At 53.1% G+C, this 132,618-nt stretch overlaps 6 protein-coding genes and 1 pseudogene across 9 annotated transcripts; 6 read left to right on the top strand and 1 right to left on the bottom strand.

Moving 5' to 3' along the window:
* Positions 1-21,498: 21,498 nt before the first annotated feature.
* On the bottom strand, positions 21,499-31,652 carry LOC128846698 (tyrosine-protein phosphatase non-receptor type substrate 1-like). The gene is made up of 7 exons (XM_054045942.1): positions 31,568-31,652; positions 30,926-31,030; positions 28,595-28,933; positions 24,737-24,856; positions 24,612-24,633; positions 24,088-24,130; positions 21,499-21,892 (listed from the first exon to the last, which is right to left on the bottom strand). The coding sequence occupies exons 1-7, from the start codon at positions 31,650-31,652 to the stop codon at positions 21,755-21,757; spliced, it is 852 nt and encodes a 283-aa protein (XP_053901917.1). The 3' UTR covers positions 21,499-21,754.
* An 8,204-nt stretch (positions 31,653-39,856) lies between these two features.
* On the top strand, positions 39,857-47,495 carry LOC128846697 (signal-regulatory protein beta-1-like; annotated as a pseudogene).
* Positions 47,496-49,772: 2,277 nt separating this feature from the next.
* LOC128846616 (signal-regulatory protein beta-1-like) lies at positions 49,773-64,370 on the top strand. Its single transcript, XM_054045845.1, has 6 exons — positions 49,773-49,884; positions 58,117-58,283; positions 61,126-61,461; positions 62,430-62,744; positions 63,265-63,615; positions 64,264-64,370. Exons 2-6 carry the CDS (start codon positions 58,211-58,213, stop codon positions 64,368-64,370), a joined length of 1,182 nt encoding a protein of 393 aa, XP_053901820.1. The 5' UTR covers positions 49,773-49,884; positions 58,117-58,210.
* A 7,555-nt stretch (positions 64,371-71,925) lies between these two features.
* LOC128846696 (signal-regulatory protein beta-1-like) lies at positions 71,926-81,939 on the top strand. The gene is given in 8 exon segments (XM_054045941.1): positions 71,926-71,998; positions 72,091-72,264; positions 74,296-74,697; positions 75,625-75,939; positions 76,576-76,899; positions 77,516-77,608; positions 78,952-79,043; positions 79,046-81,939. Coding segments are annotated over 8 exon segments (1,563 nt in total). The 3' UTR covers positions 79,136-81,939.
* Positions 81,940-84,846: 2,907 nt separating this feature from the next.
* LOC128847112 (signal-regulatory protein beta-1-like) lies at positions 84,847-90,657 on the top strand. Its single transcript, XM_054046451.1, has 4 exons — positions 84,847-85,045; positions 87,744-88,082; positions 88,716-88,821; positions 89,546-90,657. Exons 1-4 carry the CDS (start codon positions 84,973-84,975, stop codon positions 89,640-89,642), a joined length of 615 nt encoding a protein of 204 aa, XP_053902426.1. The 5' UTR covers positions 84,847-84,972; the 3' UTR covers positions 89,643-90,657.
* Positions 90,658-93,229: 2,572 nt separating this feature from the next.
* Positions 93,230-107,462, top strand: NSFL1C (NSFL1 cofactor). The gene is made up of 9 exons (XM_054045689.1): positions 93,230-93,352; positions 95,154-95,251; positions 96,799-96,873; positions 100,150-100,315; positions 100,684-100,776; positions 102,128-102,237; positions 102,937-103,074; positions 103,857-104,021; positions 105,499-107,462. Exons 1-9 carry the CDS (start codon positions 93,251-93,253, stop codon positions 105,659-105,661), a joined length of 1,110 nt encoding a protein of 369 aa, XP_053901664.1. The 5' UTR covers positions 93,230-93,250; the 3' UTR covers positions 105,662-107,462.
* Positions 107,463-114,613: 7,151 nt separating this feature from the next.
* On the top strand, positions 114,614-130,546 carry LOC128847024 (sodium-dependent lysophosphatidylcholine symporter 1-B-like). 4 transcript variants are annotated; one of them, XM_054046341.1, is made up of 14 exons: positions 114,615-114,886; positions 116,449-116,571; positions 116,973-117,097; positions 118,473-118,605; positions 119,421-119,499; positions 120,334-120,491; positions 120,611-120,701; positions 121,211-121,332; positions 122,444-122,527; positions 122,858-122,941; positions 124,882-124,994; positions 125,631-125,774; positions 126,249-126,425; positions 127,708-130,546. In XM_054046341.1, the coding sequence occupies exons 1-14, from the start codon at positions 114,800-114,802 to the stop codon at positions 127,736-127,738; spliced, it is 1,551 nt and encodes a 516-aa protein (XP_053902316.1). In that variant the 5' UTR covers positions 114,615-114,799; the 3' UTR covers positions 127,739-130,546. The 4 variants fall into 4 exon arrangements, with proteins under 4 accessions (XP_053902318.1, XP_053902316.1, XP_053902317.1 ...); XM_054046343.1 differs by lacking the exon at positions 116,449-116,571 and having other exon boundaries at positions 114,614-114,886; XM_054046342.1 differs by lacking the exon at positions 122,858-122,941.
* Positions 130,547-132,618: the final 2,072 nt, after the last annotated feature.

Here is a 132,618-nt window from a genome sequence, read left to right as displayed (position 1 = left end):
AATTAGAAGGCCGGTCAGAGACATTTGTGCAAACCCAGTAAAGTCACTAAAGTTGCACAGGGTAGCCTAGGCTATACTTTGACCTACAGAGCCAAGCACCTTAATGACTGCTGACAATGCCCACAAAGGAGAAAAGAAGACAGCTTGATGGTCAGATCCTAGACTGAGTCCGCAGGGCTGGCAGCTAGCACAAACCCTCTTGTAAAGTCGGCCCAGCCAGTCTGTAGGATGGAATAAATGTGGGAATCCCACAATGCCATTTTCACAGAGTCACTTTTCAGATTAGAACCACTGCATGCTAAGCACCTCTCAGGAACAGCCTCTCGTCCGGACCCGGTTCAGTGCAATGCCCGATTTCTGCCTGCCCTGTCGTAGGAACCGGTACTGCGCGCATGGGCGGGAGGACAAGATAGGAGATGCACAAGTGAGCGAAGGGATTTTGTTAGGAAGCAAAGCGCTGGGTGTGGAATGTGCTGTAAGATGCCGTGTTCTGTTCTGCTCACCTTCGCCCTGCAAGAAGGTGGTGGTGATTGTTTTATTTTTTGGTATGTTTTGCTGCCAGAGTGGGCGGGCCAGACTCATCCATGGTTCTCACTTTTTTGCTCAAGAAAATGAGAAATGTTTACCGAGACTTTGCTTTGCTCTGGGGTACGTTATTTTTACACGTTGCTATAGTTACCGATACCATTATAAAATTAAGCTTGAACCTCGTGGTAGAAATGGATCTGTCAGAAGCAATTATTTTAAAAGAGCAAGTTGTTTATTCCCTCCGCCCCCCAGGTAACGTTGGGCTGTAATGTATGCTTAGGGAGTGCAGGCTGAGTGTTGGAAGTGGATGCAACGATTGTGGAAGGAGCTGGGTTGAGCGCTCAGGAGACCGAAGTTTGCAGTTTATCCCCAGAGAAGGTAACGCCAAGGCAGCGGCAGGGCAAGCCTCGCGTCCGTGCTTCTGGCCTGAGCCAGGGGGCTCATGCTGGAGGGAGAAGCTGGTTCACTTTTGAGGTGCATCATTCCTTGTGTTATTTATTTGTATTATCACGGTGCCAAGGGCGCCAGTCCTGGGCCAGGACCCCATTGTGCTAGGAGCTGTATAAACATAGAACAAAAAGATGACTCCTGCTCCAGGAGCTTAATCCTTGGGTTAGTTAATGAGCACACGAGCCAGGGAGCCCCTTCTATCCTGGGAACCTGGGGTGTTGGCACTCGTCACCTAGGCACTGGGCTGGGCTAAGCCCACAAATGCCTTTCCTATGGGCTCCTGAACAGGCCTGGCTTTGGGTCACTGCTTGTCAGAGTGGTGTGAATTTGAGCCAGGCACCTAGAAGGGAAAAGCTCCCAGTCCCCCTTTTTGCATATTTCCTGCTAAATTCTTTCTCCCCTCTCCTGAGCGCGCCTGGATACTCCACTATAATACAGCGTCCACGTGGCATCCAGGAGGCATTTAGTTTTTGCATACTGCCTTCTGTTGGTGCCAAGTACATCTGTGTACACTCAGAGCCTAGCAAAAGCAGATTTGCTTCACCCGTTTGTGCTCTGAAATTGCTTTCAGCACTCCTCTTGGCTTCTTCCAGCAGTTTCTGTTGCTTCATTCTCTAGTTCTCTAAATATTTTTCCCTTTCTTTTGCACTTCCCATCCGAGGGTAGCTGTGACTGCCTGGTAGATGCTGCTGCCAACTTCTTGAGGCATGCAGCCAAGCAGAGGAAAGTTTTAAGGAGGCTCCATATGCACGGCACGAATAGCGACTGGGATCACCGCATGGTGATGGCTTCCTATGCACAAAGACCAATGGCATCCTCTCTTTCTGAATGGCTTTCCTTCGAGTGAAGGAAACAAGAGAAAACCAAAGTACAGTCCTTGTGGAAGAGCACAGTGTGTGTGCATCCCTTCTGTAACATGCTGCATCAAGGCCACTTTGCAAAATGATGGCTGCCCATGCAGGCTGGCAAACACCAAATACATTTAAAGATACAGTACACCGAAAAATAAACTCACAAGTCCAGAGGCACATATGCCAGCCAGCCAGTTCCAGGGATATCTTTTATAGGCAGCGCTTAAGTCCTGTTTCCCACAGGCGCTGGAGGTGAGGCAGGTCATAAAGAATATGAGATCATATAAAGACAAATATAATCATCGCCGAATCACAGGCGAGTTTGGTTTAGAACCCTCCTCCCCCCCGCTAACAAACAATAGTTCTCTTTTATTGAAAGACACCCTCAGGAGAGGAAGTTAGGGCACTAGCCTGTGCATTGGAGACTGTGTCGTTAAGGGCTGAGCTTCCTAGACAGAGAGTCAGGGTGGGAAACTGTGACGGGCCCCTGACCGAATGCTCCCTGAGTCGGGGTCTCCCTGGCAGGCCTGGGGTCACACACTTCTCCCTGCTGCTGATGGGGTGGGGTTGTGGCGCTGAGATTTGGTGGCTGGGGTTCAGCTGAGTTTATTTTTGGTTTTGGTTCATGTGGTTTCACACACTCTGGTTTCACTCTCGTTTTGGAGACGGACTCAAAGCCAGGTGCAGCTGGGACTGGCGAGTTTCATGTCGTTTTGGAACAAAACCTCAATACTGCCCCTTCCCCCCCCCGTACTTCTGGGTTCAGTCCTGAGTCTGTATCTGCAGCAGGCAGGTTTCGAGCGGTGTGGGTTGTAAGGAAAGGTTCTCACTCCTCTTGCAGGAAACTCGATCACATACAGAGCTCCAGAAACCAAAAAGCAGAACTCCCCAGGACTAGTTGCGTCAGCAGGTTGAGGGAAGCCTCGAACAGTGACAGGAGCAGAATGTGGCCCTCAGCAGAATAACTGCAACTAGGTGCCAGCCTGGATCAGCCCCCGGGTCCATCTAGCCCAGTGTCCTGTCTCGAACACTGGGCCAGCTGCCTCAGACGGAGCTACAAGAACCGCACAATAGGCAGATGTGGGTTATTTCTGCCCCTCCAATCCTGAATAGTTCAAGATTGCTTAGACCCAGTGAGGTTTTTCTCCCTTCTAATAGATATTGAGCATTTACTACTCTATCTGTGGCTATTTCTGTGACCCACGTAACCATCAGATCCTTCTTTGACTCTTGCTAAGCTCTTGGTATCAATGGCACCTTGTGGCAGTGAGTTCCACAGGTTAATTGAGCATTGTGTGGAAAAGCATTTCCTTTCGTCAGCACTTAACTTTCCACCGTTCCTTGTCGTGGAACATCCCCTTGGCCTGGTGCTCTGAGACAGGGAGAACAGCAGCTCCCGAGCTGCCTGGCCTGTACGGTTCATTATGATATTTCGCTTCCTTAGCGAATAGAACAAAGTCCAGGCCAAGGGGCTGTATTTCACAGTCCTGTGTCTGAACATCACCAGATGTCTAAGGCCCAATCTAACTCAGTGGGAGCCTCCCTGTTTGGGGTCAACGGGAGCTGGGTCAGGTTCCAATAGGATCACATTCTTTCCCCCTGACTGGGTGGACTAGGCCCTGACACTTGAGGAATCCTATTGAAATCCAGTGGTGTTATTCATGGAGTCAGTTATTACCCAGCCTGCATAAGAGTGGCAGAATCTGGCTGACAGGGAGCTATAATTAGATGCTACACCCAGGGAGGAAAAGCCCAGGCCCTGTGCGCAATACAGAGCCACCAGATTTGGAAGGACGTCCAGCGTGGCTGATGGATGTGGCTTTTAGCCTCCCTATTGTGTGGCAGAGGACAGCCGGTTCGACAGATCAAGCGTGAAGCAGAGAGCACAGGTGATAAATATAGATCTGCCAGCAGCGGATCTGGTGAACTTTGGGGTTTGATGTCGTTTGTTCTTTTCAGCTTCCTTTTTCTTTCCTGCTTCCATCTCGCAGCCAACAGGACTGATAGACTCTCTGGGTGGGGGTGGATGTGTGTGTGCCCTAGAAACCTTCTTTCACAGCTGTCTGTGGAGACACAAATGGGAAATGAGTTTGCCGTCCTCCTTCCACTCCTTAAGGGATGTGTATCCACAACACCACACCTCACCATGCGATTTAGCAGAGCTGGCAACACTCTGTGCAGGGGAAGTTGTGATGCTGGCGTATGTGGAGTGCTGCAGGCTACGATTGTGGTGCATTGACAGACAGAGAACACCTGCACATCACCTGTTCACCTGGGGGGAGATTCACCCTCCCTGAACTTCATCCACTGCATCTGACCTTAGCTGCTAGTATTAGCATTAACACTCACCTGGCCAACTATACAGATACTGACAATTATCATCTTAGGCAGGGATCTATAGACCTCCCTATTTTCTAATTCCTCGGACATCTTGCTCTGTCAAGGCCAGTTCATTGCACATAGATTAACAAAGTGGAGGTGCCAGCTTTAAAAGGGGGGTGGGGGGCGAGTCGTTTCACTGGCCCCCTTTTGTTTGATGAAGGAAATTTAGTCAGAAGTTTTAACCAAGTGAACCACAATTACTGTGTCAAACCGACTGGCCAACTTAATTAAGATCCTCTCGCTAACATGTGTTTTCACTCATGGAGGCCCTGCCCATGCAGTTGGGAAAATGTCTGTGTTGTGCTGGGGAGAATTGAATCCTTGCACTAAATCACTAATGGTGGGAAGGAGAGAAGAGTATATCAGAGGCAAGAGCACGGTACCGAAACAGTTCCTATGACAACCCCAAATCTCAAACCTGTTTATCCTCTTTCATAAAAAACCTACAATAAGCCACAAAAGAAGATTTAATAACTGGCATATGAAGGAGATCAATAACATCATAAAATGTGTGACCCTTTTACTTTCACTTAGCTCATTTCTCCACAATGAAAATGCTGTCCTAATAAGTAAACAGCCAAGATTCATTGCTGGTTTGTCCTTTGAGTTTCGACGGCCTCCCCTGAGCTTGCTGAGAAAAACACATTCCTGAGGAAGAAGACGAATGGCATTTTAGACACAGCTTCATTTCCCACCCAATGGAAACATGCGTGTGGTGGTGGCACGTACCTCTTGCTACTTTCGGAAGCAGGGGAATGAAAAATAGAGTTGGGCGTGTCTGAGGAGTGCCACCGGGTGCAATGGGGTTCAAAAGATACGTTCATTTTTGCAAGACGGTGGCTTTGTACAATAGATTATCTGAGTCCCTCAGAGGAGGCAAAGTATGATTTGAATATTCTATAAGGACCATGGGTTACCATGTGACAGCTGGCTGGCGGCGTGTGTAATGCGTTTGGGGACCTCAGGCCGGTTCCTACTGGATAACCACCCTCACAACTGGCTCCTCGCTGGCAGGCTCAGCAGAGAGGCCAAGGATCGAATGGCCCATGCAGACTGAGCTCCCCACCCCTCTCCCAGATCCGTAGCAGCAAAAGTGCCAGGGTTGTGCATGCTTGATGCAAGGCTTATGAATGGAGCATGAACTGGGTCCCTAACTGGGCATGATCTCTCTATTAAACCACGAATAACTAACCGTTGCCTGCCGGGCCGTGCCTGGCACTGTGATCAGTGTGGGTTGAGGGGCCTCTTGGGGTCTGTGATAGCAGGGCAGCCCAGAGGAGCTTACACGGTGCTGTCCGCTCCTCGGCCTGTTCCGTTCTCACACGGAACAGCTCGGATTCCTGGCATTGGAGTCTAACACCCTTCACAAGCTCTTTATGTTCCTCTTAAAGCAAAGTGAGACGTACAGGTCTGGGAACACAACCTTCCCAGCTGAATGTGCACACACAGCCTGTCCGCAAATATCAAAGGTCAGCAGCGCTGCTTACCTGGAAGCATGCAGAGCGCTGTGCACATGTCTGCCCTTTATGCTGTCTGAGTGAATTTGGCCCGTGGTACGGAATAGTTCAGTCCCAGGAAGGCTCTGTACCCACCACACTCTGGAAATACTCCTGTGAGGAGGAGAAAGTGACAGCCCCAGCGGCACACAGACATGCAAAAATGTTTCTGCATTGGTGTGAGAGAGCCTGGGATGGATCCGGGGGCTGTGCACAAGGGGCCCAAAGCTACCTTTCTGTTCTCCCCACCTGATCCTGGAACCAGCCTGGGCCAGTTGTGTTCCTGGCACAGGACAGAGCAGCCTGGGGGCTGCTCGAAACTGAGCCTGGCTGCAGTGGCTCCCAAGGGGCTGTTCTGCATCCAGAAACAGTCAGAGCCTTGCAAGCACTGTTGCCACACTTCCTTTCCCAACACATGCTCCCTCGGCCAGCAAAGGAGCTTATAGAGGGGCAGTTACCCCGCTCCTGGGAGAAAAGGTAGGCTGATTGGGGAAGCAGCCACAGCTGGGGCCACACCTAATCAGGCCCCAGCAGGCCCTGATAAAAGGGCTAGGGGAGGCGCTGGGTCAGAGTCTCTCTCCAGCCTTGGAGGGAGAAGGGCCTGGCTGCCTGGGAGCAGGGTACCTGATGCAGAGCAGTGCTGGGGAAAGGCAAGGGGAGCTGGGGAGCTCCAGCCTGGCAACTCCCCAGGCTGAGGCCTTGGGTAAGGCCTAACCAGGTACTGGGGCTACAGCAATGCAGTCTGGGGATAGACAGAGGCCGCTGGTCTTACCCCCTTGCCAGTGATGAGTGGCAATGACAGACTGCAGTCTGCCCCAGAGAATGGGGCTGGATGACGACTGGCAGTAGCCACTGAGGCAAGGTGGGGATAGAGGGTTGGGGGTTCCCCTGGGAGGGGAGACCCAGAGTGTGGGGGGCACTGTTGGGGCAGAACCCCGAGGTAAAGGGCACCGGGGTCCAGGAGGGACACGGGGGTGTGAGGCAGGTGAGACACCGGCCAGCAGAGGGTGCTCCGAGAGCTGGAATTGAGCTAATTCCCGAGGCCTCCAGCAGGAGGCGCTGTACCAGTGATTGCTCCGTATGCTACACAGCCCCTATACCACCTAGGGATTCCTGTGCGTGCGAATGTTCCCACAACCAGCTACGCCAGCTCTAATGCTGATTTCCTCCAAAAGAACTGTGTGGAGCAGCCTTCAAAGGGACTAGAATCTGGCTGCAAACGTTTGAGCCAAAGGATAAAAGCCAAGCAGTGTTCCCAGACTGGTCTCCTGGTTTCTGACTCGTGGTGTGGAGGCCAGAACAAGCCCATGTTTCCAGGCTGCACTGGCTTTCCTGGGGCAGGCCGTGGATGGACTCCGTGCAGGGTCAGGTCACGCATGTGTGATGGACCCAGCTGAGCAAAGCAGCCTGTTCCCCCTGTTCTTACCCTGCACACACAGACATGTCAGGGGCCCTGGATACGGCGCGGCTGGCCCCTAACCCTGGTGACCTCTCAGGCAGGATGCGGCTCCATGCGCCTCGGCTGTTCCTGGCTGCCTGGCATAGCAATAAGGAAAAAGTATTTCCATTTTTACACGCATATTTGATCAGCCGAGTCCATTTTCCTCCTGCTGGTGTGAACTTGCTTTCCGCCTTCACGGGTGCTGCCCAAGCAAATAAAAGGGAGACTAAGGTACAGTTGATCTCTCCAGTGGGGGGGATTATACGGGGGACAGAAACTCAACCCTCGCAGCCTACAGATCCGGCCTGCGACTAGGTCTTGTGGGCACAAAGCGATGCGGCCGTGGCCTCAAACGCAGAAGACTGTCCTGGAGCAGAGGCAGAAGGGGGCTTTGGAGAGGTTCCTGTGTGTTTGGAGAGCAGGCTAGCCCAGCTGGTGTCATCTTGCTGCAAAAGGAGAGAGGCAGCTACTGTAGGCGGCCAGCTGGGCTTATTCAGCTCTCGACATTTCAGGAGATAATCACTAGCTCATCTAGTAGCTATCTAGTCCCCATCACCATAGTAGCCGAGCAGAGTAATTCAGACAAGAGCCCCCTCATGATGAGAGATTAGACTGCACTGAAGCACCCCCCACACCCTCTCTCCCACCACCGGGCCAGACTCCATCCTGCTCCCATTCAAGTTGGTGGGAACTTTGCCATTGACTTCAGTAGAGGCCAGCGTGACCCCACGGTCGCTCTTCTACAGAGACATTTCAGGTTGTCACTGGTTTATGAAGACCCCTCAGCATTCTTGTGCGATCATGTATCCGCTTGTTGTGTAGCTCCCTCATATTGTTTCCTGGCTTATTTTTACCTTCCAATCCTGGTTGTGTTTCTCCAGTGCAGTCCCCATTGGCACTGGTTTCCTCGTAGCTTTTACACGGCCCGGGGGCTGGTGACAGTAGTATATCTTAGAGCAAGGACAGGCTGCAGCGGTGAGGCTGGCAGTGCACCGGGTGACAGCTGATGGGCATGGATTCCGATCTAGCCGTTCCTCTCCAGCGCTCTGCGGGCGGCTGGTGTCTCGAGCCCGACCGGGGTTCTCAGGTGCAGGAGAACACCACTTTTATTCAGACAGTGCCTTTCACGGGAGCGGTTCGGGGCCGCTTTGCTGAGCGAGAAAGATCAAATACAGGAGATGAAAGCGGATGTTCAGTCAGCACTGGATGAGGAGACCAAAGCTGGGCCGGCCTGGGAGTGAGAACAGAGAAGCGCAGAGGTACCTGCAAAGAGCAGCGTCCCGGCGGAGACCAGCTCAGCTCGGCTCCTCCGGCGGAGGTCAGAGGGAGCTTCCGTTTTAGTTCAGTGAGCAGCGCTGCTGCCTAGGGACCACAGGAGTCCTGGTTTAAGCCTCAGCAGGAGTGGCATCTGCAGGCTGCACACACGCTGAATGGCCAAACCTACTTGTTCCAGGCCCTTGGCCCTCCCAGCTGGCAGACTGGAAGGAAGCGGCAGGTGTGAAGTGGGCGGGGGCGTCGTTTCTGTGTCTTGGGCCTGTTTGGCCTTCTGTCTTGCTGGGCCTGGACGGGCTGCAGAAGCAGCACCCTGGCCGTGTGGCGGGAAGGTGACCCTTGTATTGGCCTGAGGCGAATCAGAGCAGCATTGGTGGGCTCCAAAGGGCCCCTCTCCGCCTGAAGGAGAGTCTCTGTGATGCAGAGCAAAGGAAAACCGGGAGGCAGGGGACAGCCCTGTACAGCCGAATGAAAATAGTCCAGGACGTTCTATGGAGTGGGGGATACGCATCAATGTGCTATAAGGTACCAGCATTAACTGCAGTCCCCAAGATTTCAAAGAGCTCCTGAGACATGAAACTGCCTCCCTCTGAGCCGCCTTTCCCTGTCGCAGTCCAGTGACACCGTCTGTTCACCCATCCGAGCCAGAGATCTCCTGTCTGTGGGGTGCTGACGTCGAGTCGCGGGGCAGGAGGAATCGATCCAGGCAGCTGAACGCTGCTTTTCTTTGAGCTCACCCAGGGCTCCAGCACAAGCTGTTTCTCCTGGCCTTCTCTTTGCCATTTATTACCAACCCGAGCCTGTTTTCCAGGTCTCTAGGGCAGATGGTTCCCTAACATCTGGAGTTTTCTGACTTGCTCTGGTGACTTCAGCAGTGTCCCTCCCTGGGGTAACTGGTTCCATACGGTGGTATTCTCACTCGTTGCCTCTGCGCTTTGCCAGGCTGGATGGCGCGATACTCTTTGTAACAGTGTTAGAGGTGCCACAGCTTTGCAGACCCATCCGTGACCCCCTCTGTATTAACATATCAATGGAGGCTCGGAGCCTCAATACCTTTGAGGATCTGGGCCAAAGTGCTTTACAAGCATTCATTAATCTAGCCTCACATCGGTTCTGCGAGGCAAGCAGGTTGTATTATCCCCATTTCATAGATGGGGAAAGTAAGGCACAGAGCATTTACGTGACCTGCCCGAGGTCACACAGTGATTCAGTGGCATAGCTGGGAATGAAACCCAGCCACCCTGACACCTGCTACTGTGCACTAATTGAGACTGCACTTCCTCCCCTTAGTAATTAAATCATTCCCCGATCTGCTCTCATCCCCTGGATTGTCCTCTTTTCTGAATCATGTTCTCTGAACTAATTACTCGGCGTTATTGCAAGCTTGCTTTCAGCTGGGTGTGCTTCCCTTGGCTGTTTGCAAGCCGTGTTCTTTCCTTGGTGGCTTCCATCCGTGCTAGGCGCAGATAATAACCTGGCACTTTTGTAACTAGCTTGGGTAGCCAACTGCCTTTCCTTGGGCGCCGCAGAAGCTGTTTCCCACCTCCCGTTTGTCTCCTGGGGTTCAGCTGGGTGCATTGCATGGAATTAGTGTCACCCTGGCAGGGCTGGTCTTCAATCACGGCATTTATCTGTCTGGCGAGAAACCAGCCCGAGCGCTCCGTGCTGGTTTTGAAAGGCACAGGCTCCCATCTTGTCAGGACGGACCATCTTTTGTACCAGAATACAAAAAGGGGTTTGTTCGCAGCAGCAGGAGCTGTTCTGTTTGCTTCTGACCAGTTGGTCCCTGTTTTCTGCCAGGAAGTCCAATTTATAGCATCTAGAGACTAACTGGTTTCTCTCTTTGTCCAAGGCCAGTTGATTGATCTTTAGCTTGTCTTTGTCAGGAAAGCAGCAGAGGGCCTGGAAGCAGACTCTGCCCAACCCCCCGGCGTATCTGGGGCCTGGCCACTTCTCACTTCAGGGCTATTTCTATTTTCCTTCCCTCTTTGGACTTCAGGGCTTTGCACAGAGTCTTGCTGTTGCGTAACTATGAGAACAGCCTCCTTCCAAAGCCCATCTGGGCTTCGCTTTTCTTTCCCGGCTCCCCTATTGTGTTGGGATGAATAAAGAGCTGGCGCACACAGCCTTCCACCAGCCTATTTCTCCAGGTCACAAATCATGGAGATGGAATTGCCTGTTACATTCCCCAGGCCGTCACCTGAATGAGAAACTTCTCTCCCAGCAGGTCGGGACTCTGCAATTCTGACGCCCGTGTCCTCGTTATCCCTGCCATTGTAACAGTTTGTTCAACAGAGCCCCAGTCCTAGCTGCTCCTGGGACTGCATTACACCAGTGCTTAGACCCGAAGACTAGTGCCCCAGATATAGTGCTGGGGCCAGTGGGGCTTTTTGCTTTGGGGCCAGATGCAAATCCAGGTGGGGTCGGATTTCTGGATGTTGCTCGGGGCAGGGAAAAAGCCAGCTTGTGAAATTGCATTACTGTCAAACTCAGCCCCTCTCCGTGGCTGGGTTTTGGACCAGAACCCTACCTTAGATCTGATCTGGAACCAGATGCCATCTTCCGAGCCCATTTCTGATAACCAGCGCTGTATACAGGATGCCCTGTAGGTCTACTGTTTTCCTCTATTCAGGTTCTCCTACTGTGCCCATCACCGTGTTATCCTGCAGCTATTGTACATAACTGGGCACACGATTCCTCAGTATCCTGTAACTGCAAATGTACAGAGGGATCTTGCCTGTTTGCTGAGAGCGCTGCCATTTTGGAGAGAGCCGATTGGCAGTCTCCGGGCCACGTTACGCTCTGCTCTTTGTCACGGGGACAGAGCTGGTCTTTCTTGGCTGCTCTCCTTAATGCAAAATAAGTCGCCCAGGTTTTGCTCATTAGTATGAACACCACAGTGATCACTCTCCGGGTATTTTAGCTGCCTCCCTGGGCGGTGATAGGAAAACGACGCTATCAGCTCCGTCGCACACAGAACTGCTGACCAAGAACTGTCGCCTAGGTCCAGCCAGTCCACCCCACACCCTGGGTCTGTCCATCCCTGCTCTCCATAATCAGGTCTCTCTCGCTCATGAGCTACTTCGACAGACCCAGCAACTCATTCTGCTTGTTTGCTATTCCCTTCCCAGGCAGGTTCTCACACGTCCCCGGAATGTCCCAGGTCTCCACTGTTTGCCCCCGGGGACTTAAATCCCTCACCAGTTCTCCATGGACCCCTGTCCCCTCTAATTCTGGCTGCTTTCAGGGCCCAACTCGGGACTCCCGGGCCCTGGCTGTCAGTGGTGCCGAGGGGCCAGGGCTCCCACTGCAGCCCAGTAGCCACGTTTTCAGAAGTGAGTGGCCACGAATTGAAGGTGCCTCAGTTTCTTGGTGCCCAAAGGGAGACAGTCCTCAGGGGATCTGAGCTCTCCTGGCTCTGACTGGCTCCAGCGGGGACAGTGGGAGGTCAGCCGCTCTGCAAGCAAGGGGGTCAGAAGTGTCTCAAGCCGGGCACCACGAACCTGACATCAGTGGCCACTATTGAAAACCTCCCTAGCCTTTTCTTGCTAGATAAACCCTGGACACATCTTGGCCTGGCAGAGAAGAGCTAGTCCCTCTTCTCTCCCCCCGCCCCCTGCCCACGGGCCTTCGCTGCCTCCCTCCAGGACAACCCTGAGCACTGCAGAGCCTCTCTCTTTCCTGACTTTTATTCATTGCCGGATTCTTTCCAGCTGCTCAGCCCAGGCAGGCTAATGTGAGACCCGTAAGGAATGGGAGGCGCTCTCCCCGCCACAGCCCCTCCCTCAGATTTAAGTAGCCACAGAGCTAACGGGTGCCTTGCACAGTAACAATAGACCGCCCTGGATTTGTATTCTTACCTTGCGCTGATACGTGCCAGGAGCCTGTTTTGTGCTTTCACTGCCAACCACACGCTAGGCCGATGGCTTAAAGGATTTTCCCACAATAACCATCAAATCCCTCTCCTGGCCAGTAAGCCGCAGAACTGTTCACTTCCCAGGTGCACCACTCAGAGCAGCTTCCTCTACTGCTGCTTTGTGTTTGTTTACATCACACTGGAGTTTCCCTTTCCTGGCCCAGCCAAGAACGCAAAAGCCCTGCGAAACGTTGAGCCTGGTTTCATTTCCCCTCATCCCTCCCCACCCTCTCTCGTTTCGGTCTCCGTATGGTGACAGAATTCAGAGTAGCAGCCGTGTTAGTCTGTATCAGCAAAAACGACGAGGAGTCCTGGTGGCACCTTAAACTAACACATTTATTTGGGCATAAGCTTTCGTGGGCTAAAACCCACTTCATCAGATGCATGGAGTGAAAAATACAGTAGGGAGGTATAAATACACAGCACATGAAAAGATGGGAGTTGCCATACCAAGTGGGGGTCAGTGCTAACGAGCCAATTCAATTAAGGTGGAAGTGGGCTATTCTCAACAGTTGACAAAAAGGGGTGAGTATCAGCAGAGGGGAAAATTACTTTTTGTAGTGACCCATCCACTCCCAGTCTTTATTCAGGCCTGATTTGATGGTGTCCAGTTTGCAAATTAATTCCAGTTCTGCAGTTTCTCGTTGGAGTCTGTTTTTGAAGGTTTTACTTGTTGTTGAAGAATTGCCACTTTTAAGTCTGTTATTGAATGTCCAGGGAGATTGAAGTGTTCTCCTACTGTTCTACCACAAGGACTCCTCGTTGTTTTGGTCTCAGTATGATTTCTCCTCTTCGAGATCCTTTCCTAAATTGTTTGCACAAAGTATGTGTTGGGCCCCTCCTCTAAGGGAAAGGACCCTACAGATGCTATCGGTTTCTTGTTCAGGGAACAGGTTTTTTTTTAAATGAGCAAAATCAGGGCCGGCTCCAGGCACCACCGGAGGAAGCACGTGCCGGGGGCAGCAGTTGCTAAGGGGCGGCATTCCGTCCAGTCTTGGGGTGGCACAGTCCAAGTGGCTTTTTTTCCTTTGCTTGGGGTGGCAAAAATGGTAGAGCTGGCCCTGAGTAAAATGAAGGAGTCTTGTCTAGGGGAATGTCTATCCTCTGAAGCCTATGTCAGCACAGCTGTGCTCCCTAGTGTAGACACAGCCAACAGAGGGAGTTCTTCTGTCGGAGTAGGAACACCACCTCCCTGAATGACGTTAGCTCTGTCGCCAGATGCCCTCTTCCATTGACACGGCTGAGTCTACATTGAGGGGTTTGTCGGCACAGCTGTCAGCCAGGCGTGTCTCTTTTTTTTTTTTTTTTTCTCCCCTCAGACGCTGGACCGACGTGGCTTTGCCGACATCACTTTTAATTGCAGACCAAGTCTAGTAGTGGTTAGAATGTGAGACAGAGGTGTAGGACTCCTGGGTTCTATTCCCAGATCTGCCATTTCTGTGTCCAGGGCTACAAGAGGCAGTCTGGTTTACAGGTAAAACTTAGATCCACAGAGCTATGTCGTGCAGCGGTGTGAGAAATTACACACGGCTGAGCAACCCAACTCTGCTGCCCCAACCTCTGCTATAGACGTGGTTATGTCAGTGGAAGAATGCTTCTGTCAACCTCGCTACCGCTGCTCGGGGAGGTGGAGTTCCTGCAGTGACGGAAAAACCCATCCGTCACAGTAGTCTGCATCTACACTCTGGGCTATAGCTAGGCCGCTGTCGACCCTGTAGTGTGGACAAGAAGCCTGGAGTCACTTCACTTCTTTTGTCTTGGCTTCTGTATCAGTCCAATGGGGATAAAACGTACCAACCCCCTGAGGAGGTTGTGAGACCTAATTAATTGGTTTGCAACATGCTTTGAGATCCTCTGTCGAAAGGAGCTATAGAAGTGAAAGAGTTAGTACCAGAAGAGGCCAGAGCTGGATCTGGCTTTCAATGACTCCGAAGTGCAGGATATTTTGGATTTAAAGGGTTTCTTTTGGGCCCATTATAAAGCTAGGGGGCCTTCTGCATAATGGAGCCCCTGATTTGGGTTCAGCCTTTGAACAAAGAACCAGAGTTCAGGGATGTTCTGACCTAGTGTTCTACCCAGGGCCAAGCATGCATTTTTAAGCTACTTCACCCTGGATACCCTGATCCCTCAGCTGCCACTAACCTTTGCCAATGCCTCGGAAATATTACGTGTGCAGCCTCCGCCGAATGTCTTGTCTCCCTCATTAAAACCGTTACAAACCTGCTTTACCACTTACCAGAGACTGACCTTCTGCAGCTTGGACGCTGCTTCTGTGCATGGAATTCACCTGGTGCTTAATTCTCCTCTTTCCAATCTGTATTTTTTTTTTCAATGCTTCATTTCACAGTGAGTTACACGCACCAGAGAGGGGCCGTGCACCCCCCACTGCCTCTTCATGCAGCTTGACTTTATGAACTCCTTTAATACCCCCCCCCCCCTCCGCACCAAGGTGGTGTTTTGCTGGGCTATCAAATACAAAGCTTGGCATTGTCATTCACCTTGAAAGCACCAGCACCCTCCATGTTTCCTTCCCAGGCACTTGACTATCAAAACGACCTTGCAGTCATGCAAACAGATTTCACAAATGACCTCTCCTAGGATGGCCGGACAGCAAATGTGAAAAACCAGGACAGGGGGTGGGGTGTAATAGGAGCCTATATAAGAAAAAGACCCAAAAATCAGGACTGTCCCTATAAAATCAGGACATCTTAATTTTAATAGAAACTCGCTCGACAAGTCACGGGAGCCGTGATTAAACCCTGTTGTATTGATATGTATCTCTTGCTGTCTCCTTTCGCTTCCTCGTTTCAGTCTCCGAAAGAGGGCTGGAGAAAGGAATCTGGAAGCTGGCATCAGCCAGAAACCTCCAAGATTCTAGAACGCAGTGACTGGCACAGAGGGTTTTCAGCTCTGTACAGAACATGTGTGGTTGGACTTTTAAGTGATCTCTTTCGCATTATAGATGGAGAGGTGCCTGGCTGAGCGCGTGCATGGCTGGCTGCTGTGTGTCTGTGTCTGCCTGCTGCATGTGTATCAGATTGTGTTGGAATGCTGCAGGTGTGTCAGATTGGGTGTTGCACATGCGTCAAAGGGCTTGCTCCCTTCCTTCACCCCGTTTTATAACAGGAAAGAGACACTCTTTTTAATCAGGATTTTCCTCCTGACCTCCCAGATGTGCGTGTGGCTGCTGCTAGGGGAACCTCTGTATTGATGTTGTATTCGTCTGCAGAACAGACAAGCACCAGCAGACTGGAATTGAATTCAAACCTGCAATATCCTGACTGCATCCACAGCAGCAAGTTGGGGGAGGGGGGAAAAGGGGAGGTCCCGATTTCCAAGCTGTTGTGATCCCCAGCTCCAGAGGAGATGCCCAACGCTGAGATTTTTCGATGTCTGGAAAATACCCCCTTAAGGGGCCAGTAATAAAAGCTAAAGGAAAAAAGGTAGAAAATGTCCCTCTGATACAAAAATTAGCTTCGTCTTCCTTTGAATTCCAGGGGGCATTTCAAAGTGCTGGAATGCTGAGGCCTGAAGCGCCCTGGAGCTCACCGATCCAGTGCTGCTCAGTACACACCGAAACGCTCGGACAGCCAGGGAGTAAGGCAGGCTCTGTACTGGGAGAGAAATTCAAAGCACTGCACAGTGACACAGGGGGTAGCAGAGACGGCACAGTGTGTGTGCAGCATGTCTCGAGAAGAGCATAGATTCCATTGTGCAGAGGAAACTGTCTGGAGCAGAGAGAGAACCAGCAAAGGGGCTTTTAGGGCTGTCGTCAACAGAGCTGTTGTTTTTTAAGTGTACTGAGCGTCTTCATCTGGGGAAACTAAACCACGTGAATGAAATTACACCGAAGTGAGAAGCTCGGCCAGCACAACACGGTGCCCCCTGATATATAATTTTTTTTAAAGTGAATTTTCCAAGAATCCATATGGGAATTGTTATGAAAAAATACAATGCAAAAGAACAAAGCTGGGAGAGCCAGACAAGGAACTCCAGTGACACGGAGCTTCATGCAGGACTTCTCATGTTCAAAGAACAACCGGCTCTCAAGAAAACGCTGTGCGCCTGAGCTGTGCTCCGGAAGGATGGATGCAGGAAAGTAAGGAAGGGATCCAGCTCCCAAGTGAGGCAGGGCCTGACCCCGAGGAGAGTTGTGCATCCAGACACTGATGTAGCGGGACCCCAGTGGAAGTCATACAGTAACGTCTGCCGCAAAGAGGGATCCTGTGTCTTTAAACAGCGGAGGCTGGTGTCTTTGGAAGGTGCTAGGTCAAACGGCCAGGGACAGGTGTGTTCAGAGCCAGGGCAGGGTAGAGATGCAGGTACGTTAAAGAAATTGAGAAAGGGGAGGGGCTGGCATGAGAGTCCTGTACTTCCTCTGAGGATCCATCAACAGGAGTAGGAAAGAGAAGAAATAAGGTGGGGAAGGAAAACGACACACAGGTGGGTGTGTTGGGGTGGGTGTGACAAAGTTTTACATCCCAGGTGCTGTTAGCCTGGAGCTGGTGGAGATGGTGGTGTCATCTGGGTCCCTCTCTCTGGCCCGGTCTGGTCAGGATGTCTTTAGGATTAGGATGACGAAGGCCCGGCCTCCCAGGAGACGGTGGGGATGGCAGCCATTATGGTGAAGCTCACTCCTTCCCCTTCTGGTGTCTCAGTCAGCCAATGTAGTAATCCATCGACCCCCCCCCCCCAAAGCCTCTTGGTTCAAGGACCCCCGAAGGGGAGAGATGGGCAGAACAACCTGTCCTCTCGGTCTTTTGGCCACAGCTTAGGCCTAGTTTTCGCCACACCAGTTTTGGCTCACTGATTTCCGTTCCCTCACTTTTTCTGGCTCACCGGGCATGATCTTAACAATGTCCTTGAGTTCTATCCAGCGGCCTGTTTGCTGGGACTAGGTCAGTCTGTCTGTCTTGCTTTCGTGCCTTTTCCCATCAACATTTGCTGTCCTAGGTTACCCTTATAGTGATGTTTTTGTGACCTTTCACGCACGTTTTACAGTTGAGCTGGCAATTAGGGTAATTTGTTGCTGCCTAGGCCAGTGTCCTTCGTTCCTGTGAGGCTGGGCTGGGTTTGTCCCATACCTGCCCTGATGAGGTGTGAACTGCCCCTCTGCTCCTGGACAGTTTTGCCTGGGCTTGTTTTAAGCCATGAGGACACATTTTCAGTCTCATAACTATACACATGAAATTACAACCTATATCATTACTATATCAACAATGCTCAGTACATCATGAGCCTTCCGAAGACACCCGACATGACAAACTTTGCATTGGATACCACACAATCATATTATAAGGATGAACGTGGGGGTGCAGGGTGTTCCCCCGAGGTACAGAGTGTCACAGTGATTCAATTCAATTTATTTGACAGTAAACCTGGATGTTCTAAGTGCCACAGGTGGTTGTATTGATGGGGCCTTCCTGCATCCTAGGAGCTGTCGGGGGGGAAGTTGGGAGTTTTGGTAGCTAGTATGGGGGCAGTAGGGCACTGAGGGTGATGTGCCTGGCCCTGTGGGTGCCATGGAAACCTGGGTACCTTTGCTAAAATCATCAGCAATGAAGGCTCCAGGGGTTGGACTGGGCCACCTTGGGGGCATGGCCAGCGCCCAGCCCACGCAGAATGTATGTGCATTGTGTAGATGGCTGTAGTGTCACAGACCCCATCAGCGCCCGCCCCTCCTACCTGCATGGCTCCAGGAGCTGGGGGCAGCGCATAGCCATCAGCTTGTTCCCAGGGGGTTGAATGGTGAACGAGGGAGAGACTAATCAATACGTTAAGTTGCTTTAAAAAAAAATCAGATGAAGTTGTGAATCAGGAAATTTACTTTTACCAGGGTAAAGCAACAGCCTCCTCCTCCTATTTCTCTCCTTCCTGCGCGATCACGGTTGCCGCTGAGAAACTGACCCCGGTAGCGTACGAATGGCCCATGTGCTGGGGGGGGATGCACAGTGCGCTGCGAAGCAGATGCTCCCTTAAATGCTGCTCATCGACAGAAGGCCCAATCCTGAGGGGTGCTGAGCTCTCAAAACTACTGTTGATGTCCCTGGGAGCTGCAAAGGCCCCGCGCCGCTCAGGATTTGGCCTGCTGTTTGCAAAGCGCGTTGGGATTCTCTGGGAGGAAGATGCTTTATTAAACGCATGATATTACACAATCTGAATGCTCCAGAAGGCTTTGAACGTGATTAAGAGCTACGGGCTGGAAAGGCAGCTTGAGAGGCCAAGTTACATGAGGACAGTTCTAATACAATTAAGTAGCCAAAGCGCCATAAACAGAGGCAGACAGCCGGGGTACCGAAAGCACTTTCCCTGTTAACCACTAGAGGGAGCTGTTATATTAATTAAGTCTGTATTTGCTACTGGGGATGGAGAGTTTATTTTGCTCACAGGTTACTAGACAGGAACCAGTAGGAGGCTGAATTTGATACAGTCATTTTGCTGGGCTGTGAAAGGGCATTAGCGTTTCCGAGTATTGCATGGAAAGGGACTGTCTGAGAGTGAGGCCAAGGAAAGAATCTATCTTACCATGATCGACTCCTCTCTCCTTCTATGTGCTCTCACAGCACTTGTGTCTGCAAACCCTAGATGTCCGCTGGGGCTTGGGATTTTAGTATTTGTTTTAAACCGTCTTTCTGGAAAGGGATACAAAGTTCAGATGCACAAAGGGTTACAAATGCCGCTGGCATGTTCCCTGAGCACCGCGCCGGATTCCTCCTCGTTTATACACAGCAGGAAAGAAAGAGGAGCTCGGATCCGTCTTGTGAAGAGGTGCTGTAGGGTTCAGATCCGCATTTCTTACTAGTCTAATCTCTGTGCTACAGAAAACTCTCTGATTGTTTGGTGCCGGGTGATCCTCTTTGGATACCCGTTCAGACGCTGGGCATGTAAACTGCCCCTCATTTGCATGCAGAGAAACTCTCAGGACATTCTTCCTCCTCACGCTAATGAGTGCAGCCGGCCGCTCGGGGGTACACTGGAGCCATGTGCAACCCCGTGTGTGATGAGAATACAATCTAGCACCCCCCGCAGCCCTAGCTCACAGGGCCGCTGCTCATGTCAGTTCTCAGAGGTGACTCAGCGACTCCGCTGAAGCCGAGGGGGTGAGAGTTTCACTGGGGTTCGTGAGAGGAGCATCGGGCCTAATGAACCCGTGTTGGTTTCAAGTCGTATCCTTCATCCAAATCTGCTGTTCGCTATGACAATGAATCATGCAGGGCCAGACGGTGCCTAGCCCTGGGATGGGGGCGTGGAGGGGGTGGGCGGTGGAAGGACCCTTATCACCCCCTCCCCTTCCCTGGCTTGTGTAAGTGTAGGTGGAATTACAGCCCTGGCACCTGGAGTGTGCAGGGGTTACTCCCGCCCAGTTCCCCGGCTGCAGACAATGCCAGGACTCGGCCCCATCTGTGCATGAACCAACGGAGCCGTCCGGGCATGCAGGACTTCGCTGTCCCCTGCAAAGAAGGCAGCCGGGATGCAGCCCCTGAGTGTCTGCATGCGACTCTGGCCCAGATCCTGAGCTGCTGTAAATTGGGGTAGCGTCACTGCAGCCAGTGGAGCTACCCTGATTTATACCAGCTCAGGATCTGGCCCCATGAGGTAGAATGCCTCCATTGCTCCCCCTTCCCCCGGGCAGTACAGCTTCTCACCATCCTTTGCTAGGCTCCCTCCAGCCCTTCGTTATGGAATCATTTCCCTTCAATGACTATTTCAACCCTCCTCTCCAAAGTGCCGAAAACACCACGGGCTCCCCCAGATGCCAGGAAACCTTCAAACTGGGGGGCTGATCCCCCTGAAATGGAAGGTCCTGCACAATTTAGCAGCCCCCTTCATCATCTTCAAAAGGGACAACCCCCAGTGCAGAGTTCCTGTAGGCGTGCTGGCTGTCTAGCCCCTCGGTAGGGCTGTGTCTACAGCACCGTGGTGTAGACGCTCCCTACCGTGATGGGAGGGGTTTTTCCATTGATGTAGATAATCCACCTCGCTGAGAGGGGGGAGCTAGGCCGACAGAAGACCCAGCTGCATCTACAGTGGGGCTTAGGGTGACCTAATGAGTAACGATATCAAACAAGGAGCAATATTTTTAATGGCCCTGAGCGATATGGCTGGATCAATCAAATTTTTAGGTGTAGACCAGGCCTAAGATTCCTAGGTTATAAGGCTAGAAGGTTTGACTGATCATCTGGTCTGACCCGTGTAACACAGGCCATAGGACTTCCCTGCATTAATTCCTGGTTGAACCAGAGCAGATCTGCTAGAGAAAAAAAATCCGGTCTTGATTTAAAAATTGCCAATGACAGAGAATCCACCACGGCCCTTGGGAAATTGCCCCGGTGGTTAATTATCCTCCCTGTTAAAATGCATTAGTCTGAATTGATCTAGCTTCCGCTTCCAGCTGTTGGATTGTGTTGGACTTTTCTCTGCTAGACTGAAGTGCCCTCGATTATCGAGGAGTTCCCCTTGTAGGTACGTACAGATGGTGACCAAGTTGCCCTGTGGTAGGATGGGTTCCCCTGGCCCCCTCCCCCGGTCAGGATGGGGTTAAAGAGCTCCTCTGGGCACAATCAGCCCCAAACCAGCCACCGGTGCGGCTTGTCAAACCTGGAGAGGGGCAGCCCCTCGAAAGAGGGATCCAAGCCCGGTGCAGGCTGGCACTCGGAGGGAAGCAGGGTTGGAGCTCCCAAGCCCCTCCAAGAAGGAGCTGTGGGTCAGGAAAGCTGCCGAAGATTCTCTGCAGAGGTAGAGGGGCCATCTGTAGTTTGCTTTGCTTCCCCTAGAGCCCAGCGTGCGGAGACTGGGCCCCCCGAGGCCCAGGGGGGTTAGAAACCCAGCCTCCCTTCCTGAGGGCGATTTGCCTTGTGCGGGGCGAGCCCGGGCTATTTTGTGGGCTGCAAGATTGTTTGGTTTCTCATTTTGGACTGCAGCCAGGAGGCCCCTCAGTCGTTCGGCGGGAAGGGGCAGAGTGGGGGCGAGGCCTTGGGGGCGGAGCACCCCCAGGGAAAAGGAAAAGTCAGCCCTATGTGTGTGTCCCACCGATAGAGGACTTTATCCTAAGAACAACCTCAGAAATCACAGAGGCCGTTCATGTGATGGCCTCTGATACCATCCGTTCAAAGGCCGCGGCTCAGATTTCACAGGCAAATAGTCGTTGGCTCTGCTTAGAGAGAATATAATTGAAATCTTTAATTGTTTCTGAAAACAGGAACATGCCAGGCGGCTGCTGACTTTCCAGGTCATGAGTTCCCCCGGTTCTGAGTCACAAACGCCAGCGATAGCGCAATAAGGTGCCAGAGAACAAGAGACTGTGTCAGTTCCGGGCCCGCCACGGGGAGCGTGTGACCTGGATGACTGTGCGCTGTGTTCTGCAGAAAGTTGCTGCTTCCTTCTCCGAGGGTGTCCAGAGCCTCGCTGCCTTCTCCCTCTACCTGGCGATGGCCTGGGTTACCTTAACGGCAGCATATTCAGAATGTTCTTCTGGGGCGCTCTTCTTGGGCTGCTGGAGCCTGGCCGTGTGCTGCAGGTCAGCGTAGAGCACGTCTGGGTCTTTGCTTTCACCGGGCTAAAATGAAAGGGTTCATGCATTGGTTCCTGGGTGCAGTAGCGAGCTGTGTACGCGCTGAGTTATGCACGAGCACAGGCACGGTATGGTATCCCTGCGTTTAGAAGAACAAACTGCCCTCGTCTTATCCCTCTGAATTACTCTCTGGCCCGCTGTGGTGTAGCTTTGCACCCAACGAGCAGGGAGGAGGAGAAGAGGAGAGATTGCAAAGTTACAGTCAGCCCGAATTGGCCAGTTTCCTCCCCCTGCTCTCCAAGCAGTTTATTTCTTCATCCCCTCTCTGCTCTCAGCACATAGGGCCATCAGAGCGGTGCGTGCATGCCCTGGTTTGCGCTGGATGCTGTACCGCTCAATAGAACATCCCCACGCAGCGTGCAAAGTCCCGACTTCTCTGGGTACAGTCCATGCCTGGCACCCAAGGGGTTAATGCTAGCTGGGCTGCCAGTGAATCACACCCAGACGCTAGGTTTAAAAAAAGAACGCGAAGGCTCTAGAGAAACCCCAACAGGAACCTGAGCCTTGCGGCTGAACTCCACCCAAGCTGCAGTGCGCCACGGGGGAAGTAGCCACGGGCTGGAAAATCTCCCTGTGCCTGAGCGACAGCAGGGGCTGGAAGGGGTTCAACTCTGCTACTAATGCAAGCCAGGAAAATCAATGTGCCCCCTTCCTGGGCCAGGTACTGCTTCCCGCTGCAGCCGCTTTCCTGGTAACGGCCGGGAATAGCCGGGATGACCTTGGGTACGTCCACACTGCAGTCGGAGGTGTGATTGCAGCACATATAGGATTCCTGAGCTACCTTTCATCTAAACAGCTTGTCAAGATTGCAGTGTAGTGGAGGTGGACTGGGCTTGCCACCTGAGCAGGTCCCCGGGTCCCCAGCGGGCTCGTACCCAGGGCGGCATGCTGCCATCCGTGCCACCGTGGCCGCACTGCTATCGTTAGCAAGCTAGCTCGGGTTTGTCTACATGCCGCAGTGACACCTCCTGATTGCAGTGTAGACAGGGCCAGAGAGGCCCCTGGTGGGAATGTCCCCCACCTAGGAATAGCGCATAAGGCCCCTCATAGCCCCCACTTTCGGGGCAGCCCAGGGGTGGAGGGGGAGGTGTGACAGGGTGCAGACCAGCCCCCTCCCCCCAGTTGTGAGAGGCCCAGCACAGAGCCTGGCCCCATGTTACTGACTTCTCTTTCCATGGTCCCTTCTATTCTCTGCCTGTCTCCTGGGGGCTGCTGGGTCAGTGTGTGTGTGCTGGGCGTTGGTGGCCTGGCCCTGTGCCATACAGGAGGTCGGGCTGGACGCTCTGGTGGCCCCTTCTGGCCTGGAACTCTGTGACCCCCGGTGTTTAAACAGCGACGACAGGGCGATGAGCCTGATTCTCCCCCCGGTTACGCTGGTGTCGCTGCGTTGGCCTCAGTGGAATTACTCCCGCCTTACACCAGTGAGAGAAGAACCTGGCCAGTGCCTTTGCGCATCGCTGGGAGGTGGCGCAGGCTGGAAAGTGACAGCCCAGATAGCCTCTTGGGCCGCTCAGTGAACCCATTTGGGAGGCCAGAAGGGGAGCAGCCGGGCAGCTCCCCTGCACCCCAGTTGGGGCAGCTGCGCTGGGTTTTGTGCAGCCTCAGACATCCTGGGAACGGGACCAAATGCCCGTGGCCCTTATGCGTCAGCCCAAAACCCTGCGGGCCTGGTCCTAGGACGCGGTGAGGAGCCCCAGTGCAGTTGGGGGTATGTCCAGAGGTGAAAGTAAGCCGGTACGTCACGGCATCCTGGACTGGCTTCCTAGGCCGGGGATTTAAGGGCCTGGGGATTTAAAGGCCCCACCCCTTCTGGTTGAGGCCACGCCCCTTCTGGTTGCGGTCCCGCCCCCCTGCTCAGGACTCCGGTGTACCAGTAAGTCCTTTAAGTTACTTTCACCCCTGGGTACGTCTCCACTTAAAGCTGGGGGTGCGATTCCCAGGTCGAGGAGACACACTCACGCAAGAGTGAAGCCACGGTGGTGCGAGTGGCGGGAGGGGCCAAACATGCCTATGGTCTCAGACACGTGTGTAACCAGGGGGCCCGGCTAGCCTCTCCCGCTGCTCCCGCTATACTCTGGTGTTAGCACCCAAGTGTGATCTGAGCCAGTGCAGGTCACATGTCCTACCGCACCCCTAGCTTGAGCTGTGAACTTTCCCTTTGTATCAGCATCATGCCATACCTGGCTCTGAGTCCTTCTGTTCTTGGGAAAGGGAGTCTGAGACCTGGGGGAAAGAGAATCTTAATGAGACACAGAGAAGAGGATTTTGCCCCCCCAGAATTAAACTGTGTAGACGAAAAGCATCCCAGAGACAGAATCTGGCCCTGAAAGGTTGGCCAGGGTTCTTGACCAAACCTGGAATCGGCTTTGTATTCGGGGCTGATTTTGGAGGAGGACATTCTGTGCACTTGCTTGTTATATTGCTTTGCTGGGCTCTTAAATACCAAGGTAACAGGTGCCTGAGAAACGCCTAGGCACAGAGAGACGTCCCAGCATAGAGACAAACTACCGGGGTCTGGCTTCAGGTAGAATTCAAGTCCCAATAACAGGGCCCAGCTCTGGGTTATGGATAAAGGATCTTTTACAGAACAAAATGCGGTGAGGGGATTAAGCCAGGAGGCTGTTGGGTCAGACAGAGCGAGAACAGGTGAGACTGAGTTACTTGACTAACAGAGTTGTTGGAGTAACACCAATTTTATACAGACCTGGCTGTGCCGGGGCTCCTACCTAGATGGGCAGAGGAAAGAAACAACAGGGTCAGTCAGTCGTGCTTGGAGCAGCAAATATCCCTGGAGCAAATGGAACAGGCTGGTTGAACCACGGCACTCACCTCTCTTCTTTCTCACAAAGAAGTAAGTGAAGACAAGGAGTAAAACGACCAGGAGGACACAGACTGTGCAGGCAGCAGCAGCCACAGCTGAACCCTGGGAGTAACCTGAGGAAACAGAACCTAGAGGCACAAGTTGCACTTCAGGGGTGGCAGAGACCATTCTGCAGCACATAGATAACTTCAGGGGTGGCCAACCGGTGGCTCCGGAGCCACATGCGGCTTCAGAAGTTAATACGCGGCTCCTTGTATAGGCACCGACTCTGGGGCTGGAGCTACAGGCGCCAACTTGCTCAGCGTTTAGCTGATGGCCATATCTGGGGGCGGGAAGGAATTTTCCTCCAGGGCAGATTGGCAGAGGCCGTGGAGGTTTTTTGCCTTCCTCTGCAGCGTGGGGTCCGGGTCACTTGCTGGAGGATTCTCTGCACCTTGAGGTCTTTAAACCATGATTTGAGGACTTCAATAACTCAGGCATAGGTCAGGGGTTTGTTACAGGAGTGGGTGGGTGAGATTCTGAGGCCTGTGATGTGCAGGAGGTTCAGACTAGATGATCATAATGGTCCCGTCTGACCTTAAAGTCTATGAGTCTAACTTTCGAATGTGCCAGGGGGTGCTCACTGCTCAACCCCCTGTCTCTGCCACAGGCCCTGCCCCCACTCCACCCCTTCCCGCCCCCTCCCCTGAGCCTGCTGTGCCCTTGCTCCTCCCCCTTCCCTCCCAGAGCCTCCTGCATGCCACAAAACAGCTGATCGGGAGATGCGGGGAGGGAGGAGGAGGTGCTGGTTGGTGGCGCTGCCGGTGGGCGGAAGGCGTGGGGGGTGGGAGCTGATGGGGAGCTGCTGATGTATTACCGGGGCTCTTTGGCAATGTATGTTGGTAAATTCTGGCTCCTTCTCAGGCTCAGGTTGGCCACCCCTGGTCTAGGTGGTGTTACTGACACCTGGTGGGAGGATGCGCACTATTGGAATGTTAAAATCAACAGTTACAACCTCTTTAGGAAAGAGAGAGTGGGCAAAAGGGGAGAGGGCGTGACACTCTGTGTCAAAGATGGCATACCTGTTTCTGAGTCACTGATAACTTAGAAGAAAATGATTTTGAATGCTTATGGATCAATGTCCTAACAGGAGCACCAGATGGGCTATTAATTGGAGTCTGCTACAGACTCCCAAATTGTACTAGGGAACGGGATGGGGCACTTCAATTTGAGTGACATATGCTAGGGGTCTCATGCTGCCAGGATTAAAACATCCTGGGAATTTCTAAACACTATAGATGACAATTTTCTAACACAAAAAGTGTTGCATCCAACACAGGGGCATTCTATATTACACCTTGTCATGATAGATGAAGAGGAACTGAACACAGAACTAAAAAACAATGGTATCTTAGGTACAGGTCGTCATGATTTGATCATATTTATGATGTGCAAACAGAATAAAGTCCAGACAGGTGATATAGATAGATACATGGTGCTTTCAAAGGGCCAGTTTCACAAAGCTAAAAATAATTATGAGCCAAATCACATGGGAAGAAGAATTTAATCAGAAAAAAGTGAATCATTAGGCATTGTTTAAGAACACTCTACTAGATGCCCCAAAAGCCCCAATCGATGAAGAAGGCCACGTTGGTTAAAAAACCTACCTAGTTTAAAGAGGCAGTGAAGGCAGCTATTATTTATCTATATCTATATAAATAAAACAATTGGAAGAAAAGGAAAGTTGATAGTAATGAATATAAATCAGAAGCTAGGAATGAAAATTTATAAGGGAAGCAAATTAGAAAATTTATAAGGGAAGCAAAGGGATACAAGGCAAAAATCTATGACCAGCAGAGTTAAGGACAATAAGGAGTTTTTAAAATATATTAGGAACAAAAAGAATCCTAACAACGGAACTGATCCATTACTTGAAAATGGTAGAATTATCAGTAATAATGGAGAAAAGGCAGAAGTGTTCAATAACTATTTCTGTTCTATACTTGGGGAAAAACCATATCATATAGTCATGTCATATGACAACACTCTTTCCATTCCACTAGTATATCTGGAGGATGTTAAACAGTAGTTACTAAAGTCAGATATTTTTAGATTGGCAGGTCTGGAGAACTTGCATTCAAGAGTTTTAAAAGAGCTGGCTGAGGAGCTCACTGGACCATTAATGCTGATTTTCAATAAGTCTTAGAACACCCCAGAAGTTCCAGAAGACTGGAAGAAAGCTAATGTTGTGCAATATTTTAAAAAGTAAGCAGGATGATCTAGGTAATTATAGGCCTGCCAGTCTGACATCAACCCCTGGCAAGATGATGGAAGAGCTGCTATGGGACTTGATTAATAAAGAATTAAAGAAGGGTAATATAATGAATGCCAATCAGTGTGGGTTTATGGAAAATAAATCCTGTTTAACTTAATATCTTTTTTTGATGAGATTACAAGTTTGCTAAAGGTAATAGCGGTAATATACTTGAACTTCTGTAAGGCATTTGACGCAGGATATTTTGACTGAAAAACTAGAAAGATATAAAATGAACATGGCACACGTTAAGTGGATTAAAAACTGGCTAACTGATAGGTCTCAACATGTAACTGTAAACCGGGAGTCATCATCGAAAGAGTGTTTCTAGAGGGATCCTGCAGGGATCAGTTCTTGGCCCTACGCTATTAAACATTTTTATTAATGACCCGGAAGAAAACATAAAAACACCACTGATAAAGTGAACAGATGACACAAAAATTGGGGAATGGTAAATAATGAAGAGGCGAGGTCACTGGTACAAAGCAATATGGATTGCTTGGTACTCTGTGCACAAATAAAACAATATGTTTTTAACATGGCTAAATGCGAATATATACATCTAGGAACACAGGACAAGGCTCCATTCCCACAATGGGGGACTCTAGCCTGGGAAGCAGGGACTCTGGAAAAGATTTGGGGGTCGTGGTGGCTAATCAGCTGAACATGAGCTCCCAGCATGATGCAGTGGCCAAAAAGGCTAATGTGATCCTTGGATACACAAACAGGGGTAGAAGTAGAGAGGTTATTTTCTCTCTGGATTTGGCACTGGTGCAACTGCTGTTGGAATCCTGTGTCCAGTTCTGGTGCCCACAATACAGGAAGGATGTTGAGGAATTGGAGAGGGGTCAGAGAAAAGCCACGAGAATGATGGAAAGGATTCGAAAACTTGTCTTATAGTGATCGACTCCAGGAGTTCAGTCTGTTTAGCTTAACAAAGGTTAAGGGATGTCTTGATCATATTCTATAAGTACCTACATTGGGGAACACATATTTAATAACGGGCTCTTCAGTCTAGAAAGGTATAACACGATCCAGTGGCTGGAAGTTGAAGCTAAACAAGGCGTACATTTTTTAGCAGTGTGAGTAATTAACCACTGGAAAAACTTCCCAGGGGCTGTGAGGATTCTCCATCCCTGACAATGTTTAAATCAAGACTGGGATGTTTTTCTAGCAGATCCGCTCTAGGGATTGTTCTGGGGCAGTTCTCTGGCCTGTGCTATCCAGGATGTCTGGCTAGGCACAAAGGTCCCTTCTGGCCTTGGAATCTGTGTTAAAAACCCAGGCCAGGATTCAGGGGGACGCTGTGTGGTGACACTGGGCAGCACAGGCTGTGTTAGTCTGGAAGCTGGAGAGCCACAGGGTGTGCCTGTGTCCTGCAGCCTTGCTAAGATTCATCATTATCTCAGGTACTGCTGAGTCCGGTGTCTTCTCTACCGCACAAGGCATGGTACAGCTACAAGAATACAGAACAGAATGGGCAGGAAGAGTTTAAGCTGGATTTGTTCCCCTCCCGCCCTGGTAGCAGCCCCCGGTGGGGAGGGGCGTGGGGCTGGGGGGAGCTCGCACTCACTGCTCACAGACACGACGGTGCCAGCGCCGGATCTGAACTCCTCATCGTCTCCCGACCCCTTCACAAACTTCACACAGCGATAGATCCCGGCGTCCTCGGGGCGGGTGTCACTGATGTGGATGGTGAAGTCTGTGTCAGAGCTATTCACAGCCCGCGTCACCCGGGGGAATGATCCCACCTGTGCATAAACGAGCTGGCCACTGCCCGAGCCCTTGAACCACTTCACGGGTCCTACTGGAGCATTCCCAGTCACAGAGCAGATCAGTGTGAGATTCTCTCCTTCTGACACCGACACGGCGCCCTGGGGCTGCAGCAGCTGGAACTCCTGGGCCCCGGCCCCTGCAGCGCAGAGACAGTGTGGGAGGGTTTTAGTTAATGACAAGGATAAGGGGTTGTTATTATTCCCGATATTGTGCATTATTTGCACAGTGCTCACAGCGTGTTCAGTGAGATCTTCCTCTCCACCCACGGGGAACTGGAGACTTGGTTTCGGAAGCCCTAAGTTGATCTGACGTCTGTTGGGTTTAACCATTTACCTCCCTGAACTCTGCTCCGTCCTACTTAAACCCCTCACTTTGCTGAGTCCCGGGAGAGCAAGATGGGGGTTGTTCCCACCTGAACCTTTAATGTTCCTTGTGCTGTAAACAAAACCCAAGTTACAACCCCGGGGCAAATTCCCAGCCTGGCCTCCACACTGGCATGTCTTAAATCAGCAGGTACAGACGGGCCTTTGCCCAGGCAGATGGGTGGTTGGGCACCAATTACCCAATTCATGTGCACAACTCCGGGGACTGCATGTGCAAAGGTGTGTGTGTGTGTGTGGGAAGTGCACAATTTGCATGCCCTATCAGATGCCTGGTTGAGGCTGGCTGAATGCTTTGGCCCACAGGCCCAGACTCTGCTCTTGAACTGGCTTGTGTTGGGACTGGTAGCCCCCAGATCCAATGGGATTATGTCCCCCCCCCAAGCCCTGTGGCAACGCTGCCCAGCAGCCCCATTCACCCTCTTCTGGAGCATCACTCCGTGGCATCGAGCCCTCCACTTATGGGCATCCAGGGAGCAGCTGCTGGCTGAGGGAGCCTTGGCCGTGGGGTTTCCATGGATCTGTGCTGCCAGGAGTTGGGGAGAGCTGAAGAAAGCCCTGGAGTCGGCATGACGCCGCAGAGCTTGGAAGCTGGTGGCCACAGTCTCTGGTGGATCCTTCAAGATCCACAGTGTTTGGGGTTAGTGCTGCTGTTGGGGGCAGAACAAAGCCTGCCCCTTCCCCTGCCCCATCAAAAGAATTCAGAGAGCCACCCAAGGCACATACCATGGCTAGTACTGCAGAGAGGTTGAGTCTGGTTCTCTCGGCGCAGAGTTTGGGGCAGGTCGTGGGTTGCCATGTTCCTGGCGGGATGCTGGTGAAGGTACTTGCCCAGCAGTGGCAAAATGGGCTCCGCGTGTTGCTTGTGCTGAACATGCAAACCTGGAAACAACGTTCTGTGCAGAGTGACTCTAAAAGTCATGCCTATGCATTTCTCTTCCCCTTTTTTTATTTATAAACTCGGGGCGGTTGCACGAAAGCAGGAACGTTGTCTCTTTAAGAGGTTATGCGTTATTGCTGTTTATTCCCCACTTGGAGCAGCTGGGCTGGGAGATCATCAAAGCTGTGATGGCAGAGGGGGGTGGGAGGGGGAAGCGGATGGGTCAGACGATCTGTGCACAAACCAAGACCCTCTTCTCCTGCAGATCTCCTTGCTGAAAGGGAATAAGCCCCCGAATGTGGGAAGAGGTGGGGAGGACTTGTTTCTAAGTACAACGCTTTTCAGGAGTTTTCTGTCCAGCGTCGGCGGGGTCCCAGCAGCTCTTCCAAGATTGACATCACTTGCTGCTCTGCTGTAAAACCAAGCAGGTGATGTGGGAGCTCTGGAGGGACTCCATGCAGCCCAGCTCAGGATGGAGGTCACAGCAGTGCAGGGCTGGGTGCACGGAAAGTGCACAGGACACGCGTGTGCTGCCTGGTCTGTGCTGTGTGCATGTACCTGGAGGAAAACTGCAGAGGAGCTCCTGGAAAAGAGTCCACGAACTGTGATGTTTTTGTAGAGTCGAGTCCCGCTCACTGGGAAATACATGGAAAGACCTTTAACCTTGCAACGCCGCGTCCCAGCCTCCCCGGGAGGGTAAATGCTCTGTGGTTATTTTAAACACTCTCTCTCTCTCTCTCTCTCACTCTCATAAATAGATATCTGTCTCTGTCTTCCTCCTGCACTGAGATCTCTAACTGGCTGATTGCTTTCTCTGTTCGTTAGCCCGTATTGCAAAGCTCCCATCGCTTGCCCACTTTGTACTCACCTGACTTGTCCAAGGAAGAGAGACCCAGCAGCAAGCTCAGCAGCTGAAGCTGCACCGATGTGCGGAAAGCCATTTGCAGGGCCGTAGGTTGGAGACCCGTCAGCCCTGTAGGTTTAACAACACTGGTCTGAGCTCACTCCGCTCAGCTGGCAAAGGAAAATGGGAAGTCACAACAGGAAACAGAAACAACTGGCCCGTGCGTAATTAACACGTTCAGTGCCTGCCCTCTGCTTGAGCCATTGCTCAGGAAACGACCTGGGGGTGCCCAAACTAGCGAAGAGTTAAAACACGGGGCGGGAATGTTCATTCCGTTTGAACACTAGCAATGGACCCAAGTGGGATCTCAAATCCAAACCCCTTCAAGGCAAGGGGCTCATGTTCATCACTCCATCCATTTACTTATTACAGGGTGCTAGAGGACACAGCAGCGTCTGGGCCCCATTGTGCTAGGCACTGGTAATTGGTGGTCTCTGCCCCACAGAACTTGCCGTCTAAGAAGCCGAGACGGACAAGGGGCAGGAAAAGGAAGGTGCTGTTATCCCCCCTGCACCGCTGGAGACAGAAGCACAGAGTTAGTAAGCGATTTGCCTAAGGTCCCACGAGGTGACTCCGTAGCAGATATGGTGAAAGAACCCAGCTCACCTGTGCCGTAAGCACAAGACCTTCCTGGCTCGCTGATCCAGTGTGAGTTCTGCATTGGATCCAAAACCGGAAAAGCCCGTTTCATGGCTCAGGTTTGGCTCTCCAGAGAAAAGCTGATCTCATAAGATCTCCACCATCAAACCCAACCCCAGCCTAGACCTAATCCAGATCCAACCCCACCTCCTTGGCCCATTAACATGGTTCAGGTGCTATGAGTGGCCAAGTGACTTCCGCCCACTCAGATGAGCATCGAAGGGGCCTGTCAGATTAACAGCCCTGTTCAGAGAATAGCTCCAGAACAAGGGGTCTCAGGGAGTGGCTTTTAATCTCTTCCGACAGTGTTTCTGAACATGCCACGGCTGGTAAATTCTCTGGTTTGATTTTGAGGGGGGCGGGATGGAGATTTCCTTGACTTCCCAAAGAGTAGCACTCTGCCAAGGCCCTCTCTCCCCCTTTAAATACCCCAGCAGCATTAGCGTGGGTGCTGTATTTCATGGGGGTCAGAGGGCTGGACTACATGAGGCTTCATGGGAGAACATGGGTCACTAGCCGCTTTGCTGTGAGAAGTAAAATTAATAATAGGGAAAAAACAGTTTCACCTGCACAGATTCAAAACAGGAAATGTCACTAACGCAATCCACTTCCTTCTGCATCAGGGGATGGTCTGATCCTTAACTCCAAATTCTTAGTATCTCTTGAGCCAATGGGGAGCTGGCAAAGGCTGCGGTGTTGAAGGGTCTCCCCACTGCCATCGTGATGGCTTTCTTGACCCATACGTCTGGATTGTCTCGGCCATGCCTGGTGCTGCTGCTTCTCCTGGAAATCCCCGGTAAGTGGCACATGTATTGCCCATGTGAGCACAAACCGTCTAGCCTGCTTTCCTGCTCCTTGAAACAGTGATAAATTCCAGATGCATCAGTGGACGATCTAAGCCCCTGTATTATTTTATACCATAAAAGGAAACTTCTTCCTGAGCCCAGCTGGTGACCAGCTTGGTCCTGGCGAGCCGTTCTCCGCCTCCGTCGCATCGCAGTGGAAGGGGTTCTGTGCGTGTGCAGAGACCCTGTTTGGATCCAGGAGCGGGGCTGAGACCTTATCGTCCAGCCCCATTTTCACAGATCCTTCGGTCTCACTCCATTCTTTCTGCAGCTCACGTCTACTGAGAAATTGTCTTCGCTGAGCTGCCCCCAGAGCTGCCTAGACCTTTGTCCTGAGACATTACAACAGGGTCAGAGCCCATGAGCATGCGCTGCTCCTCCTGACCCCACAGTCCCCCCCACCCCAGTTTGATCAATCCGGTGGGTTCCAGTTCTCACCTGCTCCTGTGGACACTTAATAAATACCTGAAAGATCATCCAGCCTAATACAGTCCTGGGTCCCATCCCCTTTCCAGGCTGAGAACTGGTCATTGGTTCCTACCCTTTCATTCCCTTCTCTTCACCTGACACCTCTCACCCCATGGGGGAGTTTACAATGGCCAAGTCTGTGGGAGTCTCGTTTACTCAGCATGTTGCTACAGAGCTCTGCCAGCCCAGCGGGGCTGCCGTGTCGGAGTGGGGTTGTCTGAGGAGCAAAGCGTCTCTCCCTTTATGGGAAGTAGGTGACACCCAAGCAGCCCTCGTCACTGGTGGTCCCCCGTAACGTACGGTGAGCTGGTGATGTATCGCTGAGCGAAGCAAGGCCCTACACCCCACTCCTCTCTCGTGGGCTGGACGGAACACAGGAACTTTTGAACTCTTATCAATCCCAACATTTCAGGGACGGTTACAGGTGCCAAACAAAACTGATTTTGGTGAAGACTGGAAAAGCAGAAGGCGGAAATGGGGGACACATGGAACCCCTGGTCTCTGGTTAGCACGCACACTGGCTTCAGCTCGGTCAGTAATTGGTTAGAGTAGAGATCGAAGAACGGGGTGATGACAGCCCATAAACACCTTCCAGATTAACAGCTCAGCTCTGCCCGACATCCCACGGCAGTGTAACATGCTGACGCCCTCCATGACTTCTCTCCCAGACAGAAAGAAAAGAAATAACAGTGAGGAAAATGGCAGGGCTTGGTGGAAGGGGAGAATGGGGGACCCTGGTACGGGGGAGATGGGCAGGGGGCACGCAGAGCCACTGGCGTATGGCAGGGAGAGGAAGGGGGAATGAGGGGGCACACAGAGCCCCTGAGGAAAGGGGGACCCTGGTGTGGGGGAGGGTGGAATGAGGGGACACTTAGAGCCCGTCATGAGGCAGGGAGTGGGGGAGTTGCAGGGAGGCCCTGAGGTGGAAGGGGATGGCAGGTGGTGCACAGGCGGGAATGGAGGGGTGCCAGGAGCCCCTGGTGGGTGCAAAGGGCTTGGCCTGGGAAGCTATGAAGCCGGCCTGCCTCTGGTTTACCCCCGAGGTTTGTGTGGCTGGAGCAGCGGGGGCTCAGGGCCCTTGTCCCTGCTCATCCCCATGAGGTTCAGTCAGGAGCGCCGCCAGCTTTTCTGCCGCCCTAGGCGGCGGAAGGTCCCGCCCCGAAATGCTGCCGCGGTCGCCGCCCCCAAATTGTAGCATTTTAGGCGACCACCTAGGTCGCCTAATGGGTTGTGCCGGCACTGGGTTCTGTCCCTGCCCAGCTCCCCTGCTCACGCTCAGCACAACAGCTCCCTGGTCCCTGCCTGCTCCCGGGAGCCGGGGCAGAGCTCTGGAAATGCGGCTCCAGGGCAGCCTGCAGGGGTCGCTGTGGAACGACACAAAGTTACTCCCCGGGCAGCTAAAGCCCCACCCCGGGCAGGGCCTGGCTCTAGGCAGGGCTGGGAGCAGGATCCACACATTGGTGTTGGGTGTGGGATTCAGCCCCCTGCTGCTGCGGGACTTGTCAACCAGCATCCCCCAGCCCGGCCTGTTGTCTCCTTCCAGGGGCCGGGGCCCAGGAGTTCCAGCTGCTGCAGCCCCAGGGCGCCGTGTCGGTGTCAGTGGGAGAGACTCTCACACTGAACTGCTCTCTGACTGGGCTTGGTCCACCAGGACCCGTGAAGTGGTTCAAGGGCTCGGGCAGTGGCCGCCAGCTCGTTTATGCAGAGAGGGGATCATTCCCCCGGGTGACGCGGGCTGTGAGTGGCTCTGACACAGACTTCACCATCCGCATCAGTGACACCCGCCCCGAGGATGCCGGGATCTATCGCTGTGTGAAGTTTAGGAAGAACGTGACAGGACCCAATGAGGCGTTCAGATCCGGCGCTGGCACGGCCGTGTCTGTGGCACCTGGGGGCATCTCTGAGCCAGCTTTGACCTCACTAGCTCCACTAACATAGCAGTGATGGGCGGCACCCACCCCCTTCCGGCGTTCAGCGGGTGAACTCTAGGGCCCTTGGCCAACCAGAGTCACTGTCCCAAACAGCCAGCAGGGTGAGCCCTGCCGGCCCAGACCAGGTGGGAGATTTTCTTCTGTTGCGAAGCATAAGGTCCCAAACAGGTACCTGCTAGAAACCTTCCACCAGCGTATTAACCCTCTCCCTGCCAAATCAACTCTACCCTGGCGTTACTAGGTGGCTGATCCATTTCTCGGTGGTGTCCATGCATGTGGCCATGCCCGATTGCTATCTCTGGGGTGGATTCCTGCAGGACTCCTCCTTAGTTAGCGTGCAATGAAGATGATGTAACAGGCCCTGCCTGGTGGTGGTCCCCAGGCCACTCTGCCTTATCTCAGCAACAAACCCCAGCTCACTCCACTCTGGGCTTCCCTGGCCTGGCCAGCCCAGGTTCCAACCCAAAGCTGGTGGCACCCTCCCGAGAAGGTACCGGGGGGCAGCAGTAGTTCTCCCTGGTCTTAGCCGTCGCAGTCCTTCCTACCATCCATATCCTGATCTATGACCTGGAGGGGTCGTCCCCTTTCCTAGGGGAGGGGGAATTCAGTTACCAGCTTCTCAGAATCGCAGGACATTTCAGAAGCAAGGGCCCAACTAACTTTTTTTCTCAGTTTAAACCTTCAGCTGGACGATGACTTACCCACCTGACTGGGCGCGTCACCGTGTGGCATGTGCCCGGGGGAGGCTCCTTGCTGGGCTGGGTTAATGCTACGGGAAGGTCATGCCCTGACTCTCCTCTTTCATCTCTCTGGTTCTTTCCTTTACCAGCCACACGTCTGTTTCCTGGTTTACTTGCACCCTTGGCTGCCTGCCAACTTCTCTGTCTGCGCCTCCCTCCCGCAGTCTGGGAAATGAGTTCCTAGACAGGGCTGCGGTGACCCCCGCTGGCCAGGCCAATGGAGGCCAAGTCTGATGAGCTGCACCTACCAAACTCACCCACCCACTGATGGAGCAGCCGCCAGGGAATTCCTGACCTGGCTCCCTGCCCCTTTCATCCTGTCTCTCTGTGCTGTCTGCATTGACCTGCGCTTCGGGGAGCAGTGCTCGAACATGAGGTACAACACACACGATTCTGGTGTAACACAGCGTGTCTGTGAGACCCAACGGCCCCGGAGCAGCTCCCCTGAGTCCTGCGGGTTCGACGCTGAGGCTCAGACTCTTGCTCCCTGGGCTGCCAGGAGCTGGGCGTTTTGCAGACGTGACACCGTGACTTGTAGGAGAGAACTAGTCTAGTGGGTCTGTCCTGGCCCAGTGATGGAGCAGCCTGATTAAAGCCTGTTATCCTCCTGCAGGAGGCCTCTGGGCTTGACTGTGAGATGGGAGGGATGAGAAGACACGGTTGTGATGTTATTGACATGAACTATGACCGTTTAGATCATTATTGCAACCACTGTTATATATTTGCAGCAACTATTGTACAAAGGTTGTCGTGTGAGGTGTCTATGGAAAGGTTATGATTTGCTGGTTATGATTATGCTGTCTGTATGTGTGAACCATTTGTGTAGCTGACGTTATGACTATTGGCTATGTACTTGTATCTCAATGTGTTTTAATTCTAAGTAGCCTCAGTGAAGCATTTGGTCAGTGTAGCGGGGCAGTCACCCCGCTCTGGTTTAAAAGGGGTTAAAAGCCATCCCTTGGAGAGGGCTGGGAGCCAATCAGAAAAGGCTGGGAGACAGCCAGTCAGGGCCAGGCTGGGCCCTAAAAGAGCTACAGGGCCAGAAGGCAGTCAGTCTCTCTCTAGTTTTGGAGAGAGATTAGGGTTACCATACGTCTGGCTTTTCCCGGACATGTCCGGCTTTTTGGGCTCCAAATCCCCGTCCAGGGGGAAATCCCAAAAAGCCGGACATGTCCGGGAAAATCGGGACATGTGGGGCCGGCGGTGCTGGGCCGGGGGCCGGGCCGGCGGTGCCGGGCCGGGGGCCGGGCCGGCGGTGCCGAGCCGGGGGCCGGGGGCCAGGCCGGCGGTGCCGAGCCGGGGGCCGGGGGCCGGGCCGGCTGTGCCAAGCCAGGGGCCGGGGCCGGGGCCCAGGCCGGGGCCGGGCCGGGGACCGGCAGTGCTGGGCGGGCCGGGGGTGCTCGGCCGGGGGCTGGCCCGGGGCCGGCACCCCAGGGCCCGAGCCGACCCAGGCTGGAGACGCCGGGGGGGCCAGACTGGGCCGCGCCTCCTCCCCCCACCTCCCCCTTACCTGCTTCAGGCTTCCCGCGAATCAGATGTTCGCGGGAAGCAGGGGAGGGGGCGGAGTTGGGGCGGGGACTTTGGGGAAGGGGTGGAGTTGGGGCGTGGGCGGGGCCCCGGGGAGTGTCCTCCTTTTGGACACTCAAAATATGGTAACCCTAAGAGAGATGGACCTAGCTGTCTGAAAGAGCAAAGGTTACCTTGGACAGAGCAGTGCTGGGGAAGGGGCAGGTCAAGGCAGCAGGTCCAACCCCCTTGCCAATGATGAGTGGCCATTGCAGACTGCAGGTTTGCCCCAGAGAATGGGGGGCTAGCTGGTGACTGGCAGTAGCCACTGAGGCAAGGTGGGCATAGGGGGAGGGAGTTCCCCTGGGAAGGGAGACCCAGAGAGTGGGGGCACTGCTGTGGGCAGCACCCCTGAGGAAAGAGGCACTGGGGTCCAGAAGGGACATGGTGGCCTGAGGCAGGAGGGACACTGGCCAGCAAGAGGCGCTCTGGGCTTAAAGAGCTAATTCCTGAGGTAACCAGCAGGAGGCACCAAATTTATTGTAGCATAAGCTTTCATGGGCTACAGCTCACTTCATCGGATGCATGTAGTGGAAAATACAGAAGGAAGAGATATATATACACAGGGAACATGAAACAATGGGTGTTACCATACACACTATACTATAGGGGGGGGAGGGATAGCTCAGTGGTTTGAGCATTGGCCTGCTAAACCCAGGGTTGTGAGTTCAATCCTTGAGGGGGCCACTTGGGAATCTGGGGCAAAATCAGTACTTGGTCCTGCTAGTGAAGGCAGGGGGCTGGACTTGATGACCTTTCAAGGTCCCTTCCAGTTCTAGGAGATGGGATATCTCCATTATTATTATTATTATAAGGAGAGTGATCAGTTAAGGTGAGCTGTTGTCAGCAGGAGAGAAAAAGAACTGTTTGTAATGGTAATGAAAATGGCCCATTTCCAGCACTTGACAAGGAGATATAAAGAACTGGGGTGGGAGGGGGAGATAAGCATGGGGAAATAGTTCTGTCCTGGAAAAGCCAAGTTACACGCCAGGGTCGGCTCTCCTGGCTCGGCCTCCCAGGTGGTGGGTGTACAGTCAGCAGGGCCCAGGGGCCCTTGGCACAAGCAGGGGGGAGCTGAGCACCACCCAACTTAGTTCATGTGCCAGACTGGGGGAACTCCATGTCCAGAGGGGGTGGGCGACAAATGGGCATGTGCAATTTCTGGAGATAAGTTGAAGCCACCTAAAAGCTGGGCCCAAGGTGTTTCCTGCCAGCAGACTCTGCTCTGGGACTGCTTTGGGTTGGGCATTGTAGCCCACTGACCCATGGGCATCTTCTCCCAGCACCAGTGGCAACTCTGCCCCTACAGCCCAGGTGGTCTGACATTTTCCAGAGATCCACAACGTACAACACAACCTGCCTCCCTTTTGTGGCACCCAGGGGCAGCTATTGGCAGAGGGAGGCCTGGCAATGGGGGGCCAGTGGAGTCACCCTGCCAGGGAGCTGAAGAGAGCTGGGGAGGGCCCCAGAGCTTTCCGGCTGCTGGCCCTGGCTTCTGGTGGATACTGCGAGCTCCACAATAGCTGGGGCCAGACCCACTGCTGCTTCTATGGGGGGCAAAGGCCACTCTTTCCTCTGCCCCCGACAGAAGAATTTAGAGGCAATTCCCTGGGCCCCCCATAGGAGTTTACGTCAGGAGGTTTCGATCAGGCCCATTGGGGCTGTTTCTCTTGGCAAGTCCCAGGCGGGCTGTGCAGAGTCTGGGGCCGGATGTGGGGTGGATGTTCATGGCTGAAGGGTGGGGACTGAGGAGTCAATTTTTGAAAAAAACTAAAGCTCTTGTGTCCCACCCTTCGCGATTCCACTTCAGAGACCCGTCACCTGGCTGCTGGGAACTCGCTGGAATGTTCCATGGCAGACGTAACTGGTCAAGCCGCTCAGAACCAGGACCTGTGCAAACCGGACGCCAGAAGCACAGAGATGAAAACACAATGGAGCAGAGGTTGATGGAGCTTTAAGACTAGAAATGGGACAAAAACAAAAACAGATTCTCAAATCCTAACCCATGGAAATATTTGACGGGGGATATGGTTTAGTGCCGGCCTCCATTTATTTATTATCATCAGGATTATTTTTACAGTCTAGAGCACAGTGCTGAGATCTAGGCCCCATGGTGCTAGGCGCTGTACAAACACAGTGTAAGAGACAATTCCCTGCCCTAAATAATTTACTCTCTAACTATCCAAGTGAGAAAAAGGACAATTTCAAGATGGGAACGGAGGCCCTGAAGGACTCAGCGACTTCCCCGAGGTCACAGATAATTGAACATCTCCTGGATCCCAGTCCAGTGCTTTTAGCACAGATCTTCTTTCTCCTCTCATCCAAACTGGATCCAAACTAAGCCAAACTCCAGCCTAGACCTAATCCAGATCCACCCTCTCCCTGCCCAGCCCATCTCTAATTAACAGATCAGGTGCTGGGAGTGGCCATGTGCCGTCCGCCCACTGAGGCGTGTGTTGAAGGAGCCTCTCTGGTAGCAGTCACTGCCAGGGACTAGCTCCAGAACAGGGGTCTCTGGGCCCAGCTTTCAGACGTCTCTGTGGACAGTGTTTCTGAACATGCAGTGGCTGGTAAATGCTCTGGTTTGGTGTTTGGGAGGGAGATTTCAACACTGTCAGGGAATTCCCTTCCCAAAGAGCAGCTCTGCCAGGACCCCTCTCTCCACCCTTCAATACCCCAGCAGCGTTAGCCTGGGTGCTGAAGATCATGGCAGTCGAAGGGCTGGATTACGTGAGGCTTCACGAGAGAACACGGGTCACCAGCCGCTTCGCTGTGAGAAGTAAAATTAATGGTGGGAAAAAAACAGGTGAGTCTGTGGTGGAATAGGGAAATGTAACTTCAGCAATCCACTTCCTTCTGCATTAGGGGAAGGTCTGATCCTGAACTTCAAACTTCTCAGTATCTCTTTGGACAACGGAGAGCTGGCAAAGGCTGCGGTGTTGAAAGGTCGCCCTCTGACAACAAAATGGCTCTGTCGACCCCTGTGTCTGGATTGTCTCTTCCATGGTTGGTGCTGCTGCTTCTCCAGGAAATCCCTGGTGAGTGTAGAACATAGAGCAGGGGTCGGCAACCTTTCAGAAGTGCTGTGCCGAGTCTTCATTTAGTCACTCTAATTGAAGGTTTCGTGTGCCAGTCATACATTTAACGTTTTTAGAAGGTCTCTTTCTATAAGTCTATAATATCTAAATAAACTATTGTTGTATGTAAAGTAAATAGGGTTTTTAAAATGTTTAAGAAGCTTCATTTAAAATTAAATTAAAATGCGGAGCCCCCTGGACCGGTGGCCAGGACCCGGGCAGTCTGAGTGCCACTGAAAATCAGCATGCGTGCCACGTTCAGTACACGTTCCATTAGTTGCCTACTCCTGCTCTAAAGGGAGGAATAAACCCTTGTGTATTTTATATTCTTGACCCCAGCTTGTGATCAGCTTATGCTCTGGAGTGTGAGAACCGGTAACAGTGTTTAAAACTTGATCCCAGCTGGTGTCACGGCAGGGGCTGGTCTTCTTTTTATAAGTGTCTGATCTTTTTGTAGAAATCTTACTGAGCAATTAGATTCAACAATATCCTGCAGCAGTGAATTCCACAGGTTAGTTAGATCAGGGATAAAAATATTTCTTTTTATCCCTTTAAATCATGTTGCTTTCAGACTTCATTGGGTATCATGTCTGTGTGGTGCCATCAAGGGGCAAAATAACCCTCCGTTCATTGGCAGTAACACACCCAGAAGCTCCTTCTCTGTGGCTGGAGCAGTGCAGCAGCTGGGCTCAGGACCCTTGTCCCTGCTCGTGCCCATGAGGTTCTGTCCCTGCCCCGGCTCCCCTGCTACGCTCAGCACAACAGCTCCCTGGTCCCTGCCTGCTCCCGGGAGCCGGCGTGGAGCTCTGGAAACGCGGCTCCGGGGCAGCCTGCAGGGGTCGCTGTGGAACGACACAAAGTTACTTCCCAGGCAGCCAAAGCCCCACCCTGGGCAGGGCCCGGATCTAGGCAGTGTTACGATATAGATATTCAGGCCTGTCTGTAAAGGCCTATACTTTAAGAATTTAGGTGTATTCTTATCAGTTAGCTAGTTATAGAGGTATAAAAGAAAGAAACACAGACAGACAGTGATTTTGTAAGGGCCTTCTCGTACTGTGACAGTCTGCGGCTCTGTTCTTAGGCTAAGTAAGGCCTTTGAGAAGTGAACGGTCACATCCTCACATTCCAAACCAGTCACATGGAAATAAGGTGCTATTGGGCTGTTAGAATACAATCCTGTCCTGATATTCCCATCACCTCCAGAGAAAGGGAATAGCCTAGAAGAGGTAAAAGGAAACTTAGTTTGATAGCATCCTGTCTGGCAAGAACTCACTTATCAATAGACACAGCTGGAAAACCCTTCAGTCTGTATAGATGTAGTTGTGAAATCCTCACTTCTGTATTGTTTTGAATGTTTATTTGCATGGTCTCTGTCTGGTTCTGTGATTGTTTCTGTCGCTTCCCGGCTCTTTGAGCTCTGGTCAAGTGAAAAATTCTCTAAGTTAATTTTGTTGGGTGTAGACCAATTAAGGAGGTGGGATATAATTGGTTAAATAACCATGTTACACTGTGTCAGAATTGGTTAGTTAAATTTCAGTAAAATGATTGGCTAAGGGATAGTTTTACTATATAGTCTGCAGTCAATCAGGAAGTAAGGGGGGGATGGGAACAGGGAATGGGGGTGGGGAAATTGGAGTCATGTTTTGCTAAGGGGGGAATGGGAACAGGGAATGGGAACAGGGACGGCTCTGTGGTGTCAGAGCTGGGAAGGGGGACTCTGAGAAGGAAACTGGAATCGTGCTGGCTGGAAGTTCACCCCAATAAACATCGAATTGTTTGTGCCTTTGCACTTCGGGTATTTGTTGCTCTCAGTTCATGCGAGAAGGACCAGGGAAGTGAGCGGGTGAAGGAATAAGCCCCCTGACAGGCAGGGCTGGGAGCAGGATCCACACAGCGGTGCCGGACGGGGACTGAACCTCCTGCTGCTGCGGGACTGGGGCTTGTCAACCAGCCTCCCCCAGCCCGGCCTGTTCTCTCCTTCCAGGGGCCGGGGCCCAGGAGTTCCAGGTGCTGCAGCCCCAGGGTGCCGTGTGGGTATCACCGGGACAGACTCTCACTCTGATCTGCTCTGTCACTGGGCCGGTTCCAGTAGGACCCGTGAAGTGGTTCAAGGACTCGGGCAGTGGCCGCCAGCTCGTTTATACAGCCGTGGGATCATTCCCCCGGGTGACGCGGGCTGTGAATGGCTCTGACACAGACTTCACCATCCGCATCAGTGACACCCGCCCCGAGGACGCCGGGATCTATCGCTGTGTGAAGTTTATGAAGGGGTCGGGACCCGATGAGGAGATCAGATCCGGCGCTCGCACCGTCGTGTCTGTGAGCGGTGAGTGCCAGCTCCCACCAGCCCCACGCCCCTCCCCACCGGGGGCTGGGACCAGGGCGGGGAACAACCCAGCTCGGCCCAGACACTGACCGGGGAGCTGCGCTTCCCACCGAGACTGCAGCAAAGTGGGGCCTGGGTTCAGACCTACACCTGCGGGGGGCGGGGGGAGGCTGTGGGTTTTAGGGAGACGGGGGGAGAAGAGGGAGAAATGTCTGTTCTAGCCCCAGGGATCGCTGCCCCCCAACGAAAACCAAGTGCCAGGTGCAGTGGGGGGTGCAGTGGGGGTGACTGGCCGGGTGGGTGCAGTGGGGGGTGTGACTGGCCGGGTGGGTGCAGAGGGGGGGGGTGAGTGGCCGGGTAGGTGCAGTGGGGGGGGGGTGACTGGCCGGGTGGGTGCAGAGGGGGGGGGTGACTGGCCGGGTAGGTGCAGTGGGGGGGGTGTGACTGGCCGGGTGGGTGCAGTGGGGGGGGGCAGGTGTTGGGTTGATTCTTCTCACTCGGCCCCTCCAGAAAGACCTGCCGGAGCTGCTGGCGGGGGGGGGGGGTACCCGGCTCTGCCGCCCTTCGCAGCCTCCAGCCGAACCGGCTGCGACTCCTCACACTCACCTCCGCGGGGGAATCGCTCCCAGCACCAGGGGGTTTCTCCTCCCCCCAGTGCCCGGGGCAGCCCCATGGAGACGGGGAGCGAGGAGCAGGCCGGCTGGGGCGGCTGCAGAGAGTTTGTGCTTCCTTGGCAGAACTGACCTGCGGCCAGACCCGGTCCCGGGGTGAATCTACTCGACCCCCCGCCCCCATCCCCTGTAGGGCTCTGGCTGTGGGCACAGAGCTCGGCTGCAGCCATGGGGTTACTGGGATGTTTTTCTTCCTTTCCTAAGACACTTCCCCAGCCCCAGCAAAGACTCTCCTAGCCTTGCCCCCCCCCCCACTTTACATTTGCTCAGGGACAGGGGCTGTGGCTCCCCCGATCTCAGGCTGTCCCTGTGGGGAGGTGGGTCCCGTGGGGCGGGGGCTGGGCTCTCAGGCGCAGACGGATCTGAGTGATAAACGCTTCTCCCTGCAACCAGACCGTCGGCCCCATCCGTGTCCGGCCCCCCCAGCAGGGCAGAGCCCGGTCCCCCAGTGACTTTCACCTGCACGTCAGGAGGATTCTTACCCAGAGACATCGCTGTGACCTGGCTCAAAAATGGGGCTAAACTCCCAGCCCCCCAGCCCCGGGTTCTCCCTGCACACGAGAGCGTCTCCTACAGCGTGTCCAGCACCGTGGGGGTGAGCCTGACCGCAGGAGACACCCGCTCCCAGCTCACCTGTCAGATAGAGCACAGCACCTTACCGGCTCCCCTGCGTGCGACTTACAACCTCAGCGATGCCCTGCGAGGTAGGAGCCCAGCCGGGGCTGACCCCTGGGGGCTCCGCTACTAGGGGTGGGGGGCTGAGACGGACCCATCGCCCTTTGGATCCCTTTCGGGTGGGTATTTTGTGGGGGCTCAGACACTGAAATCCAGATTTGGGTCCAGTCTGTGCCCTGTGCCTGTCTCTCATCCTCAGGCCCATAGAACATAGAGACCCTTCCCTTGGGCCAGGAAGAGCCCTGGTCCGGCCCAGAGGTGTCGGGGTGTGTGTGGAGGGTGTGTGGGTTGGAAGGTGTTTGTCCTTGTCTGAACCCCGGTAAGATCCCACCCCCCAGTTGGAGTTACCCAGCGCGCTGTGCGTTTTGTCCAAAGAGGAAGGGGAGGGAAAGTGGGGACGTGGGGAACACTTTTTCCCCCTCTGGTAATTCTGTTTGTTTATAAAGAATTTCCCTGAGCCTCCCCCCAGCCGGGAAGGGCCTGGAGAAAGAGATTCCAGTGAGAGCTGGACATGCTCCAGGGATTCATAGATTCATAGATTCTAGGACTGGAAGGGGCCTCGAGAGGTCATCGAGTCCAGTCCCCTGCCCGCATGGCAGGACCAAATACATGGCAGGGTAGATGGACGTGGGGTCAGTGGGAAGGTCTGTTTGTCCAGCCCCAGGAATTCCCCTGTAACTCAGCAGGAAAAGGAGAATTTCTGTAGATGCCGAGTGCAGGATATCTGTTCTCAGTTCCCCCCAGGCTGCGAGTGGACACTGACCCAGCGGCGCCCGTCGCACTGAACGAGTCTGTGACGTTCACCTGCTACGCGGAGGGGTTTTACCCGAAGGACGCGAGTCTTACCTGGCTGGAGAACGGAAATGAGACGAATCTGGGAAAACCCTCCCCCCTGGCTGAGAATCCAGACGGGACGTACACGCTCCAGAGCTCCCTGGAGGTCAAAGCAACTGAGCAGAGGAGGCAGTCTGCGTTCACCTGTCGGGTTGTGCACGATTCCCAGCTCCCTGTCGGTGCCAGCGCGATGCTGAGACTCTCCCAGGTTCCTGCTGAGCCAGGTAAAGATCCCACTTCACCTACTGCAGGTAAATGTGCAGTCGAACCCGCCCCCCCTGCACTGCTGGGAAACGCCAGGTCTGGTCTGCGGACCCCAGGGGCCATTTCAGCCCATCTCCGCCAGGGGAGCCCCTCAGTGTAACAGGCACTCTTTTATTCCAGGATTATCGCTCAGCTCTGCTCTCCGTGAGCGGAGCGGGAGGCGGCAGGTTGGGGGCAGGAAATGTCACTTCGGCCGCACTCTGTGCCCAGGGAAGATGCTCTGTGCAGCCCTGCAGGGTGTGACGGTCCCTTGGAGAGGGGCTCGAACATGGTCACTCCTGAGTCCTTATTCTCCTGCTCTGCGAAGCTCGAGGTCTCCCCTGTAGCGTCTGGGCTGCCCTGGGGCCAGCCTGCAGCGTGTGGATACAGCTGCCAGGCAGAGCTGGGCAAACTCTGCAGGGGCCATTTGCCAACCTGCTGTTCACAGACAGGAACTCGCCAAGCCCCATGGAAGGCCAGTTTCCTCGGAGCCCGGTAAAGGGGCATGTGAGCCAGGGAGGGATGGCCGGGAACCAGCAGTTCTCTTGTCCGCGGGGGGTTTCTGTCCATTGGCTGATCTGGTGCATTTACACAGCAGGTCAGGGTCTGTTCTCCAGCCCCGCTCTCTGGATCGGGCTCTTCCTGGAGAAGGTGCTGACAGCCGCCTTCCTCCTCTTCCTCTTCCTGAGAAGCAAAGCGTAACCAGGTAAATGTAGATTTGCTGTGAGTTCCCCTGGGAGCCAGAGGGAACGGATTGTAATGCTGCAGCCCAAGAGCAGAGCAGGATGCGTTAAAGTCTCATAGGGAGTCAGTGTTGTGGGGTTGGGTGTGTCTGGGGCTGCTCATGGGAGACAGACCCTCCCCATCTGATGCCAGCCCGGATTCCTTAGTTCCAGAGCCCGGTGACTGCTGTTACCCAGCCTCCCTTGGCATTGCTGCCCAGGTCCCCGTGTCTGTGCCCCACAGAGACAAACCCCCAGCTCGTTCCATCCTGCTCAGCCTGGTCCTCAGCCCAGAGCTGGTGGCACCGTCCCTCGGGGAACACAACAGTTCTAGCTTGAATCCACTCCAGCATCGCCCTCCTCTGGGCTTCCTGATACTCGTGCCCCAGCCCTGATCCCTGACCTGGAGAGTCCCTCCCCTTTCTAGTGTCACTGGAAATCCAGGAGAGTCAGAGCCCCGAGTAAATCTCCCCTTGGTTAAAAGTACAGCGTGAGATGACTGCTCCCCGACACCCCCAGCTCAGGGCGTGGTGGGGGCTGACATGGAGCGTACTAGAGCAGTTTGCCCCTGGGGGGCTCCTCCCTGGGTCGGGTTAATGCTAAGGGACACAGGTCATTGACTGACTCTCCTCATTCACCTGTTGGATTCTTTCCTTTTGCAGCCCCTGGTCTATTTCCCTGTTTTCTCGCACTGTCGCCACCTGCCAACTTCTCTGTCTGCAGCCTCTGTCCTCCAGAGCAGGAAACGAGTCCCTAGATGGTGGAGCTGCAGTGACCCCTGCTGGCCAATCAGATGGAGCCCAGGCTTGACAGAGCGAAGGTGAAGGGGTGACCTGGTTACAGTCTATAAGTACCTACGTGACATGGGGAACGAACATTTCATAATGGGCTCGTCAGTCTGGCAGATAAAGGTCTGACACACGATCTAATGGCTGGAAGTTGAAGTCAGACAAATTCTGACTGGAATTGAGGCCTAAATTTTTAATGGTGAGAGTAATTAACCATTGGAACAATTTACCAAGAGTTGTGGTGGATTCTCCATCATTGACAATTTTAAAATCAAGACGGGATGTTTCTCTAAAGGATCTGCTCTAGGGATTATCCAGGGGAGGTTCTCTGGCCTGTGCTTTAGAGCAGGTCAGACTAGAGGAGCACAACGGTCCCTTCTGGCCTAGGAATTTAGGAATCTCTGATGGGACGTACCCACCACTCACTCCTGCCTGCTGACAAAAGAGCCACATGAAAGACTCCTGACCGGGCTCCCTTCCCCCTTCAGCCCATCCCTCTGCGCCGTCTGCACTGACCTTCGCTTCAGGGAGCAGATATGTGGAATACGGGGATGTAACGCCATTTGTTTGTGTGTAATACGCTGTGTGTCCATGAGACCCGGTGGTCCCGGAGCAGCTCTGCTGAGTCCTGTGGGATTGGCCTGACACTTAGATTCTTGGTTCCTGGGCTGGCAGGAGCTGGGCATTTTACAGATGTGACCGTGTGACCTGATTGGAGAGAAATAGACCCCTGCTGTTACTGCTGGGTCTGGCCAATCACCGGAGTGGCCTGGAGAGGGTCCCTGAGGGCTGTGGGCAGGGCCGGATCCTATAGGTGCCCATGCTGGTCTGTGCGCTGGGACACCAGGGAGGTGGGACACAGACCATGTGCAGTGCTGGGTTGTGTCGTTTCTGCTACTCTGGTCTCTGGCTGAAGCCTCCTGCCTCTGCCCAGCTCTGAAGAGGCAGGAGATGGTTGTGTAATAATTTCTGTTTGACAATAAACCACCCTGGCAATGCTTGAACTCACCCCAGACGTGCAGAGTCCTTTGGCTGATCTGCCCCTGAGCCGGCCGGCCCGTCCCACGGCAAGGAAAACATCCAGCGTCTCTTTGTGGCTCTGTTGGGGCAGCGGGGAGGGGGAGAGGAGACCTTCAGGGAGCATTTCCTGGCTTCCTAGCGCATGAGTTGGGCTGGGTTGAAGTCCCACATCTTGGAAGATGCTGGGATCAGAAGGCCCCTGTCAAGCTGTCCTGCAGCAGCTCAGGAACCTGGTACCAAGCTCAGGGCAGAGGGTGAGGAAGCCGGATTGGCACAAAGCCCAGATTGGCTGTGAGTTCTGTACTTAGATTTCACCTGTAAACGCCTCAGGGTCCATAACAGCCTTAATATGGAGTCAGAGACAGTCCCCTTGGGCACTCCCGTCTGTCTCACCTCTCAGGGATGTTCGCTTTTCTTTCCCATAGATGGTCCCTTGCACCAAAGATCCCAGCAATATTCCAGTTACTCCCAGTCCCAAAGGACCAGTCACTTACCCCAGGTCGATTGCACTTTAGATCTCACCCCAAAGACAATACTTGTAGCCAGTCCTATAATGAACTATCTGAATATTTATTATATAGGAAAAGGAAACAAGAGAGTTCTTTACAAGGTTAAAGCAGGTAAACACATCTACACACAAATGAATTCCAACCTTAAGTTTCAAGAACTAATAGAAAGTCTATGTATAAACAAACTGTGTATGTCCTTTAGGGCTAATCCAAGCTAAACACTGGGGATTTCTTGTGAATGCCTGAAAAACCTTGTCCTTGAGGATCTAAGCAGATCTAGAGACAGAGTTCCTCCTTGTTAGGGTGTTTTATTCCTTCCCTTCTTCTGCTTCAAACTGCAAACTCAGCTGCTGGGAGGAATTAACTTGTGTGTCTCTCCTTCATGGGTTGCAGCAATCAACAGAGTCTTTTGCCATCTGATGGTTAAAATATATGGAGATAGTTTTATCTCATAGAAGTGGAAGGGACCCTGAAATGTCATTGAGTCCAGCCCACTGCCTTCATTAGCAGGACCGAGTACTGATTTTTGCCCCAGCTCCATAAATGGCCCCCTCAAGGATTGAACTCACAACCTTAGGTTTAGCAGGCCAATGCTCAAACCCCGATCTAGCCCTCCCTCATAGGATTATGTCTGGTGTCGATGGGCATGCGTTGTCAGGCAGGACATAACAGCTGCTTTCGGAGGCTAGCGTTTCACACTGGTTCATGCTACTCTCCTGTCCGCTGATTTGCACAGCTACAGACGCTTCCAATGCGAACGCTCCAGTAGCACCGTACACGGTGGCTACAGCTGTTATAAGTGAGATTAACACAGGCAGCAACTCACACACATTCAATAAAGTCTAAAAACAAGAAGCTCGTTTGTAGAACTCTAATCCCTCGTGTAACAACACTAACACCCAGGAGAGCCAGCCTGGCTCCAGCGCGGGCTGGGTCAGGGATCAGTGTCAGGTTGATGCGTCTTCCCTTGAGCCTCTCCATAAAAAGCTGCAGTCGCTGCTGCCCCATTCAGTGACTCCAGCTGAACAGGGGGGTCCTTCTCTGGCCCACCTACCAGGGGAATTGCTCCTAACACGGCAGGGCTCACGACGCTTCTCCTCTCTCATGTGGTTTGCCGAGGAAAGGGAAGTGCAAGGGCAGGAAATGTTACTTTAGCCAAACTCTTTGCCAAGGGCTCCTGATACAGCTGGTGAATAGGACTCCAGCACCAGGCCTGACTTTGAACGAGGTGAGTCTTTGGGGTGAAGCTGCTGCCTGAGGCTCCCTAAACCCAAGGACTCCACTCGTCAGTCAGGACTGGCCTGGCCAGGGGGCCAGGAACAATTTTTACAGTGGGGGGGCTGAAAGCCTTTGAACCAAATTGCAAACCCCGGATACAATGGAAACTACTTCAAGCCAGGGGGTGCGGCAGCATCCCCAGCACCCCTAATTCCAGCACCTGTGGGCCTGGTCTGGGGCCAGCCAGCCGCTTTTGGTGGAGACAGTTGCCAGGCAGAGCTGGGCAGGCCCTGCTGGGTTGAGCTGGCGCACTGCTGTTCACCTGTGAGACCTGCAAGCGCCGTGCTGAGCCGTGGTGACATGCAGTGTCCTCTGAGCCGTGCCAAGGGGATGTCTGGGGATGTGTGTGTGTGTGGGGTGGGGTGGGGCGGGGCGGGGCAGGCACTGGGATGTGCTCACAGGAACTAACACAAACTCGCCACTGACTTCCTGTCCATTTGCTGATCTGATGCATTTACACTGCAGGTCAAATCTCCACTACAGGGTCTGGGCTGTTTTCCAGCCCCGCTCTCTGGCTCGGGCTCTTCCTGGAGAAGGTGCTGACTGCCGCCTTCCTCCTCTTCCTCTTCCTGAGAAGCAAAGCGTAACCAGGTAACTGCTGCTTTTCTGTGATTAACACTGGGCTGAGTTCCCGGAGAAAAGGGGCTAGAAGGAACCGCATTCCATGCTGCAGCCCAGGAGCAGAGCAGGAAGGGTTAAAGTCTCACAGGGAGTCAGTGTTCTGGGGTTGGGTGTCTCTGTGGCTGCTCATAGGATCCAGACCCTCCCAGTTCAGTTCCAGCTCAGATCACTAGTGACCTGGTGGTTTTCTGATGGTCCCAGCCCAGTTCCTAGAGACAGTAACTGGCCACATCACCAGGTGACCATCTCCCTGGGCACTCAGGCATCAGAGACCCCAAGGTTTGGGTACAAGTGGCGGATGAATTGCTCTGCCCCATAGAGTGGGTCCTGCTGGCTCGGGGTGAGCTACATGGAAAGCTGGCAGGCCTGGCCAGGCCTTCCACTGCCGGCTGCACCTCGGGCACATTCAAGGCCCTTCGTTCTCAGTGTTTATTTTGTTTACAATTTGCCAGGAATTTATCGGTGTTTATTACAAGAATCAAAAACCGAGTGCAAATCAGTGCAAAACATCACTTCACAGTTTTCAGGCTGAATATCAGGGTTGATATTCAGGGATGGGGAAAAGAAAAAAAAGCAACAAACAGAAAAGTCATAGTCCTGAGAGTAAAGGCGATTTCATGCTGTGGTTTATTTCCTGAACTCTACATTAACGGTATGTTGGCAGGGTTCTGGTGGCCGTGTTGGCCCCAGGATATTAGAGAGACAAGGTGGGGGAAGTAATGTCTTGTATTGGACCAACTTCTGTTGGTGGATGGTCCCTCACCTGCCTTGTCTCTCTCAGTAACAATATGGACACAGGTGCACATGCATACGTGCGAGTGTTTGTTTGTATCTTCCACTGCACAGCCGAACTTCCTTACACATTTACATGTCTACTAACTTATTATTACCATCAACACATGGTTGTAATGTCAGGAGTTGGATGTTCTTAACACAATCTGTATTTTCCTGTCCTTGAGTGGCCCAAAGCTCGGTGACAACGAGTGCAGTGCTGGGTTGTGCCTTTTGTGCTTCTTCGGACTCTGGCTGAAGCCTCCTGCCCCTGCTCCGCTCTGAAGAGTCAGGAGATGGTTGTGTAATTTCTGTTTGACATTAAACCACCCTGGTAATGCTTGAACTCACCCCAGGGCTTTTTAGCCCTTCCCTCCTTCTGCTTCAAGTTGCAAACTCAGCAGCTGGGAGGAATTCACTTGTGTGTCTCCTCTTCCTGGGTTGCAGCAACCAACAAAGTCTTTTGCCATCTGCTGGTCCATAGTATTTCGTCTGGTGTCGATGGGCCTGCGTTGTCAGGCAGGACATAACAGCTGCTTTCAGAGACTAGCGTTTCACACTAGTTCATGCTACTCTTCTGTCCGCTGATGTGCACAGCTACAGAGACTTCCAATGCGAATGCTCCAGTAGCACCGTACACGGTGGATACAGCTGTTATAAGTGAGATTAACGCAGGCAGCAACTCACAGTTAGTTACAAAGCCCCCACCCTGCACTAGGTGCGTGTTGATATTGTACCCAGAACATCTGGAGCCTTTTTGTAGCAGCCCAGGGTTTATCTGGCCCCTCTGCAGTTTGCGGGTTTAACCGCTCCCCTCCCTCCACCCTGCTCTGTCCTATTTAACCTCCTTTTGGAGAGTCCCTTTTCTGGAGCTGTTTTCCCATCAGCCTTTTTCATTTCTTCGCCTGAAAACAAAAGTCTCATTCACGAGCCAGATCTGCCTCCCTGGCCCCTACCAGGGGGAGTATGAAATCAGCAGGTGCCGGTGGCTGTGACACAAGCAGTTGGGAGCTGAGCACCATGCAGGGGCAGAACCGGGGAGCTGCCCGTAGAGAGGGGGAGGCAGAGGGGAGGTGAGTGTGGATAGTGGGGGGCACAATTTAAAGGTTCTGGTGTCCTGCAGTGGGCTCAGGGCTGGCACTGAGGAGACAAAGGAGTTTGGATCTAGAGCGACTCTGGATATGTCGTCGGATGCTCTGGAATAGCAGCTGGAGACTGTTCCAGCAGAGAGCTGCTCTGGAGCTTCCAGCCGACGGGGACAGCCAGCTTGGACAGTGCCTAATTGGCAGCACGAGACCTGTCAGGCTTCAGGACCCAAGGGAAAGGCTGGTGCAGCTGGTGCCAAGGGGAGCTCTGGGCAGGGCAGGAAGGCAGGGCCTGGGGCAGACAAGTGAAGAAGGCAGAGAGCTGCTGTAGGTGAATGGCTGTCTGGGGTGGGCAGGCGAGAGCGGAGAGCCCAGCGCCAGCTGTGTTACGAGGGAACGGGGGCAGGCGCTGTGGGCGCTGGCCGTAAACGCCTGGAGCCAGCTGCCTGCAGGAGGGTGGGGAGAGGCTCTAGCTGTGAGGGACCTGCCCTGAGCCTGCAGGCAGCTGGGGCAAGGGGCAGCTGTGTGCCGGGAGAGATGTGAGCTGGGCGCATATAGGGGGAAGGAGAAGAGACAGCTGTGCAGGGGGGTGCGGGACAGTCAGACACTGGGGATTGAGAACCTAGAGCCAGCTGTGCACTGCGGGGAGGGGGCAGGACCCAGCTGTGCAGGGGAGAGATGTTGGGCACTGAGGTCTAGACCCAGCTGTGTGCTGGGGGGAGGGGGCAGGACCCAGCTGTGCAGAGGGGTGAGCAGGGGAGAGGTACTGTGGACACTGCCCAGAGCAGGTGCAGGCGCCGTCTCTCTGCAGCATGGCGAGGGAGCCTGGCGCCCCACTGCCCAGTGCCCTGCCTGCCCAGGGGAAGCTCTGGGGTGGTTTTGCTGAGCCCAGGCCTGTGTGAGAAGGGGAGAAGTTGGCGGCGAGTCTCATACAGCAGCCAGCCCCCAGCCTGTGCCCTGGGGAGGGGTCAGGGGTCCCCAGCAGATATAAACCGTGGTAGAAATGGGAGGGGGATGTTACCCCAGGTACCCCCCACATTTCACCTCTGTCGGGTAGGACGGGCTGAAGGTTTGTGGCTGAAGGCTGGTGTTGGGTCTGTTTGAAATAATGAATGTTCCGCAACGGCAGCAAAACCAAAGCTCTTGTGCTTTGACCTGAGCAATTAAACTGGGGGAACCATCCAGATCAGAAAGCGCCCGGCCTCCGCGGGCCCCCCTGGGCATTTCTCTGCCCCTTTTTCATCTATAAGCTCTGGGCATTTGCATGAAAGCAGGAACCGTGTCGCTCTAAGAGTTCCTGGACGGTAGCTGCTTCCACACGCACGTGCAGCAGTTGATCGGGGAGGCCAGGAGAACTGGGATGGGAATGGGGGTTGGGCCCGATGATCCTGGCCCAACCCAACCCCCAACCCCCGTTCCCTGCCGATCTCCTCAGTGACAGGAAATAAGCAAAAGGAGACACAGCGACGGGGAACGGGGGGAATTTCTTCCTCAGCTTTTCAAGAGTTTTCTGGCCAGTGTCGGCTGCTCTTTAACAAGCCGGGCCCAGCAACGCCTCCAGGCTCCACATCACTATCTGCTGTGTTGTACACCCAGCCGGGGGCTGTTAGCAGCTCTGAGGGGCTCCATGCAGCCCAGCTCTGCAGGAGGGAGGTCACAGCAATGCAGGGCTGGGTGGCCCTGCTGTGTGATGTGTGTGTGTTGAGTGGTGTGTGTGTTCATGGACTGGGGGAAAACTGAGAGGGGAGCTGTGCAGAAAAGCCCCTGGAAATGTGTCCAATAACACTGATGTGTTTGAGGGTCACGTCCCAGGCAGGGTCAGTGCTGACGGGCTTGGCAGAAACACAGACAAATACATGGTCCCTGCCCCAAAGAGCTTAGAGTCCGAGAACACCAGTGCAATGGGAACGGCTCGGGGAGAGGGACACAATCAGAGAGATACAATTCCTATATCGGTGTTCACACTAGCAATTCGTTTGTTATACACTGATGACGAGCTCCGTCTGCCCCGAAACACAGACATCATCCCTTGTCTGATTTCATTGTCCAGTCATTAAACCCGCTGAACTGCATCCAAAGAGCCCATCACCTGGCTGCTGGGTACTCACTGGAATGCTTCATGGCAGACGTCATTGATCAAGCCGCTCAGAACCAGGACAGATGCAAACAGGACGCCAGACGCACAGAGATCCCTCAGTGCTGCTGTAGGTTTGTGGTCAGAGGATTCAGCTGGCAAAGGAAAAGACATCACAGCAGAAAACAACGAAGACGTGTGTAATTCAGTTTGGGTGCCTGCCCTGCTCCCTGTGATCTCATTTGGGAGAGATCGAGTTCTCCACAAACTGACACAGAGTGAAAACACAATGGAGCAGGGGATCATGGAGCTTTAAGACTAGAAATGGGACAAAACCAAAAACAGACTCTCAAATCCTAACCCATGGAAATATTTGAGAGGGACATGGTTTAGTGCCGGCCTCCATTTATTTATTAATTATCATCACACACCGCTGAGATCTAGGCCCCGTGGTGCTAAGTGCTGTACAAACACAGTGTAAGAGACACTTACCTGCCCTAAATAATTTCCGATCTGTCATAAACGAAGGAGGGGGGTAGCTCCCTTTTACGGACACCCAGCCAGCCAGTTAGCTATAAAATCCCTGTTAGTAGCTGTTCTTTTATTTGGGCTTTTCTTTAACCTTTTACAGGTAAAGTAAAGGTTAAAAAGAAGGGAGTGGGCACCTGACCAAAAGAGCTAATGGGAGGACTAGAACTTTTTAAAATTGGGAACCAACTTCCCTTTGTCTCTGTGTTGTGGTTTTCCGGGGAAGAGCAGAACAGGGCAGCACTTATGCTGTGAGACGCTAAACGCCAGGTATGAAAATCATCAGATCAGACCTAGAGATTACTTATCTGAAACCCCAGACATGTAAATAAGTCAGGGAAAATGTCGGAAGACTTGATCCGGGCTATTTCTTTTATTTCTTATTGGTTTGTGGATTGCTCTGTGCTAATCCCAGGGGCTTTTGTTTTGCTGATGTAAGCAGAGTCAGGATGAGCTCTACCCTGACATCTGGTGGTGAATTATGGCGAATGTGGAAAAGAACTCCAGGGGCTGATCTGGTTTGCATAGGCACACCCACCCGCCTGGCATGAAACAACAGCAACTCAAAGTGGTTACTTTGGCTGGTGTGGGATCCCCAGTTTCTCTATTATTGGGGCAGGAAGAATAAAGTTTTGTTACCCTGATTCTGTGAATCAAGGCCAGTGGAACTGTTGTATGACGGAAGGACTGAGTGAGTCCTTCACCATTACCTAAGTAGCACTTGCTTGACAAGGGGCATGGGTTACAAAACCCAGTGAATAGAGAGAGAGAGAGAGAGGGGGGGGGGATAGGGATAGGTGTTTGTACCTGATGATGTGGGCTCTCTTTGAGGGTTTGAAACACCAATTGAACTACCTCCTCTCTCCACTGTTGAACGTCAGAGCTAACTTTGGTTACAGGCTGCTGAGCTGAATTCACTTTGGGCCAATGGTGCACTAGCACTGGGGCTCCCCTACTATGAGCTGAAATCACAAAAGAGATAAAGTTATTAAGAGCTGAGATCACTGAGGCTGTGTTAACTAGTGGGGGAGCCTGAAACTATATTGCTAAGCTACTGGCGGAGCAGCTAGCAGACTGGAGCCTCACGGGGACGGTTGGAGTGGAGCTGAGCGACTCACAGGTCAGTGAGCCGGGCGGAGCGGCTGGAGAAGCAGCGAGCAGAGCGGAGCCTTGTGGGAGCGGCCCAAGGAACGGCTGAAGTGGAGCAGAGCTGAGCGGCTCACAGGTTGGTGAGCAGAGCGGAGCAGCTGCCAGAGCAGTTCGTGGACGGCGGGAGCAGCTCACGGGACAGCTGGTGGAGTGGAGCGGCTCGTGGAGAAGGCTGCGGCGGAACCCCACGGAGAGGCAGCCGGTGCCCCTTAACACCCTGCGTGCCTTCCCCTCCCCCCCTCTGCTTGAACTCTGGGGCTGTACTGACCAGGGACAGAGACTTTGGGAGGTTGTTGGACTTTTGGGACTTTGGTGATCCTTGGGTTGCTGGTTTCAAGAACCAAAGGGAAAGGACACAGCCAAATTTGCTGGGGTGGGTTTTTTGCTCATGAAGCCTGTTTGTGGTGTTTTTCCAATTTAATGTTGATGTCGTTTACCTCATGTTATTAAACATTTTCTGTTACACTCAGACTCCGTGCTTGCGAGAGGGGAAGTATTGCCTCTTAGAGGCGCCCAGGGGGTGGTATGTAATTGTCCCAGGTCACTGGGTGGGGGCTCGAGCCGGTTTTGCATTGTGTTATTGAAACGGAACCCTTAGATACAGAACCCGGCCCTTGTTGCTGCCAACTTAGATGGGCAGAAGGGTTACACTTGCAACATTTAAGCTGAACCACAAGCTAAAGATCCAGCAAAAGCCTAAGTTCCAGATGTATTTTTTCTTTTTGTTTTTAATAACATTGACCTTTTGAAAGACCAGGACTGGATTTTTCTGTCCCTAAGAGGTTTGTGCACATGCTTTTTTAACTAGCTGGTGGCAACAGCTGATTTCCTTTGTTTTTCATTCTCAGCTCTTCCTTGGAGGGGGGGTGAAAGGGCTTGAGGGTACCCCCCAGGAAGGAATTCCCAAGTGCGCCTTCCTGGGTTCTCAAAAGGGTTTTTTTGCATTTGAGTGGGGGCAGCATCTACCCATCCAAGGGCAGAGAGAAGCTGTAACTTTGGGAGTTTAATACCAGCCTGAAGTGACCAGTATTAATTTTTAGAATCCTTGCGCGCCACCCCCCCACCCTGCACTCAAAGTGCAAAGTGGGGAATCAGCCTTGACATCATGGAACTAGCCAAATCAGAAAAAGGGCAATTTCAAGATGGGAACGGGGGCCCTGAAGGACTCAGCAACTTCCCCAGGGTCACAGATAATTGAACCTCTCCTGTACAGGGCCGGCTCTAGCTTTTTTGCTGCCCCAAGCAGCAAAAAAAAGCGCTGCCCCCGAGCCTCCTCACCGAGCGCCGGAGCCTGCCCCCCCCTGCGCCGAGCGCTGCCGGAACCCCCCCCGAGCGCCGAGCGCTGCGCCCCTCCCCCCCGAGCGCCGTGCCACCGGAGCCCGCCCCCGCCCCCTGCTGAGCGCCGCCGGAACCCCCCTCCAGCGCTGCACCCGCGCCGCCCCCTCGCCGAGCCCCGCGCAACCGGAGCCCGCCCCCCCAGCACCGCGTCGCCGCGGAATGCCGCGCCGCGCTCCACCCGCCGCCCCTTACCAGGTGCCACACCAAGCATGTGCTTGAGTGCCTGGTGCCTGGAGCCGGCCCTGCTCCTGTATCCCAGTTCAGTGCTTTTAGCCAGGACCAGTGCAAACCGGATGCCAGAAGCACAGATGAAAACACAATGGAGCAGAGGTTGATGAAGCTTTAGACTAGAAATGGGACGAAACTAAAAACAGACTCTCAAATCCTAACCCATGGAAATATTTGAAGGGGGACATGGTTTAATACCTGCCTCCATTTATTTATTATCATCAGGATTATTTTTATAGTCTAGAGCACAGTGCTGAGATCTAGGCCCCATGGTGCTAGGTGCTGTACAAACACAGTGTAAGAGACAATTCCCTGCACTAAATAATTTACCCACTAACTATCCAAGCGAGGAAAAGGACAGTTTCAAGATGAGAACGGAGGTCCTGAAGGACTCAGCGACTTCCCCAGGGTCACAGATAATTGAACATCTCCTGGATCCCAGTCCAGTGCTTTTAGCACAGACCTTCTTTCTCCTCTCAGCCAAACTGGATCCAAACGCAGCCAAACTCCAGCCTAGACCTAATCCAGATCCACCCTCTCCCTGCCCAGCCCATCTCTAATTAACAGATCAGGTGCTGGGAGTGGCCATGTGCCATCCGCCCACTGAGGCGTGTGTTGAAGGAGCCTCTCTGGTAGCAGTCACCGCCAGGAACTAGCTCCAGAACAGGGGTCTCCGGGCCCAGTTTTCAGACGTCTCTGTGGACAGTGTTTCTGAACATGCACTGGCTGGTAAATGCTCTGGTTTGGTGTTCAGGAGGGAGATTTCAACACTGTCAGGGAATTCCCTTCCCAAAGAGCAGCTCTGCCAGGACCCCTCTCTCCACCCTTCAATACCCCAGCAGCGTTAGCCTGGGTGCTGAAGATCATGGCAGTCGAAGGGCTGGATTACGTGAGGCTTCACGAGAGAACACGGGTCACCAGCCGCTTCGCTGTGAGAAGTAAAATTAATGGTGCAGAAAAAACAGTTGAGTCTGCAGAGAGGTGGAATAGGGAAATATAACTTCAGCAATCCACTTCCTTCTGCATTAGGGGAAGGTCTGATCCTGAACCTCAAACTTCTCAGTTTGGACAACGGAGAGCTGGCAAAGGCTGCAGTGTTGAAAGGTCGCCCTCTGACAACAAAATGGCTCCGTCGACCCCTGTGTCTGGATTGTCTCTTCCATGGTTGGTGCTGCTGCTTCTCCAGGAAATCCCTGGTGAGTGTAGAACATAGACCAGGGGTCGGCAACCTTTCAGAAGTGCTGTGCCGAGTCTTCATTTAGTCACTCTAATATAAGGTTTCGTGTGCCAGTCATACATTTAACGTTTTTAGAAGGTCTCTTTCTATAAGTCTATAATATCTAACTAAACTATTGTTGTATGTAAAGTAAATAGGGTTTTTAAAATGTTTAAGAAGCTTCATTTAAAATTAAATTAAAATGCAGAGCCCCCTGGACCGGTGGCCAGGACCCGGGCAGTGTGAGTGCCACTGAAAATCAGCACGCGTGCCACGTTCAGTACACGTTCCATAGGTTGCCTACCCCTGATCTAAAGGGAGGAATAAACCCTTGTGTATTTTATATTCTTGACCCCAGCTTGTGATCAGCTTATGCTCTGGAGTGTGAGAACCGGTAACAGTGTTTAAAACTTGATCCCAGCTGGTGTCACTGCAGGGGCTGGTCTTCTTTTTATAAGCGTCTGATCTTTTTGTAGAAATCTTACTGAGCAATTAGATTCAACAATATCCTGCAGCAGTGAATTCCACAGGTTAGTTAGATCTGGGTTAAAAATATTTCTTTTTATCCCTTTAAATCATGTTGCTTTCAGACTTCATTGGATGCCATGTCTGTGTGGGGCCATCACGGGGCAGAATAACCCTCTGTTCATTGGCAGTAAGTGACACACCCAGAAGCTCCTTCTCTGTGACTGGAGCAGCGCAGCAGCTGGGCTCAGGGCCTTGTCCCTGCTTGTGCCCATGAGGTTCTGTCTCTGCCCCAGCTCCCCTGCTCATGCTCAGCCCAACAGCTCCCTGGTCCCTGCCTGCTCCCGGGAGCCGGGGTGGAGCTCTGAAAACGCGGCTCCGGGGCAGCCTGCAGGGGTCGCTGTGGAACAACACAAGTTACTCCCTGGGCAGTTAAAGCCCCACCCTGGGCAGGGCCCGGCTCTAGGCCGTGTTAGGATATAGCAACAGAGGGTCCTGTGGCACCTTTAAGACTAACAGAGCATAAGCTTTCGTGGGAAGGAACCTCCCTTCTTCAGATGCAAGTCTTACCCAGATTCAGACTAACACGGCTACCCCTCTGATACTTGTTAGGATATAGATATTCAGGCCTGTCTGTAAAGGCCTATACTTTAAGAATGTAGGTGTCTTCTTATCACTTAGCTAGTTCTAGAGGTATAAAAGAAAGAAACAAAATCACTGTCTGTCTGTGTAAGGGCCTTCTCGTACTGTGACAGTCTGAGGCTCTGTTCTTAGGCTAAGTAAGGCCTTTGAGAAGTGAACGGTCACATCCTCACATTCCAAACCGGTCACATGGAAATAAGGTGCTATTGGGCTGCAGGGCCGGCTATAGGCCGATTCAGCCGATTCGGCTGAATTGGGCCCCGCGCCAAGAGGGCCCCGCGCTGCAGCTCTCCACCCCGCCCCCAGCTCACTTCCCCCTCCTCCCCTCCCCTGAACGCTCCGCCCCCTCCCCTGCTTCCCGCGAATCTCTGAAGTCTGAAAAGAAGCAGGGGCGGGCGGGTGTATCAGCACACAAGGTAAGCTGGGGTGGCAGGGGCTCGGGGAGGCGCGGCCCGTTCCCGCAGGCCCCAGCGGCTCTGGCCCGGCTTGGCTCCAGCCCGGCCCCCGCGGCGCGGCCTGGGTCGGCTCCGGCCCGGCGCGGCCCCCGCGGCGCGGCTCGGGTCGTCCCCCCCCGGCGAGGCCCCCGCGGCGCGGCTCGTGTCCCCCCCACCTCCGGCGCAGCGGCTCGGGTCGTGTCTCGGCCCCTGCGGCGCGGTCGTGTCGTGTCTTCCCCCCCCCCCGGCGCGGTCCCCGCGGCGCGGCTTGGGTCGTGTCTCGGCCCCCGCGGCTCGGCTCGGGTTGTGTCCTCCCCCAGCGCGGCTCGGGTCGTGTTCCCCCCCGGCACGGCCCCCGCGGCGTGGCTCCGGGTCGGACCCAAGCCTGGCAACCCCTGCCGAGCCCGGCTCGATTCCTGGGGGCGGGGCTTGCAGCAAGCCCCGCCCCCAGGAATCGGGTCCCGCTCTTGCTAAAGCCTACACCGGCCCTGTTGGGCTGTTAGAATACAATCCTGTCCTGATATTCCCATCACCTCCAGAGAAGGGGAAGAGCCTAGAAGAGGTAAAAGGACACTTAGTTTGATAGCATCCTGTCTGGCAAGAACTCACTTATCAATAAACACAGCTGGAAAACCCTTCTGTCTGTAGAGATGTAGTTGTGAAATCCTCACTTCTGTATTGTTTTGTATAGTTATTTGCATGGTCTCTGTCTGGTTCTGTGATTGTTTCTGTCTGCTGTATAATTAATTTTGTTGGGTGTAGACCAATTAAGGTGGTGGGACATAATTGGTTAAATAACCATGTTACACTGTGTGAGGATTGGTTAGTTAAATTTCAGTAAAATGATTGGCTAAGGGATAGCTAAGCAGAACTCAAGTTTTACTATATAGTCTGTAGTCAATCAGGAAGTAAGGGGGGATGGGAACAGGGAATGGGGAAATTGGAATCATGTTTTGCTAAGGGGGGAATGGGAACAGGGATGGTTCTGTGGTGTCAGAGCTGGGAAGGGGGACATTGAGAAGGAAACTGGACTCCTGCTTGCTGGAAGTTCACCCCAATAAACATCGAATTGTTTGCGCCTTTGCACTTCGGGTCTTGGTGCTCTCAGTTCATGCGAGAAGGACCAGGGAAGAGAGCGGGTGAAGGAATAAGCCCCCTGACAGGCAGGGCTGGGAGCAGGAGCCACACACCGGTGCCGGGCGTGGGACTGAACCCCCTGCTGCTGCGGGACTGGGGCTTGTCAACCAGCCTCCCCCAGCCCGGCCTGTTCTCTCCTTCCAGGGGTCGGGGCCCAGGAGTTCCAGCTGCTGCAGCCCCAGGGCGCCGTGTCGGTGTCAGCGGGAGAGACTCTCACTCTGATCTGCTCTGTGACTGGGGTCCCTCCAGTGGGACCCGTGAAGTGGTTCAAGGGCTCGGGCAGTGGCCGCCAGCTCGTTTATGCAGATAAGGGATCATTCCCCCGGGTGACTCGGGCTTTCTCTGACACAAACTTCACCATCCGCATCAGTGACACCCGCCCCGAGGACGCCGGGATCTATCGCTGTGTGAAGTTTGAGAAGGGGTCGGTAGTCGATGAGGAGTTCAGATCCGGCGCTGGCACCGTCGTGACTGTGAGCGGTGAGTGCGAGCTCCCCCCATCCCCACGCCCCTCCCCACCGGGGGCTGGGACCAGGGCGGGGAACAACCCAGCTCGGCCCAGACACTGACCGGGGAGCTGCGCTTCCACCGACACTGCAGCAAAGTGGGACCCGGGTTCAGACCTACACCTGCGGGGAGGGGGGGGCGGTGATGGGTTTTAGGGAGATGGGGGGAGAAGAGGGAGAAATGTCTGTTCTAGCCCCAGGGATCGCTGCCCCCCAACGAAAACGAAGTGCCAGGTGCGCCAGGGGTGCAGTGGGGGGTGACTGGCCGGATGGGTGAATTGGGGGGGGGGTGACAGGCCGGGTAGGTGCAGTGGGGGGGTGACTGGCCGGGTGGGTGCAGTGGGGGGGGGGTCAGGTGTTGGGTTGATTCTTCTCACTCGGCCCCTCCAGAAAGACCTGCCGGAGCGGCTGGCGGGGGGGGAGGGGGGGGAGTGCCCGGCTCTGCCGCCCTTCGCAGCCTCCAGCCGAACCGGCTGCGACTCCTCACACTCACCTCCGCGGGAGAATCGCTCCCAGCACCAGGTGGTTTCTCCTCCCCCCAGTGCCCGGGGCAGCCCCATGGAGACGGGGAGCGAGGAGCAGGCCGGCTGGGGCGGCTGCAGAGAGTTTGTGCTTCCTTGGCAGAACTGACCTGCGGCCAGACCCGGTCCTGGGGTGAATCTACTCGACCCCCCGCCCCCATCCCCTGTAGGGCTCTGGCTGTGGGCACAGAGCTCGGCTGCAGCCATGGGGTTACTGGGATGTTTTTCTTCCTTTCCTAAGACACTTCCCCAGCCCCAGCAAAGACTCTCCTAGCCTTGTCCCCTCCCCCTCTTTGCATTTGCTCAGGGGCTGGGGCTCCCCCGATCTCAGGCTGTCTCTGTGGGGAGGTGGGTCCCGTGGGGCGGGGGGATGGACTCTCAGTCGCAGAGGGATCTGACTGATAAACACTTCTCCCTGCAGCCAGACCGTCGGCCCCGTCTGTGTCTGGCCCCCCCAGCAGGGCAGAGCCGGGTCCCCCAGTGACTTTCACCTGCACGTCAGGAGGATTCTCCCCCAGAGACATCGCTGTGACCTGGCTCAAAAATGGGGCTAAACTCCCAGCCCCCCAGCCCCGGGTTCTCCCTGCACACGAGAGCGTCTCCTACAGCGTGTCCAGCACCGTGGGGGTGAGCCTGACCGCAGGAGACACCCGCTCCCAGCTCACCTGTCAGATAGAGCACAGCACCTTACCGGCTCCCCTGCGTGCGACGTACAACCTCAGTGATGCCCTGCGAGGTAGGAGCCCAGCCGGGGCTGACCCCTGGGGATCTGCTACTGGGGTGTGTGGGGGCTGAGACAGACCCATCGCCTTTTGGGTCCCTTTCGGGTGGTTATCTTGTGGGGGGGGGTGTCAGACAGTGAAATCCAGATTTGGGTCCAGTCTCTGCCCATCTCTCATCCTCGGGCCCTTAGAACGGAGAGACCCTTCCCAATTGAAGTTACCCAGCCTGCTGTGTGTTTTGTCCAGGGATGGAGAGGAGCGAAATTAGGGACGTGAGGAACATTTCCCCCCCCCCTCTGCTAATTCTGGTGGCTTTTAAAGAATTTCCCTGAGCCTCCCACCAGCTGGGAAGGGCCTGGATAAAGAAGAGATTCAGTGAGAGCTGAACGTGCTCCAGGGAGGGATGGGGGAGGGGGAGCGGATGGAGGTGGGCTCAGGGGGAGGTCAGTCTGTCCAGCCCAGAAATTTCCCTGTAACTCAGCAGGAAAAGGAGAATTTCTGTAGATGCCGAGCGCAGGATATCTGTGCTCTCAGTTCCCCCCAGGCTGCGAGTGGGCACTGACCCAGCGGCGCCCGTCGCACTGAACGAGTCTGTGATGTTCACCTGCCACGCAGAGGGGTTTTACCCGAAGGACGCGAGTCTCACCTGGCTGGAGAACGGAAATGAGACGAATCTGGGAAAATCCTCCCCCCTGGCTGAGAATCCAGACGGGACGTACACGCTCCAGAGCTCCCTGGAGGTCAAAGCAACTGAGCAGAGGAGGCAGTCTGCGTTCACCTGTCGGGTTGTGCACGATTCCCAGCCCCCCGTCAGTGCCAGCGCGATGCTGAGACTCTCCCAGGTTCCTGCTGAGCCAGGTAAAGATCCCACTTCACCTAGTACAGGTAAATGTGCAGTCGAACCCTCCCCCCCTGCACTGCTGGGAAACGCCAGGTCTGGTCTGCGGAACCCAGGGGCCATTTCAGCCCATCTCCGTCAGGGGAGCCCCTCAGTGTAACAGCCACTCTTTTATTCCAGGATTATCGCTCGGCTCTGCTCTCCTGGAGCTCGTGGAGGGAGTGGGATGGGGAAGGTTAAGGGCAGGAACTGTCACTGGGAAGATGCTCTGTGCAGCCCTGCAGGGTGTGACTGTCCCTAGAGAGGGGCTTGAACATGGTCACTCCTGCAGAGCTGCTGACCCAAGGACTCCGGCACTGCTCAGGATTTGAGACTTTTAGGTAAAAGTGCAGGTGGCTCCTGAGTCCTTATTCTCCTGCTCTGCGAAGCTCGAGGTCTCCCCTGTAGCGTCTGGGCTGCCCTGGGGCCAGCCTGCAGCGTGTGGATACAGCTGCCAGGCAGAGCTGGGCAAACTCTGCAGGGGCCATTTGCCAACCTGCTGTTCACAGACAGGAACTCGCCAAGCCCCATGGAAGGCCAGTTTCCTCGGAGCCCGGTAAAGGGGCATGTGAGCCAGGGAGGGATGGCCGGGAACCAGCAGTTCTCTTGTCCGCGGGGGGTTTCTGTCCATTGGCTGATCTGGTGCATTTACACAGCAGGTCAGGGTCTGTTCTCCAGCCCCGCTCTCTGGATCGGGCTCTTCCTGGAGAAGGTGCTGACAGCCGCCTTCCTCTTCTTCCTCTTCCAGAGAAGCAAAGCATAACCAGGTAAATGTAGATTTGCTGTGAGTGCCCCTGGGAGCCAGAGGGAATGGATTGTAATGGTGCAGCCCAGGAGCAGAGCAGGAAGTGTTAAAGTCTCATAGGGAGTCAGTGTTGTGGGGTTGGGTGTGTCTGGGGCTGCTCATGGGATATAGACCCTCCCCGTCTGATGCCAGCCTAGATCACTGGTGACAGGACAGTTTTTTTTCACGGCCCCATTCCAGTTCCTAGAGCCCAAACGGCCCCATCCCCAGGTGACCATCTCCCTGGGCACTACCTGCTGCTGTCACCGGGCATCAGAGCCCCCAAGGATTGGATACAAGTGGGAAATGAATTGCTCTGCCCCATCGAGTGGGTCCTGCTGGCTCAGGGTGAGTTCCATGGCGAGCTGGCGGGGCTGGCCAGGCTTTCCATCACTGTCTGCGCCTCCGTCACAGAGAAGCCCCTTTGCTCCTCTCCTGGTCACACGCAGCCTCCTCTCCACACGCTCCCTCCATCTGGAAAATGCCTCCCAGGTTCCCCGTGGGACACAGTCCAGGCCCCTGGTGAGCTCGGGAATCCCTGCCACAAACAGCCAGGCGGGTCGGGGGAGCCCTGCAGGGGCCAGGGACACAAAGGGGATCAGTTCCCCTTTATCTCGCGTTAGGCGCATTGTCCCAGCCATGTGGCTCCTGGAAATCCTGCCCCAGGGGATTCACCCCCCAGAACAAGAGTCCCACTCCAGCCCGAGGGCCAGGCATTGCCGGGTCCCTGACCCTCTCCTGCGCCGGGCCTGTACGAGGGTCCCAGCGACCCAATCGTGGCTCTGGACCGGATTCCTTCATTCCAGAGCCCAGTGACTGCTGTTACCCAGCCTCCCCTGGCATTGCTGCCCAGGTCCCCGTGTCTGTGCCCCACAGAGACAAACCCCCAGCTCGTTCCATCCTGCTCAGCCTGGTCCTCAGCCCAGAGCTGGTGGCACCGTCCCTCGGGGAACACAACAGTTCTAGCTTGAATCCACTCCAGCATCGCCCTCCTCTGGGCTTCCTGATACTCGTGCCCCGGTCCTGATCCCTGACCTGGAGGGTCCCTCCGCTTTCTAGGGAGGGGGGAATTCAGGTACCAGCTTGTCACAGTCATTGGAAATCCAGGAGAGTCAGAGCCCCGAGTAAATCTCCCCTCGGTTAAACGTACAGCATGAGATGACTGCTCCCCGACACCCCCAGCTCAGGGCGTGCTGGGGGCTGACATGGAGCGTACTAGAGCAGTTTGCTCCTGGGGGGCTCCTCCCTGGGTCGGGTTAATGCTAAGGGACGAGTCATTAACTTACTCTCCTCATTCACCTGTTGGATTCTTTTCTTTTGCAGCCCCTGCTGATTTCCCAGTTTTCTCGCACTGTCGCCACCTGCCAACTTCTCTGTCTGCAGCTTCTGTCCCCCCAGTGCAGGAAACGAGTCCCTAGATGGTGGAGCTGCAGTGACCCCTGCTGGCCAATCAGATGGAGCCCAGGCTTGACAGAGCGAAGGTGAAGGGGTGACCTGATTAGTCTATAAGTACCTATGTGACGTGGGGAACAAATATTTCATAATGGGCTCGTCAGTCTGGCAGATAAAGGTCTGAAACACGATCCAATGGCTGGAAGTTGAAGTCAGACAATTCAAACTAAAAATGAGGCTGAAACTTTTAATGGTGAGAGTAATTAACCAATGGAACAATTAGCCGAGTCATGGATTCCCCATCTCTGACAATTTTAAAATCAAGACGGGATGTTTCTCTAAAGGATCTGCTCTAGGGATTATCCAGGGAAGGTTCTCTGGCCTGTGCTTTAGAGCAGGTCAGACTAGAGGAGCACAACGGACCCTTCTGGCCTTCGAATTTAGGAATCTCTGATGGGACGTACCCACCATTCAGTCCTGCCTGCTGATGAAAGAGCCACCGGAAGGACTCCTGACTGGGCTCCCTGCCCCCTTCAACCCATCCCTCTGCTCTGTCTGCACTGACCTTCGCTTCAGGGAGCAGATATGTGGAATACGGGGGTGTAACGCCATTTGTTCGTGTGTAATACGCTGTGTGTCCGTGAGACCCGGTGGCCCTGGAGCAGCTCCGCTGAGTCCTGCAGGTCTGGCCTGAGGCTCAGACTCTTGGTCCCCGGGCTGGCAGGAGCTGGGCGTTCTGCAGATTTGACACTGTGACCTGATTGGAGAGAAATAGACCCCTGCTGTTACTGCTGGGTCTGGCCAATCACTGGAGAGGGTCCCTGAGGGCAGTGGGCAGGGCTGGATCCCATAGGTGCCCATGCTGGTCTGTGCGCTGGGACACCGGGGAGGTGGGATACAGACCATGTCCAGTGCTGGGTTGTGTCTTTTCTGCTACTCTGGACTCTGGCTGAAGCCTCCTGCCTCTGCCCAGCTCTGAAGAGGCAGGAGATGGTTGTGTAATAATTTCTGTTTGACAATAAACCGCCCTGCCAATGCTTGAACTCACCCCAGACGTGCAGAGTCCTTTGGCTGATCTGCCCCTGAGCCGGCCGGCCCATCCCACGGCAAGGAAAACATCCAACGTCTCTTTGTGGCTCTGTTGGGGCAGCGGGGAGGGGGAGAGGAGACCTTCAGGGAGCATTTCCTGGCTTCCTAGCGCATGAGTTGGGCTGGGTTGAAGTCCCACATCTTGGAAGATGCTGGGATCAGAAGGCCCCTGTCAAGCTGTCCTGCAGCAGCTCAGGAACCTGGTACCAAGCTCAGGGCAGAGGGTGAGGAAGCCGGATTGGCACAAAGCCCAGATTGGCTGTGAGTTCTGTACTTAGATTTCACCTGCAAACGCCTCAGGCTCCATAACAGCCTTAATATGGAGTCAGAGACAGTCCCCTTGGGCACTCCCGTCTGTCTCACCACCCAGGGACGTTCGCTTTTCTTTCCCATAGATGGTCCCTTGCACCAAAGATCCCAGCAATATTCCGGTTACTCCCAGTCCCAAAGGACCAGTCACTTACCCCAGGTCGATTGCACTTTAGATCTCACCCCAAAGACAATACTTGTAGCCAGTCCTATAATGAACTATCTGAATATTTATTATATAGGAAAAGGAAACAAGAGCGTCCTTTACAAGGTTAAAGCAGATAAACACATCTACACGCAAATGAATTCCAACCTTAAGTTTCAAGAACTAATAGAAAAGTCTATGTATAAACAAACTGTGTATGTCCTTTAGGGCTAATCCAAGCTAAACACTGGGGATTTCTTGCATATGCCAGAAAAACCTTGTCCTTGAGAATCTAAGCAGCATAGAGAAAGAGTACCTCCTTGTTTGGGCTTTCTATACCTTACCTCCTTCTGCTTCAAGTTGCAAACTCAGCTGCTGGGAGGAATTCACTTATGTGTCTCCTCTTCCTGGGTTGCAACAATCAACAAAGTCTTTTGCCATCTGCTGGTCCATAGTATTTCGTTTGGTAGCGATGTGTCTGCTGTGTCAGGCAGGACATAAGCGCTGCTTTCGGAGACTAGCGTTTCACGCTATTCATGCTACTCTCCTGTCCGCTGGCTCCTGGTTTGCCAGCGTCACAGCCCCCGTGCAGCACCTCCCCCTGAGTGCAGTGTTTGTCATTGAAAAGGGACATAGCGACTCGTCTGTTATCGCTGTTTGTCATTCCGTGTGTTAGTTACAAAGCCCCCACCCTGCACTAGGTGCGTTTTGATTTTGTATCCAGAACATCTGTAGCGTTTTTGTAGCAGCCCAGGGTTTATCTGGCTCCTCTGCAGTTTGCGGGTTTAACCGCTCCCCTCCCTCCACCCTGCTCCGTCCTATTTAACCTCCTCTTGGAGAGTCCCTTTTCTGGAGCTGTTTTCCCATCAGCCTTTATCATTTCTTGTCCTGAAAACAAAAGTCCCATTCAAGAGCCAGATCTGCCTCCTTGGCCCCTACCAGGGGGAGTATGAAATCAGCAGGTGCCGGTGGCTGTGGTACAAGCAGTTGGGAGCTGAGCACCATGCAGGGGCAGAACCGGGGAGCTGCCCGTAGAGAGGGGGAGGCAGAGGGGAGGTGAGTGTGGCTAGTGGGGGGCACAATTTAAAGGTTCTGGTGTCCTGCAGCGGGGCTCAGGGCTGGCACTCAGGAGACAAAGGAGTTTGGATCTAGAGCGACTCTGGATATGTCGTCGGATGCTCTGGAATAGCAGCTGGAGACTGTTCCAGCAGAGAGCTGCTCCGGAGCTTCCAGCCGACGGGGACGGCCAGCTTGGACAGGGCCTGGTTGGCAGCACGAGACCTGTCAGGCTTCAGGACCCAAGGGAAAGGCTGGTGCAGCTGGTGCCAAGGGGAGCTCTGGGCAGGGCAGGAAGGCAGGGCCCGGGGCAGACAAGTGAAGAAGGCAGAGAGCTGCTGTAGGTGAATGGCTGTCTGGGGTGGGCAGGCGAGAGCGGAGAGCCCAGCGCCAGCTGTGTTACGAGGGAACGGGGGCAGGCGCTGTGGGCGCTGGCCGTAAACGCCTGGAGCCAGCTGCCTGCAGGAGGGTGGGGAGAGGCTCTAGCTGTGAGGGACCTGCCCTGAGCCTGCAGGCAGCTGGGGCAAGGGGCAGCTGTGTGCCGGGGGAGATGTGAGCTGGGCGCATATAGGGGGAAGGAGAAGAGACAGCTGTGCAGGGGAGGGTGGGAGACAGTCAGACACTGGGGATTGAGAACTTAGAGCCAGCTGTGTGCCGGGGGAGATGTGAGCTGGGCGCCTAGAGCCAGCTGTGTACTGGGGGGAGGGGGCAGGACCCAGATGTGCAGGGGGGTGAGCGGGGGAGAGGCGCTGTGGACACTGCCCAGAGCAGGTGCAGGCGCCGTCTCTCTGCAGCATGACGAGGGAGCCTGGCGCCCCACTGCCCAGTGCCCTGCCTGCCCAGGGGAAGCTCTGGGGTGGTTATGTTGAGCCCAGGCCTGTGTGAGAAGGGGAGAAGTTGGCGGCGAGTCTCATACAGCAGCCAGCCCCCAGCCTGTGCCCTGGGGAGGGGTCAGGGGTCCCCAGCAGATATAAACAGTGATAGAAATGGGAGGGGGATGTTACCCTATGTACCCCCCCCATTTCACCTCTGGGGGGCAGGACAGGGGCTGAAGGTTTGTGGCTGAAGGCTGGTGTTGGGTCTGTTTGAAGTCATGAATGTTCCGCAACGGCAGCAAAACCAAAAGCTCTTGTGCTTTGACCTGAGCAATTAAACTGGGGGAACCATCCCGTTGAGAAAGCGCCCGGCCTCCGCGGGCCCCCCTGGGCATTTCTCTGCCCCTTTTCTTTATCTCTAAGCTCTGGGCATTTGCATGAGAGCAGGAACCGTGTCGCTCTAAGAGTTCCTGGACGGTAGCTGCTTCCGCACGCACGTGCAGCAGTTGATCGGGGAGGCCAGGAGAACTGGGATGGGAATGGGGGTTGGGCCCGATGATCCTGGCCCAACCCAACCCCAACCCCCGTTCCCTGCCGATCTCCTCGGTGACAGGAAATAAGCAAAAGGAGACACAGCGACGGGGAACGGGGGGAATTTCTTCCTCAGCTTTTCAAGATTTAGGCCCCGTGGTGCTAGGCGCTGTACAAACACAGTGTAAGAGACACTTACCTGCCCTAAATTATTTCCCATCTGTCATAAATGAAGGAGGGGGGTAGCTCCCTTTTTATGGACACCCAGCCAGCCAGTTAGCTATAAAATCCCTGTTAGTAGTTGTTCTTTTATTTGCTTTACCTGTAAAAGGTTAAAGAAAAGCCCACAGGTAAAAAGAAGGGAGTGGGCACCTGACCAAAAGAGCCAATGGGAAGTCTAGAACTTTTTAAAACTGGGAACCAACTTCCCTTTGTCTGTGTGTTGTGGTTTTCCGGGGAAGAGCAGAACAGGGCAGCACTTATGCTGTGAGACGCTAAAGGCCAGGTATGAAAATCATCAGATCAGACCTAGAGATTACTTATCTGAAACCCCAGACATGTAAATAAGGCAGGGAAAATGTCGGAAGACTTGATCTGGGTTATTTCTTTTATTTCTTATTGGTTTGTGGATTCCTCGGGGCTAACCCCAGGGGCTTTTGTTTTGCTTGCAACCATTAAGCTGAACCACAAGCTAAAGATCCAGCAAAAGCCTAAGTTCCAGATGTATTTTTTCTTTTTGTTTTTAATAACATTGACCTTTTGAAAGACCAGGACTGGATTTTTCTGTCCCTAAGAGGTTTGTGCACATGCTTTTTTAACTAGCTGGTGGCAACAGCTGATTTCCTTTGTTTTTCATTCTCAGCTCTTCCTTGGAGGGGGGGGGGTGAAAGGGCTTGAGGGTACCCCCCAGGAAGGTTTCAGAGTAGCAGTAGCACGAAGAAGTGGGCTGTAGCCCATGAAAGCTTATGCTCTAATAAATTTGTTAGTCTCTAAGGTGCCACAAGTACTCCTGTTCTTCTTTTTCCCCAGGAAGGAATTCCCAAGTGCGCCTTCCTGGGTTCTCAAAAGGTTTTTTTTTTTGCATTTCAGTGGGGGCAGCATCTACCCATCCAAGGGCAGAGAGAAGCTGTAACCTTGGGAGTTTAATACCAGCCTGAAGTGACCAGTATTAATTTTTAGAATCCTTATGGGTCCCCCACTGCCTTCTGCACTCGAAGTGCAAAGTGGGGAATCAGCCTTGACACCATGGAACTAGCCAAATCAGAAAAAGGGCAATTTCAAGATGGGAACGGGGGCCCTGAAGGACTCAGCGACTTCCCCAGGGTCACAGATAATTGAACCTCTCCTGTATCCCAGTCCAGTGCTTTTAGCTCAGAACCAGGACCTGTGCAAACCGGATGCCAGAAGCACAGAGATAAAAACACAATGGCGCAGAGGTTGATGAAGCTTCAGACTAGAAATGGGACAAAAACAAAAACAGACTCTCAAATCCTAACCCATGGAAATATTTGAAGGGGGACATGGTTTAATACCTGCCTCCATTTATTTATTATCATCAGGATTATTTTTACAGTCTTGAGCACAGTGCTGAGATCTAGGCCCCATGGTGCTAGGTGCTGTACAAACACAGTGTAAGAGACAATTCCCTGCCCTAAATAATTTACCCACTAACTATCCAAGTGAGAAAAAGGACAATTTCAAGATGGGAACGGGGGCCCTGAAGGACTCAGCGACTTCCCCAGGGTCACAGATAATTGAACATCTCCTGGATCCCAGTCCAGTGCTTTTAGCACAGATCTTAGCCAAACTAGATCCGAATTAACACCCAAAGCCAAACTCCAGCCTAGACCTAATCCAGATCCACCTTCTCCCTGCCCAGCCCATCTCTAATTAACAGATCAGTTGCCGGGAGTGGCCATGTGCCGTCCGCCCACTGAGGCGTGTGTTGAAGGAGCCTCTCTGGTAGCAGTCACTGCCAGGAACTAGCTCCAGAACAGGGGCCTCCGGGCCCAGCTTTCAGACGTCTCTGTGGACAGTGATTCTGAACGTGCAGTGGCTGGTAAATGCTCTGGTTTGGTATTTGGGAGGGAGATTTAAACACTGTCAGGGAATTCCGCTCCCAAAGAGCAGCCCTCTGCCAGGGCCCCTCTCTCCACCCTTCAATACCCCAGCAGCGTTAGCGTGGGTGCTGAAGATCATGGCAGTCGAAGGGCTGGATTACGTGAGGCTTCACGAGAGAACACGGGTCACCAGCCGCTTCGCTGTGAGAAGTAAAATTAATTGTGGGGAAAAAAACAGTTGAGTCTGCAGAGAGGTGGAATAGGGAAATATAACTAACGCAATCCACTTCCTTCTGCATTAGGGGAAGGTCTGATCCTGAACTTCAAACTTCTCAGTATCTCTTTGGACAACGGAGAGCTGGCAAAGGCTGCGGTGTTGAAAGGTCGCCCCTCTGACAACAAAATGGCTCTGTCGACCCCTGTGTCTGGATTGTCTCTTCCATGGTTGGTGCTGCTGCTTCTCCAGGAAATCCCTGGTGAGTGTAGAACATAGACCAGGGGTCGGCAACCTTTCAGAAGTGCTGTGCCGAGTCTTCATTTAGTCACTCTAATATAAGGTTTCGTGTGCCAGTCATACATTTAACGTTTTTAGAAGGTCTCTTTCTATAAGTCTATAATATCTAAATAAACTATTGTTGTATGTAAAGTAAATAGGGTTTTTAAAATGTTTAAGAAGCTTAATTTAAAATTAAATTAAAATGCGGAGCCCCCTAGACCGGTGGCCAGGACCCGGGCAGTCTGAGTGCCACTGAAAATCAGCACGCGCGCCACGTTCAGTACACGTTCCATTAGTTGCCTACTCCTGCTCTAAAGGGAGGAATAAACCCTTGTGTATTTTATATTCTTGACCCCAGCTTGTGATCAGCTTATGCTCTGGAGTGTGAGAACCGGTAACAGTGTTTAAAACTTGATCCCAGCTGGTGTCACTGCAGGGGCTGGTCTTCTTTTTATAAGTGTCTGATCTTTTTGTAGAAATCTTACTGAGCAATTAGATTCAACAATATCCTGCAGCAGTGAATTCCACAGGTTAGTTAGATCTGGGATAAAAATATTTCTTTTTATCCCTTTAAATCATGTTGCTTTCAGACTTCATTGGGTATCATGTCTGTGTGGTGCCATCAAGGGGCAAAATAACCCTCCGTTCATTGGCAGTAAGTGACACACCCAGAAGCTCCTTCTCTGTGGCTGGAGCAGCGCAGCAGCTGGGCTCAGGGCCCTTGTCCCTGCTCGTGCCCATGAGGTTCTGTCCCTGCCCCGGCTCCCCTGCTACGCTCAGCACAACAGCTCCCTGGTCCCTGCCTGCTCCCGGGAGCCGGGGTGGAGCTCTGGAAACGCGGCTGCGGGGCAGCCTGCAGGGGTCGCTGTGGAACGACACAAAGTTACTGCCCAGGCAGCCAAAGCCCCACCCTGGGCAGGGCCCGGCTCTAGGCAGTGTTACGATATAGATATTCAGGCCTGTCTGTAAAGGCCTATACTTTAAGAATTTAGGTGTATTCTTATCAGTTAGCTAGTTATAGAGGTATAAAAGAAAGAAACACAGACAGACAGTGATTTTGGAAGGGCCTTCTCGTACTGTGACAGTCTGCGGCTCTGTTCTTAGGCTAAGTAAGGCCTTTGAGAAGTGAACGGTCACATACTAACATTCCAAACCAGTCACACTGAAATAAGGTGCTATGGGGCTGTTAGAATACAATCCTGTCCTGATATTCCCATCACCTCCAGAGAAAGGGAAGAGCCTAGAAGAGGTAAAAGGAAACTTAGTTTGATAGCATCCTGTCTGGCAAGAACTCACTTATCAATAGACACAGCTGGAAAACCCTTCAGTCTGTATAGATGTAGTTGTGAAATCCTCACTTCTGTATTGTTTTGAATGTTTATTTGCATGGTCTCTGTCTGGTTCTGTGATTGTTTCTGTCGCTTCCCGGCTCTTTGAGCTCTGGTCAAGTGAAAAATTCTCTAAGTTAATTTTGTTGGGTGTAGACCAATTAAGGAGGTGGGATATAATTGGTTAAATAACCATGTTACACTGAGCTATCCCTCCCCCAATTGGTTAGTTAAATTTCAGTAAAATGATTGGCTAAGGGATAGCTAAGCAGAACTCAAGTTTTACTATACAGTCTGCAGTCAATCAGGAAGTAAGGGGGGGGGATGGGAACAGGGGATGGGGAAATTGGAATAATGTTTTGCTAAGGGGGGAATGGGAACAGGGAATGGGGGTGCGGAAATTTGAATCATGTTTTGCTAAGGGGGGAATGGGAACAGGGATGGTTCTGTGGTGTCAGAGCTGGGAAGGGGGACACTGAGAAGGAAACTGGACTCCTGCTGGCTGGAAGTTCACCCCAATAAACATCGAATTGTTTGCGCCTTTGCACTTCGGGTATTTGATGCTCTCTGTTCATGCGAGAAGGACCAGGGAAGAGAGCGGGTGAAGGAATAAGTCCCCTGACAGGCAGGGCTGGGAGCAGGAGCCACACACAGGTGCCGGGCGTGGGACTGAACCCCCTGCTGCTGCGGGACTGGGGCTTGTCAACCAGCCTCCCCCAGCCCGGCCTGTTCTCTCCTTCCAGGGACCGGGGCCCAGGAGTTCCAGCTGCTGCAGCCCCAGGGTGCCGTGTGGGTGTCACCGGGAGAGACTCTCACTCTGATCTGCTCTGTGACTGGGGTCCCTCCAGTGGGACCCGTGAAGTGGTTCAAGGGCTCGGGCAGTGGCCGCCAGCTCGTTTATACAGCCGTGGGATCATTCCCCCGGGTGACGCGGGCTGTGATTGGCTCTGACACAGACTTCACCATCCGCATCAGTGACACCCGCCCCGAGGACGCCGGGATCTATCGCTGTGTGAAGTTTATGAAGGGGTCGGGAACCGATGAGGAGATCAGATCCGGCGCTGGCACCGTCGTGTCTGTGAGCGGTGAGTGCGAGCTCCCCCCAGCCCCACGCCCCTCCCCACCGGGGGCTGGGACCAGGGCGGGGAACAACCCAGCTCGGCCCAGACACTGACCGGGGAGCTGCGCTTCCCACCGAGACTGCAGCAAAGTGGGACCCGGGTTGAGACCTACACCTGCGGGGGGGGGGCTGTTATGGGTTTTAGGGAAAACCAGGTGCACTGGGGGGTGCAGTGGGTGCTGACTGGCCGGGTAGGTGCAGTGGGGGGGGGTGACTGGCCGGGTGGGTGCAGAGGGGGGGGGTGACTGGCCGGGTGGGTGCATTGGGGGGGGGGGTGACTGGCCGGGTGGGTGCATTGGGGGAGGGTCAGGTGTTGGGTTGATTCTTCTCGGCCCCTCCAGAAAGACCTGCCGGAGCTGCTGGCGGGGGGGGGGGCGGGGTACCCGGCTCTGCCGCCCTTCGCAGCCTCCAGCCGAACCGGCTGCGACTCCTCACACTCACCTCCGCGGGAGAATCGCTCCCAGCACCAGGGGGTTTCTCCTCCCCCCAGTGCCCGGGGCAGCCCCATGGAGACGGGGAGCGAGGAGCAGGCAGGGTGGGGCGGCTGCAGAGAGTTTGTGCTTCCTTGGCAGAACTGACCTGCGGCCAGACCCGGTCCTGGGGTGAATCTACTCGACCCCCCGCCCCCATCCCCTGTGGGGCTCTGGCTGTGGGCACAGAGCTCGGCTGCAGCCATGGGGTTACTGGGATGTTTTTCTTCCTTTCCTATGACACTTCCCCAGCCCCAGCAAAGACTCTCGTAGCCTTGCCCCGCCCCCTTTGCATTTGCTCAGGGGCGGGGCTGGGGCTCCCCCGAGCTCAGGCTGTCCCTGTGGGGAGGTGGGTCCCGTGGGGCGGGGGGCTGGACTCTCAGGCGCAGAGGGATCTGACTGATAAATGCTTCTCCCTGCAGCCAGACCGTCGGCCTCGTCCGTGTCCGGCCCCCCCAGCAGGGCAGAGCCGGGTCCCCCAGTGACTTTCACCTGCACGTCAGGAGGATTCTCCCCCAGAGACATCGCTGTGACCTGGCTCAAAAATGGGGCTAAACTCCCAGCCCCCCAGCCCCGGGTTCTCCCCGCAAACGAGAGCATCTCCTACAACATGTCCAGCACCGTGGGGGTGAGCCTGACCGCAGGAGACGCCCGCTCCCAGCTCACCTGTCAGATAGAGCACAGCACCTTACCGGCTCCCCTGCGTGCGACGTACAACCTCAGTGATGCCCTGCGAGGTAGGAGCCCAGCCGGGGCTGACCCCTGGGGGCTCCGCTACTGTGGGCTGTGGGGGCTGAGACGGACCCATCGCCCTTTGGGTCCCTTTCGGGTGGGTATTTTGTGGGGGGTCAGACACTGAAATCCAGATTTGGGTCCAGTCTGTGCCCTGTGCCCGTCTCTCATCCTCGGGTCCTTAGAACATAGAGACCCTTCCCTTGGGCCAGGAAGTGCCCTGGTCCGGCCCAGAGGGGTCGGGGTGTGTGTGGAGGCTGTGTGGGGTGGAAGGTGTTTGTCCTTGTCTGAACCCCGGTAAGAGCCCACCCCCCAGTTGAAGTTACCCAGCTCCCTGTGCGTTTTGTCCAAAGAGGAAGGGGAGGGAAAGTGGGGACGTGGGGAACATTTTTTCCCCCTCTGCTAATTCTGTTTGTTTTTAAAGAATTTCCCTGAGCCTCCCCCCAGCTGGGAAGGGCCTGGAGAAAGAGATTCCAGTGAGAGCTGGACATGCTCCAGGGAGGGCCCTGGGAGGAGGGTGCGGGGTGGACGGACGTGGGGTCAGTGGGAAGGTCTGTTTGTCCAGCCCCAGGAATGTCCCTGTAACTCAGCAGGAAAAGGAGAATTTCTGTAGATGCCGAGCGCAGGATATCTGTTCTCAGTTCCCCCCAGGCTGCGAGTGGGCACTGCCCCAGCGGCGCCCGTCGCACTGAACGAGTCTGTGACGTTCACCTGCCACGCGGAGGGGTTTTACCCCAAGGACGCGAGTCTCACCTGGCTGGAGAATGGAACTGAGACGAATCTGGGAAAACCCTCCCCCCTGGCTGAGAATCCAGACGGGACATACACGCTCCAGAGCTCTCTGGAGGTCAAAGCAACTGAGCAGAGGAATCAGTCCGTGTTCACCTGTCGGGCTGTGCACGATTCCCAGCCCCCCATCAATGCCAGCGCGACACTGAGACTCTCCCAGCCACCTCCTGAGCTAGGTAAAGATCCCACTTCACCTACTGCAGGTAAATGTGCAGTCGAACCCGCCCCCCCTGCACTGCTGGGAAACGCCAGGTCTGGTCTGCGGAACCCAGGGGCCATTTCAGCCCATCTCCGCCAGGGGAGCCCCTCAGTGTAACAGCCACTCTTTTATTCCAGGATTATCGCTCGGCTCTGCTCTCCGTGAGCGGAGCGGGAGGGGGCAGGTTGGGGGCAGGAAATGTCACTTTGCCGCACTCTGTGCCCAGGGAAGATGCTCTGTGCAGCCCTGCAGGGTGTGACGGTCCCTTGGAGAGGGGCTCGAACATGGTCACTCCTGAGTCCTTATTCTCCTGCTCTGCGAAGCTCGAGGTCTCCCCTGTAGCGTCTGGGCTGCCCTGGGGCCAGCCTGCAGCGTGTGGATACAGCTGCCAGGCAGAGCTGGGCAAACTCTGCAGGGGCCATTTGCCAACCTGCTGTTCACAGACAGGAACTCGCCAAGCCCCATGGAAGGCCAGTTTCCTCGGAGCCCGGTAAAGGGGCATGTGAGCCAGGGAGGGATGGCCGGGAACCAGCAGTTCTCTTGTCCGCGGGGGGTTTCTGTCCATTGGCTGATCTGGTGCATTTACACAGCAGGTCAGGGTCTGTTCTCCAGCCCCGCTCTCTGGATCGGGCTCTTCCTGGAGAAGGTGCTGACAGCCGCCTTCCTCTTCTTCCTCTTCCAGAGAAGCAAAGCATAACCAGGTAAATGTAGATTTGCTGTGAGTGCCCCTGGGAGCCAGAGGGAATGGATTGTAATGGTGCAGCCCAGGAGCAGAGCAGGAAGTGTTAAAGTCTCATAGGGAGTCAGTGTTGTGGGGTTGGGTGTGTCTGGGGCTGCTCATGGGATATAGACCCTCCCCGTCTGATGCCAGCCTAGATCACTGGTGACAGGACAGTTTTTTTTCACGGCCCCATTCCAGTTCCTAGAGCCCAAACGGCCCCATCCCCAGGTGACCATCTCCCTGGGCACTACCTGCTGCTGTCACCGGGCATCAGAGCCCCCAAGGATTGGATACAAGTGGGAAATGAATTGCTCTGCCCCATCGAGTGGGTCCTGCTGGCTCAGGGTGAGTTCCATGGCGAGCTGGCGGGGCTGGCCAGGCTTTCCATCACTGTCTGCGCCTCCGTCACAGAGAAGCCCCTTTGCTCCTCTCCTGGTCACACGCAGCCTCCTCTCCACACGCTCCCTCCATCTGGAAAATGCCTCCCAGGTTCCCCTGGGGCAGATTCCCCGGGGGACACAGTCCAGGGCCCCTGGTGAGCTCCGGAATCCCTGCCTCAAACAGCCAGGCAGGTTGGGGGAGCCCTGCAGGGGCCAGGGACACACAGGGGATCAGTTCCCCTTTATCTCTCGTTAGATGCATTGTCCCAGCCATGTGGCTGCTGGAAATCCTGCCCCAGGGGATTCACCCCCCAGAACAAGAGTCCCACTCCAGCCCGAGGGCCAGGCATTCCTGGGTCTCTGACCTTCTCCTGCACCGGGCCTGTACGAGGGTCCCAGCGACCCAGTCGTGGCTCTGGACCGGATTCCTTCGTTCCAGGCCCGGTGACTGCTGTTACCCAGCCTCCCCTGGCATTGCTGCCCAGGTCCCTGTGTCTGTGCCCCACAGAGACAAACCCCCAGCTCGTTCCATCCTGTTCAGCCTGGTCCTCAGCCCAGAGCTGGTGGCACCGTCCCTCGGGGAACACAACAGTTCTAGCTTGAATCCACTCCAGCATCGCCCTCCTCTGGGCTTCCTAATACTCGTGCCCCAGTCCTGACCCCTGACCTGGAGGGTCCCTCCCCTTTCTAGGGTCATTGGAAATCCAGGAGAGTCAGAGCCCCGAGTAAATCTCCCCTCGGTTAAACGTACAGCGTGAGATGACTGCTCCCCGACACCCCCAGCTCAGGGCGTGGTGGGGGCTGACATGGAGCGTACTAGAGCAGTTTGCCCCTCGGGGGCTCCTCCCTGGGCCGGGTTAATGCTAAGGGACGGGTCATTGACTGACTGACTCTCCTCATTCACCTGTTGGATTCTTTCCTTTTGCAGCCCCTGGTCGATTTCCCTGTTTTCTCGCACTGTCGCCACCTGCCAACTTCTCTGTCTGCAGCCTCTGTCCTCCAGAGCAGGAAACGAGTCCCTAGATGGTGGAGCTGCAGTGACCCCTGCTGGCCAATCAGATGGAGCCCAGGCCCCTGATGGAATGTACCCACCAATCACTCATGGCTATTGATTGCGAAGCTGCTGGAAGGAATCCTGACCGGGCTCCCTGCTCCTTTTAGCGCATTGGTTCTCAAACTGGGGGTTGTGACCTGGTTGTGTGGGGCGTTGCGAGCCCCAACCCCGGCGTGGGCTGCGAGCCACGAGCCTCAACCCCTGCGCCGGGCTGTGAGCCCCGACACCCCACTCCCATGCAGGGCTGCGTGCCCCAACCCCAGCCAGGTGCGGTGTTGTGATCCCCAACCCCCACCAGGAGTGGGGCTGTGAGCCCTGAGCTAGGGCTTCCAGGACCCAGTGACCCCTGACCCATGTACTGGAGTTGTCAGGTGGAGCCCGACCATGCAGAGGGTTATCAGCCAGGAGCGCCGCCAGGCACAAGGTTGTTAACCCTCAGCCCTGCCACACACAGGGTTGTCAGCCCCAAACCCCGCCACCCGCTGTGAGCCCGGCTGGGCGCTTGGTTGTGAGCCACCATCATCACCATGTGCTGACCTCAGAGCCCCAAGCTCCTCCAGCCCTGCTCCCCCTCTACCTCCACCCCCAACTCCACTCCACCTGGCTCCATCCCCAGCTCTGCTCCACCCCGAATTCCACCCCCAGCTCCACTCCACCTCCAGCCCAGCTCCACCCCCAAAGAAAGGGCGCCAAATAGAAGTTTGCCCAGGGCGCCATTTTTCCTATGGCTGGTCCTGAGACAACATTAGAGGGTTTGATTCTTTAGCAGTTGAACAAGTACTTTATTCATTAACAGTCAGACACACGAGCGCAAACCTCCTGAAAATAATGGCCACCTGTACTGCTAAAACCGCTAAAAAACGAAAGTATCTCATGTCTTACATTAAACTCGGTTTTACCAGTATCATCACCTCTGGTATTGAAAAATCGCAATGCGTCATTTGCTGTGAAGTCTTCTCTGCCGAATCAATGAAACCATGCAAACTGCAGCGACCTCTGGAAATTGGACATCCTGAGCCTAAAAATCAAAACGTGGATTTTTTCAAATGTAGAGAAGAAGCAACAAAGAAGGCCAGGCTTGATACTGATGGAAGTTTCCGACAGCAAATGTCCTCAGCTGTGGAGGCCTCTTTTGTTGTGTTACTATGAATTGCCCGTACGAAACGCTGCATACAGCACGTGAGGAGCTCATTCTGCCAGCATGCAAAGATATTCTGGGTGGAAATGAAACTGCCAAAAAATGGAATATGCTTTCCATGTCTAATGATACCGTGAAACGCAGAATATGTGAGATGTCTGAAGACATCAAAAAACAAGTTGTGCATAAAATTAAACACTCTGCTTTCAGTATGTTCAGCCTACAACTTCATGAAACTACTGATGTTACTCACTGCGCACGACTGATAGCATTCGGATGGTATGGTAACGCCGGGATGTTAAGGATGAGTTCTTATTCTGTGAACAATTTGAAATAACCACAACAGCACAGGCCATTTTCAATCAGGTGAATGCCTTTTTCGAAAGCAATGGCATTGAATGGAAAAATCTTTGTGGTATCTGTACCGACAGTGCTCCAGCAATGATGGGTGCACGGTCTGGCTTTCAGCAGAAGGTAAAGTGTGTCTCACCTAATGTGATTGTCATTTATTGTGGAATCCATCATTAAGTCCTAGCTGCAAAGACCTTGCCAATATGCCTCAATGCTGTGGTGGATGTTGTTATACGAGCAGTGAACTATATTAAAGCTCATGCTCTGAATAGTTGTCTCTTTCGAGAGTTCTGCAATGAAACGGGTGGTGAATATGAAGTTCTGCTTTTCCACACTCAAGTCTGATGGCTTTCTAGCACGTTTTTATACTTTGTGAAGAGATGGCAGTTTTTTTCCTGCAAAAAGAGAAACGAGCTGAACAAAAAGTTCAGTGACAAGAAATGGCTTCTCTGCTTGGCATACCTAGTTGATACTTTTGATAGCCTTAATGATCTCAGTCTGTCGCTCCAGGGAAAACGTTCAACATGAATAGACCCGACTAATAAAATCAGAGCCTTCCAGATGAAGTTGGATCCATGGGGCAGGAAGCTGGATACAGACAGATACGGCACGTTTCCGACACTTTCCTCGTTCAGCAAGGAGGAGGAAGTTAACAGTGATAGTGCTCTCAAGTCAGCGAACAGTGAACATTTGAGAGCCCTTCACAAGGAGTTCTCACACATGGGGAGGGATAGCTCAGTGGTTTGAGCATTGGCCTGCTAAACCCAGGGTTGTGAGTTCAATCCTTGAGGGGGCCACTTGGGAATCTGGGACAAAATCAGTACTTGGTCCTGCTAGTGAAGGCAGGGGGCTGGACTTGATGACCTTTCAAGGTCCCTTCCAGTTCTAGGAGATGGGATATCTCCTTTATTTATTTATTCCCAGCGCTACCAGAAGCACTTTATTCCCTGGTGAAGAACCCTTTCCGTGTGACAGCTGAGCAGTTACCTACTGACCATATTCACGCACAGAAACAGTTTGTTGACATGATCAATGATGATGCAGTGAAAGCAAAATTCACACAGCTGCCTCCAAACCAGTCCTGGTGCTCAGGTGCAAGTGAATACCCACTGGTGTCTGAAATGACCCTGGGAGTCCTGCTGCCATTTCCCACTACCTACCAATGCGCAAGTGGATTCTCCAGCCTTCTCACAATAAAGACGAAATCTCAAAACCGGCTTGATGTGAAGGACGACATCAGATATGCCCTTTCTAAAACAACACCCAGAATAAAACTTCTTGTGTCAAATAAACAGCATCATCCATCTCACTGGTTTTTGGCTGTTTCAGATTATTCATTGCTGTCAAGTAAAATAAAATTCTACTTAAAAATAGCTTATATTGAATTTGATAAAAATGTGTTTTAGGCTTAATTTAAAAGCAGTGGGAAAAGGTCAATTCATTTTAAGCAATAGGGTTTAAACTTAGTATTTAACAAAGCAAAAAATGCCCAGCCGGACGGAGCAGCAAGCGGGGGGGGAGGGGAGGAGGAAAACAAACCTGCCCCCGGCCGGAGCGGCAAAGGGGGGCGGGGGCAGGAAACAAACCTGCCCCCAGCCGGGGGGACAGCAAACCGGCTGGAGCGGCAAAAGGGGGGGGGGAAACAAACCTGCCCCCGGCCAGAGTGGCAAAGAGGGAGGGGGGAGAACAAACCGGCCGGCCGGAGCAGCAAAGGGCGGGGGGGAAACAAACCTGCCCCTGGCCGGAGCGGCAAGCACAGGGGACAACAAACTGGCCCGCCTGCCGGAGCGGCGAAGGAAAAAAAAACAAAAAAACAAAAAATACCTGCGGGGCGGTGGGAGCGTGGGTGCAGGGGGACTCCTGGCCCTGCAGACCCCAGGCAGCGGAGTGCACACCCCGGCTAGCGGGGGGGGGGAAGAGAAGGGGGACAGCCAGGGCTTCCTTAAGCGGGGCGCTTGCCGCGCGGCCCCTCCCCCTGTGCTGCCTGCTGGGAGGGCTCCGCGCAGCTCCGTTCAGCAGGCAGGGAAGGACGCGGGCTGCCCTACCGGGCTTGATGCAGGGCACTCCCCTCCTCCGCCCCCTACAGGGCAGCGGGAGCAGTAAACCATAAAGAAAAAACCTGCAGGGGCGGCCGAAGCGGTGAAGCGCAAAACAAACCAAAACCAAAAAAAAAAAAAAAAAAAGGGTTAGATGGAATGTCGCCCTTTGAAATCTGCCGCCCCAAGCACGAGCTTGCTCGGCTGGTGCCTGGAGCCGGCCCTGGTCCCTATCCCCACTTTCACGTTACAATTGTACTGGCAGTAACCCACTGGGTGAGCAAACCCCACAGGATTTTTGGGCACTGCAGGGATCTTTAGCTTAGGTACGAGGAGCGTTGCTGCAGAGTAAATGGGGAAGCTAAAAACACAAAAGAGTAAAGTTCAGAGAGAGCGAGAGGGAAGCAACCAGCTTAACCATACGAGTTATTTACTGAATAATAGTGAGAACTATGCAAGGAGCCTAAACCAACATAACAGTTACATTATTAAAGGTTACAAAACTCAAACATAAAAATACTAGACCTGCCTGAGGTAGAAAAGAAAACAGAGAGAGAGCTGGAGCTGGGATCTCACCATTCCATGCAGGTTGAACTGGTCCCAGGTGGTGGTGGTAGCTGAGGGTCTGGAGTGCTGGAGACAGGCAGAGCCCCCAGCACGATCCGTCAGGAGAAGATGGAGTCCCAGAGGAACCGATGCAGAGTTTGGATCCAGGCATCAGAACACTGACTTGAACGTAGGTCGGGGGTTTTGTGGAGAAACAACAATGGTTCAAGGGAGAACACTCGATTTGTTTATGGGTAAATTGATGACTGAAGGGTTTTCTTTAGTCTAGAGTAGATGATAGGAGCTGATCATTCCTGGCTATGGGCAGTGTTCCTTCCAGGGAGCTCACAATGCAATTAGGCAGCTTCAGTATTTTGGATGTCAATCAAGGATTCATTACTATAATGGGTCTGATAACTGCTGAGCTGGGGGTGTGCAGTCGTAGGTTCATTAACATCTGGAGCAGAGATCCCCCAGCATGCACTGCTTCCCTGCTGTTCTGGTCCCAGAGTTCTGAGCGGTTCTTGCCTTGGCATCTCTGGTCATCTCTAGGCTAATGGAGATGCCTTAATCCTGTCACCCTTGTCGGGAGGGGTCTTGGTGTGTCTCCCACCGCCCTTCACTGCTCTCTGCCAGTCTTTTCTCGGATCGGTTTTGGTTCAAGCAGAGGCTGGGGGGTGTGTGGGGGGCAGGGTGTCCTTCATGAGTCAGACAGGCTGGATCCTGCGCCCTGGTTCCCCAAGAACACACAGAGCTGACTGGTATCAGTGAGGTCTGGGGCAGAGCACCCCCCAGCACAGTAGAAAGTCGGCGCCTGTGCCTCCCTGTCTACGCGGCTACTTTTAGCATGTAGTTTCCCGCTGCCTCCCTGCTACCGGAGCCTGTCCCCAGCTGCGGGGAGCTACCGGAGCCTGTCCCCGGCCGCGGGGAGCTCCTGGAGCCTGTCCCCTGCCGCGGGGAGCTACCGGAGCCTGTCCCCGGCTGTGGGGAGCTACCGGAGCCTGTCCCCATGCAGGATTAGCTACGCGGGATTAGACAGGCAAAGCTGGGAAGTTCCACCCGTGCCCACAGCAATTTGGCCTGTCCATGCCAGTGATGGCTGTAGGCAAGGCAAATCCCCACGCAGGCCTCGTGCGCAGGGAGTGGTTTGTGGGGCTGTAGGTCTAGACTCTAAGGGAACTGGGAAGTCACCACAGGAAATCAAGCGAAAAGGAACACAGATAGTTAACCGTCTCAGTGCCTGCCCTACTCGTAACATCAGTCAAGCAGGAGCTGGTTGGGCACAAATCAAGTGGGATTTCAAACAACGTCTCGTGTTCATGCGGACAATTAGAGATGGGCCAAAGGGCTACTTTGAATCCAAGGGCTTTATTTTATGTTATCTTTCTTGGGAATGGGCGTTTCAGGCTGGAAGCGCTGGATCCAAACCTGCCCTTGCAGTTTCAGTTCCATGTCTGAGCCAGACGGGAAAAGGCCCGTTGGATGGATCAGGTTTTGATCTGGGAGAGGGGCTCATGTCATGAGATCTCTGCAGTTTTGGCCCCATCGGACCATCATGTCGAGGAGGGCAAAGGACTGGAGAAAGTGAAGCTTCATGAAAGAAGGTGGGACAGCAACAACCGCTTTGCTATGAGAAGCAAAGTACGTTAATAGTTAAGTCTGAACAAAGCTAGCAGCTGGAGCCATCACTAATGCAATCTACTTCCTTCTGCGGTAGGGCCAGGGGATGATCTGAGCTGGAGCCGTAAACTTCTCAGTAGCTCAACGGACATTGGAGAGCTGGCAAAGGCAGCGAGGCTGTAAGGTTTCCCCTCTGCCATCACAATGGCTCCATCAACCCAAGTGTCTGGATTGTCTCTTCCATGCCTGCTGCTGATTCTTCTCCTGGAGATCCCTGGTGAGTGCAGAACAGCAGTTTTCAGCCTGTGGTCTCTGGACCCCTGTAGCTCCGCAGGCGATGTCTCAGACTTCCAAAGGGGTCTGCACCTCCAGCCTAAATTTTTGGGGGGTCCGCAAATGAAAAAAGGTTGAAAACCACAAGTGTAGAAGCTACCCATCAACATATCTATATTGCCCATAGGGGCACTAACCATCTAGTCTAAAGTTTGTTGCCCTTCTATGAATCTTTTCTATTTCTCCTTTCCCATAGTGGCACGACAGCATTCCCTGTGTTACTGTCTGATCCAGGGCCGGCTCCAGGCACCAGCTTACCAAGCAGGTGCTTGGGGCGGCCACTCCGGAGAGGGGCGGCACGTCCAGCTGTTCGGCGGCAATTCGGCGGATGGTCCCTCACTCCTGCTCGGAGCGAAGGGCCTCCCGCCGAATTGCCGCTGCAGATCGCGATTGCGATCGCGGCTTTTTGTTTGTTTGGTTGTTTTTTTGTTTGGCTGCTTGGGGTGGCCAAAACCCTGGAGCCGGCCCTGGTCTGATCCCTTCTTAACAGCATCGGATTTCCTCTTTCTGGCTTGACTGCTGCTGCACAGAGAGCAACGTCTTCCTTTGGCTAGCCACAGTGCTGCAGACAGTTTGTTTTCCTCTTGGCAGTTCAAATTAGCTTGTAACCCACCAGCATGGAGTTTTTAAACGGTTCCTTCCGGTTTGCATTGAGAGATGACTAATGGTGTGTTGCCATAGGAACCCTAGGTACCTCCTGGGGGAGCTTGCATGTCCTGCTGGCAGGGCTACTCTGCTATTTTGAGTGCACTCGCTGAATCAAAGCTAGTGGGGGCATGTCTCCTGCGGCTGGAAATCCTGCCCTCCCGCTCCAGTGTAGACAGACCCTTAGCCTGTCCGCTCGTTGGCGCAGTGCCCATCATTTTGCTCAGTGTTCATGCAGCACCTCGGACAACGGGGTCCTGGCCTGTGGCTAGGACTCCCATGTGCTCCCACACCGCAGATGCACAATGAATAAGTAGTGATGAGCGCTGAGTTTGATCTGCTGGTGTGGTGCACGGTGCCTTTGTCCCGCTCGCCACATTCCTCCATTGCCTTGATTAATGGTGCCACGCGGCTATTCAACTGCACTTCAAAAAAAGCGCTGGCCCAGCCCCATCCTAGCGCTGGGCACCCCAGCATTTACCTTCTTCCCACACTGAGCTGTGGCCATTTGCTCTTTGCTTCCAGCTAGTACCGTAACCCAGGGCAGCACTTCACCCCTTAGCCCGGCACTGCCAAGCATTCCTCCTCTTGAGGGGCGACAGTCAGAAAGGTTAGGAATTCCCTTCGCCTCGTCCTTTGCTAACTCCTTAAAGAACGCTAACAGGTAACTGGGGAATCTGACCTGTCGGGCTAGGACTGTAAAGGGCCCAAAGTCTCAGTGTTGCCAACTATTATGATTTTATCATGAGTCTCGCAATATTGGGAGTGTTTCTTAGAGTTCCAGCTGCTGGAATCAGCAAACTCCCAGCTTTGCTTTGCTTTTTTATATTTTTATTTACTTTTTTATTGTGTTTAATTTTTTAACATTTTTTAAAATTATTTTATTTTTAACTTAAGTTTCTCACCCTCCTTGTGGAGAGAAGCTGGAGAATGTGAGGTGAGTGTGCCCTACAGGCTGATCAGCCAGAAAACAAATAAAAAACCCCCAAATATCTATTTTTAATCTCCTGATTTTTAAGCCAATCTCGTGATTTTGGGGGCCTGACTTGTGATTTATTTTTTTAACGTTTGGGGCTGGCAATCCTGCTATCTCGCCATTAACTAGATGTGTAAGAGATGCCCCAGGGAGCCCCTCGTCACAGGGAGATTTCTGCAGTGAGCTAGGGACGTCTTTCTTTTAATTTCAAATCCTCACTGAAGAGCCTGACTCTCTGTGAGTGAGTCTGGGAGGGGTGGCTGAGCAGTGCTTCGTCTCAGCCCTGCAAACCCTGCTCTTCTAGGAGATGTTGTGACACTACGCCCCATATTCTTCATAGAGATATGCTTATGATGTGATTATCGCAGATCTAAGATGTATTTTCTGCGAGATGGGTCATGTGAGGTATCATGGGAAAGGTTCTGATTTACTAACTATGATTATCCTATGTGTATGCATGTATCATGTCTGTATCTGAAGTTAGGAATATTGACTATGTATCCATTACAAGTGTGTTTACACCTGGGGAACGCCCCAGACAGAATGCAATCAGTCTAGATGGCTGCTGTGAGGAAGAGCCATTAGAGAGAAGAATAGGTCCCAGAAGATGGTTATCACCCACAGAGAAGTCCTCCTGGGGACCCTGCAAACTAACTCTGAGTTATGGCTGCAGGGTCATGTGATCAAGTCACCTGATACTGGACTCCATAAGAATATGAGTATTTTCCCACTGACCGGGAGGTGGGAATCACACTGGGAGACAAAGGATTCCCGCCATATGTAAAACCTATTTAAGGCAGGGGAGTGTCATAATCCTGGTTCGTTCTTCACTGGCTCCCCGCCCAAGATGAGGGCTGCAAACAGCTGCGAATCACAGCCTGAGGGGGAGAGGGGAGAAGAGCTGAGCCCAGGCTAGGAGCTGGACTAGTCTGTGAATGAAATGTCTGGAGTTTTAAGCTCAGGCTGTCCAAATAAAATCTCTCTCTCTCCTCTCTCCGCCCGGCCTGTTCTCTCCTTCCAGGGGCCGGGGCCCAGGAGTTCCAGCTGCTGCAGCCCCAGGGCGCCGTGTCGGTGTCAGCGGGAGAGACTCTCACTCTGATCTGCTCTGTGACTGGGCTCGTTCCAGTGGGACCCATGAAGTGGTTCAAGGGCTCGGGCAGTGGCCAGCTCGTTTATGCACAGGTGGGATCATTCCCCCGGGTGACGCGGGCTGTGAATGGCTCTAGCACAGACTTCACCATCCGCATCAGTGACACCCGCCCCGAGGACGCCGGGATCTATCGCTGTGTGAAGTTTGAGAAGGGGTCGGGAGCCGATGAGGAGATCAGATCCGGCGCTGGCACCGTCGTGTCTGTGAGCGGTGAGTGCGAGCTCCCCCCAGCCCCACGCCCCTCCCCACCGGGGGCTGGTACCAGGGCGGGGAACAACCCAGCTCAGCCCAGACACTGACCAGGGAGTTGACTGAGCCGGTGTTAAAGTGGGGCCAGGGGGAGACTTTTGCCTGTACGGAGGGGGCTGCAGTACAGGAAGGACCAGGGGGAATTTCTGCTCTAGCTCTGATTTCCTCTGGAGATTCCCCCCTCCCCACACACACCTAGATGAGCAGCAACTGCTTGTGTATGTGTGTGTGCGAAGCCGTGCACAGCAGGGTGGGGACCCTTTTTGCTATTTCCCCTCTCGTCTCGTGTTTCCCAACGGGGGAGACGTACGGGAATGAACTGTTAATTTCTCTCTGCAAATCTCTCCAGCAAAACCTGGACCCGTGAGGGTCTCAGCATCCCCTGCTGGGCTAGGTGTAGACTCAGACTGATCTGAGCCGGGGGCAGGGGCATGGGAGCAGGCGTGGGATGGCTGAGAACCAGCAGTTCTCCGGTCTGTGCTGTGCCCGTGTGGGGGTGCCGGGTGGGGCTCTGGGCAGGTACCACTCTCACACCTCACAGAAACTCCCTGGGGGCTCCTGTCCATGTACTGATCTGATACTTTTCTACCACAGGTAGGTGGCCCTTAGCCATCCCTGCTCTCTGGATCGGGCTCTTCCTGGAGAAGGTGCTGATTGCCGCCTTCCTCCTCTTCTCCTTCCTCTCCACGATGAGCAAAGGGTACCTGTCGCTTCTCTGTCGTTTGCGCTGGGCAGAGCACCGGAACGAGCATGAGCGGCATTAATGCTGCAGCCCAGGGACAAAGCCCCCTAAGGAAGGGAGTGTTATGCTCTGGATGTCTCTGGGGGTCACGACTTGCTGGGCAGCCTCCGTCCTGGAGAAAGTGATTCCTGGGAAGACGAGAGTAACTGGGTCAGGCAGGGCTGGATTATGCACATGGGCGCACAAGAGCTGTGGTCTGGGCTAGGCTGGGGGGTGTCTACCAACATTGGGCAGGCAGGGGCTTCCCTTCTCCCCCAGCAATGGCAGGGCCCTCTGCCTGGGAGCAGTGGCAGCGGGGGCCTCTTCCCCTGAGGGCCAGCAGCAGGGCTGTCCTCCCCCCATCCTCCGGAGAGGCAGAAGTGGCAGTAGGACCCTCCACCCTGTGTTTGTCCCAGGGGGTATCAGTGGCAGGGGCTGGGGGATTGGGCCCCCTGCACTCTTCCCCTGCTACGCAGCCTGCCCTGGGCTGCGGTGGGGTTGGCGGGAGCAATGGGCCTTGGAGAATTAACACCTCCGCTACCAGACTAATGATGATTTACCGGCTGGACGTTCTCCAGCACAGGGATGTGAGGCGCTGGTGGCCCTTTGGCCTGGGGGGCTCCTGGCTGGGCTGGGTTAATGCTCAGGGAAGGGTCATTAACTGACTCTCCTCCTTCATCAGTTGGATTCTTTCCTTTTGCAGCCCGGGGGTCGTTTCTTGCACCGTCGCCGCCTGCCAACGTCTCCGTCTGTGCCTCTGTCCCCGCCAGGAAACGAGTCCACGGATGCACCTGCAGTGAGCCCTGCTGGTCGGGCAGAGGGAGCCCAGGTCTGATGGGATGTACCCACCAAACTCACCCACCTCCTGATGGAGCAGCTGACAGGGAATTCCTGGTTTGGCTTCTGGCCCCTCCGCCCGTCTCTCGGCTCTATTTGCACTGACCTTCACTTCAGGGAGCAGAACTCAAATATGACAAATTGAATTATTGATTTTATTCCTTTCAGATGGGGTGAAATGCAATTTACTCCTGTGGAACACACCGTGCGGCTGTGACCCGGGGCCCCGCAGCAGCTCCCCTGAGTCCTGCGGGTTCGACCCTGACGCTCGGACTCTTGCTCCCTGGGCTGGCAGGAGCTGGGTGTTTTGCAGATGTGACACTGCGACCTGATTGGAAAGAACTAGACGTGCTGTCACCGCTGGGTCTGCCCTGACCAATCACGGGAGCACCCTGGAGAGGGGGGTTTTAAACCATATCGTTCCCCGGGAAGAGGCCATTGGGCCTGACTGTGGCGATCACAACACACGTGTAATAAATGGAAGCCTCCCCCCCCATTAATTACCCGCCTCTCTGCTCCGGGCAACCTCCGAAGAACAAACTCACTGCGCACGACTCCCTGGCCCCCTGGGCTGATGCGAGCAGGGAGCCTCCTGCCTTCGTGAGCACACATCGGGGAATTGGGGAATCACTTCCCTTTGAAAATAAACCACATCAAAGAGGGCTGCACTTACCCGGACAGGCCGAGTCCTTGGGCTGACCTACCACGGAGACAGGGCTAATTGTCCCATGTAGTCAGTCAAGGACAAAATCAAGCGTTCTCTAAGGGCGTAGGCTGGGGGGACTTGGACTGAGCATTTCCTAGTGTTTGGAGAGCTGGGTTTGATGCCCACAGTCCTGAAAGCCCTGGGGAGCGGGCGGTCTCTCTGCAGCAGCGACCTTAACTCCCCCTGAGTGAGGTGTCTGTAAGTGACGAGCTAATGCAATGGCTGATCAGTGTGTTGCTGTCTGTATTGCTTATAAAGGACCCCTGCTGTGCTGCCGGCTACTCGACTAACTGGTGCGGAGCTGGGGGCACTGGGCGCTGCAGAATGGGTTGTGGAGCAGAGTTGATGGGCTGGGGCAGAGGTCAGGGCTGGAGGGCACGATATTAACTGAGGTGGGGTTGGGGGTGCAGAGCTGATGTGGAGGCTGGCACATGAAATTAATTGTTGTCGGGATGCAGTGGCCAAAATTGTATCCCCGGCTATAAACTGGCAACACTACGTGACATGCACACATGGGGTGGGGGGGTGTCAAAAATCAGAAGACAGCTCAAAAACCATTCATTGTTTAAAAATAAATCATAATTTTGGGGGCTGTCTCCTGATTTTCGGGGTCTGACTCAGGATGTTTTGAATGTTGGGGCTTAGCAATACTGCTGTTTTGACAATACTGCCAGCCCTCCTCATTCCTTGGGCTCAAAACAAACACCCCCCCCCAAATGACCCCCACGTGCCTGTGGGTGAGAATCTCCTTTGCTAAGCCTGTGCTAGGTGCTTTCCTGCCCTGCTGAAGGGTTTAGTTGGACACCAGAGCTCCCACCGCCCCGTGGACTCTAGGGGAGGGTGTTTAAGCACTGGGAGCTTGGGAGGCACTGGGTCTGGGGTCTGAGGCAGCCAGACTGTGGGGTCCCACTGCCCTCAGAAGGGGGTCAGACATGGGGCCTGCACCTGAGAGACCCAAAGCTAGGATCAGGGACCAATCTCTGCCCAGAACCAGGAGCTCATGGACTCAGGGTTTGGCTCCATTTGCAGCAAACTGGTGTCCGTCCACAAGAGGGACCAGGATGGAAGAAGAGTGGGAAGAAAATATGGGGTTGGGGGAATGAAACCCCATGTGCAGAAGAGTCCCCTCTGCTCATGGGTCTCACCCTGCTTGCCTGGAGGGCCAGGTCAGCTATGTCTGCAGCACAGTGCCCCTGGCCATAGAGAGCATCTGCCAAAGGTTTGGAGTGGAGAAGGTTGGGGGTGGGAGGCTGTGTAATCTCTACCACAGCTCCCTTCCATACTGGAGAACCCTCTTATCGGAGCACTAATAATTCACTGCAGACACCTGGCTCGGGTAACTGAAATGGTGTCACAGCCTGATGTGGGTAGAATGGGGATGAGGAAAAGAATCTGGTGAGAAATAAAAGCCCAAAATAAGGTGAAAATGAAACAACTCGCTGGCCCGGCTGTTAATAACCAGCCTCTGCTTTAAGCAGCATCAGATCCTGGAGGTGGCCTCTGGGCTGTGCTCTGGGCCCCGGGGGACATGGGAACAGGGAACACAGACCATCACCGTCTGGGCTCTGGGTCCTAAGAAGGCAGGACATTTTTTGCATTTGCTTCTGTATGAAGATAAGCTGCTCTGAAGGTGCCTAAATTCACCCCCAGATGTGCAGAGTCCTTCACTTGCCCTCCCCCGATCCCATTGTCACGGGACCTATTGCAGAGCAGAACTGCAGTGTGACCTGCTCTTACTGCCCGTTATCTCCCGGGACCCGGCTGGTTGTATGCTGCCGGGAGAGTGTGCAAGTCTGGGTTCTGTTTGTGGAAGTGTTTCCCCCACTGTGGGAACCGTTTTACTGACCACCTTCACGTCTGTCTAATCTGCCTAGGGACTCTGATGGCCCCGCCACAGTGGTATCGGAGCAGCTCACAAACGACTGATTGTAGCCCCTATGCCTGAGTTCTCTTTGAGGGGCTGGGCCTGTATCCTTTTGGCACCCTGGGAGGTAGGCTGAGGTTATTATGCCCATTGTATGGAAGGAGAACTCAGGCTCAGAGAGATCGGGGCCAAAATGTTCAAAAGCATCCCCTGATTTTGGAGTGGCTCCGGTCTGGGGCACACTCCAGAGAGGGCATCATTTGCATGGCGACTCCCAGTGCGGGTGGGGTGTTCAGTGTTTCTGAAAACTGGGCCCCCAAAACCAGTGGCTGCTTTTAAAGCTCTTGGCATGAGTGGTTTGTCTGTGGAGGCTGTGACAGGGCTGGGAACTGAGCCTTCATCCCCTGAGCTTGGCGGAGCTGGGGTCCTGACGCACCCCAGGAGAGGAACTGTCCCTGTCTCTCCCTCCCTCGGCCCAGCTCCTGGGGGTGTGATTGGGGTTCAGATGTAGGAGGGGTCTGAGCACCCAGCATAGAATCATAGAATACCAGGGTTGGAGGAGACCTCAGGAGGTCATCTAGTCCAACCCCCTGCTCAAAGCAGGGCCAATTCCCAGACAGATTTTTACCCCAGTTCCCTAAATGGCCCCCTCAAGGATTGAACTCACAACCCTGGGTTTAGCAGGCCAATGCTCAAACCACTGAGCTATCCCTCCCTCCAGAATAGACCTTAGTGGGGCGGGACCCTCGTGGGAAGCGGGGGCAGGTTTATGAACTGGTGGCCCCTGCGTTTCCATCTCCCCCCCAGCAGAGGGCAGCGTGTCCCTCCTGCGCCCGGCCGGAAGCCTCCCGCCCAGGGAGCGGCAGGAGGCGCTGGGCGCCGGCAGGTGGCGCTGTGGGCGGCGCGCGTTTCCGCACGGAGGGCTTTGAGTGCTGCACGCCCGGCCCGCCAGGCGCGGCCTCCGGCGCGGGCCGGGGGGATTTGGCCGCTGCACCGGGAAGATGGCGGATCGGCAGGAGGCGCTGAGGGAGTTCGTGGCCGTGACCGGGACCGAGGAGGAGCGAGCCCGCTTCTTCCTGGAGTCCGCGGGCTGGGACCTGCAGGTAGCGCCGGGCCGGGGGCCGGGCCGGGCCGGGGGCCGGGCTGTGCCGCCGGGGGAGGGGCCGCCGCGGAACCGCACCGTCATCCCGGCAGGGAGGGGACCCGCCCCCCCCCGGCCCGGCCTCCCCTCCCCCTTCGACTTCCCCCCCTTCTCCCTCCGCGGGGCGGCCTCCCCCCCCCCCCCGCCCGGCCCCGCTCCCCGGTGCCCGCTCGCCCGCGGCCCCTCCCCCACCCCGGGCTCCGGCCCCCTCCCCCCAGGGTCCCCCCCCCCCCGGCACCGGCCGCTCTTCCTGCTCGTTGGGCGCGAGCCGGTGCCCGCGTGAGCAGACCCCCCCCCCCCCGGGCTGTTCTCCCCGGCGCTGCACCCCCTGAACCGGCCCCTGGCTCCCTGTGCAAAGCCGTCGCAGAGACCGCGTCCCCCGCAGGCTGCGGGGAGGGACACTCAGGAGCCTGCCTGGAGCTGGCGCCTTTCTCAGGATGTGGCTGCAGCTAGTTCCCAGATCGCCTGTAAATCCCCGCGGGCTTCTGGTGCATGAGAGAAACCAAGTCTCTGCCCTCCCTTCACTTTTCTCTAGCACATGGTTTCATCTGAAAATCTCAACGCTCCTTACTATCATTGATTAGGCCTCACAGAGCCATCCGCATAAGTATTATCCAGATAGGGAAACCGAGGCACAGTAATGAAGTGACTTGTCTAGCCACGTTCACACAGTGATGGAGCCAAGAGTCTTGACTCACAATATTGTGCAGTAATGCGCTGCCCCCCCCCATACCTGTTATACTTTAATATGAACTGAAACTCTTTAGAGGCAGATTAAATCATCAAGTGAAAGAACTGAGTGACAAATCACTTCCATTTTGTAACCTTACAAATCTCTATGTAACTGGCTGAGGCAATCTCCTATTCAGGTAAATAATATTTATCACTGAGTTTTGTTAGCTTGAGGTATAAGGTTCTATGGAAGTGTGATTAACCCAAACAGGCTTTGGTCCTTTCATATATATTAAGAGCACTGAAAATTCCTCTGTTTATCCTAATTTCAGCTGCCTGAAACTATTCAAAGTCTATGCAATATGCTTAATGGAGGTTGTGTAGGATACAGACTCCTGCATTTAGCCAGTCAGGTAGAGTGGAAGGATCTGTAAATGGTATCCACCTGGTCAGAAGTGGTGAAAACCAGTTATTGCTAGTACAGATTCAGCCATGGTGTGAACAGGACCCGAAAATTGTAAGTGAATGTGTGATCACCAGTTTGACCAATTGCCTTTTTCCCTGCAAACTTACCCTCTGGCCATGTCTACACTAGCACATTTAATTAAGGGCTTGTGTACGCTTGGAAATGTACTGAACTAGCTATTTTGTAATAATTATTTGTGTATAAGTCCCCATGAAGATACTCTTATTCTGGAAGAAGACCGCCTTTTTCAGATTTGGCTAAATCCACTTTAGAAGTAGATTAAACTAAATCAGAAACAAGCACTCTTCTTCTGGAATAAGAGGATCCCCACAAGGAGTTATTCCAGAAGAGCCATTTCAGTAAATTTTTGAATTTAGGCAACCCCTACCATGGCAGTAAAAAACTGGAAGCTGCTAGATGAGCCTTGTCTCTGCTAAGATTCCTGAAGATGGAAACTGGTTTGTAAAATTCCTTAGAGTAGATGTGGTTTACGCGATTGGGTGTGACAAAAGTTCGAAGTAAATGCAGTATATTAATCTTTTCAATAGATACCTTTGTGACTGCAATGATGTACGAGGTGATTGGGCTTATTCTTTTAAAACCTGCTGTAATTCTGTCCTTTCAGCTTGCTCTAGCTAGTTTCTATGAGGATGGGGGTGATGAAGACATTGTGACGCTTCCTCCGCCAACTGCCAGCTCTGTGTCCAGAGGCACTGCACCCAGGTGAGGAGAAACTTTCCAAATTATACGGGTCTCTTCATTAAGCAGTTATATATGTGGGAGTGGAAGCCACTTATCAAAGTACTTATACTATGCCCATCGCATTGCTGTATAACAGTTATCAGCGAAGACATCCATGAATTCTGGTTCAGCTTTATTTTGTAAGTTTCATTAGCCTTTGTGAAAACCCCAGCAGTGTTCTATTTCCCTAGCTTGGATGGGATTGCACATTTTATCCAAAACTGTGTAGAATGATTTTATCTCATTGCTCAAGAAGAATGGATTATTTTATTTTAGTTTGCTTTGGGGCCAGAAGAGAACTCAGCAGATTGATCTAAACATTTTCTATAATACAGGTGAGATCTGCACAATACTATAATTCTCTAGAATAGTTTGCAATTCTATACACTACCTAGCTGAGGATGTCAAGGCACTTTACAAGCTTGAATGAATTTGACCTCATCCTATCCCTGTGAAATAGGAAAATATTATCCCCATTTTCAGATGAGGGATCTGAAGCACAGAGAGTTATCATCTGATTGGTTAGTTGTCTGTGTGAAATGAATTTGATGGTCTAAATTGTGGGTAAGTGTCACAAAAAATTGCCATTTCAGTTAGCACCCTAGTAGGTAGCACAACAGAAGCACAGAGGATCAATAGACATGTAACCTGAACTACATTCACCTTTAACAGAGGCTCCCTAGAACAGGGCAGCATAAGATACCTTGCATTTTTGGGGATTATGCCATAACTATTCTGTGGATAAATAAAGGTTCCTAAATCCAGTACATCTGCAGGGAAATGACTGAAGATTTGTTACGTTTGTTGTGTTCGTGACCCGTTTTCAAGCATTGTGCGTACACCCACCTGGTATTTGTAGATGTGATGGGGAGAGTCTCAGATACTTGGAGACTGATTCACCACTCTTACACCAGTTTTACACCAGTGTGTCTCGATGGTCCAGTGGAGTGAAGAATCAGGTCCCTAGGGTTGGAAGGGATCCAGATTAATCTACTGTATAAGTGCGGAAATTCTTCTACTCCAGCTTTCTTCAATCCAGATTCCTTTTTTTCTCTTGTACAGAAACCTTTCAGATCTTTCTTTATATATCATAAAGACACAAAAGGCACAAACTTATTTATTTCTAGGGATCTCTTAGATATGTTTAGACTATTATAAGAGTCTATGTTGTTGATTTTAGTTGAGATGGGGGGGGGAAAGCTAAGTGTAGGATATTAGGATATTCTCCCTTATTTTGACAACAGTCCCCAAGAGGGAAAGAGCAGGTCGGCTTTGCTGAATGGTTAATGACGACAGCAATAGTACCTGTCACCTCTGAGCTGCCATTTGATCAGTATATAGAGGGTGTTTTTAATTAGTGCAAGAACTGAAGTTCAGTGGAAATAAATGCTGCTTAACCCAGGCGCATAGTAGAGGACAGGAGCACAACATAACAGCCACTTTCCTGCTTGTATAGTTCACGTTACATGGCTGATATAGATCTATCTCTTTGCGGAAAGTGTGCGCTCATTTTGGTTATCTTTTTACAGTGACCACCGGGTGACATCATTCAGAGACCTTGTTCATGCTCAAGAAGAAGATGATGAAGAGGAAGAGGGGCAACGGTCAGTCTCCGGTTAAATGTGTAAACCATATGGTCTTTTGTCTTGTGGGAGAGCATGGAACTGTACAGAACCTTATTTAAATCTGTATTTTAACCACTACTGATGAGTCTCACATTTTCATACTCACTGAGTCTTATTCTGAAAGGCTAGTCAATGAAAATGGTTTCTGCAAGGACAGGCTTAGTACTGTTTGTAGAAATGTCCTGTACTGGTTTGTGAGTTGTGAGATGTTAAATTCAGTGGTGATCAGTACAGTTCTGAATGCATGGCCTTCTCCCCATTGTTAACAGAAGTTAATTTCAGGGCTTGCACAATGAGTGTTTGCATTTTTGCTAGAGCAGCGAGCCCCAGCACTCCCGTGTCTTTGTTTGAGACACTGCTGTATGGGAATGCAGTTGCAGTTCCCCTCATCTGGGTTTTCCCCTTCTTTTGAGCATCATTTAGGAAATGTTAGTGGGAAATTTCCTGCAGTGACAGCTATAATGACCGCTAGCGAGGAGAGCTTTACATTAGATTCAAAAGGGGCAGGTGAGAAAAGCCCAGAGTCAGGTATAAAACAAGTGATGTTAAGAGAGGACTAAATGTGGAGGGGGTGGGGTGGGGTGGAGCAGGAATGGAAAATTATGGTAGGGTCATAGGAGCAACAAGAGGGGTAGCAATGGGGGAAGTTGCTCAACCTCTTAGATGTCTATATACACAAATGCCCGGAATATGGGGAGTAAACCTGAAGAACTGGAAGTATTAGTCCATAAGCTAAATTATGACTTAATTGGCATCACAGAGACTTGGTGGTATAGTGGGGTTATGGCTTGTTCAGGAAGGATAGGCCAGGGAGGAGGTGTTGCATTGTACCGCAGTATGTACTCTTGTTCTGAGGTCGAGAAGGAGGTGAGAGTCACACCAGTTGCAAGTCTCTGGATGAAGATAAAAGGAGGGGTGGGGGAATGGGCGATGTCCTGGTCTACTATAGACTTGCAAATCAGGAGGATGAGGTGGATGAGGCATTTCGAGAACAAATAATAGAAATATGCAAAACACAAGTATTAATGGGGGCCTGTAACTACCCAGACATCTGTTGGATATTTTGGGTTTTGCTGTATTATTTTTCCAGTAAGTTCTTGGAATGTATTAGAGGACAATTTTTTGTTTCAGAAAATGGAGGAAGTAATCAGTGGGACAGCCATTTTAGATTTGATCCTGGCTAGCAAGGAAGAATTGGTTGAAAATCTGAAGGTTCAAGGCAATTTGGGTGAACGTGATCATGAAATGAGAGAGTTCATGATTTTAAGGAATGGAAGGCGAGAGAGTAGCAATGGACTTAAAAAAGCAGACTAACAAACTCAGAACTGGTAGGTAAGGTCCCAACAAGAGTTCAGGAAAGAAGGCAGTTTCTCAAAGAGACAATATTAGGGGATCAATAGGAAACCATCCTGATGCAAGGGAAAGATGGGAAGAATAGTAAGGGTATGTCTACGCTGCAAAGAAAGACTTGCTGCACCAAGTCTCAGAGCCCAGGTCAACTGACTCAAGCTCACAGGCCTTGGGCTGTAGGGCTGAAAATAGCAGTGTGTATGTTCTGGCTTGGGCTGGAGCCCGGACTCTGAAACCCATATGTCACCCACATGACATTCTGGTAAGCAAACTAGGACATGTGGTCTAGATTAAATTATTATCAAATGGGTGCACAACTAGTTAAGAGTAGTTATCAGTGGTTCACTGCCAAACTAGGAGGGCATATCTAGTGGGGTCTGCAGGGTCAGTCCTGGGCCTGATATTAGTCAATATTTTCATTAATGACTTGGATAATGAAATGGAGAATATTCTTATAAAATTTGCAGATTACACCAAGCGTGAGGGGGTTGCCAGCACTTTGGAGGACATGATTAGAATTCAAAATGACCTTGACAAATTGGAGAGTTGGTCTGGGATCAACAATATGAAATTTAATAAAGACAAGTGCAAAATACTGCACTTAGTAAGAGAAAATCCAGTGCACAACTACAAAATGGGAGATAACTGGCTAGGAAGTAGTACTGCTGAAAGGAATCTGGGGGTTATAGTGGATCATAAATGGAATACAAGTCAACAATGTGGTGCAGTTGCTAAAAAGGTTAATATTCTGGGGTGTAATAACAGGAATGTTAAAGAGACACAGGAGGTAATTGTCCCCCTATACTCAGCATTGGTGAGGCCTTTAGCTGGAGTCCTGTGTCCAGTTCTGGCACTGCACTATAGGAAAGATGTGGACAAATCGGAGAGAATCCAAAGGAGAGCAACAAAAATGATGAAAGATTTAGAAAGGTTAAAAAACTAAGCATGTTTAGTCTTGAGAAAAGAAGATTGAGAGGGGACTCGATAAGTTTTCCAATATGTTAAGGGCTGTTATAAAGAGGACACTAATGAGTTCCTCTCCATGTCCACTGAAGGTAGGAAAAGAAATAATCCACTTAATCTGCAGCAAGGGAGATTTAGGTTAGATATTAGACATTTTTTTCCTAACTATAAGGATAGTTAAGCACTGGAATAGGCTTCCAAGGGAGGCTGTGGAATCCCTGTAATTGCAGGACTTTAAGAGCGAGTTAGACAAACACCCTGTCGGGGATGGTCTCGGTTTACTTGATTGTGCCTCAGTGCAGGGTGCTGGACTGGATGATCTCGCGAGGGCCCTTCCAGCCCTACGTTTCTCTGATTCTATAAGTAGTTTACGGGTGACATGCAAAGCAAATTGAACGAAGCCATACAGTATCCCTGTGAGGTGGCCAAGTATATAAACACTCTTACAGATGGGTAAATTAAGGCACAGATCAGTTCAGTGACTTAAGTTGGTGGTGTATCTGGCAATAGAATCCAGGAGAGCAGATAACCAGTCCCATTAGACTAGATTCTCCCCCCTCCACCCATTTGTTAATTTGAGAGCTTTGAGGCTAGGAGATCATTTGATTGTCACTAGCTCATATGCAGCTTTTCAAACTCTGTTACGGAAGGAGCTGCTGAGTCTGGCAGAGACCTCATTTCATGGCTTTCTGTTTGCATCAGTTACAGTGATTGGCCACAGTAGATGAACACTTCCCAGTAAATTGCATGACTATAGAAGAGAAAGTGAGAATAACCAACTGTGCAAGAGCAAAAACTGGTTGTGTGGGCAGCCACATCCGGGACCTGAAACTCAGTCTTATCCTGTAACCTTTTGGGGCTTCTCAGGTCCATGTCCTGGAAAATCATTTGTCCAAGTAACTAACCCCAAGTCCCTAGATAATAAATGTGTGTTCTGTTCAGGTTTTATGCTGGGGGCTCGGAGAGAAGTGGGCAGCAGATCGTTGGCCCTCCAAGGAAGAAAAGCCCCAATGAGCTGGTGGAGGATCTGTTCAAAGGAGCTAAGGAGCACGGAGCGGTGGCTGTTGATCGGCCGGCTAAGAACTCCGGCGAGAGCAGCAGAGCAAAAGTGAGGAATGCTGGGGTCTTCCTTCCTTTCCTTATTTAACCTGTTTTTAATGGAGTTGTTCTTCCTCCACCAGCTCAGTGACAGCTGTTCTATATTGGTGAGTGCTGGGATTATCTTGTGAGGACAGCTGTATCCAAACCCCTCCATTAGAGCTGATCTAGCATATGTGCCAAATGGCAAGAAAAGCGGGGTGTCAAACGATTAATTGGCTAACAAGCTGCAGCTTTGAGCCGTGTTATGTAGCTGATAACCATATTGCCGGGACGGTGAAGCCCATGTTTTCACATGGCGATGTTCGTGAAGGGGAAGCGAGCATTGTCTGGGTGCATATCGTTCTGTAATCTCTTCTGCCTGCCTCTCTCTTGTAGCCATTTGCAGGGGGAGGGTACCGCCTTGGAGCTGCTCCGGAGGAGGAGTCGGCCTACGTGTCAGGAGAGAGGAGGCAACATTCTGCTCAGGATGTGAGTAGCTCTCACCTTACAACTTTGCAAACATCTTCCTTAGTGGATGATTTTATTTCGCTACAAAGCATCTGTTTTCCCTCTTGACGAGCCCAGAGAAGGAAATGGACAGAGAAGGCTGAGGTGCAGTAAGCCTCGCTTTGGTCAATTCTTAGACTGGAGAGTGTGCTTTGCTCCCGGGGTAGGTTTAGTGAAGAATCAAGTGTTCTGTAGGCAGTGTTCTGCCGACGTGTTAATTAAAAACCTGGAAGCTCCGCATAAGCTCAAGGACCTTTTCTCAACATCTCTAGCTGTGAAATTAATGCTCCTGAAAGGTGGTGTATAGAAAGCACTGGAGAATGAAATTCCCTGTATCCCCAGAGGAGGCACAGCAGCAGTGGCAGTGCAGGCTTCTCTCCTCTGCCTGACCAGTGTGTTCCCCTATGAGCTTGGAGGAGCCACCTCTGGGGTGGGTGTGTGGCTCAGGGTACGTCTATACCAGGGGTAGGCAACCTATGGCACGCGTGCCGAGGGCGGCATACGAGCTGATTTTCAGTGGCACTCACACTGCCCGGGTCCTGGCCACCGGTCCGGGGGCTCTGCATTTTAATTTAATTTTAAATGAAGCTTCTTAAACATTTTATAAACCTTATTTACTTTACATACAACAATAGTTTTGTTACATATTATAGACATATAGAAAGAGACCTTCTAAAACGTTAAAATGTATTACTGGCATGTGAAACCTTATATTAGAGTGAATAAATGAAGACTCGGCACACCGCTCCTAAAAGGTTGCCGACCCCTGGTCTATACTTACCTCCGGGTTCAGCGGTAAGCAATTGATCTTCTGGGATCGATTTATCGTGTCTTGTCTAGACGCGATAAATTGATCCTGGAAGTGCTCACCGTCGACGCGGGTACTCCTGCTCCGCGAGAGGAGTACGCAGAGTCGCCAGGGGAGCCTGCCTGCCGCGTGTGAACCCGCAGTAAGTACCTTGTAGTTCGAAATAAGATACTTCAACTTCAGCTACGTGATTCACATAGCTGAAGTTGCGTATCTTAGTTCGAACTGGGGGCTTTAGTGTGGACCAGCCCTTAGTCTCCCTGGCCCATGCACTCTTTGGCTTTTTAAGCAGACCTGCCAAAAAGAGGGTGATCTGTGATGATGACTTTGTGTTGTGGAGTGATACCACCAAGCAGCCAGCAGACGTTTTTTCTTTCTTTTGTCTGTGTTAGCTTAGAGGAGTCCCCACTGGGGCACAATCCTCTTTGAAATTCCCTGGATGTTCAGGCTCTTCACTGCCAGGCGTTGCTGTGTTTTGTTAAGACACTGGCGAGGAGTTAACTTTTCTGCTTGGGGTGGTTGCAGGTACATATTGTACTGAAGCTGTGGAAGAGTGGATTCAGCCTGGACAACGGGGAGCTGAGGAGCTACCAGGACCCATCCAATGCCCAGTTTCTGGAGTCTATCCGCAGAGGGTATGCAGCATGAGGGTTGGGGGAACCTCTGATGGGGTGTGCCTGAGAAGGAAGAGCTTGTATGCTAAAATATAGGAATGTAGGAAATCCAGCATGCTGGAAATCAGAGCTTCATTTAAATAGCTCATTTCATCTGAAGCATTCTCATTAGTTTCTTATAAAATACAGCGGTTGCCTGTCTATCAGGTATTTAGCTGTGGAAGCAGCCCCATCCATGAAGCGATGTGAGACTCTGAGGATTAGAAGTGAGGGAACAGGCTCTTCCATATGTGGGATGCAGACTCCTGAGGATTACAAAAGGCAGGTTATCCCAAACGCAGGCTAGTGCGAGAAACCTTTCATGTGTGTTAGGCCCTGGGAGGGTGAGTCCTCCGCAGATCCTGCTTAGCTGATGAGATGACGACTAAAGGATGCTTTGATTCCTGGCGACAGGAGGGAAGGTTTCTAATAGCCTGTGATGGGAGTGGCATTTGTGGTGACAGTTCCCTGGGCAGCATAAATAGGAAGCAAGCGTTATCTGGGTGCATGTTCTGTAATCTCTTCTGCATGCCTGTCTCTCTTAGAGCCATTGGCGGGGGGGGGGCACCACTTTGGAGCTGCTCCGGAAGAGGAGCCTGCCTGTGTGTCAGGAGGCAGCAGAAGGTAGCTTTCAGCTCTTTGTGTGGATTTTATTACAATGCACCTTCTTCTTGCTTCCAGGGAAGTCCCAGGCGAGCTCCGCAGGTTAGCACGCGGCGGACAAGTGAACTTGGATATGGAGGACCACCGTGACGAGGATTTTGTGAAATCCAAAGGTGCCTTCAGGGCTTTCACTGGAGAGGGGCAGAAACTGGGCAGGTGAGAAGGCAGAAGTTCTGATTTGGTATCTGCTGCCGTAGCCCATCTGAGCTCACACGGTTTCTTTCTTTAACAAAATAGCAGTTGATTTGGCTGTTGGTTAGGATGACGGAATAGGTGGCATTTTATAAGCAAGATTAACAGCATTTAATGTTGTAGGTGTTTTTAACAAATATGAAGGACCGGCTTTAACTCCTTGCTGTTAGTTCCCTATTGCAAACTCCTGTGAATCAATTGAAAAATGGCATTGATGGCAGATATAAAGTGTGATGCAGAGGTCAGAGCATAAGTCTCTGAGCCAGGAACATGAGTTTGATTCCTGGCTCTGACCCTGATTCTGTGGCCTAGGTCCAATCACTTAGTCTTTGTTTCCTCATGTGTAAAAAGAGGATAACATGGTGGTGATTAATCGTTTAATGTTTGTAAATGCTAAATATTGTGTGTGATGTGCACCCTCATTAGCAGTTACGGTGAAGAGATCAATGCGAAGCGAGGCAATGGGGAGGTAGTAGAGACCATGATTAGATGTCTGGGAGCATGGGAATGTCTAGGTGAGGTTGAGTGGGGGTTGGATTGGAAGACATTGGAGGTTGGCTCTGAGAGATTGGTTTGGAGATTAGATAAGTGTCTGAGGGCCCTTGATGTGTCACCAGTTGGTTCCTGAGTTCCTGTTCTCAGTGCTAATATGTTTGCAACTGTGCATCTTTTGTGGGAATCCTGATTCCTGGGCCCGGAAAGAGGTGGTTTATAAAATCTGTCCTCCATTATTTTCCTCCTCTTAGCACTGCCCCCCAGGTGATGGGCACCAGCTCTCCAGCACAGCAAGCAGAGAACGAAGCCAAAGCCAGTTCTTCTATCACCATTGATGAGTCAGAGCCCACCACCAACATCCAAATCCGGCTCGCTGATGGCGGGCGATTGGTCCAGAAATTTAACCACAGCCACAGGTACAGGGGCAACTGGAAACCCAGGTTACTAACTGGGAGGGCCTGAGTGACACTGCGAACGGTACACAGCTGGAGCAGCTGTTAAAATCCTGGCTAGCCCGCTAAAGGGAGCTCTGGGGATCCTTCTGTATAGGTGAATAGGAGCAGAATTACTGTGGGGCTTGGCAATTGTTGAATATTGGTAGGAAAACAAATCCTAGCCTAACAGTGACAGCTGTTGAGCTGGTGATCTCTTGAACACTTCAGTATTATCAGTGTAACTGTCTGTAGTGCCAACTAAATTATCCCAAGGTCTTTGGACATCTTCAGATAATTAAGGAACTTAGCTCAGTTGACTTCTTCTGACCCTGAATACAAACTTATTTCCTTAGCCACTCTCTTCACTGCAGATAGCTTGAGAGAGGAGATTCTCCTTTCAAACAGGTTCAGCGGGAGGAGCAAAATTAATTCCATGGAGTCCATTGCTCGGTAGAACTTAAGTATGTGACTTCTATGCTGAAGTCCTGCTCAGCCAGCCAGTCTTGAAGAACACGGGTGGTCACCCATACTTTCCTCCAGTTCTTATAGGAGAATTGAACCACATCTCTGCTCAAGCAGGGAGACTGGAAAACAAATCTCTTTTCCAGGCCCCCTTGTTGTCCACAATGCTGTCATGCCCCCTAAGGGTTCAGATAATCTGTGATCTGCTGCACTTACGCAGAATGCTGCTCTCCTGCCCATGCAGCACTTTATAAATTACATGGCACCTTTTGTCCTGAAGGGAGGGATACCAAAGCATTTTACAAACTATACATCCAGGAATCTCTTGAGTCACCAACGTGCCCAGACACCATGGTGATCTGCAGGTATTAAAAACTTACTAGTACAGCCACCAACTACGGCACGTGTTTAAGGCAGGAAGTTACAAAGGCTACGTCTACACTACGGGGGCGGGAATCAATTTCAGATACGCAAATTCAGCTACGGGAATAGTGTAACTGAATTCGACGCATCTGATCTGACTTACCCCGCTGTGAGGATGGTGACAAATCGACCGCCGCGGCTCCCCCGTCGACGGCGCTTACTCCTACCAGGGCTGGTGGAATATGCGCGTCGATTCGGGGATGGAGATCGATTTCTACCCGCCGATCCGGGCGGGTAGTGAAGACAAGCCCAAAGACTATTTAGTTGTGACCACAACTTATGCTCAAAGCCTTTAGCCTCACTTGTAATAGGTAGAAAGCAGTTTCATGTGTTATTTCAGGGGACTTGTGTGTCTGTATAGATGTGCAACAGAAAATGAAAAGTCACCTTTAAAAGTAGTTTAAATGTGAAATCTGCTTAATGTGGCCTCTGCCGTTTGCTGGCAGTGTTGCTGCCGTGACATTGCAGGGGCTTACATCTTCGGGAAGAGAGGTAAGGTTAGTCTGTTTCCCACACATTTGTGCAGTAAATGAAATAACAGGGTCACCATTGTGTGTTTGATCCCTTTGGACAGCATCCGTGACATCCGGCTCTTCATAGTAGATGCCCGGCCAGCGATGGCTGCTACCAGCTTTGTCCTCATGACCACCTTCCCGAATAAAGAGCTGTCTGACGAGGACCAAACCCTGAAGGAAGCCAACCTGCTCAATGCTGTCATCGTCCAGCGATTAATATAATGGAACCCATCTCTCTTCACACGTCTACCTGCTGCGCGCATGTGTCGTTCCGTCCTGTACGCGCACCTGCGCCATGCAGCACAGTGTCACATCTACCTGTAGCTCTGGGTTCTTAGATCTTGGTTGGACTTTTTTCTCATTAGTTGCATTTCCCATGTTTTTGTGATGATCAGTGGACTTTAAAATGAATAAACAAAACAAACCCGTTTTGAAAGGGGCTGCAGCCTATTGTGCCAGCAATTCTCCCACTGGAGTTGTCACGGTTGCTTTATGGATCACGTTACTGACTGTAGAGGAGGAGGGAGGTCTGGTGAAAGGGAGCTCAAAGGAAGTAGTTTCCGTCCATGCTGGGGAAGAACGACTTATAGCAACCCATTACTCTTCGCTCCTCCCGGGCCTTATGCAAAACGCTTCCTTTGTTTCAGTGTGTTCAATAAAAACCATCCCAGAAATGGGTGCTCTGATTGCCAGGCTGACACTGACGTTGCTGTAACACCAGCACTAGCCGATAGAGCCATGGGGAGCCACAATTCTCTTGTGCGGATGTGGGTTAAAGCTTGGATTTGCATGTAGAGGTGTAAGGTTAGTGTTTTTCTCATCCTTTTTCAGAAGTAAAGTTCTGATTTCTCCCAGCCCCCGCTACAGGTTCTGACGTTCCTCACCAGAGAGCCCTGCATGGAACTAGTGTAGAGCTCTGCAGCGGGACTGGGGTCCTGCAGGACCCACCCCCCACACTAGCGAGAGCGGGGTTAAAAAGTAGCCCCGTGCAGGGTTCTACCTCACAGCATCCAGCCTGCTCTCTTGTTTCCTCCTCCCTCCATTAAGCAAGGCTGTCTGTCTGCAGTTTTGCCTGGCTGTGTGCTGGCTGCCTCGTGGCTTTGGGAAGTACAGCCTGCTCCCAAGAGGGCAGGATGCTGGATCTGCTGTGGAAGTGAAAAGTGATAAAGATGGATCCACTCGATCTTAATGCAAAGTGGAGATTTTTGGTAAGGAATTTAAAAAATGAATCGTTGAGCTGCTAGGAATGGCCGGGGCGTAGCTCAAGGCTGTGGGGAAGAGATTAACCCTTTAATTTACTTCCTCACATTTGTTGAGGACCAGTAGAACTGCACACTTGGAGTCCTCTACTCTTTGTCTGTTTCATTGTTTGCATTTTGGGCTCAGGTCTCTTCTTTTATTACGAATCCTGGGGGTGAATTCGGTGCTCCTAGAAATGAGGGACTAATGGGATTAGCTTGAGCCAGGCGTAGCGTATGCAGGTTTGCCACCTCACGTCCCAGTACCCCTCGCGTCTGATTTGGTGTTCTGGACTTAGCCCGTGCAGAGCCGGCCAGCTGTGCTGAACCGTCGGCTTTGTGACACCAGCTAATGAGATGCTATATTAAGACCAGTAGTATTGCTCTGATGCAAGTATCTGAATTGTGACCACATGAGTTGTTAGAGCATGCACCCCATTTTCCAGGCTTAGTCACGCGTGAGCGTAGAGCTCGAGCTCCGTAACTACCTCCCCTGATGCTTCACAGTTTTCTGTTCCTCAGTTTTGGTACTTGCAATGAGCAGAGAACAAGCACTAGGCATGCCTGCGCGGGGGAGGGGTCAGCGGGCTCCCCAAGTTCAGCGTGAGAAACGTGCTTGGCTAGGTGCATCGAGCACAACAGAGGCAGGGGAGTGGATGGCAGACCTACTGGGGGTTGAATGAATTAGCATTTTTCATGATTAAATGGCTATATGATGTACGTAACGGCAAACGTTGTAAATTATTGTGAAAGTGACCATTAAAAAATAGGAAAAAGTCTTCTGACCCTTTCTAATGTGACGCATGAAATTGTCCACATTTGTTGAGGAACAGCTGGCATCTGCTTTTGCCCTCTAGGTGGATGTTACTAGCAGGTTTGCTCTGTATAGAACAATCGTCAGCTAATTTGGCATTACTATCTTGGCAGTATTTGCCGTTCCACTGACGGTGAGCCACTTTGAGTTATGGCATTGGGGTTTTGCACAGATTGTTTAATGCCGTAAGTGGTGATGTCACATTTCAGGATAAGGCGTCTGTGTGATCAGCACTCAAAAGAGCATGAAGGTGGATTTTTCCCCAGGGTCGGAGTAGAGCCAGAGCTGCCGCATGCCAGGATGTTTGTTTCAAAGCGATTTGTCGAAGGAGAACTTGGATCTCACAATTGTCCCAAATGAACCTGGCTTCTTGTGATGTAATGCCGCCAAATGGCAGGCTTGCCTCAGCTTGCCCTTTGGGGAGAGTGCAGACGTAATTACCCGCGTGCAGCAGAGGGTGCAACTGCCTGAGCGGAGCTAGAGGAGTTTAGCAAAGGAAGAGGCCGGGAAGATAAATTCCCCCGTTTCCCCTCTAACTGGTGGTGGTTTTCCAAGAAAACAGGATGGGTGTGCCATAATGCATGTCAGCGACTCAGTGTGATTCAGATTAGATTGCTTCAGACTGGGGTTGGGATTAGTCTGGTTCAGCTGGACAACTGAACTAGTTTTGTAGCCTGGTTTCTATGCGAACCCTTGAAATCCCATGTGCTGTGATGGTTTCGTTATTTGGGGTAGATGGGGTACATTATGAAAAGTGTATTACCTCTCCAAGCCAAAGGGTGGCACTGCTGCCACGGTTTTTAGTGGGAAGCATCTGTCATTGAACTGCCCAGGAGCTTTCAGCTCTGAATCTCGGAGGAGCTTTGCAAGGTGTAACTCTCTCTCACGCACACTTGTGAAGCCTAGTTTAATAGACTCCTTGTCGCCTTGCTCTGCTAATTCTCCTTCCCTTCTTCTCAGGCTTTCCGACTAATGTGTAGTCCTCATCTCATGGTAGCTTTGGTTATGTCTGCAGCATCTCACCCTGCAGGGCTGTGTAGAGTTTGCCTGAGCACAGCAGTGCAAATGTTGTTAGCCTGGTTATAGATCTTCTATAGCTACCACTATTGACACGGCAGGGCTCATAGAGTCACCTGGCTATCCTGTACGTGGCATCTTCCTGACTGTAGCTTGTCTTCTTCAATAGACAATATTAATAATAGACAAAGGACAATTAGTGAGGCTTATTGCTGGAGACCGAAAAGTTAAAAATACACCAGAGTGGACGAAGGTAGAAGGTGAAACTGGGCTGGAAAGCACACAACGGTTCTTACAAGTGGGATGGCGAGTTGCCTTTTTTAACCTGTTATTGCAGGCCTTGCATGCTTCACTCTGAACTACTCCCTGCAGGGGAGGGAGGGAATTCTCGCCTCTGCAACTCCTATTGCTGGGAGGTCCGTTCATTAACAGAGTCAGCTTTTGGAGGGCAAAAATGCCTTTTTCCTGCACTCCTGGGTAGATTCAGTGGGCTTCAGGTGTTCATTTCTGCCGTTTTTCTGGGTGGGAAGCTAATCTGTGCCACACTTGATAAAACCGATGGAGAATCAGACTCATGCTGCTGTCTCATTTCCTTTTTAAAAATACTTTTTCTCTTTCAGGGCCCAAGACACTGGATTGTTACTTATTTATTATTAAAGCAGCCGATTTCCTCTCTCCCTGCTCCCAAGCAGAGTTCTGCCTGCATGTCTCATGGTTCATAATGCACCTTGGCAAAAACTCACTTTCTCATGTTAGAATTTACACCTCTTGATTTCTGCCCAGGTTTTTTGTGTATGTTTATGTGAGACCCCCCCACCCCCTTCATAGATATGCTGAGCTTTATTTGTAAAGAGTAAACACTGGTGTGTGTGTGTGTGTGTGTGTGTGTGTGAGAGAGAGAGAAAAGTAGTGGAGAGGGTACTGCTCAAAGTTTAATAACTCAGACTGTTCTGTTTGTGGTTGGCAGTCGTAGCTGTATAAATGTTCCCACTCTCCTGACAAGCATTCTCACTGCAATGGCTGTCTCCTCCAAGAGGTGAGAATCACAGGACTCTTTTGTATGCTGCCTCCTCCATATTTGGTTCATTGTTCCTCCTCCCTTTCTAATAACTGCACATTTTTCACATACTTCTGCAGCTGAGGCCCAACCTCTCCGCCCTTCTCTGAGCAGGTTCTGCTCTTCCCCTATGTCCAGGAAGCTTGTACTTCCCCTTTGCGGTGCTATATGCTGCTTCTACCTCTGTTCTTTCTAAGTAAGGGTCTCCTTGATGGTAGATGGCTTCTCTACCCCGATGTGACATGCTCGAAGGTTACCTTTCAATGGGCATATTTTCTGTTTTGTTTAACATGGATGGACCTAGAATCTCTTTTTAAGGATTTGATTTTAAAGTAGCAGGTCTTCATTGTTACCTTTGGCTATCATCCGCCCTATTTAGTTTAGGATTGTGAAACTCTCCTGCTCACTAGGAAGTGTCTGATCATAACACACCACATCTCCTAGAACTAGACACTGACCTAAATGCTGCTGCCCAGCATAACACGTTTAAATAGAACCTCTAAAAAACCAAAGCCCGTTCCCAGGAGGCTCTTTTGAAGTTCAGTCTATTGGTGGTGGGCTTTCGGCTTTTATAAAATCGAGCTGCCTTACCAGCTTCACCTCCTGTGCCTAATTGCCGTTGAATTCTCGCCACCTTTGGAGTTAGGTTGCCATAGAAGGGGTGTGCACGCACATAGTAAGTCACAGTAGGACACGCGAAGCCTGATCCAAAGTCCACTGAAGTCAGTGGAAAGTGTCCCGTTCACTTCAGTAGGTTTTGGATCGGGCCCTTTAAACAAGCACAGGCATGTTTATAGACGTCTGCAGCTGCGGGTATGTTCACAGGCCTGTTGCACGTTTGAAGGAATACAGTGCTCCGCTCCCCCTGCCCCTAGATGTAGGCGCTTTGTTTCTAGTGGTGAATGTGAACTGCCTAAAAATCAAGGTCCCAAATCTTATACATCTTAAACTACAAAGTTATTTTAAAACAAAGTAATTTCTCCTTTATTCTCTAGCAAAGACCAGAGTTCAGAACTCTGCATTTCCCTTCTTCCATCTGGGTTCAGTGAGTGGGGCCTAATTGAGCTCTCCCCAGCGTCTAGTGAGGAGCTGGGGGAAGAAGGTTTCAGGAACAGACTGTATTTGCGTGAACACCGCTCCTCTACCTAGACGCAGAGCATGATGGAGCTGCTTGGCCAAAGTGATCCGTTTTGGCTGGTGGTGGGTTACAGATCACTTCGGGATTGAGTGCAAAGGTAATGAAATGTTATCCTTATTGTCTGAGCGAAGGGCAGCCGAATTGCACTTCGCCTGTCCAAACTGATCCTCGCTCACTAAGCAAGGGGCAGGCATGCCAAATCCCAATGAAAGGGGGAGAGGGTGGGGTCAGGTCCCTACGTGGGAGTTGTGCCTAAGGAGTCCTAGGTACCATTGGATCCTCTTTGTCCACTGAGTAAAGACAGAGCTGACTGGATTCCACTGAGTCCTTGTTTTTAGCTCTAGTGATCAGTGACACCCGCGTGCCGAGCCTGAGACCTGGGGCCGGACAGTGTTGCTGTGAACGGCTCTGCACTAGCAGTGTGGTTCCCCACTACCTGGCGAAATCACTGCACACTGAAATTGCTGAGAGCTGGGGTAAGTGGCAGAACCGCAGGGTGTGATGTCCCACGGTAGGACAGCCCTGGGAGGGACCGCTCAGTTGTAATGATGGCTGCAGCAGCTGAGGTGTTGCTTGATGCCTGACCCCCTCTGAACTCTGGGTCTTTGCTGACCAAGGACAGCAACTGTGAGCGCGGTGCAGTGGAGGGAGAGGGCAGTGGGCTGTCGAAGGAACATTTGTTGGACTCTCAGACCGCAAGGTGAGAAACCGAGGCAAAGGACACCGCCCAATGTACTCTGGGGTGGAGGTTGCTCTTAGTGATGTTTTTGAATGATGGTTGTGGTGTTTTCCCAAATGGATTCTTGGTTCCTTTTCCCTTTGTATTAAGTTTTCTTTGCTGTGCACCGATTCAGTGCTTGTGAGAGGGGAAGTATTGTGCCTGGGGGGGGGTTAACTTTCACAGATTACTGGGTGGCTGCTCACGCTGGTTCCGTTTTGTATTGTTAAGAGGAACCAGTAGATACTGAACCCAGCCCTTTTTCCTGCCAGCTCCATCTGGCAGAACGGTTACATTTATAAGCAACTCAAGCCACGTAAGGAGGGACTTAAATGAGGTTCTGGGCAAAACTATGGTAGTCAATAGGAGTTCTTGCATGAGTAAAGGCTGCAGGATTGGGCCCTTTCCAAGATCTGCTCTCTAGACACAGGTTTCTGTATGTCTGAATGGAGATCTGAGCGACTGAAAAGCCTGTAACTGGAATCAGATATTCAGCACTGTGCATGTACAAACGCGTTCGTTTGGTTTGCTTGTCATTGTAGCAACCATACAAACACCCTCAGAGCTGTCAAATTGAATGTACATGTGCAATTGCAATAATTATGCCTGTAAATTAGGCCAGGACTAGCACATGTACAATTGTGAAGAGCTGGGCCTTTCTATTCACACCTCTGTGTGGAGGAGCAGGGATTTCCAACTGGCATTTTTATGCTGGATTAAGCCCTTCAGTTTACACGAGGAAGGAAAAAACCCTGAAGTTAACTGGCTGATGCTAAGGGTTGAACTGTGGTTCTTGTTCTCACTCAGGTAAATAATGCATATGTCAAAGCTTACGGCAGTCAATAATTTATGTAACAGATGTATTTACAGTGACTGAAAGGCATTCAGTCCCTCTTGGAGCTGGTGGAATGTGCTTTCTCTAATCTTCAACACCAGCTGCCCAGAGCCTGCCACCCACAGCACCTGCACGTCCATCCTCTTTCTCCTCACGCCCAGCCATGACCACACACATTCATCCCACAAACTCCATGAAGGAGGCTGCTGCAGCTCTGTGAAGATATTGCTGTTGCCTCTCTTGGGCAGGGCGGGGAGGAACCTGTCTTCTTGGGGCTGGTAGATGTAATTTATCCAAAGGCTGCCACTGGGTTCGCCGCAAAGAACCTCCAGGGCTGATTGGCAGGATTCCTCCGCAGTAACCAGCCTCTCTACCTCGCTGCAACCTCCGAAAAGCTGCTTCATTAGCTCTGTTGGGAACTCCTTCGGGAGCACGTTCCTGAGTCATGAGCTGCCTTGAAACGTCTCTCCAGTCCCGACCCACTCCGGCTGGCCTGATGGTAATTTCTTGGAGGGTCTGATCTGCCCTGCGAGTTAACACAGTGACACAGTGTAGCAGCCGTTGTCCAGATTCCTTCGCACCCATCCCCAAATGTCTCTGTAATCAATTGAGATCAAAACCGAGGCAAACGGGATCGCTGTAGCCTCTCTTGCTGCAATGCGTTCTCCCTCGAACGTTCACAGGGACCCAGCCCCGTGCTCTGAGTGTCCCTACGCCTCTGACTGCCAGCTGCTGGGATTGGACAGCTGGATGGATCACTCATTAATTGCACTGTTCTGTTCGTTCCCTCTGAAGCCCTTGGCACTGGCCTCTGGTGGAAGACAGGTTACTGGGCTAGCGGGACCATTGATCTGACCCAGTCTGGCTGTTCTTACGTTCCCTGTGTGGCAAGAGCTGGCTCGGGCAGCTTCCGGGCCTTGGTGCACGGCATCGTTAATTGCCACAGCCGTGAGAGCTCCCAGTAGCCCAGTGTAATAGCAGAAGAAGGTTGGTGCCATTTCTTAAAATTGCTCACCCTGGCCCAGCCTGTCAAGCCTGAGTGGGTTGCAAACACGACCTCCTGGGTCTGCCTTACCTCTAGTGACCTCTGGCCTAGGCTTGATGCAGGCGTGAGTGGGGATACAACGAAAGGCCTTAGCAAGACCTGACTGGAGGAATAGAAAAGCTATCCTCTCGGAAGGGAATTGGGTGGCATTAGCCAGGCAGCGATGGACATCGCTGTGCTGCCGGCTTCATAGCACCTCCACAAACTCCATTTTTATCGTGTACAGAAAAGGCAGCCTGCTGCACCCAGAAACCCCAGGGGCGTCAAAGGGGACAAGCACTGAGGGCCAGACCTCCAACGGCTGTTTTGCAGCTCTCCAACTCGTGCAGGGTGGGGGTGGGGGGAGGTGCGGGTTGCAGGCAGGTGCACAAGGATACGTTTGAAAAATCCGGCCCCTTGTGGATTTTTGTTTGGGATTCAGTGTCTCCCTCCCTGCTGCTAGGTATAATGAAGCAGATTGTGTGTAGAAGGATACGTGCTTCCCTCGGTATGCTAGTGGGAGACAGCGTGGGCTTTGGCTGCGGTACCATATGAGTAATTCTTGTGATCCAGGCCGGGAGTACAATGGTGATGAAAAGATGTGCGTCTGAGTCAGTCCCGGCGCTGTTATTAGTGGAGCCTGGTGTGTCAGCATGCTAACTCTCCAGATTTGTAAATTAATCCAAGCTGGAGGGGACTGGAAGGGGCTGCCGACGATCCCTCACCTTTCAGTTCTACAGCAGCGTTCCTCGACCCACGGGGCGCCAGAATGCTTCAAAGGGCCTTGTGCTGGCTCCTGTCCCCCAGGGCTGGCTGAGCTCCCCTCCCCCTTGCTCCAGGCACTGACCCCACCAGGATCCCAGCACCACTCCGCTTTGGCCCAGCCGTCATGAGGACAGGAGTCTGGGTTGGCCGAATGGGAGCCGCTGCAACCCCCTGAGCCAGGTCACGACTCCACTCCCCCAGGTTTGGTCCAGTCAGGGAGGTGGGGGGTCAAAACTGACCAGCACCTCAACCTGGGTTCCAGGCGCTTGCAACACCTGGAGCAGAGAGCCCAGTCCAGCCACCCTGCAGCACAGGAGATGCCACTGTGGGGCGAGTGCTGGGCAGGACCCATCCCTCTCCCCAGGGCATGCACCACTAGACTGTTTCCTGGGCCGTGACAGGCGATCACCATTTGCACATGAGCCCTGCGCCCCCCAAGGCTGAGAACCAGTGATCTGCAGCCCCCCAGGGCAGCTCGCGGGGTCTGGCCTGTTTCAGTGCAAACCCCGCTTCTCCCCCTCCAAAGCGCACACAGGGCAACGTGGGCCCTTAGCCAAGCGGCTCGCTAGGCTCCTCCCCGGGGTGGGTTTGGTCAGTTTCGGTTCTGCCTCTGCCCGCTGCGATAAGGCAGCTAAGCCCCGGGCCGGGCTCCTGTTACCCGCCGGGGCACTGCCGCGGGGTTGTTTTCCCCACCTAGGAGCTGGGCTCGAGCCTTCCGCCCTTTGCCTGTAAGGGAGGCCGCGTGTTTGGAAACATGCTTCCAGACAGCCCGAGGCATGCGCCGCTGCCGGGGTTAACCCACGCGGGAGACAGCCCTGGGGCGAGTTCGAGCCACGCCGAGGTAAGAGCAGCGGGGACAGACTCTCTCGCAGACCAATGCAATCTCGCTGGCTCGGGTAGCCAGGGGGGATTTGAAGGGCCTCACTATGACTCAGCCTGAGAACACCCTGTGCAAGGGGGGCGTTTACATTTGGTTGCTGCTGGCACTCCAATGACCCGGGTGCCCTGAGACGTGGCGATAGCCCGAGACACGGGGGTGCTGGTGCTGGGGGGTTAGTATCTTTTAGTGGCTCAACGTCTGGTGGTGAGAGAGACGCTTTTGACCTGCACCCAGCAGCTCTTCTGCAGGGCTGGGAAAGTGGCTCCCAGCAATGCAAGGTGGAGCCGAGTGTTAGCACCTGTTGTAAGGCACCACTCAAGGAAGAGTGACCTGTCCACACCGCTGCTGGGGGCCCTGAAAAGATGGGGAGGGAAGCACAAGGGGAAGAGACACTTTTACAAAACCAAGAGATTTTAAAAACGGAGCTGCAATGGAAACTGTTAAACAACTCAGCATTCCCTGCAATGCATGCAAGCCAACCATGACTTGTGCATGAGAGCCGGAAAGTGAAACTGTCTATAAACAAAAGGGAATCCCACTTCACTAGATCCTAGATCTTTGCTGCAAGCTCTGAAAATTGGCCCGCCAGACGCATCAATAAATCTGTCTGCACCTAGCTGAATGATGGACTCTGTCATCAGCCCATCTCCTTTCCCCTAAAATGTTCCCCTGCCCCCTCTCCCCGATCTATAAAAACCCAGTGGACTCTGGACTTTATTCTGTCCCTGGGTCAGCAGCGGTGATGCTGTGTGAAATTCGCACTTATGTGTTAACATGAAGCCGCGGTGGAAAAGGAAGAGCAAAACTGAGTGTTATCTGAACAGATCAGCGATTCACTGGTGCTTTACGGCTAGATTCTGAGTGTGGTTAAGCCAGTGGAAATTGGGTGTTTTCGCAGACATACACCAGGGTACATGAGAGGAGAACGAAGCCATTAGTGTCGGTAACTTGGGAGATTCATGTCCACAAAGTACCAAAGCAGCTGATCCCAACAGCCTGCCGTCGAGGCAGAAGCCCACCTAACAATAGTCCCACCTGGGTGCACAGGGGACAAGGACTGAAACCCTACAGGCTGGGAAGAGCAGGAGTGGAAGTTGCATTAGACTCCTAGCAGAGTTGGGCATCCAGCCCACTAAAATGCTGATACCAAAAAGTCCATCTAGCAGGAACATGCCCAGATGCTGCACAGGCCACAGATTCAAGCCCAAGGTGCACACGTGGGTCTTTGCTCCCTGCTAGGCTGGAGCATGGTGGGGGGGCTGGGGTCACATACTCGGGCCTGGAAGGAAGAAAGAGGAGAGCCTCATGTCACACCAATTCCTGTGGCTGCTTCAGATTGTGGAGTCCTCAGCCCAAGTGACAGCTGCAGTGGCAGGGATCATGGGTGGGGGAAAGCTGAGGCTCTGGGCAGGGTTGGGAGGATATCCAGGGATGGGAAGAGCAAGGGCAGAGAGCAGGGTCGCTAACCTCTTGGGCGCAGGTCAGTTTGCAGCGAGCGGGGCTCATTTGTGTCTTGGTTCCAGATGCAGCTGACACCCCTGCCCTTCTGCAGGAAGCTCTGTTACGCCATAGGTGGTGCGCCGTACCAGATGACAGGAAACGCCCTCGGGTTCTTCCTCCAGATTTTCCTACTGGACGTTGTGCAAGTGAGCGGCTGCTTTCTCGCGGGATGGTGGGGTTCGGAAGCAGAGAAGCTCCATACAGGAGTGTGTATGTGTGGGGCAGTCTGGGTGAAAGTGGGTCTTGCAGCTTCTTCTTGGAAAGACCTTGCTGGTGCTGGATAGTGTTCTTGGAAAGACCTTGCTGGTGCCCCACAGCTTCAAGTGCTATGATTTCATCAGGACCCTTAGCTCCACAGAGCTGCAGGAGGAGGAGGTGTGGGGGGTGGGGAGAGGTTTCCATGTCATTGCAGTTCCAAGAAAGATAGCCTGGAATTCTGCCCAGAGCTGGCCTCTCCAGGGCCGAGTCATTCTGACTCTTTCCGCCTTTGGCTGGGATCTTGTTCGCTTGTGTGCTGTGGCCTGATCCAGCCGTTTGTCTCTCCCAGTTGGAACCGTTCCATTCCTCTCTGATCCTTTTCCTTGGGCGAGCCTGGGATGCCGTTACAGACCCCGCTGTCGGCTTCCTGGTCAGCAAGAGCCCCAGGAGGAAGTTTGGCAAGCTGATCCCATGGTGAGCACTGGGGGCTGAGGCAGAACGGGGGTTGATTTGGCTTTGGAGGCCAGGTGCAACCTCTTCGGGGACTGGGACCAACGCCTCTGGCTGGGCGCGTAAAACGCGCAGTTTGAAAAGGGGGAGCACTGGCCAGAATCGGTCCCCTTGGAACAACTGCGATTTCTGCACGATTCACTACATAGTCAAGGTGACTGGAGGTTTGATACCCAGTGGCTCTCACCTGCGTTACATGGAGCCCTCCAGACAAGCCGTTAAGCTGTGGGAGGGGCAGGGGACAAGCTCTCCCATGAAGTGAGCAGCACAATATACAGAGGATTGCTGCGCTAATATTTAACCCCCGAGCCTGCAGCTGGGTCCATGTGGTTGGACCCCTGTCCCCATGGATCCCACTGCTGGATCAGGGCCTCGAATATTCGAGCAGGGGCTGTGATAACAGATCTGGGGGCCAGCGTGGCTCTGCTGTTGCCTATCTGTTTTTCCCTTGCTTTGAGCAAAGCTCCCCTCCCCTGCTCACCCTGATCCCACAGAGGGTCGCCCCAACTTTCTAATCGCACAAAACCGAACACCCCGCCCCTGCTTGCCCCATCCCCCCTTCCTCTGTTGCTCACTCACTTTCACTGGGCTGGGACAGGGGGTTGGGGTGCAGGAGGGGGGGTGAGGGCTCCAGCTGGGGCTGTGGGCTCTGGGGTGAGGCCAGGGATGAGGGGTTTGGGGTGGGGGAGGGGGTTCCGGGCTGGGGCAGGGGGTTGGGGTGTGGGGAGGTGTATGGGCTCTGGGCTGGGGGTGCGGGATCCAGGTGGGGCCAGAAATGAGGGGTTCAGGGTGCGGGAGAGGGCTCCGGGCTGGGGCAGGGTGTTGGGGTGAGGGGGGGTGAGGATCCTGGCTGGCCCCTAGGCACATGGGCGGCCAGGGAGGCTCGATGGGCTGCCCCCGTGCCTGCAGGCACTGCCCCCACAGCTCCCATTGGTCGTGGTTCCCAGCCAATGGGAGATGTGGAGCTGGCACTAGGGGCGGGGCAGCATGCGGAGCCTCCCTGGCCGCCCATGTGCCTAGGGGCCGCAAGGACCTGGCGGTTGTTTCCGGGAGCCGCATGGAGCTAGGGCTGGCAGGCAGGGAGTCTACCTTAGCCCCAGGCCTCACTGTGCCACCGAGCGAACTTTTACCAGCCCGGTCAGTGGTGCCGACCAGAGCCGCCAGGGTCCCTTTTTGACTGGGCGTTCCGGTTGAAAACGGACACCTGGCAACCCTGATCCTGCAGTGGAGGATCTGTGGTGTGACGAGCAGCAAAGGAGGCCAGCGCATGAGGCAGGAATAAACTCGACTCTCACTTTGCTTCGGTGCTTGTGTTGAATCATCTCTGCTTGCCCTGCAGGATTGTCTCCTCCACGCCGTTCGGGGTGGTCTTCTACTGCCTGGTCTGGTCCACCCCCTCGGACGCCATGCCTGTCTCCCTCAAGTTCCTTTGGTACCTGACCACGTACTGCTTCTTCCAGACAAGCATGACTGTAAGGACGCCAGCGGCTAAGCGTGTCAGGAGCCGCCTTCACCTTGCTGCAGAGAACAGGCTAGGCAGGCCATTTGTCCCATTTTAAGCTGGACCATCCTGTTTCTAAATGGTTTGTCCCCTGCCTGGGACTGACACAAAGCTGGATGTGTTTGTTTCCCATAGCACGGATGAAGCACGCCATGTGTGTGCGAGGTCATGCCAGTGGGGGTGGGGTGGCATGTTCTTTACAATGGCACGTTCTGGGGGTGTGACCTCGCACAGACTGTGCATGCAAGATCACACGAGCAGTACCAGAATCTCTGCTATGCTGGGGGTGCCCGAGTGGCCGTTCGAGAACAGGAACTCAACCTGTAGGGGAGCTCACAGCAACTCCAGTGCCAAACTCTCCCAGCCGGGGGTACTGTAGGGAACGCTATAAAGACCACTGGCTGTGGGCAGAGCTCACAGCTGCTCTGGCCCCAGACTTTCCCAGCAGGGGGCACTGTAGGGCACGGTAGAGGGTAACTGGTTATGGTGGAGGTCAGTCTGTAGGGTGGAGGTAGAGCTCACAGTTCTTCCCATCCCAGCTGTTCCCAGCAGGGGGCGCTGTAGGGCATGGTATCTGGTTGGTCATATAGTGACATCGTGAACCAGGGCAGTAGTTCTAGTTTTCACGTCTGTTCTCTAGGGTGGTAGCTCCTGCACCAAAAGTGTTCCCGGGAGGGGAGGGGGGTGTCTGCCCCAGAGGGTGGGATGTGAGAGACAGGGGATCCCAGTATCAGGCAGAGGAGAAGCAGCTGAGTTGTCTGGTTTCTGAGCTGTTTTTCTCCCCAGTGCTATCATGTGCCGTATTCCTCCCTGACCATGTTTCTGGGAGGGAATCAGCGAGACCGGGATTCGGCCACTGCCTACAGTAAGTGTCTCTGCCCGGATGCAGGGTTTCCTTCCCGGTCCCAGGCCTGTGCGAGTTCTCTCCAGTGTGTGACTTCTCACTCCATGCCAGAGGGGTGTTGTCTCTGAATCTGGGTTTGTAATAGGGTCACACCAGGCGTGAATTTGACCTGATACCTTATAAAATGTAAAAAAAAATCCCATACTTGGGATCCACGTGTTATTGTAGCTAAACAGTAACTGGGCGGCAGCGTTAACCAGGGACACTCCGATGGCTTGGATCTCAATCTCAGGGCACGTGGCATCCCTAGAAGTTCTTCTTTTGTTAAATCAGCCCATCCACGGCGCAGGCAATATCCCGCGGCACGGGGCGTGGTTATCCTGAACACACACAGGCCTTGGGCTGGTTGCTGTAAAGAGTCTCTGTGTAGAAGCATTTATTAGACAAACAACTCCCATGGGGAACCAGGACTAGCCCCTCAGTTCCAACAAGTTAGGCCTCTACCACTGGAGTGAAGGGGGAAATTTTAGAGCAGGCAGCAATAGTAGATCTCTTATCTGCTTTGTGAGCAGCCACCAGAGGGCAGTCTCACCCTTTCAGTAGGGTGACCAGATGTCCCAATTTTATAGGGACAGTCCCGATTTTTGGGTCTTTTTCTTATATAGGTTCCTATTACCCTCCAGCTGGTCCCGATTTTTCGCATTTGCTGTCTGGTCACCCTACCTTTCAGGCACACAAAGCCAATAGGTTACTTTGCAAGGCACATGCTGGCCTCCCTTTCCCTAGGGGATCTGCTCTGAGGCTCAGGCCGCAAGGCTGACTGACCCCTCTCCCATTTGTCCTGGCTCTTGGCAGGAATGGGGGTGGAGGTGTTCAGCACGCTGGTCGGCTCGGGTATCCAGGGGCAGATAGTCGGCAGGTACCACGCCAGCATGATGAAAAGCTGCAGCGTGCCCAATGGGACTCGGTACAACAGCACCTCCCTGGGGCTCACCGACACCTTGGAGAACACAGTAAGCACCTGGCCATCTGCTCCCCGCTCCTCTGCAGAGCTCTGGGTGTGAGAGCACTGTCTGTGCTCCCTGCAGCCAGCGCCTAGGTTGTGACGGCTGCATCGGCTCTTGTCTTCCAGCGCAGGGCGTACGTGATCGCCTCCGTGGTCCTGGGCTCGATCTACTGCATGGCCTGCCTGATTCTCTTCCTCGGAGTGAAGGAGCAGCCTGGTTAGGTCACTTCTCTGGCTCCTCTTGCGATGGTTGGGAGGTGCCCTGTAGCCGTGGCTCTGGGGGATGGGTGCAAGTCCTGCAGGGGAGGGAGCTGGGAATCTGCTGACTGGGCGGACTGTCGGGAGACATAGTGCCTGGCCTGTGGGGGGGAAGGAGGCGGGTCGAGGGGCTTCAGTCTCAACACTTTCGCCAGCCTGCGATGTCGTGGGAGTTGGTGGCTTGTTGCTTTCCAGCCTCCTCCACCATCCAGTTCACGTCAGCTCTGAGGAGGCTACGCCCCTCGGCCGGGAAGGCAGAAGGGAAAATGAGACTGCGGTACAGCAAGGCTGGTCAGAACCCCGGGCAGGCTGCGAGGCCGGGCCAAGCATGGTGAAGGCCTCCTCAGTCGCGAGGCGGCCTGGGATAGTGTTCGTGGCTCTCGGCTGGAACGCGAACAGTAATCCCCACCGTCCCCGGGGGGTAGGGCTGGGGGTGACTCTGCTGCACTTCCCTTCTCACCCCTGCAGGGCCCCTCAGTCCCTTGGGAAAGACCCAGCTGCCCTTCTTTCACAGCCTGCGACTAATCCTGGGACACCAGCCCTACGCCTGGCTGCTCTGTGGCTTCCTCTTCATGTCCCTGGCCTTCCAGGTACGCTCACAGCCCTGGCTGGCGTGGAGTGAGGGGCGACGGCAGCGTGGGCAGCAGCTGGGCTCTTTCAGCAAGTCCTGGGGCGAAAGTATCTGAACAAGGAGGAGAAGCGGGTCCCCGCGGTGGAGGGGGAGGGTGGGGGACCGGTGGCTTGAAACACACGAGCCGTGTGGGAAGAGGCAAGGAGGGACCTGCACAGACTCCAGGAGCTTTCACCACCTGTGGGACAGGCTGTGCCCAGCCCCGGGCTCTACCTTTCCCATCCCTGCCCACCAGTGCAATCCCCCGTCAGGCCATGCTAATAAACGTGAGATTGTGCCAGCGGGCTGCAGCAGCCCCTGCTGTGGGACTGTTGGGATAAGACCCCTGAGGGGGTCAATAGACCAGGAGAGATCCTGTGCAGAGCCTTTAACTCTAGGGGGCAGGTTCAAATCCATCTCCGGTCTGCAGCGATTGAAAGTTGTTCCTGCTAGACAGTGTTAGGTGACCTCTTGGTCATCATGAGTCCCGTATTCTCTGTCCGATTCCCCAAGGATGAGTGTTGGTATCCCAGAAACCACCTCACCTACCTCTAACCGGCAGCCTCGGCAGAGAGACCAAGGCGTGAATGGGCAAAGAGAATGAATGCCCCCTTATTCGGGGGGGGGGTCTATCCAGGGCACATTGGCAGGTGGCAAGGGGGTGTTTGCTCCATTGATGCCCACGATGTGCCTGCTCCAGGAGCAAAGAGAGAATCTGGGTCTACAGGGCAGCTGATCTGGCTCTTTTCACCAGCACCGAACTCACAGGAACTTTTATGGTTTTAAAATGAAACCGCCCCCGAGAGGCAGGTGGGCGCTGAAAGCCTGGTGCTACGAAGTGCAGGCGTGGGAAGCCAGCGAGTGAGTCACTGGCTGAGAACACGTTGGACAGGTGGGTTCTGAGATCCCTGGAAAAACGGATGAGGATTCAGCAGTGTGGGTATGAGAGTGGGGGGCAGGCGGAACAGGCATCTCCAGCCAGATGGCGAGGAGCAGCAAAGACCTCCCACCTTGCTACACTGCAGGCGCCTTCGGGGCCGGACGGCAGGCCCAGGGGCTAAGCGCTGAGCGTCTGTATGTTCCCTTCCCAGATCGCCCAGGGAATCTTTGCCTTTTTCTGCACACATGCTGCTGGGCTGGCTGGGAAGTTCCAGCACTTGGTGCTCATCATGCTGGTACGTCTACACAGCGGAACCGGTCTCCCCTCCCAGCCCCACTCTCCGATGCCAATGGTGCCCCATAGTGTACTCCAGGGAGGGGTCAAACCCCCACCTATCCAGGGCCCCGCCCACGCTTTCACCTAGCATGACAGAGGTTGATCTGAAGCCCCCAGTGTGGGCAGGGCAGGGAGAGGGGATAACGGTGCCCAAGGCTGGTCTGATGGATTTCAGTATCTTTGCTGCCCATGTCCCCCCCCCCGCCATAACATGGATGTCTCCTGGGGAATGCTCCGAGGATCCTGGAAGGCCTTGCTGAGTCTCCCCCTGTGGCTCTGTCTCCCCCAGGTCGTGGCTTCCCTCTCCATTCCCTTCTGGCAGTGGTTTCTCGTGCATTTTGGGAAAAAAACAGCTCTGTTCGTGGGCCTATCAGTGAGTTTCCTTTCGCCTCTGACTTTAAATAGATATTTAAACTGAAATTCCTACAGCACTTCTGCCCTGCCCCCCCCGCAGCGCCTCCTTCTGGAAGAGGCTGGGACTGGCACCCTGCCCCCCGTCAGCCCTCCTACCCTGCTCCCTACAGCTCCTGCTGCTGGGACTGGAGTAACGGAAAGCCCCTCCCCAACCCACCTGTGCTATACCTGTACCATTCCTCGCAGGGACCCCTGCTGCGTGTGGCCCCTACCGGAGTAGCGACGAGCACGTCCATACGCAGTTCTGCCCCATTCCCTAGAGTGTCTCCTACTGAACAGAGCTGGCACTGGAGCCTCTGTGAGCCCCTCCTCTTTAGCGCTCCCTCCCCTCGCTGCACGGGGAAGGTGAAAGTCTGACCCAGCACCCCTACACGAGACTCCCCAGCAAACCCTCCAGGACGCGACAGGCTCGCTGACAGCTGGCACCAGCACCACCCCGGAGGGCTGGCTGAAGATGTGTCACTGGGCTGATCACAGGCTCAGCTGGGTGCAGGGAGAGCAGAGAACGTGCCGCAGGCAGATGCCTCTGCTACGCACGCTCAGCTTTGTGTAAAACCGAGCGGCCACAGCCTGGGCAGTGACCAGTATAGTGACTGCGGCATAATACCCTTCCCCTCCCCCATACTGCCCTGGAGTCCCACAGGGCTGTTCGTTGGGTGTCCTTAATACCCAGGGGGAATAAGAAGAGTTGATTAATGCTTTGCATTCCCCTAGAGCAGTGGTGGGCAACCTGTGGCCTGCGGGCCAGCCCTTCCCTGCAGCCCGCAGCTCCCATTGGCCCACTGGGAGCTGCGGGTGGCCGTGCCTGCGGACGGTCAATGTAAACAAACTGTCTTGCGCCCGCTAGCGGATTACCCTGATGGGCCACGGGCTGCAAGTTGGTCACCACCTCCCTAGAGCCTTCCACCCCTCCGGTTAATTAACTTGTCCTCTGGCTAGCCCATGCAATGGGTACAGAGAAGGTGCAGGGAGGTTAAGGAATGGACGTGGGGCTGTGCGGGGAGTTTTCCCAGGGAGGTCAGGGTTTGCTGAGGACACCCCACACCTCACAAGATCAAGCCCCAAGGCTCTGTGTCCACACCTGCAGTCAGTGTCAGTGGGAGCTGGGGGACTCAGCACCACGGACAGTCCCTTCGGGCTGCATCCACTGTGCTGGGCTCTGCTCAAAACCTGGCCCGCAGTGTGGGTGCTCACCTCTAGGGGCCACGTTTACAAAGGGACTCAAGTACCTGAAGATGCAGGCAGGCACCTAATGAGATTTTATAAAAGCACCTAGGCTGGGTATGTGCCTAACTCCCATTGACAGTCTTGGGAGTCCCTGCTTAGGGGCTTTTGTAAAATCCCACTGGAGTGCCTATCTGCATCTTTAGGCACCTAAGTCCCTTTGTAAATCTGGATCTAGGTGACTCACCCAAGGTCATAGAGTGAGAATGGCAGAGCCAGAACCCAGGAATCCAGACCACTGCACCACGCTCCCTTCTACGCTGGAATCGTATTTGATTTCTGCTCCTGCGGGGGTTCCTATGACACTCAGTAATTAACGCAGCATGATGTTCTCACCTGTCGAGCGCCGTCCGTGCTCTCAGGGCTGCACAGGACACAGGAAGGAGACATGCAGTCCCTGCCCTGAGGAGCTTCCATGGAGGGGGCACTGAAATATCAGAAATAGTCTAATGTCCAAGCATTGATGTGGAGTTGCTACTGGACTTGCAGGTCTCTTTGATGCAGGCAGCTCTGATGGGAGAAGTGAGGTTTAGGCCATAGTAGGTATTCGTGAGCCCAGGAGGCGTTTGCATGGAGACAGCGGGGAGCATGGTCTTTGGGACCTGGGGCGTGAGGGCCACATGCATGCAGACCAAAGGGAGCATAAGCGCTTTTCTCTCTCTCTCTCTGCTGTAGTTAATTATCCCTGCCCTCATCGTTATCACCCTAGTGAGTCACAACTTCCTGGTCTTCGTCTTCATGGTGGTATTAGCGGGATGCAGCCTGGCTGTCCTCTATTTGTTACCCTGGTGAGTGGAGCTGTTCTCCAAGCCACGGCCGGGGCTGCTCATTCCTGGACCATTAAAGGGCTAGGTTGGTAGGAGGAACAAACTGAATGGTGGGGAGGGAGAGTCTGTTGGGAAGCCTGGTTGATAAAGGCCTAGATGTGGGTGCATTCATCTGCGTGGCCAAATCCCAGAGCACAGGGGGATGGGCACCTTTGTCCTCGGTGTGAGTGGCATTAGACAGGGAGGTTTGTGGGTTACCGAGTGATTGTACAGCACTGGCATTGCATCAGTCTGCAAACCGTGAAAATGCAGATAGCTGCATGCATGTGGCCCTGCTTTCATTATGCAAAACACTTACCTCCTCTCTTGTACTGCCTCCTGCAAAATGGCACCCAAGGCCCAATGTCCAGACTCCTGCAAATATGTGCACACATATGCACGCCTAATTTGCATATGCAGGTAGCGCAATTGCTCAGCTTAGGCACAAAAGTGCACATGCAGCCTTGAAAAACTGGGTCCTACTGTGTTTTTCCCCCAAATCATAGTCCGAAGTGTTGGCCAGTGCTGGAGGGCTGCAGTGTCAAAACCCAGCAATGCCTAACAGGAGAGACGCGGGCAGGCAGCAGTGCTGGGTTTGACTAGCACCTTTATCCCCAGGTCCATGCTACCAGACGCGGTGGATGATTTCAGGCTGAAGAACCCGAACTACCTAAACCTGGAAGCTTTTTTCTACTCGTTCTATGTTTTCTTCAACAAGTTTGCAGGAGGACTCTCCTTGGGGATATCAACAATGAGCCTACAGTAGGCCTCAAAATCTACTTTCTATTTATCATTGGGTTCACAGGTACCCCATGGGAGAGGCTGGAACAGGAACAGCTGGGAGCTCCCCAAGGCCAGCTCTCCTATACCATTCCCCACGGCACCTCCTGCTGGGGGTGGCTGGAACCGGACGAGCTGGGAGCTCCCCAAGGCCAGCACTCCTATACCATTCCCCACAGCACCTCCTGCTGGGGGTGGCTGGAACCGGACGAGCTGGGAGTGTCCCATGGCCAGCTCTCCTATGCCATTCCCTACAGCACTTCCTGCTCAGCAAACCTGCGAGTGAAGTCGCTGTTTGCTCCTTTCCAATTCTCTGCCGTGACTTGCTGGGACTGTGGTGTGTGTCAGCTTTTCCATTGCCAGCGCTCTGCCCAGGGGCTCCGGTTTCTAGGGGAAACGAAGGCCAGTGTTTCCATAGCTGAAAGCTGGTGCTTTTTTCATTGTGCTTCTCTTCAGTTTTGCAGGTTACAGAGCCAGTGACTGCACACCCAACCCCTCTGTCATCCTCACGCTGCGGATACTCATGGCCCCTGTCCCAATAACCCTGCTGCTCATTGCCATGGCCATATTCTGCTTCTACCCCATCGACGAGGAGAGGAGGAAACAGATGAGGGTGGAGATGGAGGCAACTGGGTAAGTGCAGTGCCCTCTGAGGAGAGTTTACCGTGTTCTGCAGTTCTTTGGTTCGAGCCTCCACACTAGAACTGCCTAATACACCTAGCACAGGCTCCATCCCAACGGAGAGGGCTGACTTGGAAGGACTCCCCAGCATGAATATATGATAGTCACTTTGCAGTGGAATTCAACTCACATCTCAATCCACACCCAATGGCAACCAGCCAGCAAATACTTCTACACCTTTTCCTAAGTATGGGGAGGCTGGGACGGGAAGAGCTGGGAGCTCCCCTCTAGTCTCCTCTCTGTAGCGATTCCTGCTGCAGACCCAGGATTACTGTCTTTTGGGGGGGGGAGAGATAGCTCAGTGGTTTGAGCATTGGCCTGCTAAACCCAGGGTTGTGAGTTCAGTCCTTGAGGGGACCACTTGGGGGTCTGGGGCAAAATCAGTACTTGGTCCTGCTAGTGAAGGCAGGGGGCTGGACTCGATGACCTTTCAAGGTCCCTTCCAGTTCTAGGAGATGGGATATCTCCATTATATTATATATATTCAGGCCAGGTCGACACTACCGCTTACTTAAGCTGTGCATAAGCCACCCCCCTGAGCGACGTAAGTTACACTGACCTAAGTGCTGGTGTGGACAGGACTATAGCGGTGGGAGAGCTTCTACTGACATAGTCACCGCCTCACCCGGAGGCAGATTTATGATGACAATGGGCGAGCTCTCTCCTGTCAGTATAGAGCATCTTCACCAGACACACGACAGTGGTGCAGCTGGGCCGACGTAGTGCTTCTAGAGCAGCCCTTAGACTTTTTTCAGCACACTGGGGTTTTTAAAGTTCTTTATACACTGCTATGCCACCAGTTCCAGGGCAGTTTGAGGCCTCCTAATGCTTCAGAAGGCTGAACTGGGAAGCTTCAGGAGGTATAACATGGCTGGCCAGCCATGATGGCTCCGCCAGATGTCTCCTCCGCACCCTGTACATTGAGATGGGGATGACCAGAACAATACCCCCCATTTGCTAGCAGGCAGGGCTGCCTCAGGAACAATTGGAGATATGGGTCCTGAAATGTGTCTGAGCCTGCGTGATTGTCACCTCTGCTCCCTTTTGTCCCCATGCCTAGACGTTTGGGGAGAAAAGGAGAATTTGCCAGGAAATAAACCCGTTTATGGCCAGGACGCTCCATGTTGATGCAGTGGGACTGGGACTAGGTCTGGGACCAAACACCGCGGCCTCCCTCTCTCTTGAATGTGGATTTTAAGTTGGATTTCATATTCATTTCTGGTTTTTTTAACAGTCATTGGGTAAAGGATGGAAACCCAGGGTAAACGAACGTCTGTCGGGAAATTCACTTGGAAAGAATCCAGTATTGCTACATGGCCCTGAGGATGCATCAGTGTAATTTAAAGGCTTAGCTGCCTGTTGTTGCTGATTGTCCCCATCACAAAGGACACAGCTCTACTTACTGCCTTTCCCTGTGCCAGCCCAGCCCTGCGGTGCTTGTGCAGTGAGGCCTGCAGAGCCGCGTGACCCCACAGCACTGCGTTCTGCATGGCTTAGCTTTCGCTTTCCTGCCTGCTCTGGCACACTCAAAACAGGACCACAGGGTGGGGGAGATGTGGGGAGAAAAGAGAGAGTTTCTCTCTGGAAGATCAGGATCATTAGTACTGAGAGCTAAGTCTGGGGGGAAATACAATTTTTTTAGGAAGGGTATTGTATGCATACTATATTTCTAGGTCATCAAACTGGCAAGATGAAGTCTCCTACACTGTACTAACCCACCCATCGCATTAGGAACAGAGGAATTGTCCCACCAGAACAGCAGATGGTCCAGCTCATCCAGGATCCTACCGCTGATAGTGGAATGGTCAATGCTGGCTGCTTCAGAGGAAGGTGTCAAACACCTCCTTAATGATCCTGACTGAGTAATACTGTACCTGTGTGGAGATGAGGGAGGAAGGGTCCTTTTGACCCTATGTGGTGATCAGTTCCTGCCTTGCAGCACGAAGATTTACTTCTGTCCAATTCCTAGGTAAAGGTAGGCAGGACTAGTGGCAAGAACTTGGGATCCCAAAACTGAAGCCAGGGATCAGACCAGTATCAGAGTCAATAGTCAAGCCGAGGGTCTAGCCAGAGTCAGAAATCATGTCCAGGGTCAATACCAGGTATCGGGGTCGGTGTTGGGTTTCCAGGGGTTGATTAGGAGTCAGAGCAAGGTCAGTGCCAGGAGTTCAGAAGTACAGTAGCTAGCTAGGAATCTACATTGTTGCCTGGATACTTCCTAGTACGCCCCATGGGCGTCTCTATGGTCAAAGAACCAATCAGGGATCGCTAGACCACTGTCAGTCAGATCACCTGAGGTGGAATTTCCTTGGTAGGTTGTAGGTCACAGGGAGTGGCCCAGGTGACAGGGTAGGGATGTTGGTTGCCTTATAGCCCTGCGCAGACCTGGGATTACAACCTCCCCCATGCAGAACAGCTGACTCACTGTTCTCCATCCAGAACGCCACGCCAAAGAGAACTGCTGAATTCAGCCACTTGGAACTGTGGGTTAGATACAGCGTAGGTAGTCACTGTGACACGCTGTAACATGGGTACCGGGTCTGGGTACAGGGCCGGCTTTAGGCCAATTCCACCAATTCCCCCGAATCGGGCCCCGCACCTAAGAGGGCCCCGCGCCCAGTGGCAGGGCCGCCGGGGTGGGGGCAAGTGGCCGAGAATCCCTTCCGGGTCTTCGGCGGCACTTCAGCGGTGGGTCCTTCACTCGCTCTGGGTCTTCGGCAGCAGGTTCTTCAGTGCCCCAAAGACCCGGAGCGAGTGAAGGACAAACCGCCGAAGACTACGAGTGCCGCCCGGTGAGTACAAGCCCCACATGTCTTTTTTATGTGTTTGGTTTTTTTTGTTTTTGTTTTTTCAGTCATCCCTGCCGGGGCCCCGTCAAAACTGTTCGAATCGGGCCCCGCACTTCCTAAAGCCGGCTCTGTCTGGGTATTACTGCCGGTTATTGACAAGGCTGAAGGAAGCATGATAGATGTAGGTTGTGAGGCTTGGGAGGGGTAAGGAAAAGTGGTTCACTGCCTGTTGTCAATAGCTAAGCACCTGCCTTCATCAACTACCATAGAGAGAGCTACAATATTTTGATCACCTGCTGGCATGATGCTGTTCCTGGAGAGTGGCCAGTAGGATGATCCTAGTTCACCTTGTTTCCCAGAGGGCTGGTCCCCTGTGTTTGTAAAGACAGAATCTATTAATCTTCAGAAAGATCCCAAAGTTCAAGTGTAGAAACTTCAAAGAGAAGCACGTGCTCCAAAGGAGAAGTATACACACCACACGACCGCTAGTCTCACTATTTCCAAACCAACCATGGTTCCCTGCCTCGGGTTCATCAGCAGGCAGGTCAGCTAGTTATCACTCAGATGAATTTCTCTGTGAAAGGGGTCACAGGAATGGACTAAGCTACCTGGGATCTTGCTTTCTTAGGGGTTTATTACAAGGTCTGCCCTGTGCCTGCCATCTGCAGGGTGTCAAATTCACTCAATGGAATCAGCTGAACTGCACTTTTAATAGTTTCTAGAACAGCTCTACAAACTCAGCATGTTGTACTACCTTCAGCACACCACAAATGTCCCACCGCACAGAGACCAAGGGTTGGGTCTGGCCCTTCTGTAGTGACTAAACTTTCAGTAAGTAAAATTTAATTGCCTTTGGCATCATGCATTAGCTTGTTATTTTTCAGGCCTGTGCCTTTTCTGCCTTTTCTTTAAACCAGCGGTTCTCAACCCATGGGCAGCCCAATCAGCACACAGCTGCGGCCCATGTGACATCCTCAGGCCCATACAGGTAGAATATATCTATATATATATCTATATTGTGTGGACGCAGCCCTCATAACACAAAGAGAGCTGCATATGAGCCCACAATGGTAAATAGGTTGAGAACCACTGCTTTAAACATTTGAGCTTGCAGCTACCCAATCTGCACACACAGTGGCAGTATTTGTGCAAATTAGCCCCCAGTTTTGCACCCACTTTATTTGACAGGTTTCAGAGTAGCAGCCGTGTTAGTCTGTATCCGCAAAAAGAAGAACAGGAGCACTTGTGGCACCTTAGAGACTAACAAATTTATTAGAGCATAAGCTTTCGTGGACTACACCCCACTTCTTCGGATGCATATATGCACGAAAGCTTATGCTCTAATAAATTTGTTAGTCTCTAAGGTGCCACAAGTGCTCCTGTTCTTCTTTTCACTTTATTTGAAAATCTGGTCCTTAGAGTGACATCTTGAGGCGTAAGAGTTAACCACGCTTTGCGATGAATGGGGAAGATCCCATCTCAGAGCTGTAGCAGGATGTCTGCAGATAGCTTGGCAGGAAAGCAACATTATATCAGTTACACGCAGATCACATTTACTTTGTCACGAGGGCCAGACATGTAGTTCAGGAAGGCTGGTCTGGGTGTTTTGAACCTAATGGGCTATGGCCCATTGCTTCCCATTCAGCGTTGTTGTCTACGTATTTTGATGCCCTTTGTGTGCCAAGAAATGAAACATGATTAATTCTCATGCTAAAAGTCATATGGTTGACAAGAACTGTGTTCAGATGCATTTGCAATTGCTATATCGCACCATTCAGGCTGGGAAGGATGTGAATTGTGCTGCACCATCCTTACAGGTGGATTTGTATTTGTAGATTTGTATTTTTTGATGTCAGTATTTTTCAACTGTTTTTTTAACTATAAACTCAAAGGCAGATTTTTAAAAGTATTAAACCGATGCAAACATTAATGTTTTCTCCCCTTGGCATTTCTTGCTTTGCAAGCAGGAGAAGGCCTCCCTTCACAACTCTCCCTATGGATCAGCCAGCTTGGTGGGGAATTGTTCAAGGAGAATCAGCTTGTTTTGCAGGTTGTAAAGTTTAACCACAAACTGAGATACTAGAAGCTGACACCTCATTCTGTTCCCTGCTGAGTGCAGACCTCACTGTGGTGTCACCAAGGGTGACCAATGAGGTCTTCTTCCAGCTCATCTCTGTGTCTCAGGCAGCCCTTGCTATGCCCCCTTCCCCATTAAGAAACTTCTGTTAAAGAGATCCTGGAAATCATGTGGGCATTGCAGATGTTCAGTAAGGAGTAAGATGAGAACACCAAGCTCAAGGGGGATTTGAATTTAGGTCTTCAGAAGTGACCGACTAACCCACCAAGCCTTCCACAACAGTTAACGGGGAACCACGGACCTAATGTAGCTCTTTATTTTTCTTCTGAGCTTTATGACTTGAACCAGTATTTTCTAACATAGCCTTGTGGTGGAATGTACACGCCTTCACATGCAGTCTGACAGGGAAGGGATTACGGCAGGGCTGGAGGGTGACTGGGCATACTTGAAACTGGCTACAGCTATAAAGAGACTTGTCTCTCAGCTGGGAGGAGCTCTAGTTAGGGGTAAGATGTTTCTCCGGAGAGCACAGCAGAGATGCTGACAATGTGTTTGGCCAGAAGAGCAGTTGGATCCAAGAAAGTACCGGAGGCCCTTTGTTAGAGCTTAGACTGTATGTGGGGAAGGTTAACTGGGCAAAGCCATTTTCCTGGGGCTCCGTGTTTAAGCTGGAAGAAGCGAGTTCTGATACTTCTAGGAGCCACTAAACACCTTTGCTGGGTCCTGCCCCAGCAGGGTAGATGGGACATGGAGAGCTCCTGAGCTGTCTGCTGTGAGGCCAGAGTGGGGCTCAGAACTCGGAGAGGCGCCTGAGGAAGTGTGGGGTAATCGCTGGCTGGAGTTATTGACAAGCTTTCAGCTTCACTTCTGCCAGTACACTGATGGAAGCTGGGGGTGTGAGCAGATGCCATTTTACTTTTCTAAGGATAATCTGTGGTACATTGGTGGCACCAGTCTTCGCCAGGCACTTATTAACACACTACTGATGATGCTATTACATGAGATAGAATCTCGCATACTACTAGTGATCACATCTTGTGTAACAGATCATCTCTGTCTTGGGTGCTTCGGGCTATAGTCAACTGACGGCAAAATATAGGTAAATTTTTAATTGCTGCCTAAAGGGCTTGTGGGAGTTAGCACCACTACAGCTCCACTAGGGAGGAAGGATCATCCTGTGGTTAAACATCAGGTGATCTGGACCATTGCTATTCTGCACTTACTCATGTGACCTCTCTGTGGCATGGTTTCACCAGCTGATAACAAAGATGGTAACACT

The sequence above is a fragment of the Malaclemys terrapin genome, chromosome 12, assembly GCF_027887155.1.
Source record: "Malaclemys terrapin pileata isolate rMalTer1 chromosome 12, rMalTer1.hap1, whole genome shotgun sequence".
Lineage (NCBI taxonomy): Eukaryota > Metazoa > Chordata > Testudines > Emydidae > Malaclemys > Malaclemys terrapin.
This window is presented reverse-complemented; position numbering and strand designations above follow the sequence as displayed.

Excerpts from the sequence above, each read along its gene's own strand:
- LOC128846698 (XM_054045942.1), bottom strand. The coding sequence starts at position 31,652 with ATGAAACGGGCTTTTCCGGTTTTGGATCCAATGCAGAACTCACACTGG. Across the intron at positions 31,031-31,567 it reads GTCTTGTGCTTACGGCACAG|GGCTGACGGGTCTCCAACCT; the intron begins GTGAGCTGGGTT and ends TTAAACCTACAG. Across the intron at positions 24,131-24,611 it reads AGGAGCCCCGGCACAGCCAG|GTCTCAGACTCCCTTTCCCA; the intron begins GTCTGTATAAAA and ends TCTTTCCCCCAG.
- LOC128846616 (XM_054045845.1), top strand. The coding sequence starts at position 58,211 with ATGGCTCCGTCGACCCCTGTGTCTGGATTGTCTCTTCCATGGTTGGTG. Across the intron at positions 62,745-63,264 it reads CCTCAGTGATGCCCTGCGAG|TTCCCCCCAGGCTGCGAGTG; the intron begins GTAGGAGCCCAG and ends CTGTGCTCTCAG. Across the intron at positions 63,616-64,263 it reads TCCCACTTCACCTAGTACAG|CAGGTCAGGGTCTGTTCTCC; the intron begins GTAAATGTGCAG and ends GCATTTACACAG.
- LOC128847112 (XM_054046451.1), top strand. The coding sequence starts at position 84,973 with ATGGCTCCATCAACCCAAGTGTCTGGATTGTCTCTTCCATGCCTGCTG. Across the intron at positions 85,046-87,743 it reads TCTTCTCCTGGAGATCCCTG|GGGCCGGGGCCCAGGAGTTC; the intron begins GTGAGTGCAGAA and ends CTCTCCTTCCAG. Across the intron at positions 88,822-89,545 it reads CTCTCCACGATGAGCAAAGG|CCCGGGGGTCGTTTCTTGCA; the intron begins GTACCTGTCGCT and ends TTCCTTTTGCAG.
- NSFL1C (XM_054045689.1), top strand. The coding sequence starts at position 93,251 with ATGGCGGATCGGCAGGAGGCGCTGAGGGAGTTCGTGGCCGTGACCGGG. Across the intron at positions 96,874-100,149 it reads GAAGAGGAAGAGGGGCAACG|GTTTTATGCTGGGGGCTCGG; the intron begins GTCAGTCTCCGG and ends TGTTCTGTTCAG. Across the intron at positions 100,316-100,683 it reads GCGAGAGCAGCAGAGCAAAA|CCATTTGCAGGGGGAGGGTA; the intron begins GTGAGGAATGCT and ends TCTCTCTTGTAG.
- LOC128847024 (XM_054046341.1), top strand. The coding sequence starts at position 114,800 with ATGCTTCCAGACAGCCCGAGGCATGCGCCGCTGCCGGGGTTAACCCAC. Across the intron at positions 114,887-116,448 it reads CGAGTTCGAGCCACGCCGAG|ATGCAGCTGACACCCCTGCC; the intron begins GTAAGAGCAGCG and ends TCTTGGTTCCAG. Across the intron at positions 119,500-120,333 it reads GGATTCGGCCACTGCCTACA|GAATGGGGGTGGAGGTGTTC; the intron begins GTAAGTGTCTCT and ends GGCTCTTGGCAG.